This window comes from Pezoporus occidentalis, unplaced genomic scaffold (assembly GCF_034315485.1).
Source record: "Pezoporus occidentalis ecotype Australia unplaced genomic scaffold, CSIRO_AGI_Poc_V1 ctg7, whole genome shotgun sequence".
Taxonomy (NCBI): domain Eukaryota; kingdom Metazoa; phylum Chordata; class Aves; order Psittaciformes; family Psittacidae; genus Pezoporus; species Pezoporus occidentalis.
In genome coordinates, this window is record NW_026916052.1 from 10,445,675 (window position 1) to 10,567,859 (window position 122,185).

Below are 122,185 nucleotides of genomic sequence, written 5' to 3' on the forward strand. Positions count from 1 at the left end.
ATGATGCCCAGGACGGGGACCTACCTGCAATGGGACTCTCTTGGCGAGGGGGCTCCTTCCTCCAGAGTGGGACGAAAACCTTGATGTACGTGTGCCCCCTCTCTCGAAACCAATCCACTGCCAGCTGGATCCCCCAGCAGGAGAACACCTCTTTGTTTCCGTGACTATAATAAAAACCATTTTTTAGTAGGAAAAGGATGGTGAGGCAAAAGTTTCAAGAAGCTGAGTTCTCTTTAACTGAGCCACTAACGAACAGGCAAAACAAACAGCTTGTGAGTCATTCACCGGTTTCCAAGAAAACAGCCTGGCAGGGTGTCCTGGATGGACAGAGCCAAACACTTCCTCCAGCAGAACAAAATACTTGTTATCTGAAAAAGTTTGGATGCTTAAAAACAGAGGTATCCTATCCCCCATATCTATGACCTGCAGCTACCCAAGCCTGTTGCCCATGCCTGTTTCTTCCATCTGTATTTGGATGGACTTGGGGCCTAGAGTACCAGAAAGATATTGGGCTGTGTCAGACCCTTCACGTGCCTTGTCTAGTAATGGTTTGAGGAGCGAGAGGTTCTTCCAGCACAAGCAGAAACCATGAGGATCTCTTATGAAACAAAACATGGGTATTTTCTTCTGTCGTAACAGTGACATCAGGGATTTTAATGTCTGAAGAGGCTGCAATTGTGATCACAGGCCATTCAGCTGCTAACTTCATCTGGAAACAGGAGTCGAACTATGGGGGAAGCAAAGCTATAAAAGGCAGATTGGGAAATGCAGAAACTCTAACCCAGGACTCCAAAAAAGGGACAAGACCTCAGTGGAGATAGCCACAGGCACCTTGGGCACATGTTTATCTTGCCCTAGTTGGTGGATTTTGTTTTCATTGCACAGAGAGGTAGGAAAGTCCTGGGACAGGTGCTGCAGAGGATGCAGGCAGGGTGGCTTCTAGAGCAAGACACAGAAAACCTCAATAAAAACAATTAGGGGTGGTATCCTTCCTAAGTTCCCTCACCTTGAAAGTTCTTATTGCTTGTAATTTGCTACAGAGCAGTGCACTTGTAAGGGTGCATTTGTTAACCATTTCTGCACAAAGAAACAAAACCAGACTCTTCACAAAGTCCTAAAATGGATAATAGTAATGCAATAGTGATTGCATTAAATGCGCTCCCAGTATCTACACAAACCTCGTCCTTGTACTTTGAGCTTGCTGGATAGTATTAACACAGTCTCACTCAGGCTTTTACCTCTGCAAATGGACTTGTAAATGACTCACTGGGTTACTACACCTACCTGCAGCGATGGACCAGTCAAGGTCGATGCCACAGTCCTAAATGCCTCTCCCACTGTCCCCCAGGAATTCATCTCTAGATTCTGCCTACATCAATCTCAAAACCAAAGCTCCATTTTACACTAAGAAAAGTTTCAGTGCTGAGACGGTGACCACAAATGAAAAACAATACAGTTTGGAGGAAGAACCTGGGGCGGGGTTATGAATAGATACCCAGGCAATAGGAAGTCTTAATAAACTCTCACCAATAATGAACTGTCTGAAGTGCTCGACACATCTAACATCCATTCTGGAACAGCTGTTGTGTTTGGTTTTAAAGAATAGGATCTGCCCAGGATATGTGTAAAGTCACCTGGAGAGATGAACTGGAAATTCTGGTGACTTTTTCAGATAACTGCCATTAAAAGGAAGTCTAGGTACATCTTCAGTGTCATTACTCAAACAAAATCCAGCAACAGCCTGTTTCAACATTGACTACTCATATGTATAATCCTGTCAGCTTTAGGAAGGGAGATCTAGATATGCCCCCAGTGCAGAAGGTAAAGAGCTCAATCACAAGCGATTTGCCCAAAATGCCAAGCACAACAAGCAAGAAGAGGCACCTGGAACTGTTTCTCAGTGTTATCAGTTAATCCAGTTGCTGCTACATTGCTACAGCCAAACCTGGGGAGTGTATATCTAAAATAGTATGTACCGGGATGGTGCATGGAAGGGTCAACACAACTGAACAGCAACGTCTGCTGTGCAATAGAGCAGGGGCTTCAAAATCTTACATTCTCCCTGTGTCATGAGTCTGTGCTGCTTGACACAGACTAGCTCCTGTCAGTCACCTTTCCCACACACACCCACAGTCCATGGACCATAACTGATCTGGTGTAACTCACTCCCGTCTCTCTCCCTCCTGCCAGCAACAGGGTACATTGCACTCAGGTCACAGACCAGCAGGGCCCATCTTTCAGAAGCTGAAGCAGCAATTTGGTTTCACTGTGACTCCAGCGATTAATCCATAATTAGCACACAGTGACTCCCTTTTAAATTGTGCAATTCCGACCCTTCTGAGAGATATTTAGTCAAAACACCTCCCTTTGAAACTGCAAATGGCACCATTTCCATATGGTTATGACACAGCATCCGGCACAGCTTTGATGAAGAGAGAGAGACCAAGGTAGGACTCCTCTGGCCCAGGAAGAAAACACCGTACGTATCACTAAGCTTGCTAAACCATCCTGCCTGCTTCCCGTGGACAGGCAGGAGATAGGTAAGCTTCTCATTACATCTGAGGGAAACACAGAGTGTACTGAGATGCTTGACTAGTGAGACTGGCTGAAGGCAAGGTTATTTTCCATAGCTAGCTCAAGCCATCTGTAACAATGCTTGTCTGAAATAACCTCTGTCCAGCAAGCTCCTGTGCACAGGCTGGCACAGCAGGGTGGTCTCAGAGCTTTCCCAGAGTATTCCAAGATCAAAACATGCACTGTTTTGTTAGCTACCGAACTATGCTGGGCCTCCTGCTCAGTGGCAAGGGCACATCTTCTTTTCCCATGGAAACAATGCTGTTCTCTCCCTTGTTCACTTCTAAAAAAGCCCCAGCAAATCTGTGAAGACAAGGCTGTGTCCAGAGAATGGAGCACATGGCCGGTCAGGGGTACTATTGCCCTTAACACTATGAGAAGGTTGGTGCTCAGCTCAGGCACTTCTTTTGCAGAGAGACAAGGACACCATAAGGAGGGTCTAGGGTGAAAATGCAAATGGGGCAGGAGATCATAAGAGATGTCTACCAAGCTCCTGGCCCAGCCAAACTGAGCGATTCTGCTCTGTTCCATACTTCTCATCCATGAGCTGCACTGAGTGAGGGACCGCTCAGTTTTGGGTGGGATTTCTCCCTACATCCAGAAGATGGCATAATTTGCTTAGTCTCCAGTTGCTCTCGATGTGCTGCCTACCTTTGCCCTCTAACCAGAAGGGATGTGGTCTCACCTCACGCCAAAGCTAACCCTCCCCTGCCCGGTCCCAACCTGCAGGGACGGGCTTGGCCTTGCTGAGTGGACAGGGAAGTTAACAGGGAAAAACTGAGATAGCCAGTGCGTCCTGGACTGTCACAGCCTCTGGCCCTTGATATTATGCACATAAACAGAGGGAAACCCATTGCTGTCTTTGGATTTCCTATCCACATGGATGTGCCAGGCTCTCCACCAGTAAGAGTGCTTTCAGGATCAGGACACTCCTTAGGAAATGTAGTTGGCCAGGATGAGATGCTGTGAAACATGAACAGAATTAATAAAGGAGGAAACAAGACTATTCAGTACACATCAACTATCAATTCCCTGATATTTCTATAAAAATGAAGTCAAACCAAAACCCAACAAAAAATATACAATCCAGGAACATTGCTGAGGTTTACTTGCAAGTCAAAACAGTACAACCGTGATGTTGTTAGGAACCACAGTAACCCATCTTTATTTTCCCTCTCCTTCTTAGGTTACTTAGGCTGTTCTAGCTGTTGACCAGTTTTCCCTGGAAACACCTCCACATATGGGTTTAGAAGTCCTAGGTACCCGTTTGAAAAGACAGAGAAACATGAATTCCTTTTAGGTGAACTAAAAGGGAGAGAGAGCTGCTGAATTGTACAGCAATAAACAGTAGTGGTTAGCTAGCTGTTGGCTTATAAAAGGTCAAAGTGCAGAGTGAGCCAGTGATTGCATCTGGCCTGTGTGTTTATGGGCAGAGAGACAGCAGGTCCCTAGAAGCTGTGCCTCAGCCAAAGAACAGGAATAAGCGGTTGTTCATACATTATACGTCAAATACATCAGTGCGCGTCTCACCTGAAGAAAGCATGCTTCAAGCCATCACCCTTAAAATTCAGAACTTCACAGGAATAGAATCATAGAATCAGCTAGGTTGGAAAAGACCTGTAAGAGGGATCCCTTTTATGAAACACAGCTTACCTCATTGCAACATTGCTGCCGTCAATCACAATGGGTCTCAAGTAATCAGAAGAATCACTTTCACCTTCTCTGAGCCACTTTGACCCTGGTGCAGTGCTGGATGATCCACGGGCAACAAGTTTTAGTGCAGAAGGCTGAGCTTGGCTCTCCAGAGCTTGAGGTCTGCTCCCCATCCGAATCAGCTCTTTCAGCACATCATCCACCAGGGCCTCTTGGCCCAGGTTCTCCAGCACTTTGCAGATGTCCTGCTTACCATAGCCCAGCTTGCAGAAGAAATCCATCTTGCTCTGGTGAGCTTCCACCCTTGCTGCAGAAACTTCTCCAGAGTGCGGTGGTACTGGTTTGCTAGGAAGCGAACTGGCCAGTGCCATCTTAGCAAGTTCCTTTAAACCCACTGCTCCTGTCTTCCCAGCCTTGTCCAACAGGGATCAGCTTTAAGGAGGGAGAGATCACAAACAACAAAACACAGGTTTTAAGGAAGAACTTTCAGTTGCCTGCCCAGTGTACAGCAAAGAGACTATCTCATCTCTGAAGAGACTCTCCAGTCTTCTCTCAGCATTAAAGCATCCTTCTGGTCCATGCTTGTTTATAAAGCACTGGAGTGTCCCATGCAACGCTTGTCACGTTCCAGGAGTTATGTCAGACAGGTGTCATCCTACTGCATGAGCTATGCAAGCCTGTCTGTACACAAACACACTGTATGCGTAGATGTGTTCTTCAGACTTATCTCACAGGAAGTGATACGAAGGACGGTGTAACTGGGGATTTTCAGTGTGCTCAGTGTGGTTTGCCAGCCACCGATAAAGATCTGTTGAGTGTTGTTGCATGGGCTCAGATGCCATAGTAACTGGGCAAGTGTAGCCAAAATTCATTGAGCAAGTTAAGGAAACATTGTTTGCGAAGTACCTGGGAGCCCTGAATGGTTTTTTACAGTTCTGTCTTTCCTAGTATGTGCCCATCTGTGTAATACAGACAGCCCTTACGAAACTCTGTCACTTATCTGTTCCCATGATGCCTGACTTACTCTTTTCCTGTTATTCACTGTTTCAGGGAGGACTTTTACATTCAAAGAAGCAGCTTGTTTTGTGAAAGCCGTCGGGGCAGCGGTTGGAAGCAGCAATTTGAGAAACACTTTCAAATTCACTTACATTTATAGTCTGATAATTCAGAAATGAGTGTACAGAAGTAGCAGAAAGCTGCTTGAAGCTTCTCCAGAGCTGCACTGTTTGCATTTCTGGTCTAAACAGTAAATGAAGGTGATGGGCAGCATATACAGACATACTCAGAGCTGCCTCAGCCCAGCAAGCGTGATAAGAGAAGGACATACACAGTGACCACTCATCCATCAAGCCAAATTTCTCTGGACACTGTTGGCATACTTGCACCAAAGCTCCTCTTGCCACATCTGTACAACTATTGGTGCCATCTGAAAAAGCTGTGGCTGGCTCATCTACCCACGTGTAGCACGTAAGGGTACACTATACTTCACTATTTGTGGTCAGTAAATGACGCAGAATTAATTGACCAAACAACTACCTCCATGACAAGCCCAGGGCCATGACCACGTTGCATTCACTGGCTCTCCTTCCCAGATCATCTGGCACACCGAGGCACTAAGAACTCCCTCCCTGCTCCCTGAGCTCTGGGGAATAAACCTGCATTGGGTTCACTAAATTTAAAACTGATTAGTTCAGCAGGAAAACATGGTAATTAGTTATAACCCCACCTTATACAACTTTGACCTTTACTTTTCTACGTAGCCTTATAACTTTCAGGTGTAAGTAGTGGTAAAAGCAGTGATTACATTCTAATTCCTCATCTTGAATGACGTTAAAGAACAATTCTTGCCTAGTCTTCCTCCAGGAGTTTGCTCCACTTGGGAACCACCTGAGCAAGGCCAGGTGCCCCGCAGGAATGTGTTTAAGCAGCACTTCCACTCCAACAGCCTCGGACCACAGAGGGGTGTGGAGCTCCTCAAAGCCCCACCACAGCCCAGTCCTGCCTGAGCAGAGGCAGCGGGGACATGGTCCCTGGCAGACCTGGTAATGGTCAAGGCAGGGCAGGTTTGGGTCTTCTCTAAACCAGGCTGCGCACCAGGTGCACAGCAACTGCTCCCTGCCCTGACAGTGTTCCGCCTCACACCATAGGTGTGGGCCACCTCCTCTATCTCCTCTGTCCCTAAGAATCACGCTGTAAACCACCTGAGTCTGCCAGCCCATTAGAGCCCTTCCATGAGCAGCCTCTCTGACAGAAGATGGGCTGCTCTGCTTTCAGAAAAACAGCAATTTTTACTCACAAACTAGAGATGCACACAGACCCTTCAAAACAAGACCAGTGATTTCATATCCTGATGACTAAGAAAAGATTCACCTGTTTCTTCCTCACCTTACCTGCTGCATTAGCCAAAAATAACAAAGCCAAGCCCCTGGAGTTCAACCTGCGCAGGTAGGCAGCCCCACTCGCCTGCACCTTACCTGCAGCTGCTCCTTCTGCATCCCAGCAATGTTGTCCCACCATTCATGAGCCAGAAGCTGAATTCAGAACAGTACCAGGCTCACAAGGAAGTCATCAGCCCGTATTTAGAGGCTTTATGGTGAGGCTGATGTCAACTGAGAGCAAACAAGTGCAGTGAGCAGGTTAGAACTCTACGGGAAGGTTTTACTTCCTCATTTGGCTGGCGGAGCTCTCATTTAACTGTGCAGGTTGATGAACTTTCACTTCAGTTTTCAAAAGGAAAAGACAAAAAAGAGAGAAGAGGTGGTTCCCAACACATCTCAGATCTGTGACAGGCAAAGATTAGTCAGACCCACTTTGGCCGGGGTCCACAACAGTAGGCAATAAGAAAAGAGCACATGAATTCTGGGTCAAGTAAAGATTTTTCCACCAGGGATGCTCTCCCAGGTTATTTCAGGCTCACTCCTGGCGTCAGGAACATTTCTGACCCTCAGGAATACATGAAAAAAAAAATTTTAAAATCAGCATTTTTAATAGCATCTGATGGTGCAAAGCCTCATTCAAGCACCTCCACACCTGAGGGACCCTGTGCTGGGAGACTGCAGCAGAATAGCAAAAACCAGACAAGCCCTCCTAACCTACGGATGCCTCCATCAAAAGGCCACTTCAGAGACACGCAGCCTGTTCACAGCAAAGACCGACAGCCGCTTATCGACAGAAAGCTGAGGTTTTCTTTACTTGTTCCTTTCCTTGCTGCAAACAAATATGCCCCAAATACACTTTGAGGCAGCAGGAAATGTTGGGAACTCAGTAGGGGTTAACCTCTGGGACCATTTGGATGCTGCAGACTGCTCTGCCCACAACTCTGCCCCTCTGTGGAAGGAGAGCACCTCTGCCACTGCTGCAAGGTGACACATCAGATCTGGGCTGCCCCTTCCCAGCCAGAAATACAGGCATACTTTGTGGGAGGAAGCCAGGTGGCCAAACACTTTTGCAGTGACATCCTCTTTAATCCAAAGAACGGCTGATGATGAGCAAGCCTTCCCACCACTTCCCAGCTGTTTCCAGTCATGGTTATGTCTTTACATTGCACCCAGGCTCTGGGGAACTCCCTGGGACCCTCCTGCAGTGCCTGGCAGTCATGGGATGGAAAGGCAGCACACTGCCCCATCTCTCCTGCCTCTGTCACAGAACCTCCTCTGACCCACAAAGGTCCAGCCGGGGGGGTCAGTGGCTACAGAAACAGGAAAATGTTCCTAAGATCACAACTAAAGAAACAGGTTGACTTTCTGCTACTGGAACAGCCGCTATGCAAGCAGAACACCCGGAGCCTTTGACTCTTCTTTGCTCCATTTAAACTTGCAGAACGCCACACACCTCATCACAAGACCACCACAAGGCAGTAATACTGGAAAGGAAAGAGAAATTTGCTGTATTTATAACCTAGGAAGGTGATGGAGCAAAGCACATGACATTTCATAGTATCATTTTAACTCCTACTTCTCACTAACAGGTGTTTTTTTACTGCATAAATAAGAACAAACAGGAGCTTATAAAAAGAAATGAGAAGGAAATCATATAGGAGAATTTTGCACTTGTCTTTCATTTGTAAGACATGACTAAACCCGTTGCTGTAAAAGCCATCAGCAAAAGACTTCAAGATCATTCAAATCACAGCCAGGAAGACCCTTAACTAATTCCTGAAATCTGTTAAAAGCCTTTTCATTAACTGAGACAGGAGACCATGAGAAACAAAGGAGCATATTTGATTTCTCAGATGATCTCAAAACCTTTTGCTCACCAGCACAGATATACATCTGAGACACCAAGGCTGTGGTTTCAGTGTGTTGGGTTTCCTGGGGTAGAATTCATTTTCCTCATAGTAGCTGGTATGGGGCTGTGTTTTGGATTTGTGCTGAAATAACACAGGGATGTTTTCATTACTGCTGAGCAGAGCTCACACAGAGCCAAGGCCTTTTCTGCCTTCTCACCACCCCAGCAGTGAGCAGGCTGGGGTTGCATAAGAAGCTGGGAGGACACACAGGCAGGACAGCTGATCACAACTGACCAAAGGGATATCCCGCACCACATGGTGTCATGCTTAGCATATAAAGCTGGGGGAAGAAGGAAGGAAGGAAGGGGGGGATATGATGTTCTGTGTGGAGACCTCATAGCAGCCTTCCAGTATCTGAAGGGGTGCTATAGGGATGCTGGGGACGGACTCTTCATTAGGGACTGTAGTGACAGGACAAGGGGTAATGGGTCAAAACTTAAACAGGGGAAGTTTAGATTGGATATAAGGAGGAAATTCTTTCCTGTTAGGGTGGTGAGGCACTGGAATGTGTTGCCCAGGGAGGTTGTGAATGCTCCATCCCTGGCAGTGTTCAAGGACAGGTTGTCTAGAGCCTTGGGTGACATGGATTAGTGTAAGGTGCTCCCTGCCCATGGCAGGGGGGTTGGAACTAGATGATCTTAAGGGCCTTTCCAACCCTAACTATTCCATGATTCTATGTTCAGAGTGATGGCGTCTGCCTTTCCAAGTAATCATTAATTGTGATGTTGCCCTGCTGTCCTGGAGATGGCTGAACACCTACCTGATGATGGACAGTGGTGAATGAATTCCTTGTTTTGCCTTGCTTGTGTGTTCAGCTTTTGCTTTACCTATCAAACTGTCTTTACCTCAACCCGTGAGTTTTCTCACTCTTACTCTCCTGATTCTCTCCCCCATCTCACAGGGTGGAAGAGAGGAAGTAGGTGTGTGGGGCTTAGTTTCCAGCTGAGGTTGAACCACAATTGTTCTTTTTGGTGCCAACAAGGGGCCCAAAGGGCTCGAGATCACAACAGATTTGATTGGAACGTGCTAGATTGAATTTATAGCTGTCACTGCTGTTGAGCTATTAACAGACAGGCTCCTGCACTTGCCATAGGGCTTGCTTGCCTCACTGTATCTTAGAGACTAGTGCTCTTTTGTGGCTGCTCTTTGCTTTCACCCCTCGCTGCACTGCTGTGCTGCTGTGTTTGGGAACATTCTGGTAACAGCAGTGGTGATGCTCCTGGGCTGGTGGATGTTGCAGCTCCTGGAGGCTATACAGAGGACCAAGCATGACTTTCATGCAGGCTCCCTGTGCAAAACCAGTTTCCTGATGGTGTTAGACTTTCATGTGGAAAAAAACATGCTCTCGAAACTGGCAGTGGTGAACACCACAGGTGTTTTGGCCTACACACCCCAGTGAGTATTTGCTTTGCTAAAGGAAACAGTCATTTATTGCATCAGCACTGAGAAAAGTGTTATTACTGTCTTCCTCATCAGAAAAAGTTGCTGGGAAAATCAAACAAGCGTGGATGGCTGTATTGCAGAGAAAAATCTTTAGCCCATAACCAGCAGGAGACAGTCAGGAGAAAGCAAGTGCTCAATCAAGTGTAGGTCTATTGATGGGGATATTTTAAATAGTTCCTAGAACTAATACATACCCATCCTGCCTCAGGCATTTCCTTCTGCCTTCAGCACAGCCTGGGTCAGACCCTCAAGCTGTACTCCTCCAATTCCGCCTCCTGGCTTGCTAAGAACAACAAGGCTCCCAGTTTTAAATGTGATTTTTACACACTATTAGGCAAAGTCTAGATGTTTTCTACCAGGGAAATTCTCTCCCTGTTGGAGACACTGGAAATTGACTGGGAGGCAGGCATTCACCCCCAAAATTTATATCCCAAACTTAACTTTAGGTCCTGCTGGATCGGTTATTGATAGGCGGCCCTGATAAGCAGCTGGTAAAGGGCCAGTATCTTTAGAAGAGGTATTTTCACATGCTTGCCAAAAAGACCATCTTTTCTCCCTCTCTGAAGCCATGCCACAGTAGTGAGCACTCCATCTGACCACAGAAGAGGGAGAACAGAGAAGAGCTGATTTCAATAACACAGCCAATGGCAACTTCTTTTACTTCTTGGAAAATGACAATCCCATTTTAAGATCCGAGGTAGCAGGATCCCAGCTTGGTTTTGCCTAAAATATCTATTTTCCTCTGTCTTCTATAAAAAAAGATACTGCTATCACTCAAGCACTTTCCACTGGGCTTACAACAAAAAGTACCTTTTACAGTCAGAAAGTCCCAAACAGGTTTCAAGTTCAAAAGTTTACTGCTGTTCAGTTTAAGATTTCAGAAAGCTCTTGGAACTGCCTTTCAGCTTTGAGAATTCATCATATGCTTGGGAGACCTAAACCTTAATACAGTTTGCTGATGCCTTTTAACACAAGCTACTGTGTTTAACCAAGATGATACTGGCTCGCTCACCACAACAAAGTACATTCTATCAGTAACCCGCCCAAACGTTTCCCACAAGAACAGTGCCCCGTAGCAGCTATTTACATGAATCTTACTGTAACTTAACATTTTTTTCAAATTGCTTATTCTGCACCTATGTATGATTGATAAGAAAGCTATTATCCACACTCTAGGAAGCATACACACCCCATAATCCTGTCATCAATAACACAAGTTCTACGTGAAAAAAAAATCACATAGAAGGGCAAGACGATCTTAAGGTCTTTTCCAGCCCTAACTATTCTATGAACAAAGAACAGCAACAGATTCAGGAATAACTTGTGAACTTCTTGAAAATTTTGAATATAACATCTTTAATTACATTAATTCTTAACATAATTAATATGCTTGTCCAAATAACTGGTATGGGCGGAGCTTCATTTTGTTGTTGTTACTTGGGTCATTGGTCTGGGGACTTTTTAACAAGTGGAAGGTAGCAGGTATAGCTTTACCTACAGAGAGTAAAGCTTCTTGGCAGCCTAGAACCCAGGACACATGGCATGCTTTGCCATAAACACACTCATGTTCTTTGAGAAGCCATCAGCAAGAAGGCCGACAGCCATCAGGCAGAATACACACCAGTATGAATGCAGGTTTAGCATGAATAGTTTTTTGATAACTACTTACTGTGCCACCCATCCTGGAATAACAACCACTTACCCTTACAATCCTTATGCTACTTCTACTGACTTGTGTGATACCCATGAGATTAAAGAGAAATCTCTATTGAAAAACCCTTGCTTCTCTCACTTGCCTTTAAGACCAGAACCTTTATATATCATGGTTCTGGTCAAGTCCACCTCAAGTCTAGAGAGAGCTGCAGAGAATTGAAGGAACTGCAATGTGGGACTATAAAATAGGCCTCCAACTTCCTCTTATCCACATAATACAACAGTTAACAGAGTCTACATCATATTTTTATGTTGTTACAGATAAGGAAATCCAACAGAAAACTCTAAGGAGCTGGCTTATAAGCCTTTAAACCACTGAACAGAGAGCCTAAAGCATGAAGAGTTCCCTTTCAAACAGGCCTCAGTGAAGTTGAAGTGAAGCAGCTGATGCTTCTGTTTCAACATTTTCAATGTTACTTTCAACATTACAGGGGAACTTGGGGGGTTTTGTTCTATTTTGGTTTTTACCACCACAAGCACCAAAGGTCAATATTGAAACTGTGATTGGAGTTAGCACTGACAAAATGGAAACAAGGATAGGGAAGTGTGAACTCTCATTAGAATAAATCAAGTCAAGTCTCCAGCTCCCAGATAGTAAGAAGCCTTGCGCACTCCAACCCCTCTGGCAGGACAGGAAAAGCAGGAAATGCTTGTGGTTTTGGCTGACCATACAGGCCACCTGTATCACTTTCTGAAGAACCACATGTACACAGCCATAACTTCCGATGATCATAGCAGTAAATCCCATCTAACCCATAGTGCTCCACCATCCATGTGTGTACCAGGTGAACTGTGATCCCTCACAGTTAGCAGAACAGCCTAGAAATGCAGTCTTAGGTGGCAGTAGCTAACATTAAGTACTTGCCTCCAAACAGGGAGCTTTATGTGTCATGTAATCACCTATTAATATCACCCATTTTGAACATTCACATTTTGAAAGTTTTATTTTAAAAATATAAACAGATAATTTTGTCCATCTGAAGTTACTGCGTATTTAAAAGCACTACGGCATCCTGAAGATCAGAAACTTGAAACACTTTGCATATATTTAATTTCTAACCCTTTATTCTGAAGATTTTTTGTTCGCCAATGCAAACCGACTTATTCCTTCTATACACTCATCATATAAACTTCTAGTTCTTACACATTTCATAGAATTGTTAGAGTTGGAAAGGACCTTAAGATCATCTAGTTCCAACCCCCCTGCCGTGGGCAGGGACACCTTATACTAAATCATATCACTCAAGGCTTCGTCCAACCTGGTCTTGAACACTGCCAGGGATGAAGCATTCACAACCTCCCTGGGCAACCCATTCCAGTGTCTCACCACCCTAACAGGAAAGAATTTCCTTCTTATATCCAACCTAAACTTCCCCTGTTTAAGTTTTAACCCATTACCCCTTGTCCTATCACTGCAGTCCCTAATGAAGAGTCCCTCTCCAGCATCCCTATATTTATCTGTTACAAGAAATAAAAAGCCATTTCTGCTGCAGAAAAGCCAGCACATTCACCTGAAATAGGGTGCTTGTTTCTATACATCAAGAAGTTCTGCATGTCATACAGGTGGTTGGCGGCTAGCTGAAGTTGGAGTCTGCTGAAACTCTTCATGCTGTTAAGTCACTTTTACCATCTCTCCAATGAAAGGATCTCCCGTGTTCATCAAGAATCCCATCTTTTTCTCAGTGGAAGCTCTTTTTCTATGTCAAGAATGCAGTTGCTTTACTACCTCCACATCCTTGTCGAATTTGCCAGTGTTTTTTTCACGTTTAAAACCATGCTGTGGAAAGGAACTGAGAACAGTATGAGACAGTGCAAACCCTGTTTCTTCAACAAAGCAGGCTGAAAGCAGGAAGAGCTAGACAAAATCTACAGCCTCAGCAGCACCACCCCACATGCATCATATCGTGGCCTAGCGCAGTCCTTCGGAAGTCTTCCTATCCCCAAACTGAAGGCAGGAATCTTCCAGAGAAAGACTCACAAAAACAGGCTTCCTACTTATTCCCCCTCTGGGGCAGCAGGCCCTGCACTCTTGCTCAGCCTCTGCAAGGATGGCGCAGGCCCCTGCAAGTCACCAATGGCTTAGAAAGCTTTTGTCAGGAGACAGTTATGGAAACCCTTGATTTCCAGTTCCATGCTTCGAAGCAGACAGAAGTTAGAGATTCATCAAAAGGCAGCTTCTAAGCCAAATAAACTCAAGTCTTTAACAAAGCAAAGAGAGGGTAGAGGCTAGTGGAAAGCACATTCCGGTATACAACATCCTCAGCATTCCTGCTCAGCTTGGGTCTGGATATGATAGGCATCTAGCCTGGCCTGCTTTGTCAGAATCTTTTGCCATGGGGTAAAGAGCTGCTTTTTACCTTTAGTACCAGTCTTCCCACAAAAGCATCTCAATCAGAAGTTCACTTTCTGCATACAATCCATTCAAATGGCAGCCAGCCAGGCATTTGAATGTGCAACAACTCACTGCCTTGAATTTTAGATTTACTCTTTGTCCTGCAGATCATGTTCCAGTAACAGGTATCAAGCTATAAAATCTTATTACAATCAGACACTACAGCAAGGAACAGGGAAAAAAAACACAATCACAAAAGGAAAAAGTTAAATTTATTCATCCAAGCAGGCTGCCTCTGAGCCATCACACATTTCATGGGTGGGAAGGAAAGACAACTACTATTCCTGACATGTCCCCTCCCCTCCTAACAATACAAATCTCTCCTCTTCTGGAGATGAAAAGGAGGACATGCATTTTCTTAAACTGTGTGTATACACTGTTTAAATGGTGGGGAGAAAAATCAGACATTTAAGACTCTGCCAACTTTCACTAAGACCCAAGCTCTGATAACATCGTGTTCCTCTGTAGATTAAGAGTTATTAACTGACTTACTTCTGCCACAAAACTTGAAAATTAATCCCATCTAGGTTTGGCAAATACAATCCAAGTTACACATTCTGCTTTTCTGCTAACTCTGCTAATGACTATTTTCTTTCTTACCTTTCTCCCCCTAACCTGCCTGACATCATAGCAGCTGGATCCCCCTGACATTGCAGAGTCCAGATCTTTAACAGTGACTACAGATGGACAAGTATCAAGTGAACCTCAGTTCTAAGAGGCATCCTCCAGCAATGCCATACAGCCAAGTGACCTACAAATATGTGATCAAGTAAGTGCAATTGCCTTAGCATGGTGCAGCAATTCCATGGCCCCGGCAATCAGCACGGCAGTACTTCAGTGCCTTTAACCACTGCTACACAGTGGTATCAGCAAACATTGCTGATGGGACTAAACCATCCAGAAGCACATACTTCTAAAGGAAGGAAATAAAGAGTGCTGAGTACAAATGGTACCTGCCCACCTTTTGGAAGGAGGGTGCACAGCACATTTCTGTCTCCTCAGGTCTTCTATCACACTCACTACCATAGCATCTGAAACTGCTGAAAGGTAAATACAACTTCCTTGTAGAAAGAAGGTATGTCCTGCACATCTCTCCACAGTGGAGAAAGATAATTCACTCATTAGTGCATGGTTATGTTTCCCAATGGCTTTAGACAACATTCTTTATTGGAGACTCAAACCATTCCACTAACATGAAATACTTTATTGAAACCACCTTTTTGGCATCAAGGCTTACTCCGACACAGAACTGTAAGGCCAAGCTGCCAACAGAAGGCAACTGCTTTTATCCAGTAAGTGCACATCCATTTAAGAGAATATTGGAAATGCTGGAAAGAAGCACATTTTAGTTCCCTCTCTCTTTTCCTTATCCTTCATCTGTACTTGGACCTCTCTTTTGATTTCTTAGGACTTCTGGGTTTGTCTGCTTTTTTGTCCCAGTCTCTTACTCGGAAGTCCTCTCTGTATTTGTCTTTTTGTTTACTGTAAGAATAGTCTCTCTCTTGAGATCGGCTGCGACTCCGATGCCTGTCTTTCCTCTCGCTCCTCATCTTCTCTCTACAGCGTTCTCCTTCATGCTTTCGCTCAGAATCCTGTAAAAGAAATTGGATAGATATGCAAGTTACAGACAAAAGGGGTAAATACAGAAAGGCATGAAGAGAACTAGAAGTCAGGCAAAGTTGGTTCCTTAGCTAAGGCTGGTACTTTCTGGAATACATTCACATCCATGATGTGAAAAGGTAACACATAAAAACCCCCGCTGTAACTATATGAAGAAGATAGGTCTAAAGTTTTTGCCAGCTTTTATGGAAAAAAGCATGGCTGCTAGGCATACTGCTGCTTGTATTTCCTAAGGAGCTTTAGTGAAAACTGGTTATACCAGAGATTCAACTCAGATGAATATTGTCAAACTCTTCATAAGCATCACATGAGCTTCTAAGCCAGATTTGAATTGTGACTTATCTGCGCAATGCAAGTACTTCCATCATAGGTTTTGGTTCAAGCCTCACAGGCATTCCGGTACTATGAAGATGCAGAACACTTCCTAAGACTGCCTGTAATAATCCTCAATGGCCTAAATTCTAGGCCTCAGAAAAATTAACGACACCATTACAGAAACCTCATACATGCAAATCTCTTCCCTGAAGCTAGAAGTCCACAAGAAATTCAGCATGATGAATCCAATCCTTTTAAATGTACTGTCAACCAGTAACACAAGGTGTAGGAGTTGAAATGGAAATAACAAATTAATGAAAAAATCAGTTGCATTTTGCAGGCTGCTGAGAAAGACCCATACAGAAAACATATGGGAATACACACAGATATAGTAAACTCTAAGGGGTTCAAGCCTATCTAATTTAAATGGCCTAAGAAGGAGAGACCAACAGTATGTACCACAAATGGTAATGGGGTTTGAGCACACACACACAAAAACTCATGGAAAAAAAAAAAAAATGCTGTGAGTTCAGGTAGCCAAAACTGAGGAAATTCTGAATTTCCCTGGCTTTCTGCATGTTGTCACCAAGAATGTTGACTGGGTGGCTCAGTGCACAGAATGTATTTGCTCCAGAGAGAAATGAAGTTTATTTAACAAAGGGGGAATGGCTGTCAGTAGGACACCTGCTTTTCGTGTTGCCCTAGGCAGACAGTATGAAACCAGTGTATAGTAAATGAAGGAACGATGGCCCCATTACTCAGATTGTGAAATGTCACACTAACAGATTAGGGCAATATGCTAAAATGACTGTGTGGAGACACCAACACCTCTACAAGCCACAGCATCACAGCAGTTTTAAAAGTAAAATGATAAAAACCATTTAGGAAGTTGCCATTTCATTTCAAGGAACTCTAAAGAATTAATACACAACGCTTTGTGTATTCGCATGAGTTTTGACATGCGAACTAACATTTCAAGCACTACTAAAAACTAGTTTGTTTTTATTATTCAGGTAAAGGAGGGAGCTTCAGAATCCTGAGGAAAAATATGCATACAACTTGCTATTAAGAAAGTGGCAGGTACTTCTGTTTTGAAGGCACAATCACCTTCAAGTTTGGTATCAGGTGACTGTATCAGGGCAGATACTGTTTTATGGGATTTTAATAATACCAGTGTTAAACACAGATTGGTATGAACTACGAAAAATGTCTGCAATTATTCAATATTTGTTTCTTCATTTCAGATACAACTTTCATTTTTGTGAACATGCACTCTTGACAGCAGCGTTCACAACTGTATGGCTAAAACCTGTACTGCATGCACAGACAAGCTAACTTAATTTATTTAGAAGAATAGCAAAAAACTCAACTCCAAGCAGAGCTTTTATCCAGGGAGACAGAGTCCAGGATGATTCCCAGAGCAAACACTACCTCTTAGAATTGCATAGATAATGCTGAAATACCAGTTACAAGGAGCAACATAACCCGCCTGGATCAACACATCACTAATCACAGATTTCATCCTTATCAACACAACCAAGAATTTCTACTACTGCTGGGCACTGCTTGCACTGGCCTTGGCGCACTGCTGCCTTCTTGATAGTTTGTTGCTGAAGCTTCCTCCCAGCACACGGGAGAAACAAGAGAAAAGCAGAACAGGACTCAGCTGGAAAACCTAGCAAACCAACCCTGCAGACATGCTACCAGCCAAGTCAGGGCAGGGAACAGGTTAGTGAAGACTTGAAAGTAAAAGACAAATAGCCCCTGTTGAATGCCATACAAAAGGGCAACTTGCTGAAAGGTTTAAAAGAAGTCATATGAGCATGGAGCTAGCTATGCACAATGACCTTCACAGAAACATTTAAGGTACAGATGTTCAGGGCAAGTCTGAAAATACCACAAGGTCAACACAGTAGCTAATATGACCACAGTGTAAATTAAAAGGAGGCAGTAATTTGAATTAGTAGAATGAATTGCATCTTAGTCCCTTCCCCAATCGGTTACCTTTCCCCTTAAATACGATTTTACCCTTTTGGAGTCTTTGGCACAGAAAAGACCAATGGTGTTAACACTCGAAGTTACTAAAAATAACAGTATTTTTAAATCAAATCCTTTATGCCCTATCCAAGTCAGGAACACGCTGTTTTGCCACTGGCAGAAGAAGAAAAAGATTCCTACTTAAAAACAGGCTCTCTCTTCCTGCTGAAGTTCGTATTTCTCAATCCAAGATCACAGCCTCTTATCAGTCAATGAGTAAGTTATGATCACTCCAAACCTTAACCCAGCACTGTGCTTGTGAACAGTCACAAGGAAGGAAATATCAAAAGAGGAAAAGATACTTCTCTGGAAGTTCATAACTACTTGGCCAAAAGCAGTAAATTGTCAAACAGTACCTGCAGGTAAACCAGCTAGAAATGCCATGACCACAAAAGCAGAATAAATATGCCACCTCTACATACATTAAACACACTAGTTTAAAAATTAAAAGGAGCAAATAGAGACAGCCTTTTCAGGAGGGAGATTTTGATCAAACTTGACACTAAATAGAAAGAGTGTCCAATAAGCAGTAAGAGCCGGGAACTGAAACTAGAAAAATCACTATCTCTGGCAACACCATGCACTACCGAAACCTGAAAAATCCACTGCATTGTGCTATACTCCACAGATCCAGTTATCCAAAAATAAAAAGATCCAAGGAGCAAAAAAAACACACAGAAAACTGGAAAGGGAACAAAGTCATAATACAGATCTCAAGGAGAAGCATGCCCTGTATTCAAAAACCTCTACTAAATCCTATTCATAAACCTAAAGGTAAGTCCAGCCTTGTGCTCCAGACCCACAACCTGTTACCTACCATAAGGAAGCCACAACACCCTACCTTGTCTACCCTCTGGAATCAAGTCAAACAGCACAAGATTCAAAAATATATTCTTAAAACATCAACACAGAGACTGAACATTCAGAAAACAGTTGGCAGACTAAAAAAAAGATGAGTCAAAATCTACTAAAAAAAAACAAACCAAACCAAAAACAAAACAGCAAGAGAACTGAAAAACCACTCAACATCATGGAAACTATTCAGAAAATAAATCCCCTTCAAGTCAGAGGTGGAGCCGGTAGCATGAATTCCACTTTCAGTTGCCAGAACTTCTCATTGTAAGGCCTTGTTCTCTGTTAATTACAATCTCTGCCACAGAAGGGGCTTAAGGTGGAAGTTTCAATATGAAAGCACGACTACTGTGGTTTCTGGCCAATCAATTGCAGAAGGTCTGCTGTTGTTTCATTTTAAAATTCTTACCTCAAATATATTCTAATATGCCTAAAATAGGGTTATGGTGAAATGCCTTGTTTGCCTATATAAAAATTCTGCCATTCATCAAAGAACCTTCCATACCATTATACTTTGTGCTGGCCTCAGTTATTCACACTGAACATACTCTGCCTCAAGAACATGCTTCCTCCCCATGGTCTTGTACCAGTTCCCCAGATTATGCCCAAATTAGAAGTAAAATTTAAATTAAAAAAAAATTTACATTTCATATATGCTAAACAGGATTTGTCAGGTAAGCTGTCTGCGGATTTAATCTGGAGAGAGTCATGCCAAAAGCACTTGCTGAATCTCTAAATGAGACTGAGTACATACTGCCCAGTATGTACACAGTATACAGTACACACTAATGGGAATATTCAAGTGCGGATAGAGAGAAAAATTAAGTTCTTCCCAGAAATTAATATTCACAGCTCCACAAGGGAACTATGTTGCTTGCCAACAGAGAATAGACGTAAGCATTCACCTGTGACTTTGGGTGTAAGAAGGCTCAGCTACCTACACCAAAATGGGTAAAGATAAGCAACAGAGAGGAAAGAAGCAGGAAAGAAGACAATGCAGCAGCAGACCCAGGAACAAGCCACAATAGGAGCAGATGACTACACCACAAAAAGATATACAGAGACACTGAAGAGATCACAGAGTGAAGTACTAGAAAATACTCTCTTCTAGAACCTGGAAGTAGCACCAGGAATCCCTCTTGTCTTTGTATTTCCATGTTACGAAATCCACTGCTAATGTGCTCCACAGTCCCCTTGAAATAGCTACAGTGAAGGTTAACAGCCTGCTGCTGCTGCTAGTGCTTGCTGTAGCACCTGCAGGGGTGGAGACACCTCAATGACTTTTAAATGTTCTCTGCTGGTAACTCATGACCAGCCATTTCCAGGCATGTAATTTCTGAACCATCAAGGACAAAGATTACTTCCAGAAATACCTGTTTCAAGAATGTTAAAACCACAGTGTCTATTGGCCAAAACAATGGGAGGAAGTCTAAACCAACATTAGCCCAGACCTATTCTATGTGTATACTCCAATTGAGACTTTAATTATCTGAACAGGTCCCTCCCCTCCACCCAAAGGATCCCAACAGAATTAGTACGCAAACAGTGACAAAAAGACTGGTACCATGAATGAGCAATAGGGCTCACTGGTGGCACTGAAAAAATGGAATCACTAATGTTCATGAGAAAAGTTATTTTTTAGCATCACAGCAAGAAGTGATGCAATGGGACAACAGAACCATGTATGCTCTCTGTACGCAGAAATTAAAGCAGCACTCAAAACTCATGCCAGGACAATGGCTTTATTTACTGTGGCTGGAACCTTACCACTTTCTGCAAAGTTGCTAGAAGACAGCTTTGCTCTCACTCATAAAGCTTGCATTGTTAAAATACTGGGGTTTGTTTTTCAGTTTAGCTCAATTCTCCCTAATGCTCGCTCTTCAGTGGGGGTTAACCCTCCACTTCATCATTGCAGACATCATTTCCATGAAACATCAACATCTTGACTATCCTGAATTCACAGGAAATGTGAGAATGCTGACCTGACAGGCTGCAGTGGAACCAGTGAATGCCAAAACTACTGTCTTCTGATGATCTCCTCCACAGCCCTAGTCCCATAGCAGCACATGTTCACACAGTACAGATGTGAGCAAACCCACATACAGATTTTACACAAATGCTTCCAAAACAGTTAAGGAAAAATAGAAAAAGATAATGAAAACAGATGTGGGAAAAAGCCAACACACACTGGTCTGGCAAGAAAATGAGGAATAGTTTGCGTTTGTGAAAGATGATTAACTACTGTGAATATGCAATCAGGTTCAAAGTGCTATAGAGCTCCTACTTTATGAGAGGCTACACTGCCTCTTCAGGACGTTTTGGCAAAAAGCCTTCAGGCATGCCAAAGCTTCAAAAGTCCAGGAAGATCTGGAAAGACTCTTTCATAATCAGACGCTAACATCAACCTTCTGTATGTTTACAATTGGTGTATTTTTCAGGACTTTGCACACCATGTGCTCAGCTCAATATCAGACTTTTTTCCTGGCTTCTCTTATTAAGAGAACAATGAACAGATATAAAGTTAATGCATGAAGAGGTAAATACCTTAGATTTTTTGGTCCTCCTGTCCTCCTCTTCATCTTCAGAGTAGTGGTGCCTTTTCTTTTTTTGTTTTTTAGCTGAGTGCGACTGACTTGTTTGAGACTCTTCTATATCCTCATCCAGCACAAGGTCATACTTGGCACTGACGGTGCTGGTTAAGGACAGATCTGTTACTCAGTATCAATTAATACCAGAACATAAAAGCTCGTGAAGCAAGCAAATCCCTGTTTATCAGACCAGGTTTTACCAAGACTTGCCACATATTTCAGTCAGAACATGACTGTACCCACTGACCAAAAATACAGGTGTGCTAAAACGACTGAATTCTGTCCTGTTGAACAGTACAGTCAGATCCCAATTCTCTTTTCTCTTCTGCCTGTGGATATCTGAACAAGCTACTGTCTTTTTTTCTCTCATGCTTACCACAACCAAATTATAATGTCAGTGCATGTTTTAGTTACGACTGTGGTATTGTTTTGGATGCTGCTTACTTAGAACTCTGTTATGCCTATGTCACTCCACAGGCTATAGACTGGGAATGTGATTTACCTGCACGAACACAGAAGTGAAACAGCACATTCTGATTTAACTGAATTCAGCAAAGTCATCAAATGAAAAACGCAAAATGCTTAATTCCACCTCAAACCCCAAATTGGCAAGCTTTAAGAGCAAGAAGTCTTTTCCAGGCTGTTTTCATAAACTACTTAGTTTAAAAAACACCTTTGGCCAGAAAAGGATACTCCTGCTTTGGTTTTACCTTCTCTTTCAGAGCAAGGTTTGAAGGTTTTGAAGGTTTCTCACATTCCTTTTCATACTCTCTGAAATCATCCTTGGTATACTGCCCACCTGTCCACAGGAAAATATATTCAATTCACTCCAACTATAAAACAATCAAGACCCATACCTATCGTTAGGTTCTGCATATTAATTAAGGGCTCTTGATAACCATACAGTTCCAGAAACAACACTGGCATCTGGGTAACAGAGTAGAAGAGAGTAGGACACATTGTTAATTTTCTGTCCTTCCCTTGCTTGCAGATCCCATTAAACGTGTTTTCTTCTCACTCATGACCAGTGGAGACAACACATGAACATGATCACAAAGCAGGACTCAGCAACTGGTTTAGTCGCATTTTGATGTCACACTACTTAAAATTCTGTTACCATGAAAGCACACAGACTGTTCTATTAAATGACTTTTTGCACTGGGCTGCACAAAAAGGGAAACCTCCAAGACGGTTTACAGCATAAGAATTCAAATGGGAAATAATAAAAAGAAAATGTCATGTCTTGATTTAAAAGGGGGTGTAACAGGTTTTGTTTTCTATCCATTCACTAGAAAAGTAACAGCTCACGCACAGATTAATAAACTAGTCTACAGCAACATACTGCCATCTCACGGTCATACTTAAATCTGCAACATTACCTGTCTAGATCAGAAATAGCTATTGCAGGTGGAAGGACAATGCTTCCTCCCAGGTCATTTTTGGAGTACCATATAGGCACAGCAAGATGACAATATAGTTAGCTTCACAATATTTAGGGCATTTTAGACCTATGTTACCCAGATGTAGAAACGTTTTCCATGCAGTCAGTTAGTACAGGACACACAGTAGAGTATGGTATAGATTACAAAGTCATCTTAGCTCTGTGAAAGAGAAGTTCCAGTACCTCAGTGCCCATGACCAGTCCCCAGGCTGGACAAATCGTATGCAAACAACTGAGAGCTGACTCCATTTTTAGGCAAAGACACACAAGAACTTCACCACTGCAGTGCACAGTCATCTCCCCAGGAACAGTGTTTTCCTCACTTCCCAAGAGCCAAGTAACCATTGCAACCACCTCTCCCACCATCTTTTTCCGCCCAGAACATCCTCAAATATATGAAATTGGGTTTTTATAACATATAGCCTGCTATGCAATACACTTGACCTACAAGGGAAATCCCTGACCTGGATACTGACTTCTTGTATACACCCAAGCGTCATACAGTGAATAAAGAAACTAGAAAGTAACAATGTACTGCCATATTATTTTGCTGGGAAGTAATATCGAAACACATCCCTTTTAAAGCTTGAGAGGAACAAATGATTTAGTGGCAAAAATACATCTGATAAAAAGGTAACCCATGGCAATGCAACCCTAATGTAACTAGTATACCCTTCCACTCTTTCTTACGGAACAAGCAAAGAGCGAGCAACTCTGTTGCTCTCTTTATTACAGTACCACAGAAATTTATATTCCTGAAGATGAGATGATTTAAACTTGTAACAATTGCTTCACTTTTGTATAATACTTAAGAGTTTAGAAGTCATGGCATATCAAGTTATGAGGACCAAAGAATCACAAGTGTACCTACCTTTTCCCTTCCACTTAATCTTTGCAACAGACTGGCTAAAATCCACATGTATTCGTCTGTCATCTATCAGCACATTGTCCATTTTGAAGTAGGCTTTCTCACAGTCTTCCTCCTGATATTAATGTTTCCAGAAAACTTTGAGTCATGATTATTTCACAGGAATACTTACTGAAGAGCTTAAGCACAAATCCAACTGCTCAATGGCATACATTTCTTTCTAAAAAGCACAGCAGTTCTTGTACTGTGCCATTTCAGAAGAAACAGTTATGCTTTGTCCAAATGTCATTTCAAAATCCAATTCTTTAGTTCAGCTCATTTTTTCTTTCAAATTTGCCAATCCAGCAAAGTTTGGCACATGTAATATAGTCAGAAAACTAAGGAAGAGAACAACTAGTAAAAGGTCCACTTTAAGCATATAAGTAGGCTAAAGAAAAGTGAGAAACTTTTCCAGTGTTTTCTAGTATTCTTCACAGAGATTAACATATAAAAACAAGAAGCTATGCAACACCAAGAGAACTTTCATTATCAATCTCACTGTAAGAGCAGCATATTGATAAAAGCAAACATAATTTACAAGCACAATATAGGGCACTACTGTACAAGCTGATCTACCTTCTTCCATAAATCCCTCCTCTCCTTATGCAGCATGCCTTTTCTCCTAGCATTCCCTTCTTTAACTCTTCAAAGTCCCAATATGCTCTGGGGAAAAAAGGGACCTGCTCCCCTCCCACTGGTTTCAAGACAACCTGAGAACAACACATTTGTATTGCTCAGTTGAATAGAGAAAGACTCACATACTTGCCTCATTTAGGACCTACAACTTCTATAACTAGATCAGCATGAGAAAATATTAGCTACCCCACACTTGACCAAAACTGAACTTTTATAAGCATACCTAAAAAAACATACCTTTTCAAACTCAATGAAAGCGTAACAGAGAGATTCGCCAGTTTTCCAGTCTCTAATTACTTCACAGCTGAAAAATGGATAAGAAATTAAAATGTCAATGCTGTCGGAGCAAAACACATAGGATAGGCAAGGACTGCTTAAAAGGGAGAGTAGCAAACAAAACCAAACTACCACAACAAAAGAAAAAAACACCAAAAAATCCACAAAAAACCCTAACACAAACCCAAACCAACCACGAAACCCCTTGAAGGTATTAAAGCACTGGATTGTGAGCCCCTTACTGATGTGGGGGTATCTACACAGAAAAAAATCCATGTGACATCACTTGAGTAATTATTACACTTACCTCACAAATGGTTAACATGAGGTATTGAACTAAGGATGAATTTCTGATTAATGACAGAAAACCTATCTTCCACCATTACTGTTCATTATTTATTTTTTGCATTAATTTTGTATTAATGCATGACAAGAAATGTCACATTCTGTTTTCTCAATCATTTAAGGAAAGTTTGAACAGATACCATGTGACAAACTTTCTCTTCTTAACAAGCACCTCTTTAGTCACCATCTTACCAGACAGTTAACTGGGCAAAAATAATAAGCTTGAAGCATTCCATCAGTAGGTGCAAAATGGGAACAAAAAAAAACAGGCCTATATGCCTGTAGTGCACAAATTGGTAGAAGTTCAATGCAGAACAGAGTCAGCATGCACTTGAATGAGCAGGACCTACTCAGGACCATCTGAATAAATCTAAATGAATTTCTCTGAAAGAGTCAATATGCTTATGTGCGATGATGATCTATTTGATGCAGTCTTTTGAAATACCTCTGGAAATTCTAATAAACTCCTGCACCAAAGGCTTTTGGGAAAACTAAGCAGCAATGGTGGAAGACACATCTTTGCATTGATAAACATGTGAAAGCCCAGATAAGAATAAACAGTTATTTCTCACTGAGAAAGTAAAGAGGTCACCAGTGGAGTTTGCCGATGACACTAAATTGCTAGAGGTGGCAAAGACTGAAAAAAGTGCACAAAGTTCCTAGGAGACCAACTGAAGAACAATATAGCAAACCGTGTTCAACACAGATAAATGCAACAAGATGAGCGTGGAGGGGGGCAGAAATCCCGACTGTGCTTTTAGAAACAAAATAAGCTAATTGTGCATTAACTAGAAAAGGAGTTGAGAACAAAGCAGCGAATACCACTGTGCCACTGTATAGCTGCAATTTCTTTAACAATTCTGGTCTCTCATCCTGAGACAAAAAACAAAAGAATGGAAAAAAGCTGAGAAAAGGAAAACAAGATCAGGAAAATGCCTGTGCAAAGCATGACTATTTAGGCCAGTACTCTTAGCAAGAAAAAAAGATGACTTCAGCATATAGAATAGAGAGGTGTAGGAAAGCAAGTTTCACTGTCCATCATGTCTTTTGATACCAGTACTAGGAGGAATCAACTGAAACTACTACAAGTCAAGTTCAAAACTGAAAAAGGCAGCAGGAATGAGGAACATCTTAATAAGAAGTGTATCAGATGCTAGAAAAGTTTCCTGCTTTATGCCAAACCATACATATTCCAATGGAAAGAAAAATCCAGAGACTGTACCTAGCTCATGTAGCATCTGAGATAAAAACTGCTGAAAGGAGGGAGAGGATGGGGGCCGGGGAGAGTATCATATGCTTCCCTTGCTCCTACACTTCCCCAGGCTCTCACTTAAAACCACTGCTAGGACAGGATATTCATTTTACTAAATCTGACTTTGTATTGCCGTTGTTGTGGTCTCTATCCAAATACATGCAGTCACAGCATAAGTCTCTGGAGATGGCAGAACACTACTTAACAGCCAAACCTAAACAGATTGGAAGGAATCAACTTCAGCTTCCACACAGAAGGTTTTCTTTTTTCTTCTACAATTACCTTTTAATGGGACCAAATCGTGAAAATATTATCTCTAAGTCTTCATCTGTGGTCACAGGATTCAGTTTACAAACAAACAGCACATTTTCTGGTGGCTTGATCTCTGCATCTGGTAAGTCTCCTACCTGTGCCATATAGAAAAAGAATTTCATCACTTCTGCCTAAAGCTGTACATTTTAGTGCCACAAGTACAGTGGCAACATATCTTTTCATATGATTTCAAGACACTTTCCTGTCACAAAATGAAACATTATCTGGAAAACAGGTTATCAGCCCCACCGCTGCTGCCGCAGAACAAGAGCAGATCTTCTGCAACACTGGACTGACCTTGGTATTAGCCTCTGCTACAAACTATTCACCCTAAATTTGAATTTCGTAGTTGTAAAGAAGTGTGAGAGATTCATCCATCCTTCAACAGGGTCTGTGTTTTTTTTTCTTTAAAAAAAAAAAAAAAAGACAGACTTCAAAGCCTCTTCACAGGTTTTGTTACTATACGGCGTTTACAACTACCAGCAGTTACTAAACATCATTTTTAAGGAAGAACATAAAGTTAATCAATGTTAAATTCAAGTAATCCCATGGAAGGAAGACTGCTGTCACATTAACAATGCAACTGCAATGCCACTGTATGTACTGGGAAGAGATTATCACTAATGAGTTCAGCTCTCTCTCACACATGCTAAACCTTTTTCAGGATTATAGATAATCAGCAGCATACTATGTATGTTATGGTTTTTTTTTAATTGGGTGCATTTCTAGCAAGTTTTTATAAAGCCTCCACTGGTCCACATTTAATCTTGGCTTTCAAAACAGAGTATCACCCACTTTATCAGAAAACCACCTTCAATGCTCATGCTTAATCCTTTTCACTGTACCACAGACACTTCACAGATTCTGAGCCATGACATCATAACCAGATAAGCAACTTCAAGATAAATAGTACACATTCTCCTAGTCTTCATATAACATGCCCACACACAGGAATAACATTTAAAAGGTAAACGCAGAAAGATGCTGTTCACCATTTCCAGAAGAATGGCACGAGTTTTTGCTTCTTTTTCGGCCTGAAATTCTTCTATTTCATCTGCAGACCGTCCTTTCATGTCATCAATTTCTTCATCTGCTCCTATTCTGCCACTCTGCAAAATTAAGGAAAAAGCTATTTAATATCAAGCCATGGCCAAAAATTCTTTCTTACTTTCCAAATATTACTTGGATGACCTTCTCCCTCACCCCCAACATATGAAAAATGCTTAAGCATGCATCTCTGCAGAACTGGGCTCTCATTCTGTTTTTTTCACTTAGATTAAAAAAAAGAGAGATGATGTTATTGTTGCGTTTCAGGCACTATGTATTTTGTATGAACTTTCAGGCCCAATCATATTCAGTCAGATATTCTACACTCTTTTATACTACCATCTCACATTCAACACCTCACTTTACCCCAAGAAGCTATCATAAACACTCACATCCAGCTGTTCTTTAGTAGGTTCTGGTGAGCGATCAGGAACAGACAAGCCAGGCGGATCTTCAAATGGATCATCTAAAATTACTGTATGGTTTATCCTTATGGAAAACAAAATCAAGACCAGCATGACTCACATGCAAATAAAACTCTCTTTACCGAAGTAAGAACAAACTGGTCCCCCTGATTCTCAGTTATATTCCAGCCAAACATACTGTATGCTTGTTAATACTAGTACTGATGCTTTTATAAAGGCAACACAGTTGCACATTTTCTTACATGATTGTTTACTTTAGTACATGCTTATTTTACCAATAATACTGCAATAAAAGAGTACTTAAGATACCATGTACAGGTCACCTGACATCACTATATATTAATTTAGTTTCCAAAAAAGATTAATTTGTTTAATGATAATGTATTCCTCAAAAAGGGAAGTTATAAGCAGTCACACCTGATATCTTGATATGGGATAAAATCCTTATCTACAAAGGTTTCATTAATTGTCTTCAATACATCCATGCCCTCTGTCACTTCTCCAAACACTGTATGCACACCATCGAGGTAATCCAGGTTTTCCCCTGTAGTAATAAGAAACTACAAAAGAATATATAAAACAAGTAAGAAAAATTCAGGTTTTGAGTTTTACCTTAGGAGAGGTACAACTGTCAATGAAATCAGTCAGGGAAAAAAAACCTTCTTCCTGATCTTTGCAGAAGATTAGTCTTCTTCCATTAGCTCTGAGAACATGAGCTGATAGAAGAAAACCTACAGCTAGCAGCCACAGCTTGAGGAAGAACGGCTCTCCCACACAAGTCTCCTTCCACAAGAGCTCCAGTCTTCAGCTTTTCGGACCCTGAATTGGTTTGATTCAGCAACCTGGCAGAAAACCAGACCAGCAGAGGAAGAGCACGTACTTATCTGCCAGGTAGGTGTGTTGAGCAGGATCAGGAAAGCTTGTAACAGGCATCACAGCTGATGCTGTGAGAGAATGAAGAGCAATGCTACCCTCTGGGCAGCAGCGAGCTGAGCTCAAATCACATGTATATCAAACTGCATTCAGCAGGTACATTTTCACAATTTTAGCAAAGCTTCCATAGTTCTATCTTCATATAATTCTATTCAGACTTTTTTTGTTCCTTCCCTTGTATCACAACCCATCTCTTCCGCCAAACCAGAATGCAGTAGCATTGAGAGGAGAACTGGAACACACAGGAGCATTGACTTAGATCAGACTGAACTAGCACTGAAATGTATTCTAACACAGATCAGGTGTTTTGCTTTAGGGCAAAACTGAAACTATGAAAATTGATACAAACTGAACATTTGGTAACAAATTAAAGATGGAGGATACCCGGTAATGAACAAAGAAGGAAGAAGCAGATATGCACAAATAACAGAACATAACCACTACATCCATGCTTTACAATCTGACTGGTAACATCTCACTCCCCATTCTCTCCAATACAGTTAAGACTTGTTAGTATTTGTTATAGGCTACGTTAAGCTACATTGTATTTGTGAGCCAACTCCAAATAACTTTTTACTGGAATTTTTCATTCCTAAAGAAGCTGCAATAATGTTTCTGGGAATTGCATTCATTCATATATGACTGTGCATATGCTAGCAGGCTGCATTCTTACATATAAATACAAATGTCATCTCCTTTCTCCTAAACTCCCCACCCAAACAATTTTATACATACAATACAGGGGAGCAGCAAAATAAACTCCATGCATTACAAGCTCTAGCTGGAATAAACCCATAGGCTTTTTAATTGCTCTTCAATTACTAACCCCCACCTCTTTTTAAAAATAAAACATATGGATATTACAAGTGAGGCATTTTTTTATGTATCAAAGTGACAATACATCTAAAATAATAATTTAGAAACAATATTCTAACAGATTAGAGCTTTAAATATACCTACAGCAAAAGATGTGTGCACGTGAATAGGGAATAGCAAAGGGAACAAACCACTTTCAAAAACTGTTTTATACCAGTACTGGGATAAGACTATAAACTTGTATTGTTAATGCACACTTATATAACCATACCAAGAACTTTCATTTTAGTTACTCAAGTGTGTACCAAGGCTTTCCAACACTGTATGCTGACCTGTGATCCATGCTGATCACTGCCATTGTTCACCATTGACACAGTTCCCTTCTTTTTGTGCTTGATTCTCGGCACTTTCTCCGCCTCAAAAAATCTAGCTTGATCACCATACAGTTGGCTGAAAACATACAACAAATATTTTACAAGTCAAATGGATTCTAAAAAGTGAGATTAAACAAATGCTGTAAAACAGTAAAGAAAACACCTTGGACATCTTTACATTAGCATTTAAGTAAAACCAGAATTTACATTGCATCTATGCACATTTTTCTGGACCTGTGCACTTACATAATTCAGTTGTTATTACAGGGAACAATAGCTTTGTCTCTGTGGCATCTCACTGAGATTTGATTCTGTTTGGTTGGGGATTTTTTTGTTTGAGGGGGGCGGTGTATTTGTGTGTTTTTAAATGCAGTATATAACATTTTTCTAAGGCATAAAGCAAACACGAGTTTTGGTAAGTAAATTCTGCAAAAATAAGTTAATCCATGCTTGGAAAGTTTAATAAATTATGTCACAAATTTCTATTCCAAAGTAAGTGGAAAGCCACTAAATCTATGTGTAAACCTAGTTCAGTATATAGGCAGGACTGTATACAGTAATTTGACATACATAGGATCAGGCAAACTATTAAATTCTTTTTTAATTTTTTAATTCTAACCCTGATTATCACTCATTTTGTCTCACTCCATAACTGACAGAGGTAAGGTCAAGACACACATTTGCTCAAATTTAAGGACAGTGCTGTGTTTGAACTCATTTTCCTAAGCGTGGTAAGCCTCTGTGAAGGCAGGATTCAAATTAAACTTTGCCTGCATCAGTTTCCTGAGTAGCAAGAACAGAAACTCCAATTTCATGGACTTCAACAGCAATTAACAGGTAGAAAAGACAAACTGCCATTCTCCATGCTAGCAGCAGAACAGAATCTGCCACTCTCTCATCACATTACACCTCCCTATCTGCCGTACCAATGAGCCTCAGAAGAGAAATCCCTATAAAATAGCAGAATGTCAAAATAAACTCGATCTACCCATGTGCAGAGACAGCTTAGGTCTGCTAAGTTTACCTACCTAGACTTGCTCTGCTTAGCACAATATACTGCTTCTAGGATCACCAGAGTGGTGATCAACAGATCCTTGTGTTCAAGGTTTTGTATTAAGAGGCTCTGACAGACCAGCCTTACAAAGGTCAATGCTGGTCTAGCAACGCTGCCTCTGTCCAAACCGAGCTATTTATCTCTGCATAATGTGCTCCCCAGCACTCTAGGTTTAGTTCTGCTCTGCAATTTTAATTCTCCTTCTAATAACACTTTCAAAGGAATCATATAGAACATATGCACTAACTTCCATCCAAGCCATCTGAATGATTTCTTCTACTTCAGTATGCATGACAACTGACATCTTAAACAGGAAAGAAAAGTGATTTTCTTACATATGTACAACATGACTAAAGTCAACTCAAGTAAATTTCTGGAGCAGCAAGATTACTTTGCCTTTAAGTACACAGAGGACATCATACATAGCCTTTATATTCCCCTCCCGCTCAATTAAATGTTACAAAAATAAAAGTTACAAAAATAAAAATGTTACAATGCTAATGTTAATGCTTTTGCCTTCTGCAGAGCACTTCATTACAATACTTCTCTTACTAAACCAAAACTGTAGTTATTTGCTTTAACTTTTAAATAATGAGAAATTCACATACAACTTGTTAGCTGTAACTTTGCTTTTAAGGTCAGAGATAGAACACTGCCCAGAAAAAAAGCAATCTGAATGGCTGAAGACAGCACAGTAATTAAAAAAAGGTATTTAGGTATGACAACCAAAGCAGCTTATACATCAACATTTTTACTTCCTGTCAGTAATTCAACCCCAAGAGAGCTGAAGACAATTTAATTGGAACCCCTATTTCCCCATACAACTTCTCTGCCGATTAAGTAACACAGAAGTTTCACTTACCAAAATATGGATTCCCCTCCACGGCCAGTTCCCATGGGGTCTCCAGTTTGTATAATAAAATCCCTCTGTCACAAAGCAGAACACACAAGATATTGATCTCATGATTGTCAATGTAAAGCAACAAAAAGAAAAAAAAAAGGAAAAAAAAAAAGGAATTGAGAATACTCACCTGAACATTATGAATAAGACAATAGTTGTAGTACTTGACTTTGCAGAGCTTCAGAAAATTCAGACAAGCTGTAAGAAATTACACCTACATTTACTAAAGAAAACCCCAGATATCATAAGCACAGATATAACAGATAGCCAGTTCAACGTGTGGAAAAGTATTTTTGGAACAGTCTTTGCTAAGACTTAGCAGCGCACGCACAACCTATAAACGCTGTGAGAAATGCTCTAAGGAAAGGTAACATTTCCTCCCTTCTTAAAGCCAATCTCTAGTGATTCAAAGAACCCTAAATACAGCTGTTTATACAGAAACACATTTTTTCCTCCACACTTTCTTTCCAAACACCTAAGAAAGGCCACAGTTGCCTTCCAATTCAGAATATATTTGCCTTTTAATTACTATACATTAAATTTATAATAAGGGCATAATTTAAAAAATCCAAGCTTCCCAACAGCAACTGAGGCTTCCAAGTGTTTTAAGCACGTACATACAAGCTGCGCAGCGGGACCGCTGACAGCCACAGCAGACTCCGCACTCGGTGGAATCTAATCCCAGGACTGGGGCCCGACGAGAAGACCCAAAACCCAGGGTAGGAGACAGATGCGCCGCTGACTGAAACCACCCGCTTAAAGCCCCTTCCCTGTGGAGGCCGTGCCGGCAACCCCAACCTCCAGCGGACAGAACGCCAGCAAAGAGCCCAGCGCTCCCTTCTCCTTCCCCGCACAGCGGAAAACCGGGGGAAGCTTCGCGGCGGCCGCAGGAGAGCAAGCGGCGACGAAACGCAAGGCCCTACGGTTTATTTAACCGTATTTCCCCACCGATCAGGCGCCATCCAGGCACGGATGGCAGCCGTAAAATCTGTATGTTCCACCCCGCTTCGGTTCCTACCGCGGGGCCGCTCCTCCGTGTACAGGTCGATGACCAGATCCCCCACGGTGGTCTCCAGCAGCACCGCCATGACGCTCAGCCGCTTCCGCAGGGCACGGCGGCGCAACCCGCCCTCGCTAGGCCGCCCCCTGCCGGCGCGGAGGCTCCCTGCTGCAAGCGCCTCTCCGCGCGGCTGGGGACACGCACAAGTGCGTCGGCCCCGGGGCCGAGCCGGCTCTGGCAGCTGACGGCCGCCGTGCTGCGGCCTTCACCGCAGCTGCCTGGGGGCTGCACGCCTCTTCCCTCTAGCGGGAACAGGGCGGGGGACAACGGGGCAGGCTGCCGCGGTGTCCTACCTGCCTGAAGGGGAAGAGGGTATACCGCGTGACTCCCCCCAGCAGCAACCTGCTCTGTCAGAGTACACGTTTTGAGGCCGATCGTGCAGGTTTTGAGAGTGGTGCTCGCCAACGAGGGGTGTGTGTGCTTATACTATATAGTCAGAGAAAACCGGGTTTACCTCACAGTTATTAACAGAAGGTTATAAAGTGATTAACGGGCCAAATATTTGCTTTGAGTACATGGTCAGAACACAACCTGTAGAGCTTACTGTGGGTGACAGGACACACAAGCAAATCAAATTTATTTCTTTCCAGCTGACACTAGAGTGCCAACCCTCTACAGAGTGTTCTTGGGCATATGTGTTACAGCTGAACTAATGTAAAGGCTCTTAACCTTCAAAACAAGGGGTCCTGCTGCCGGGCACAGAGTTTCCACTTGAGGCTGTGTTCTCTTTGCCTCTTTGCAGATCCCGCTCTGGTACTTGTCACACAATGAGTCAATTCAAGTCACTAATCTGTGACTTTTTATTTCTTATTGCTGAACTCAATTCCTGACAGGTTAGTGACCTGAATTTTCACCATACAGTAAAAAGGAACTAGGGAAGGGGGAGAATAGGGATGCACAGCTGGGAGAAGAGGTGCATGTATGGTTGGTAAGAGCAGGATCTCCCCTTTAAGTAGCAATAATAGTAGTATCAGATCATCACATTATATTACAGCACCTTTATAAATAGCCAAGTAGGGAATTTGCCCACTTTTCATCACTATCCTGCTGGGTTATGTTCCTGGAGACATGGTGGGCTGGTCCTGGGACCAGAATGTGCACTGCAGAAAAGTTGTGTTCTGCTTCCATAGCATACTAGTTTTCAATGCTGTTTGTGCCATCATGTGTTTTAGAGTGCTCTATTGGTTTTGTGACTCTACATCAAGCCTAAATTGATTCAAGGCTGGTTTTAAGCTATCCTGTACAACAGTTACTCATGGAAGAAAGCACTATAGCACATGCTACATTTTTTACTCTGAAACTTTAATGTTGGGGGATGTGCATCAGTTTTCTGCAAGCCTGTGCTGACTGAAGTTTAACTATTTACTTGCTACTCTAAGAACTCTTACTTCGCACGTCAGTAAGAAAGCGTATCACTAACTTAGTCCAGGTTTTTACCACTATTTAGGCATAAAAGAAATTAAATTGTAATTTCATTATTCCTTATACTGGCTTTTGCCTTCTAATAACCCACACCTATAGTGAAGGTTCACAGGAAAAATGGCTTCTTGTGATCATACACCAGCACTGAAATACAACACTTCTGGCACCCTCTGCAGTTCAAGCAGTAGTCAATCTCAGTTCAAAATACTTTAAAATGTTACATATTTTAATAGTTATAAATGTCAAGACACGTTCACCAGCAGACTAGAGGAGTCTAGGAGGTGTGTGTCTGAGCTGAAAGGGAAGCCTTATGCTCCCAGCCTGTCCTGGCACTGAGTAGGTTATTCAGTCACACAAGGACAGATCCCTTGTGAAACTGGTCACAAGTTATTTAGTTATTGTGAGGAATTTTACCATTTACATTAAGTAGCATCTGTTGTGCTGTGCAACTAATGAAAGCTTTGAAATTTGGGGAAAACAGCAGTACGTTGAAAGCAGTTTTAGTGCATAATTTTTGCAGTTTTAATTAAGTTCCAAGAGAATAAAAATGAAGGAAGAAAGAGGATTGAGGAAAAGGGAGTGCAAAAGACTGGGAGAAAAGGGGAAGGATGATGGAAACAAAAACAGAAAGAAAGCATTACCTGATAGGTGGTTTTCCAGGAAACTTGTCAAAGGAGACAGACAAAAAAGGAACAGGTATTTATGTCCTCTTCCATTTCAGTGAGATACTGGATTCCTTGAGGTCAGCTGAGAACCCAGCCTGAGCTTTGCTGCATCTATAAATTCTGCAGTTCAGCAGTCCTTGCTTCCTGGGATTTTTATGTACACCAATACCATTAATCATGATGCCTCTGGTACCTTTTGTAAATATTTGAATCATGAATCTCATACACAAAGCACTGTAGTATTGCAGCTTGCCTTTGCTCATCTAGAATTCACCAGTCCTGTTAGAAGTAACCCCCATTCTGATTTACACATGGAGTGCAACTCACAGTTAGGAATTTAGGTAATTTAAACTGCCTCCCACCAGCACATGCAAATGACTGCAAGTACCAACAAGAGCTGCATTCTTGTAGCTGCCATCATATCCCTGAAAATTCTTATGCACCCCATTTGAGATTCAGCAAAATGTCTTGTTGGGGAGCTGACTTACCATATATCTCTCTATATATAGATATCAATTTAAATATATATAACTCTCTTAGGCCTCATTTTCTAATGCCTTCTATCTTGCGCCAGATGTTTGCACTGCTGTCTCATGAACGAAACTGCATATGAAATACTAAGTTTCTGTGGGTTTTAGGATTTATGTTCACTGTCAACCAAGTGGGAGCCATAGAGTGATATTAAATCAGGCTGCAGACTGCTGCAACAAGACAGCTAATTCATTGCTAAGCTCTGGCTATAGTAAAACCTCACCAGACAAGTTGTGAAGATGTTTGCCATTAGCAAGTCTGCTAACAGACAATGGCAATCCTTCTTAAAGCACTTTTAATCTTCCTATCCACTGAGGACTTGGAGATACAGGTTGGTTCCATTGGTTCCTTTCCTCTTAGGCATGGGACTTCCATGGTTTTGACTCCACTGTTAAACTTCCCCGTGTTCTCTTCTCTAGTCTGAAGATGTCCAGCTCTTTAAAACTTCATCTAGTGCTTTCTTCCTTTCAGATGACTCTCTCTGAGAGTGTGCCCTGGGGCACACTGAGCCCTTTTGCTTTCAAGAAAGCTTTCTGGACATGTGGTGCTCAGAACTCAGCCTGGCATTGCTCTGGCCATATAACCCCTGCTGCTGATGGGGAACTGCAGGTATCTTCGGGGAGTGAAGGAAGTAGGTGAATTTGATAAGTGTACATTGGCCATTTCATCTAGAGAATTATTAACATTAGCTATATGGGTAATTATTATACAAAGTGCTTTCAAAGGCTGTAATCACCTGTTAACGGTAATGAACATTTGTAGGAGCAGGCACATCTCCACACATGCCCAGGGTGGTGAGGCACTGGCACAGCTTGCCCGAGAAGCTGCGGCTGCCTCATCCCTGGCAGTGTTCGAGGCCAGGCTGGACAGGGCCTTCAGCAACCTGGTCTAGTGGAAGGTGCCCATGCCCGTGGCAGGGGACTGGAACTGGGTGAGCTTTAATGTCAGGCGGGCCGCGAGGGAGGGAGGCGACGGCGGGAGGGGGCCCGGCACCGCCTCTCCCTCTTCCTCCCGGTCCCGCCCCGCCCCTGCCGCCGCTTGTTGATGTTTCACTTTGTTTTAATTCCCGGGTCGCAAGATGGAGGCGGCGTTGGGACGGCGGGCGCTGCTGCTGCTACCGCTGTTGCTGTTACCTCTGTTGCTGCTGCCGCTGGCTGCCGCGCTGCTGGGCCCCGCCGCGCCGCCTCAGTTGGGCCAGGTACCGATGGGGCCAGGGCGCGGCGGGGCCGGTCCCTATCCCTCTCCCTGTCCCTCCGAGGGCGTCCCTCTCCCTGTCCCTCCAAGGGGCGAACCGGACCCTGCCGGAGAGCGGGCGGCTCTGGGGCGGCCGTGGGCGGCTTGGCCGCTGGCTGGCACGGCCGGGCGGGTGGCATCGCCGCCGCTGGAGGAGCGGGCAAAGCTGATGGCACCGGAGGGCGGTGTGCTGGGTACGAGGGGGTTTTCCTGCTGTAGCGCTCGGCAGACTGAGGTGTGTTACCCCTGCTTAAAGTGCTGAGCTGCTGCTCGAGTGCATTTCGGTCTAAATGTGGGAAAATGGCACAAAAGGACAGGATTATGCATCTCCCACCAACTCAGTTAATGTTTTCCGCTCTCTTTAATGACTTATATAGGATTTAATATGCTAAATAATATTTGACTGTTTTCGGGGGGGGGGGGGGGGGATGATTGTTACTTCTCTGCAACGTAGATGTATTTACATCGTATTCTAACGCTTGTCTACCCATGTTTGGACTTTCAGCGCTATTGAAGTATGCAGTGCCTTAGGTACATGCTTGCTTTTAGTGATTTCTGTACTGAAATTGAACCAAGCAAAGGGTTACGATGTGTTGGTATATTATGGGACATCGTGCTCTGTTTTTTTCTCCAGTATCTATGCTGTATCTTGGTAAGATTAGTTTTAAATTAAATTTGGTGGCTTTTTAAAAAGTGGAAGGCATTTTTTGGGTACTGCTTAGGAGATAGTGGGAATAGAAAAATGTGCTGCGGTACTGGTGATCTTTAACCTCTAGAATTACCAAAGAGAACTGAATGCTTAGGTCCGTACTTGAATCATGACTGAATACATCCTCTAATTGTTGTAATAGTGAACTCCCAAAGTGTGAGGTTGCAAAGAGGGAAGAGGTGTTTTGCATTTGTAGTCACTTGTCTAACCAATGTGAAGTTGCTGTCATGATTAAATTTACTATGGTTTGGGGTTTTGTTGTTGCTGATGTTGTTCGGTTGTTTTTTCTGTTTTTATTTAAGTAAAACGTTTCCAAGAAAGCCTGACAGAGGCCCTGCACTGGCACATCCTGTGTTGCAAAATGGGATTCCTGGGCTTACTTCCTGGTTTCTGCCTCTCTATAGGAACATTTGAAGAGAGACTGACTTAGATCTGTTTTCAAAATGGGGTTTTAGATCTTCAGACACCTATAAAAGCACTTAAGTGCTTGGAGTCAGGTGCACTAAAAAGAGCAGACACAGCACAGTCCTTGGGTATTCTGCTTATCTGTCTGAGCATAGGAGTGCTAGCTCAAATGTGCCAAAAGACACATGAAGTGGCAATAGAGTATATAGACCTATTTTCTTGCTTGCCATCTACCTGGAGACTGTCTTCCACTGAATAGCATTAAAGCTGTTTGTCAGAGCTGGCAGTTGTACAAGAAGTGGAGACACATCTGTGAGTGCTATCTTTGGATCTGAAAGTACGAGTTGAGCACAGCAGGGCAGTGCCAGAGCAGTCCTGTGGAAGCCAGCTTGGGGGCAGAAGTAGAATAGGTATGGTTTAGAGTGCTGGTAGGGCTTGACTTAGTAACTGGGGTGTAATGCCTTATGGGCATAGCTGTGCTGTTTGTCAGGTGAGTTTGTCCATTTGTGCCATACTGCTTAGGTGATCTGTCAACTCAGTTTTTGATGACTGCAACTATCTGCGCTTTTTTCGCTTTATATTGGTGTGGTGGCATACGTATATGCAGAGCAGCTCTTCTAATAGTCAAAAAGGCAACACATTTTTACTCTGGTGGTGTTTTTTTTTAAATCTCAAGCTTAGAAAAGTGAACACTTGTGTTTCCTCATGCACTGTTTATTTGTACAAACAGAATCGTTTTGATGTAGAAGGCGCAGTGCATCTTGGAAAAGTTTTGAGTAGAATTATTGCTGGGTTTTGAGCATGAGCTGGTTTATGGTGGCCTGGTAGGAACAGAACTGTCTGTTCCTACAGTGGGAGTAGGCAGAGTGAAAATGCCATACTGTCAGGTTGGCTTCAGAAGCTACACACTTAAGACAGTGAGCACTGGGGTCAGAATAACTGTGGTCTTTTCTCAGCATGGCCTGGGACTGCAGGCTGGTTGGGAGCAGGCTGCATCAACAGGACAGCTTTTCTTTGTCTGAGTACCACAGCTGTGTCCTTTACTATTCTGTGAGCCCACTGGCAGCCCACTACTGACCGCTGCACATTTTGTGTTCTTGTACATGGTATTAAAGTTTACTTCCAAGTTGGTGATCATGATGTTGCAGAAACCATAGCGGAAGGACTGAGGAAAAACTCTTGAGACATTGGAATAATGTTTTGTAAGGCTGAAATGCTTTTGTTCAGCTCTGGAATGTGAATGTCTCAGTTCTTGTGCAATACTTGTCATTTCTTAAGATGTTTTGAAATCTAGACTTTTGTTTTGAACATCAGTGTGTGCGCTTTCAGTTTCTTCTCTCTCCTGAAATTTGGATAAGCAAAACTGGGTTACAGATAGATTGATAGTAGACAAAGTGAGGTTTTTTTTAATAAAAAAAAGGTGGGGAATGATGCGGCAATACAACTGATCATATTATTCTAGTGCAAGGTCAGGAATTAGGTTTTGTGTTTCAGAGTCTTATTTTAATGTGCTGATAGGAACTGGCTAAGAGCACGGTGGGCCAAATGCTAATACTTTGTTGTTTGCTTACTCTGTTTGTTCTTGATAATTCAGGTTTAGCAGTGTTCTGAGTGGTGTACTGGACTACCAGATGGGTTTGTTTTTTAGTTTAGTTGCCTGAAAAACATTTGTTGGCTGTAAGAAACCTCTGTGCGGATGGATTTTGTCACAACAGAAAAAAGTAATCTTCATCAACCATTTGAGTATGTGTGCAGTAAGTGTAACGTACTTTAATCAAAGAAGAAACTTGTCAATAGTGCCATGCTGAAATGTTTCTTTCCTTGCTGTGTGCCAGTTTCTCTATTAACCACCTGGCATATGTTCTAAACTTTATGCCTAAAAGATCTGACATAATCTTTCTGTGTATATTTGATTAAATTAAAGCAGCATGATGCAGTCATGTCCTGGTGATGTGGGACTAAGTAGTATTCACCTTTTAAAACTCCTGATAAAATATTCATAGTATGAATTGATTTAATAGAGAGTAAGCAAAGATGATTGATTCTAGCAACATATGTATGGCAAAGGAAAGGATAAGCATTATACTAAGACTCATCATAAGGCAAGGAAGGAATATAAGTGTGTTTGTTCAGAAAATTAAAGCAAAAGCACCATGTTAGATTTGAATGTTAAGATAGAGGTATTTATATAAGCTTAACTGAAGATAGTGCAGCTTTAGTTACTTATGCAGATACTGGGTTTCATTATCTTACCCTAAATATTGTCATGCAGTTTAAAAATGCCAGACCTTATTGGAGAAGATTTTGTACTAAAATTGTGTAAAATCTGAGGGACTTGCAAACTTGTCGGGTCAGACCTGTCACATCAGACCTGTAGCATGGTTATTTCTGAACTCAGTTATGCCTGACAACATCCTACAACACACCTCTGGTTTGAGTCTGATGGAAGAATTGTGAGAAGCAGAAAATGGAACCAGCTGTCCATGTTAGTGCCATAACTCAAATGGTGTCAATTTGGATGGTAGTTTTGTTTGTCTGTTCAAACACTTTTTTTTCCCATAATCTCTTTCCAAGTTAGAAACAAGTTATTCATTTGTCTATTTCTTATCTGCTTGGCAGCCTTCATTGGACGTTACATTTTCCTGTCACAAACTGTGTATAGCAGTAGTGCTTGTGTAATCACTGCGAGGGGATTGTCTGTCTTTCAGGTCTCTGTACAGCTGGCCATCTTGCAAAGCACTGTGCCATCTGTTCCTAGTGCTGCCCACTCCACTTCCCCCAGGCCTTCTAGTGCAGAAAGAGCCTTGTTTGGAGAGCCTGCATAAAGAACAGCTGTGCTTTAAGTGGGCTGGCTGCAAGTGCCAGAATCTAGACAGGGTTTATGTGACTAATGCAGTGGTGTAGGGCTTAACCATTACCCTGCACTGGGAGAAACTGTGCAGTGCACCCATCAGGCACCCACTGTTCTTGGAAGATTTTCTGTGGTTCTGTCATCAGATCCCTTTGAAGTTCCTGCATGATCAGAACCAACAGCTTTGTCTTGTGCGGCATTTTTCATAAAAGGCTGTGATTAGGTGAAGTGTTCTCTGTAGATTTGTGTGCCATTGCCATGGGAGTCTGGAAGAATCAATTAATATTCCATTTACATTATGCCAAATGCTTTATATTCTTCGCTGCCATCTTTTCCCCATCTTGCTCATCTGCAGCTACTGGGATTATACTGCCCCAGTTAACGCTTACCATTGCAGCACATGGTAAAAGGGAAATGATTAGAAAATGGTCACTGCCTGCTTAGCTCTATCGATCCAAGTTCACAAAAAATCACGAGTTCACTGTAATGTATGTCCCTGTTACTGCTGTTGCCTAGCTGTCCTAGAGCAGAATGATACACATTTGTGGTGGAAGTGCTGTCCTCTTTACAGGTACTGTGGTCATTATTGCTGTAAATATCCCTGCTGGAGCACTAAAACAGTGATGAGAAATCACAGGAAAACTCAGGAGAGGGATCTACAACCTGTGATAGCATTAAGAATGATAGGGCCATTTTCGGTGTGAATTGGAGTATTTTGTGTGAAGGTATTCACCGGCAGAGGAAGGGATAAAGTGCTGTGAATGACAGAATCATGTCAGTGGTAAGCTAAAAGCACAGCCTGATGCCTAAGGACCTGAATTGCTTCTTGGGGCTGACCTTTGATTTTCACTCTCTCAAAGTGCAGCTTTCTCAAATACTCCAATGAATTACAGGACTGTCTGAAATTTATGTGAACTTTGATGTTGTTAATACTGGAATATGTATTGTAAGTTGTACAGGCAGTTTTTACACACGTTTCTGCAGAACTTGATAGTGCAATATTATGGATTACTGCAGAGGACATGTGTCCTGTTGTCAGTGGCTTCATTACTACAGGATTGACTTACTATATCATGAACAGATAGCTTCTGAAGTGACGCTGTAATGTAAAAAAATCCTTAAAACAACAGGTGTTAACCAGTGTATGCAGGCAGGCAGGAATGCCAAGAACTGGAAAACATCCAAGTTTGATTCATCAGAAATCTGGCATCACAAGAAGCATGGCTTAAAGTCTAGGACAGATAACCTTTTGGTTGGAAATGACCTGTCATTGGTGCTTCAGATGCATTTGTCGGATCAGCAAGAAAACTCTGACCACTGAGAGAAATCTCTTTCTCAGCACCCCTTCTAGGAAGCATACTGACTTTTCTTGAGAAATTCAATCCTAGCTATTCAGATGTTCTTCCTCTTATGGGTTCAAACTTAAACTGGGGAAGTTTAGATTAGATACAAGGAAGAAGTTCTTTACTGTTAGGGTGGTGAGGCACTGGAATGGGTTGCCCAGGGAAGTTGCTAATGCTACACCCCTGTCAGTGTTCAAGGCCAGGTTGGACAGAGCCTTGGGCAGCATGATTTAGTGCAAGGTGTCCCTGCCCATGGCAGGGGGGTTGGAACTAGATGATCTTAAGGTCCTTTCCAACCCTAACTATTCTATGATTCTATGATTCTATTCAAGTTAAATGTAAATTACCAAGTTACTTAGAGAACTGGAAGACCGTAACTGAAAATATGAACCGAAGTAACAATATAATCACAGGATGTAATCTGTTCTGTCATCCTGTGATTTCTTCAAACCTTGGTTTTTTTCTTATGTTTTAAGAATTCTGTACATTACCAACAACAAAAAAATATCCTCTGACCTTTCAGCTCTCAGCTGTAGCACTTGGAGCTGTACTTCTATACTGTCAGACTGTTTAACAGATTATCAAAACCTTGTCTCATTACTTCCTAGGTTTTTCTGTTTTCTGGGAATTCAGAGGGCACAAAGGATGGATTTTCCGGGCAGTCATAATAGTTGTTCGGTTTTCAAGCCTCAAATGCAATTTGAGTTCTTTTATGCAGAAAGGGTTTTGTAATCTTTTTTCAACATCTCCAGAGTGACTCACTGAGATTACAAGAAAAAGGAAATGACTGATAGCTTGTGACTGCTGAAAAAAAGGAAAATTCACCCTACTTTACTATTTATCAAATGACTTGAAAATGAAAGGCATAGGGCAAGATAGATATGCTCAACAACTAAGCGTTAAGTGTACAAAAAGTGAGCTATATAAGCAGTGATTATTTTTCTTCAAAACAGCTGTCAATTCTGTTGACGCGGTATCCAAAAGCATGTCGTGAATTCTGGTAGATACTTAAAATTTGCACTTGAAGAGCATATTACATGTTTTAGAGATGAAAATATGTCAATGGATCACTTCCGTGCAGTCAGAGTTACAAAAAATAGACCACAGCATGCAGACAAGTAAGACAGCTTAACTGCTTGCTGCCTCTGCCACTGAAAGAGCATAGCTCTCTCCCACACATCATCCTTCCCTCTCATTTACGCAAAGCCAGTGAGCCAGTTTAGCTCATTAAATTGGCAGGAAAACGTTCCCTTTTTTTTGCCAGACTATTTTTCTGTCAGTTGAACAAGCAAGGAAGAGCTGCACAAGCACAAGAGAAGCAAGAATGCAGCTGGGAGGAGGGAGCCTGGCTCCTTGTTCTGACAGACAAAGGCTGTTGGATTGGTTCTGCTGCATGGCCTGCCTGTCCTTGCAGCATCTCTTTAGGAGATGCCTTCTCTTATCATCATCCCAGGAGATGGTGGTGCATCTCCAGAATGGTGCGGGTTCATAAAGCTGCTCAATAACTTAGAGCAATGATTAATACTCCAGTACAGCAGCTACACCATGACCCTTGCAATTTTGTGTTTATAAGCAAGGAAGAACTCCTATTCTTGTCATTCCTGTGACCAGTCTGTTCACATCCAGATCCAACAAATTCTATTGGTAACATCCTGTATTTTGTACATCCATTCTCCTGAGTCATCTATGTTGTTTTGCCTCTTTGCTAAGCAGTCTCACAAGACTTGATGGCAGTCTTGCTAAGAAACATCTCAAACACATCTACAAGTTCTGCTGCTAGAAAATAATCAGTTGTCCTTGCTTTAAACGTTCCTGAACAGATACATCTGTTCCTGTGTCGTGGTTTAAACCCAGTCAGGTAATTCGTTCGCTCACTTCCCCCCCCCTTTCTTGTCCTCCCCCCGCTCCCGGAGGGACAGAGAGGAGAATCGAAAAGAATGCAACTCCCACGGGTTGAGATAAGAACAGTTTAGTAACTAAGGTATAACACCAATGATAATAATGATAAAGGAAATAACAAGGGAAGAGAATACATCAAGATACCTCCTCCAACCCTGCAATAACTTTACCTCCTGGGCATGACGTGCTGTGGTATGGAATACCTCTTTGGTCAAGGTGTCCTGTCTCTGCTTCCTCCTGGCCTCCCCTCCTCCCTGGCAGAGCATGAGGCTCACAAAGTCCTTGGCCAAACCAAAACATCGCTATCAGTTCTGTTCCCAGGCCGAAAGTCAAAACACTGCACTGCACCAGCTACCAAGAAGGAGAAACATGACTGCTGCTGCTGAACCCAGGACATCCTGATACAGAAACATCTCAAGGATCAGAGGAAGACCAATTTTTCCAGAGTCAAAATCAACTATATTGATGTCATTCTTGACAGACTTATTCTTAAAGCGCTCCAGTCATGTCCAAAACTTTTACACTCTCCCCAACTATCTACGATTTACTGTAGTACTCAGCTTCTTTTAACATTACAAGTTTTCCTAATGTTTCACCTGACTCTTCCTTGCTGAAATTTATGAACAGGTTGTTCATTGCTCTTCATAGTATCTTCCCATGGAAAATAACAGTCCTCCAACTTAGTCAGCCTGGTTTTATGCTAATGGTCTCAGCTCACTTAATCCTTCCTTGGAGGTGAATTCCTTACTGCTCTTTTCCCCTGGCTTCTCACTGGTCTTTCTTGCAGTGCTGCACCCAAAACTCAACGGCTCCTGCTGTGGCCAATCTTCTGACCCTACGCACCCCATACCAAAATCTACATGAGGCAGGAACCACAAGATACATGCCAAACACAATGAAAGGCCAGACAGGATGACTCGGGTAAAGTGGAGGAACAGCTGAGGGAACTGGGGTTGTTTAGTCTGGAAAAGAGAAGGTTCAGGGGGACCTTATTGCTCTCTACAACTACCAGAAAGGATGTTGTAGTGAGGTGGGGTTGGCCTCTTTTCCCAAGGAACAAGCAACGGGACAAGAGGTAACAGCCTCAGGTTGTGCCAGGGGAGGTTTAGGCTGGATATTGGGAACAGTTTCTTGACAGAGAGGGTGTTCAGGCATTGGAACAGGCTGCCCAGGGCAGTGGTGGAATCACCATCCCTGGGATTCAGAAACCACGTGGACGAGGCCCTCAGTGATGCACGTTAGTAGTTGTCCTGGCAGTCCTGGGGTAATGGTTGGACTTGATGACCTTAAAGGTCTCTTCCAACCTGGTTGATTCTCTGATTCTATTGCGAGAAGTTTACAGGAAAGCAGAGCACCATCCCAGCTCACCCACTTTCACCCACTGGAGAGAATGGGTGATGCACAGCATTCACCCTGTTAACACAACATAGTTCATGAATTGGGACTATATCATGCTAGGTAATGTGTATTTCAAGTATTTCCTGGTTGAAAATCTAGTGTTTTATAAAAATCCCAAACAAACCCCCATTTTATATGTTTAAGTTTTTGTTTATTTATTTTAAATTCTGAGCGAGTTAAACTTTTTATTGACACATGATTTGCTTTGTAGCTGTTAGTTGTGAAACAGTGACTCAAACACAGAGCTGAAGAAGATGCTGAGGATATGGAAAGGTTTTCCAGAAGAAAATGAAACACAATTAGAATCATTTAAGACTCCCAAAAGGCAAATAGGGAGCTTAATGTTATTTTTGAAGAGGTGACTCAGGAAAACAGTGTGACAGTTACCACTTTTGGCAATATCCAAGAGAGATTTGGCTTTTGTGTGTGGGTTTTGTCAGGGGCAGCCCTGGGGGATTTAAGGTTCCATCTGTAAAACAGCCCCTGACATTACAGGGGCAAAATGAGAGGATAGAATGAGTCAGTCAATAAATTATAGCAATTAATAGAGTTTGAAAGAAGCAAATCCCCATTACCTCCAAGTGTGGAGGTGTTCCATGTGGTATAATTTGGGAACGATAACCAAAGAAAAGAAATAGGATTACTGTTGACATTGACAAAACTGAGTGTTCTTTAGTATAGACTAACGTGTATTAAATTGTACTCCATCTTGAAGACTAAGTGGAGTGCTTAAAAAACATTTATAGAGAATCTGATTTATACCTTGTATTTTCTATTATTTTTCAGCTAATACAAGAGGCTTCTTTTCCATTATATCCATGTAAAACAAGTTCTCCTGAGAATTTAGCTTGATTACTATTATTCTGTCTTATTTAAAAAAAACTGATACATAAGGGGTACAGCTGTCATTCTTTCTCATCAATGCTCTTTATTAAAAAGAGGGGGAAAACCCCAAAACAATCCTTACATGGAGCAAGTAAGCATATTCCTCTTTCTTCTGTCTGCTGGATGGAAAGACTGGGAATGTGCTCTGGGGATTTTATGCTATCATTCTGTCAGGACAGTGTGTGAAAGTTGCCTGTGGCCTGCAGTGGCTGCTGTGTTTCCTCAGAAGCTTAAGTCTCTTCTCCCCCTTGTTTTCCAGGAAACTATCAGAGTCAATGTTATGATGTTGAAAAGCGATGGGGAATTTCACAAAGCACAGGTTTGTCCAGTTTTTCTATTTATTCAGTGAATTAATGTGCAGTGAAATAGAGTCTGTGTGTGGATGCAAATGCATTGTTTTCCCTGAGGTCAGTCAGTATGGTGTGTTCCTCTGAGAACAGAACTGTAGCATTGTGCCAGGAGCCATACACTCATTCTGTCTGTCTGTCTTTCAGGTTGTTTTTAATATCACCTATGCTAATGGACAGGTATACCTAAATGATTTCCCTATGAAAAGCAGGGTTGCCCACGTAACATGTCAAACAGTAATATGTGAGTATTGCCTTTTTGGTGTTTTTTTTTTATTTCCTACCCCTGGGGTATTTGGCTTCCCTGTTATCTGGTAACCAAAGCTTACAGTGACTACATGTTCTCATACTCTGCAAACCTGAGCATCATAGAAGTAAATAATTTCCCAAGGTAGGATAATTTTGCTACTGAAATGGGTGGAAAAAACCTTACTGCCTTGTTCTCAAGTCGCATTCACATTCTGATATGTGTAAATGGTCTAATCTGAAATCTAGGCTCTGCTTATCTTTTCAAAAGAATGTTTTGCACTACAAGCTAGACAATGTAAACAGAAGGATGCAGCTCCACCCTGCTTATAGCTGTGTCCCTAGGTTGGGTGGCATATATCCAAAAGGAGATTCAATAACAAAAGTATGAATTATGATTAGGAAGATCTTTTAATTATCTCATTTCTGTGTACACTGGACAAAAAAGTTTCTGCTGGGTAGGTTATTACAGCACAAACACTGCAGTTTTGCTAGTGCCCTGCAGTGGGCAATGACTTTGAATTATCTTGACACTGCTATTTTTGCCACTGATTCAGTGATACATGTTTTGTGAAAGAGCAGAAAGTACTGTGATTTTTTTGAGATGCAGAGCGCATACTGTATAATTAATTAAGCAAGTGCCATTATGCTCATTTAAGTTTTTGTTGTATTCAGAATGATCTCTTGATGGATCAGGTGCAGCTAGTCTCTAGCTTGGTTTCTGAGGTCATCCTCTCCTTACAATCGGACATGTACTTACAGAGTACTAATGCTTTTTCTAAATTGGTTCTCTGAGCCATGACCTTTTTTTCTTGAACCCGAATTCCCAAGCATATTTAATTATTAATTTGACGCTATTCTGGAGAGGGAGAGCAGTAATTAATTTCTCTTTTTCTGAGATAATTATGTTTCCATTGCTTCTATTTTTTTCTATACTAAAAAAACAAGACAGAGTGTCATCTACCTGCAAGATAACTTGAGTCCAGAAAAATAGATATGATTTTATTCACTAATTCTGAGAGCTGCTAAGCACTCTACTGTAGTTCCTGTTAATTTCCCAAATCATACTATGAGTTTGAACATGAATCTGAAACAGAGAGAAAAATACATATTTGACCTAGGAGGTAGAAGCCTGGAACTGTCTATCTCCTTGTTTGGTCTGAGTCCTCAGCACCATAGCCTCTATTATGTTTATTCTGTTTACCTATTAAATCCTCAACAAGAGATTCAGATAATGCTTGTAAAATGCTAAGGGAATATTGAGATACTTGTTAACAGAGGAAGAATAGTCCTGAAGTAAACTTGAATTAAATATTCATGCTCTGAGATCTGTCACCTCCACTCCTACACTTATGCAGCACTGCAGTTCTACTGTGCTCTCACCCGTTGTAGAGGTATGACAGCCGGTAGAAGGGTACCAAGTCTATGCAGAAACAGCAAGGGTTGAAAGTTCTCTGTACTTGTGGAATATTGGGTTGTTGAAATAGCTGAAAGGTTTTGGGTAGGAAGAGAGCTTGAGGTGTCATCAGGCACATATGAAAATGGGGGGGCATAGAAAAAACACATAGGAGGGAACTTGCCTTGAGTAGTATATTAGGTGTGTGTGGAAAAGAGCATGTTTGTTTCTGTATTGAGAGGAAGGGGAATGTTTTGCAAATCAAGATGTTTACACAGGTGGCTGACTGGGCTGTGGCATTACTCTTACGAACTTGTTTGGACAACTTAAATAGGAATACATCGATAGCAAAGCCAAAGAGTGGTGCTTAGAGTGCTTAAATGCAAACCTCAAAGGCAGGGATGCGATGTTGTTTGCAAGCTTCCTCAGTCTGGGGATCATACAGTGCTGCTGTTGTCCGCTGTGTTGTATCATGAGACCTGCTCCAAGTTTGATTTGGTAAAAAGTCATGGCATCTGTTTTACCTGTTGCCCAGACTACTACAGCTTATAACAGCAGTTTACTGGAAGTGTTAAGAACATCAGCATAGTACAGACTTCCGTACAACTGTTCAGGCATCTCTGGTTGAGTGCTACTGGTCCTCTGTAGTTGTAATGACTTTTTCATTCAAATGCTACATGTGCCTTTGCATCTAGGTCAGAGTTGCAACTGTTTGCCCCTTGGTTGTGTACTGCTTCCTGGTTGGGATGGTTTCTCTTTGAAAACTGTGACATTGTGTGTTAACAGTGGAGAACAGAAACTTGGATAACTTACCAGATCAGCAGCACCTGGGAACCGTCAGTGTTCGCATTATGGTTCACAAGTGGCCTTTGGCATCCAGTTCTGATTTGCAGCTGATTGTCATTCAGGAAGAAGTGTCAGAAATTGATGGAAAACAGGTAAAAAAAAAAAACCACAACATTCTGCTTGTTTTTAACGTATGAGAGGCAAGTCATTACCAAGGATTCAAAGGTTTACGTGTGTCTGGTTGGTGATTAGAGCACAAAGTACATAAGCTAATGCTGACTAGCACGGTAGTGAGGGAGGTAATACCAACCTAAGTTACTCATGTAGTAGCAAAGGTGATTCATGAGGAGTCTTCAAGTTTTAATGCTTCTATTTGTATTTAATAATTTATTTATAATGTAATAAATGTTAGAACATCACTATGTCACATGCTGTTTCAAAATGTGCACATATGCAAAGTCGGACTCACAAGCAATACTTCATTTACAAATAACGTACAAAATAAATAAAAGGGGCATGGGCTTGTTATTAGTCCTGAGGTTTTCCCTGTTGTTTATCCCAAGCTAGTAAAGGGTTTCAGGCATGTAGCATGGGGAACAGCTTATAGCAGCAAACTCTTACGGCAGGTGGGCTTGTGAAAGCCCACAATATCAGAGCTTAGCCCTGGGATATTTTGCATATAAGATAATTAATTCATTTGGATAAAAATCTTGATAATGAAATGGATTTTGAGATTAACAGGGAAAAACTCCTACATTCTGACAGTATTTGCACAAATACCAGTGAACGTGAGGGGTTACAGTTCTAGCTGAGACTGAAATGTGCAGAACTGAGTTCTCAAAATCACCAATAAAGTATAGTTATTTTTCCAACCAGAGAGGTTCTGAAGAGAAGAGACAGCTGCTGAAGCCAGCAAAAATATTGTGTTTTTGGTTCAGTATATGTCTGCGTCTTGCATGTGGCCAGGCTCTTTAGAAGCTGGCTTATGTTCTGCTGCCTTTTTTTGTAACAGGAGAATTATGGTAATACCACTGGTCCTTCATAAATTGTGTGCTCAGCATGTCCTGTTTTTTACAGGGACCTGCATCACATCAAATTTTTACTCTGTTAATGAAAAATCCCACTGAGAGGTTTGAAGCTTTTCTAATGAAGTGTTTATTCCACTTCTAGGAGGCTAATTTATCCTTGGTTTGATTGAGTAGTTACACAGTCTCAAATTAGAGGCAGATCTCAAACTAGGCATCACGATGCATTTCCTATTTCATAGGGACCTGGCAAGAACAACCCGAAAGCTAATATGGTTTCCTTAATTGTTTAAATCAAAAGTTTTCCATCTTTCTCATTAGTTTTCAGCTGACAGTAACTATCATCTGCTTCTTCACATTATTCTCTGAGTGTTTGAAGCAAAAGGAGATTGTTGGTTGGCCTACTGTTCTGAAAGCATGAGTGAAACCATCACATGCTCCATTCCTTTTCTGTTAGTTACATTTCTGTGTAGCAGTTATAATTATGATCATAAACACTCTAGATTTCTGTGAGTTCTTGGCCTCAATGCAGTTATTGAATGTAGTGAGTTATGCTGAATCTGTTCTATATTAAGTGATGCTTGCAGTGATTAAGTGAAATGGGTCCAGTGCATCACTGGAAAAGGAGGAAAACTCTTTTGGTTGTTGGAAAAAAGCAACACTACTACAAAAGCAGAATTGTCAGACTTGCCTCAGCAACACTTTCAATGTTTGCAAGTGCTCTTTTACTACATACTTGAGTTTTCCATGCCCTAAAATGCCTCCCTGAAAGAGGATCATAAAAGGCTATGTAAGACTTGGGTAAAAGCCCATGGAGCAACTACCTCATGCTTTTGCATTTTTTTGTTTTTAACATCCCTATGTCTAAATCTTAATGGCCTGGAGTTTTATGTGATGCATTGGTTTTCTCTGCCAGCCTACTTCACTCTTACTTTAAACTCAGCAATATTGACACATTTGCATCTCTTGTAGGTTCAGCAGGAAGAAGTAACAGAAATAGATATTTTAGTAAAGGACCTGAGAGTACTTAGACATTCAAACTACACTGTCCCTTTGAAAGAGAGCATGCTGTATTCCATCCCAAGGGACAACGACATGTTATTTACACTTCCCAGCCTCTCAGAAAAAGGTATCTCTCTTAGCTGTTACAAAAGATTTTTTTTTATCCATGGTTGATATATTCCTTTACAAGGGCAAAAGAACATCATTATTCCTGTGTTTTACATAGTGGAATAGTTTCTTCATTGGCATGAAAATGTTTTCTTTAATATAGTTTGGTTTTGTTTTTGTTAAAAGTCTAAATTCAACTCTTCTACATTTAGGTATTTCGTTTGTTTGTTTTCAAATCTGTTCTCCTTTGAAGCACTTGGTACTTGTCAGTCTGCAACCACAGGAAAAAATTTCTCTGTCAGAGCTATGATGGAAGTTTCTCTAAAGCTCTGCCTTTTTCCCCGAGAATGAAAGAAAAACTGGAGAGGAAATACCTGTCTGGGTCACTTCCAAACCAAAGAATAATTTTATGTTATTAAACTTGAGTATCTTAAAAGCAAGAGTAGTTATTTGATGCCTTAATCTTATTTCAGTTCTATTTAATTAAAAACTCTCAGGGATCTCATAGGAGACGAAATATTTTTATCTAGTTCTTCACTTTTTAATCTGGCAGCAGCTGAAATTTAAGCTGAATTTAAGGGCACAGCTAAGGCTGCACTCTAATACTGCTGCTTAGCAAGTTCACTACTCAAGTAAACAAAAAAAAAAGTCAGCCTTCTATGTTCTTGCTGTAAATGTGTTAGAACTGTACTGTAAGTACAGAAATGTAGCATGTCTTTGTCTTCCTGAACAGTGAGTCAAATAGAAAACAAGCCCCCCACTGAACTCGAGCTTTTCTTCTTCAGATACTCAAGACCCACTACAAACTACCAGTCAGTATCTCATCCGGCAAGTGGAAACCACAGTAGACGAAGAGGCATTACCTGGCAAGTTACCAGAGACCCCTCTTAGGATAGAACCTCCCTCTTCTTACAAGGTAGTTTTGTTGTTTGTTTGAATTATTAGTATAAACCTTGAAAGAATGGTTTAAAAAGGAAAAGCAGGGTTTTTTTCCCCTCCCTCGTTTTTTTTCCTTGTTTCCTAAGGGATAAAATACATACAGCTTGGTGACATTTTTAGGAGGAAAAGTTGTAGTAACATGCTGCGGATGAAGCTGGACGTTATCCAGTATTACAGTTTGAGGGAATGAACTTCCCCATTTTCAATTTTCTCTACAGCACCATATACAAATATTATGTTTTCCTCCTTTGTGGATGTTTACAGAACAAAATAAACAAACCCAGCATTGTTATGATTTAGATAGTGGATCTTCCTCATGTGAAGACCAAATACAACATCCATTTGAAGATGTTAAGAAGGTGTATAACATTCCTAGGCCTTTGTCTTTGGTCCTTTATTTTTAATTCGGAAAAAAAAACCCAAACCCAACAACAACCCAAGACCCAGCATAATATGTAATAGCTCATTTCTGGAATTGCCATTCCTGTTTAACCTGGTATTTGACTTCTCAGAGTACTGTTTTACTGCTTTATATTTACTAAAGACCAGGATTTTCTATTGTGTGAAGTACATGGCAGTAACTGACTTCCACAGAACACTAAGAAATCCCCACAGCCAGCCACGAAGAAGAACAGGCTTTTACAGACACTGTAGTAAACTTCAAAAAACCCAACAAAATCACCCAAAACAAAACTGAAAAATCAACAAACAAAACACTTCCTAAATTACCCCTTAGCCGGGAGGAATTGGATGTTTTTACGTCAGAATCCTGCAGTGTTCTGACCTCAGAGATATTCATGACATGAGAGTTGCTGTATTTATACCAAGCAAAGCGCTTATACAATTCCAAGTATCATTTAGCTTTAAGTCAGTTTTACGCCTCTGGGAGATGTGCCATTGCTCTGTCCCATTGTAAGAAACACAGCAACAGCTTGGGAAGTTTCAGTTCCAGATGAGGTAAGGAGAGGCATCATGGCCTTCTCCGTGACTGAAAGAAAACACTTTATAACCTGCTGCTGAGACACGAGGGCTAGGACAGTAGGCTGAAAATTACAGGTAGGCTAGGGAAGGTGCTACCCCTCTCCCAGGGGTAATGCTTTCCCTTCTGTATGCTGCCATGGTATCACAGCTTCTCCACATTGCTCACCCTTCACCTGCTCTGTTTAGGTGTCCTTTGTTTTCTAAAGTGGCCTTTCCTCTCAGAGAACTCTGCTAGGATGAGAAGAGAATTAAACCTTTACCTCTTCCAAACCTCACAGAAGAGCTGCGAGTCACCAGTTTCATCCTGCTTATATGTATGTTTAAGCATACATAAATTCCAGTAAAACTACCACCACACAATGCAATTCACCAGTATCTACAAAATCCACACTTGCTGTGTTTTGCAACCTTTTTATTTTTACCTGTTTGGTTGTAGGTGATGTGCCAATGGGTGGAAGATTTGAGGACAGTGTTGTGCAGATTCTGGTTGCGATCTTTACCCATCTTCTTCAGTTTGATGGAAGTCGTTGGAGTTGGAGTTGTTGGAGCAGCTCTTATTCTCAAAGTTCTAAAGGTGATCCTCCCTTCCTGTGAAAACAAGTAAGTCATTTTTGCTGTTTGCTTCTCTGATGAAGGCAAAACACTAACTAAAAAAATAAAAATCTTTAAAGCAGCAGCCCTGTTCTGTATGAAGAAGGTGTCGTCAATTCAGTGAAAAGGCTGCTGGTAACTTCCCATTCCAAGTGCCCTGTTGACACACAGGCATTTCAGAGGAATATGGGAAAATCTTTCATTGGAAGTGTCTTCAGCTTGGCTGTCAGACTGCCAGATTTTCATCAAGTCTTCTAAGGACTGTGTTGTGAGACCCCATTAACATAGAATCATATTGCTGGGAGAGGAGGGGAGAAGCTGGAGCTAAACAATTCCAACAACTCTACATCTTCTCATATTCCCACTGTGTTGGAGTTGGAATTATTATGGAAGGCCTCAAAATTGACTTTGCAAGTTTGTATGGGAATTCTCCAAGGAGGAGCTACCTATGCAGGCAGCTTACAAGCCATTTCAGTTGGTGGCAAATGGTCATAAGTAAAGCTTATTGACTGCAGGTGGCTTTATTCACTCAGTTGGTGTGTTACCAGCAATAGGAATATTTTTCAGAGAAGCAAGCTCTCCAAACAAGGAGTGGAAAGATGGATTAGTAACTGCAGTTAAGAGATCAGTATAGATTTTGTGCTGGAATGGGCAAGTGTGTACATTTTAAGGCAAACCAAGTCAATTCTGGAAGACCTAACCCTTGGAACCCTATATTCTTTTCAGGCCCCAGAAGCACAGCTGATGTCTTTGAATGCAGCTGAGCAGCTGTGCTTCTGAATGGCTCTGAGTGTGGTTAATTTATGTATCACCCCAGGGATAGGAGTGGCCTTAGTCTATCTGACAGAGCTAGAAAAATGGAGAGCTGGAAGATCAGGAAAGGTAGAAACTGCAGTGACAGAAGAGACCATGCTTCCCCCGACACTTCACAAAGCATGCTGTTGGGTTCGAGTATTTCTTCTAACTTGTTAGAGCAGGAAGAGTCAAGAAACACTTTGTACCCCCCAGCAGTAAGTAGCTTAAGACTGCCATGTGTGAAAATTTGAACTAAGTAAAATTAGGGGAAAAAATAAAATCTAATCCACATAAACAGTTCATTGAAGCGTCCATGGCAGAGGTGAGTACAGAGCAGAGGAACCGGCCTGCAGTAATTTCCAGTTGGAACATGGGGCTTGTGCATGGCTTGTCAGAGCATTTCAGGATACTGTTACACTGGAAAGATGTTGTGTCCTTGCTAAAAACCCAAACAAACAAACAAAACAATGAGCCAATCCCACCCAAAACCACACGCTCATTTTCTTGCTGCCTCTGTAAAATGTGTAGTGTAAATGTTGTGTAAAATGTGGTAGTGGTTTAATTCATGACTGTAAACCAGTAAGAATGAGTAGGTCTCACTTGGTGAATGACACAGTTGCAGAAGTGTGTTAAGGACCTTGTCCCAAGTCTGTGATGCCATTCTACAGTGCACTGATAAAACTAGAAGCTTTAGCTAGAGCATTAGGTTCAAGAGCCTGAGGAAGTAGCTTCTGACAGACAGCTATGAGGCTGCTGTGAAACTGAGCCTATGGAGCCCACACTGCTGGTATTTCAGATGTGGAAACTGGGTGAAGGGACCCCACTGAAACCACAGGTAGTTCATTTTGGAGCCGGTTTTGTATCAAGTTTTCATTCTACTTTATAAAAGAGGTATCATGAGGGTAATAAGTGATGTATTGATTTAAAGTATGTTGATGAGCTCAAGAATAAACCTTATTTTCAGAATGCAGAATTGTTTTTTAGGTTGTTTTCTAATGCCAGGTAATCTTACCTTTCAGAGGCACCCTTCTCCTGGATCAAGTCAGCTTTGTACCTGTGATTACCATCAGCTTGCCTTCAGATCTTCCAGACAGGAAAAATAATTTAGACGAGAAATCATGTACTTAATGCTGTGTTTGCTTTGGAGTTACTGTTTTTTTAAATCATATTTTTAGTTGACCTGAAATTTGGCACTTGATCTTAATACCATGTTTGTTTCCTACTAAGAGAACTCAGTCGATAAATTGGCAAAGGGACACTCAGGCTGAGGCCCATAGCTGACTTCCTTGTGCCTCTCTGCTAAAACACAGCTTTTTCAGAAGCTTCAAAATAAAGCAGCTTTGCACCCTGAGGGCTACCATTGGTTTTAACTTCTGTGAAGTCACTTTTCTTCACCTCGGACAGGACGCTGGCTGCCTTCATGCCCATTGATAAACCAGGGCAGCTATCCTGAGTATCGAGGTGGTGTAATTCAGGGTGTCCGGAAGTCTCCTGACAGCATTCCTCAGAAAAGGACGAAGGAGTATCGCAAACATCAGCTGTGCCTGCAAGCCTAAACAAAGCTGCCCAACCTGGTGTCAAGTCTCTTAGGTTTGAGTGTGCCTTGCGAGGAAAATATCACTACCAACCCCTTGTGTTACTTAAGTAATTTTACGTTTTAAATATGCAAACCAAATTTTAAAGGTAGGTTTAAGCACTTTACACTTTTGTGGCTCCTTCCACTTACAGAAACTGTTGGCACTTGTGAAGAATGTCTTTTTTTGTACCTGTGACAGCAGTACTTTGTGAAGTCTCAAGAGAGAAAAGGAAACCCTACAAGCTCCTACAACAGTACTGGCTTACCACCGCTGCGTAGGCCCAGTCTGCCCCTGCCCATTTGTACTGCTGTCATTTTTCAAATAAACACTTAAATTGTTTATCAGACTGTGTTCATGTGTGCAGCTCTGTTTATCTATGCAACCCAGTGGTTTGCCACATGCATTACATGTGGGCACTATTTGGTTTTTAACTTTTCATTGTTCTTGCTTACAAGACACTGTCAAAAGAATGACTAGGGAAGAAAAAAGAACGTTAACTACCTGGTGTAAGACTGAGCAGAGTTATCATTTGAGTGATTGAAATTATCCATTTTTAGCTAAAGCTGTTACAGTGAGGGAGAAAAGCTAGGATTACACACACACATCTCCCCCTTTAATGAAAGGTTATCCAATGTGTAATGAGTTCTCTAAGTTAGTTATTTGTCCTTACAGCTGGTGTGTGACAGGAACAACTTGAATTGTTTCACTAAACTGACAGCACTGCTGGGATAGCAGAAACATTTCCAATGCTGACTGACCTTGCTAACAGCCAAACCAAACCCCACCGTGGCATATGTCAGCCTGAGGTAACAGGGACACTGCTCAAACTTCCTTTCCTAAAAAAAAAATCTGTTTTTTGATGTAGCACCATGTGGTTCAGTATTTACATTTACTTCCTCAAGCTCAATGAGGTTGGGGAGTGCAGGATCCCCAGCATCAGCCAGGTTTAGCTGAGTGATGACAATAGAAGTGGGGGATGTCATAACTGGCTGAGTGCTTTGGAGCCATAAAACTCTGGAGCAGGGCAGCTGCTCTGCTGATCTGGCATGAGTAATAATGGCCAGCATCCCCGGAGCCCCAATCAGGGCTTTCCAGGGCTTATCACCAGAGAGCTACCTACCATCATGGTAAAGTAAGCACACAAGACGGAGATGATGGCAGAGCTACAGAGGCATCTGAATAAAGAATGCAGTTAAGTTAAAGACCATACATGAGAGAGGGGCTGTTGTCATCCATGGCTAAACAGGAAACAGACTAGCAGAGGCATGGTGACTGCAGACAAGAGCAAGTCTTCAAACAGTTGCAAAGTCCTCTGTATGTGGAAATTCATGTTCTTTCCACATAATGCACATAGCCCTGGGCCCTTCATTAACATAGTTCAAAATAGAAGCAATGTATAAGGCTGAAGTTTAGCTTCTTGGGGTAGGAGGGAACCAGGGTGGACGCAAAATACAACAGTTCTTTCTTAACAGCACAAGCACAGTGTGAACTCAACTGCAGATCAGAATGCAGCAGCTGTTGCAGACTGTTCTTTGCCTCCCTACTTATGAAACTGTAAACCAAGCACCTGCACAGCAACAAGGAGATTTCACTCTATGCTAAACAGCTGCAACATAAATGAGTGGTTAAGCCTGAAAAAGTGCTGGTAGTGCTTCACAACTTGGCTGATTTCCATAAGCTAAGTCATCCTCCTCTTCTGTATGGTGTTCCACAGAGCATGAGGAAAGAAATGTGACTGTCAGGGTTAACAAAATTAAAGACCAGTGCAAATCTTTAACGCAGTAATTGCCAGACAACACTGCTATGGTATAACAGTGCACTGCTATGCTATGGAGCTGGAGCTATCAAGTCTTACAGCACTAGTCTTCTGCTTTAGCATACACGTGGTTTTCCTGAGTCACGGAAACCTCATGCCTTTCAGGAGTGCAGCTTGGAGCTGGGACCACTGAGCTATTTTGTAATGAGCCAGTTTAAAGGCTCCTTACTGTAACTAAGAGTTAAGAAAGGACAATTGTCCTGCATGCCAGTTGTAGTAGGTCTCGCTTTCCCAGCACAGGAGCTGACAAGGATCCAAGGTACCAGCTAGGGAAAAGGAGGAGGGGAAGATATAATACACATGACAAGTGACTCTCCCCACCCCCAAAACCTAACAACTACTCAAAAAACCCAACTCTGTTAGGATGGCAGCAGGCTTTTAGGAAAGGCAACACCTCTTATCTCCCCATGGATAGTAGCTCTCGTTACAGCCCTTCTAGTTCTGCCTCATTCTCAGAATGTCTCTTTACCTTTTAAACACATGGTATAATGCATCACTGGCCCTTCCCTCCATACAGGAACTCCCCTGGAAGGTGTTGGCATCATCACGTTCTGTGTTTCAAAACAAGATGAATCTGAGCTACAAATTCAGTATCTACAGCTTTCCCCACCACCACCACATCTTATGCAGTTGTTCGTTTTGTTCATTTAGAGTGAACAGGGCTGGTTGAGTACTAAAGTTTCCTTTTAAAATGAGGCTTACTTTAGAAGCTCTCAAAATGTATCATGCTTTCAGTCCAAGTGGCCCCTTACTGTACTGCTTCCAAGGACTAATGCTTACCTACTTTCCCTTCTTCGTCTGATGACAGATTGAGTATTTTGGTTTCCTTGCAGTGAATTGATTTAGGAGAAGAAATCTTTTCCCGCAATACAGCTGACAGCTATACACTGATCTTAACACAGAAAAGAAAGTATTAAGAAAACCCACTTCTTCAAAATACTGCCTCTGTTTAAGTCTGACACATAAGACTATCCCTTTGGAAAGGAAGACATAAATTTCCATACTGGAGGTGGCAGTCTGTAAAAGCACCCATGTGTACACTCACCTGAACATCTGCATTTCTGGGTTCATCACAGCTGGTCCACCCAGGGATTTAGCAGGAGCTCCCAACATCATCTGCCTTGCAGTGTCTTACCAGAGTGTCTCATCAAAAGAACTGCTCAAAGCCCCTTCTCAGAGTGTCCAGCTGTCATTTGCAAGACAGTGATGAATTTTAAGTACAGAAACATGATGTTGACAATAACATCATTTACACAACTGTGCACTTGGGATGCATTTGCCTTCTGCTCAGGCTGCAACTTTTCATTATCATCTGTCCTTTCCATCTGCCTTGCAGCACCTGAAAAGACACAGGAGCAGGAATTCCACAGCCAGTTTCGTACAGTGCTTCTTCACCAGCTGAAACAAGTCTTGACACATTTGATTCATGAGACACCTTGAAGTTCAACTGTAAGCAGAACTAGAGCCAGCTGCTCCGAGATGAGCTAGCAGGAAGAAGTACTTCCAAAATAAAAGATGGGCAGAAATCATAGGTGGGTTAATTACAATGACCGCTGTCGAGCAAAATCTAAAATGATGACCTAAATGGTCACCGAAGAACCAGAGAACAGCTCCTACATTCCACTTGTCAAGTAATGTAAGAAAGGAATTTAGACTGTGCATCAATTGTGAAATCAGGACTATGAACAGACACCAACTAAGCAGAAACCTAACACACAGGCTGCCATATCAGAACAACCTTACCAAAGTGACTGTGTAGTGTAAATCAGGACCCATGTGACCAGTCTGGAGTTCTGAAGTTTACAGTACCGCACAACCAAGAAAGAAAAGCATATTTTAGAATTAGTGCCAGAAAATTTTTGTTTTCCTTCAGACTTACCAGGAGACTGCACCTGTGACCTGGCATCATGGAATTTGTTTACCCTGGCTGGATGTGCTGTACTCTTAGTAAATAGATACTGTAAACCAGTGATGATCCTACCCCCTGGCTTAAACTTCAGTTGAATCAACTCACTGTTAATAGTGCATGGGTTGCTGTTCTAAATCTCAACCTTTGGATGGGCTCTTTATTAATATCTTACAGACAGGGTAGAATTCTCCCAAGATCAGCTAGCAAAACCATCTATATGACTGCATCTTGCTCATCCCACTTCCCAGTTCTCAGCATCCCTTACTCATTTAGCAGGGCTAGTTTGGTTTTTCTTGGTGTAATGGCTGTTTTTCAAGAATAAACCCTCTGATGCAAGAGGTCTAGTATTAAATTTAAGGAATTTTAAACTCTTGAAGATCAAAGCAGATCCCATCACTATCTTGTGCATTTGAGACCAATGGGTAACTTTGGATCTGGTTCAAAGAGAGCCAGACAGAATTTGCATTAAAAAAAATTTATTTAGACATCTGTTGCTCTTAAATTACAAAAGTTAAAAAGAGCAGGCAGTGAAACAACACATTATTTATTACTTCTAAAGCTGTTTTAAGACGTAAAGTGACTTCTTCAAAATAAGACAACTCAGCATGATCCAAATTCAACTATCCATTTCTCATATTTCTCAATGTCCGCAGCAGATACAGATTTAGAAACCTTCTTCAAAGCTATTTCAAAGTCTTCCATAGTTGTTGGCATGTGCATATCATCTCGGGAAAGATTTCTTATTTCTTCTGGTGTCAAGCCTTCAATGCGCCTTCTCATAGCCATCAGGGATGCATCTCTAGTAAGGATGCAAGAAAAAAAAAAGAGTTACTCAATACGGGATGGTGGCTCAGCTGTTTGAGAGGCTTCAGCACAGCATTCCAGTCAAACTGTTGCTTTCAAATAGGTAAAGAATTGTAAACTTTAACAGGATCTTTGAGTGCTTGTACAACCTACAATACCATGCTATCAGTATTTTTCAATCATGGATTTATCCTCACTGGATCTCTGAACAGCGACTATTCATAGGAGAGGACTAACTGGTTTATCTAATGCCACTGCATGTCTATGACATAGCTGCCATTTACAGTATCTTCAAACAGGAACAAGACAAAGTAATACTTTCACTCCTCCTACATACAGAAAAAGTAACTGGAATGCTTTAAACATTTGCTGGTCCAAACAGGAATCCCACTTGAAAGAAAAAGGGGTCAACAGTATGTTCCTCCAACCTGTAGGTTCACAGCTAAATGTTAAACTACATAATCTGTTCAGCTTGTAGCTCCTCAAACTTCTAGCCTCTATAAGCATTAAGTGGCTTTACAAGTGTCATTTTCTTGATGCATTAAGTTTGTTGGCATTTGGATTTCCAACAGTAACATCCGTACGAGCTGCTGAAATAGTTAATATCTAACGCTAAAAGACCAAAGCTCCTGCTAATTCATTGTTATATAGCTTATAATAAGAAGAAAATGCTACTTATTTTAGGTTAAAAAGATGCAAGGGCAATCCTGGAGATATCACAATAGTGTATCATATTGTATTAGTGAGTGAGAAGCCAGAGAGAGAACTTTTACGTTGTCTTCTAGGAGGATTTAGAATGATGGTTTCAGCATATTCTGTTCCAGCTTCACCCCTTCCTCCTAAAGGAAATCATAATTGACAGACTTCATGAATTTCACAGAATCATGGAATGGTTAGGGTTGGAAGGGACCTTAAAGATCCTCTAGTTTCAACCCCCCTGCCAGGGGCAGGAACATCTTCCACTAGACGGGTTTGCTCAAAGCCCCATTCAACCTGGCCTTGGACACTGACAGGGATGTGGCAGCCACAGTTGCTCTAGGCAACCTCTGCCAGTGTCTCACCACCCTCATAGTAAAGAACTTCTTCCCAATATCTGACGTCAATCTCCCCTCCATCAGATTAAAGCCATTGCCCCTTGTCCCGTCACCACACGCTCTTGTAAAAAGTCCCTCTCCAGTTTTCTTGCAGCCCCCGTTTAGGTACTGGAAGGCTGCACTAAGGTCTTCCTGGAGCCCTCTCCATGCTGAACCACCCCAAATCTCTCAGCCTGTCTTCATAGGGGAGGTTTGTTTACTAAATAATTGTCAGCAATTAGAATGCATACTACAGTAAAGAGAATTTCAGAACAATCCCAAAAAGTTGCCTTGTTAAACTCTATCTCAGTCCAGTATCACCACGATTTGCTGTTGTTAACATTTGTGAACAAAGAGCCAGTGATATACCTGGAGGGAGCATCCCTAAGGCCTTCAACCTTCACAGTACACTCAAAACAACAATCCAAGAGAAGTTCATAATTACATCTGCTATGCAATTTAGCGATTTCCTGAATGTCTTATTATAATAACATTTCACCTACATTTTCCATGGTTACATACTGACTGTTCAGAACTGCACTGTTATCTCTGACTGGGTTTCACTCCAGCTCAGAAAACCTTGGATTTCACCTCCAGTTCTTTAAGGTAGTAGAATAATTTGAGAAAACCAGAGTTCTTGGTTCACTCTTTCTTAAGTTTTGCTCCTGTCATGAGTGAGGACACTAGCCTGCAAGTTTGAAATTTGCTTATATACTGCAAGTCTCAACTACACAAAAGCACTTTTAAATAAGCCATATGTCTTTTTGTCTCAATGTAAATGAGACAATTATGTGCAACATCTGTTTTCCTGATACAGTTAACAGGCTAATACAAGCACTTTCTTACTAATTTCAATTTGTGCACCTCCAAACCACAGTTTGTCTGGATTTCTGGTTGCTGCCATGTCAGTCATCTCTAAGAAGACTGCCACAAATGAAAGACTCAAATATTTCTTTGTGGGTTTGTGTTTGCTTGCTTTTGTTTTTTTTTTTGTTTGGTTGGGTTTTTAAGTTCTGATTAAAGAAAAAAAAAAGCAACAGTGCGTATAAATATATACATATATGAAATTCACTGAAAAACATTACAAGTATGCTGACTTTTAAACAACTGTATTGCTATCCAGTATGAAATGGAATGACAGAAACCAAACACTGAACAGACCAGATGACACAAACTGCAGCTAAAATTTACTGAAGAGTAGGCCAAACAAATTCTCTTTCACATAACATGAGCCTATTAGCACAAACTGCTTTCAAAGGACAACCAACAGCAAGACCAAGCAAAATACCACCACAAATTCATCTCACAGACCTACAAATGAAACAAATCTGCCCAACACTGGTTCAGAACAACTAACATACCGTTCTTTTCCCAGACACTGTGTAAGGTTTGTTGAGGAAATAGTACTGAGGCTCCAAACTCTTAGTTCAGCCTGAAGCGACCCTGCTGATAGAGCCTTTGGTGGCAGTTTTGCATGCAGGCTACTCGCATTCATCCCTGCACATTGTCCTTTCAGCTGTCCTGACAAGTGTTTGCAGAGCTGTATTAGGAGTCAAGGCAAGAAATGGATCTGTGTTTCAGGAAAGCAATGAGGAGGTGGTTTTAATACAGAACATTTCTCTTATCCTGTTCAAAGTACAGCCCCACAGCAGTTGGCACTAGCACAGCTAAGAGCTCAAGCCTTGCACTGCCACATTTCAGTGCTGCCCCCAAAGCCTGAAAGTACATTTACACAGGTGCTTATTAGATGACAACAGCATCTTACGAAGTTTCAGTTCTTTGTTCATTACTGCTGTTTCCATAATTTGCCATTGCTCCAACTGTGCCAGTGCAAATCTTCAGATATACATCAAATGACTGATACTAAGTCTCTCAGGAGATCAGTCCTTTCCTTCCGCTTTCAATTTCTGAAAGCGGAGACTGGGGGAAGGGCTAAAAAGTATTTTCAGTAATTTAGGCTATAGAATAGGCTCACAAATGATTGCATGTAAACATGACTGAGGGGAAGGAGCAGAAGAAAACTTAAACCACTCATCACTAAAGCCAACATGCGGAGTACACAGCTCATACTGTCACACAACGCAGTGTACCTTTTCTGTGTCACGAAGGAAGAACACTCCATGTTTTTACTTTAGTTATTGTTGCCTCTGCCACTATTGCCTCTTACACATGGATGTTCGGCTAAACTAGCGTAACCTCAGCAGAATGACTGCAACTCTGCAAAACTTAGTCTACCATTCTGTGGATGTTCCTCATGCAAGGAATTTGGTGTACATGAAAGAACATGGAATTTTACCTAAATCATAGTTTGTTTAGATTCCCACGTTGCAACTGCTCTCCATCATTATTATATGAAAATATCAAACAGAAATCTAATTAATTAATGTAGTATTTTACCTTTTAGCCATACATAGAAAACAAATTACAGTCTGTTTTTAATCCAACAATTTTAATCATGTAAATTACTTTACAAACAGTTTTCTTAAGACAGCTTGTAGCAGTAGTAACACAAATGATGCAATGTTAACATACCTGCATACATTGGTAATGTCTGCACCCGAGTAACCCTCCATTTTCTCAGCTATATTTGCAAGGTCAACGTCATCAGCCAATTCCAGCTCTTGTAGATTTATTCTTAGGAGTTCCTCTCTACCTTTTGCTAATCAAAGAACAGAAAATTGAGTCTGTACGATTTGCTTTCTGAAGATAAATAATGAACTGCAAAATGGTGAGAGGAAGAATGAGAGCAAAAACACTGTACTTGCTACAAAGATAAATGTTCAATGTTTAGATTTAAACTTGTTCTGAATTAACAAATTAATTTCATACATGTATAAAATCTTTAAACCAGGTGATCAAATGTAAAGGAATATTGATAAAGTTTAGGTTTTAGTCTTTCCAACCACTCCTCTCCCCAAGTCTTCCCACCTGATGGTAAAGGAATATAAATTCTCTTTTCTAGTCTCCGTCTTAAGGCTTCATCAATATCCCAAGGAAAATTAGTAGCAGCAAGTACCATGACCATTTTGGAAGGATCATCATTTTCAGTAGCCCCTCCAACACCTGCATTGGAGAAAAAAGAAAGCAAAACGTACATGTTTCATGGCATTTCATGTAGAGATAACAATATCCACAATTCTGTAATATTAAAGCAGCTACCATAATGCCCTTTAGTGAGTCTAAGCACAACAGAATAACTAAGGGCAACAGAGTGCAGTTTTTCACCTGTATGACAGCCTGCAAGAAAAAATGGAAACTTCGTTTAATTAGGAGCAGCGGCATAGGCCACCACTCAGATCACCAAGGTCCTCCCTAACATGGCAGGAACAGTTTTACAGCAGAGCTGGTTGGATTTCTGACAGTACAGTATTTGAATTTTCACATCAATGTCCGGTAACAGCATGTGAGAAAAAACAAAATAAGCCCCCCAAACCCATCAGCACACCAAAAAAACAGACGCTTCCCCCCGCAGTGTTCATTAACAGCTACACAAAAGCAGCATTTCTCCCCTACAAATTTTTTTCACTTCTAATTTTAGGCCAAACACTTCACATACACAGGTGGATTCTTACAAACTGCTGAAGTGAATGCTTATTTGGTGGACTGAATAACAACTTCTCAGAGAGAACACCTCTGCGTTGAAAGTACCGTGAAACTGCTGCTATATACAAAAGTTAGTTTCATTAAACCTGCTACTCTCTGCATTTACTGGTTTTGCTTATAGGACTAGGCTGTGGAATAGCCTAGTCTGCCTGAAAATCTGCATACAAAACATCATTTATGAGTGTCAAGCAAAAGGACTTCTAATAGTTGTTACTAATAAAATTAGGTTATGTACATACTTGAGTTATGAGTATTACAGATCTGCTGCTATTTAAAGTCAAACATAAAAAGGTATCAGCAACAGAGAATCAAATATACAAATCTTCTGACTCATGTAATTGTACCACAAATTACTCCATAGACTAGCACTTTTCAGCTGCCCTTCTCCTTTCTCCTTGCTCAGCAGAGTATAAAAAGGATGCCTCTATAAAAACTCTGCAGTGTTACCTACTTTTAAACTTCGTTGATTTGTGAAACATTAACCAAATAGCTGTAATAATCTGTGGTTTAAAAAGAAAACAGTCCCAACCACTTCTATAAAAAAAAAATTGCCTTTTTATTTATATATTTAAGTGGGAAAAAAAAAAAGGATCCAAAATAAACTAAGTGCAATGATTGCTTTGAAGTCTAAACTGGAACACATGACAGTTCTTTTGAGCCACCTTTTCCCTGGTTTTGGAGAAATGATATGCTAGGTAAAGACTGAGAGCAGCAGTTAATACGTTTTTTCTTCTATATTTTTGGAATCTTTGTTACTCTGGATCAGTAATATAAGGTTGTTGCTCAGATGCTGAAAGACTGTTAGATAACTGGTATATTTTTTTCCTTCCACACTGACAGCTGGAACAGCACAGTTTCATCTTTTTACCCCAACTTTATGTAAGACTTTCAAAGAAATCGCTTCTGAAGAATGAAGTTTTGATTGATTATTTTTCCTCCCTCAAGTTTCCTCCAGTCCAGCACTTCCCAGCAATCAGGGTATTTACCATCCATCTGAACTAGCAGCTCTGCCTTCACACGTCGGCTAGCTTCATGCTCCTCTGAAGTTCCCCTGCGACTACAGATAGAGTCTATCTCATCAATAAATATAGTTGTTGGGGCGTAAAATCGAGCCTAAAGAAAGCAAAAGATAAAGCAGAAACTGAAATAGCAGTCTACTCACATTTAAGAAACAGCAGCACATTCAAAACTGAACGAGTATCAGACAATACCTAACCTTCCCTCTCTGACCACTGCACACAACTACAGAGCAGCTGTGCATTCATTAATACCATTTGAACAGCATGGGTTTTGGCAAAGTCCTGTAATTGTTAGGGCTATAAACAATGTTTAAAAAGCTAAAGGCAGTTTTACAGACATCATAATAACACAGTAAGACTTATAACTGTGAAAGTCCTCAGTTATTCAAGCAGGAATAACAACTCAAGTTAAAGCTAGGACATCATAATATGGAACCTGTCCAAAAAACAGGTTAACTGCAAAATAACTTTAGTCTTTCCAAAACCAAGAGAGGTTAAAGACAAGGATCTGGGAAAATAAAAGCTGTTGTCCTACAGCAGTTGAGATGCTGTTCATTATGTATCTGCATTTTTGATTGATCATATTAAATGAGTTGATATCATGCCTATCAAACTATGATCTTGTATTTCCTGATTTTTCTGACTACTGTAACTGCAGCTCTGCTGCCCCCTTCAGTACCGAGCACCACAGCAAACACCAAATGCAGACCTATTAACACATGGAAAAACATAAAAGACTACATGTTCTGAGCCAATTTCAAGTGTTATATGCTCTGAAGACAACTACAGTTTGTAATTCCACTTATTTTAAGAACAAAAAAACCACCCACAACAACAAAACATGCACAGCCTAAGCAGGGTTCTCACCCAGAAAGCATTAGATTCCACCTTCACTTTTACATTCGAGTATGTTCTACAGTGCTTATCAGCTTATAGTGAGCTACCTCTAATATAAAAAGATAACCCTGAAAATAAAGATAACCTATTTTTTCCATTTTTATAAAGCTATTTAAGAATAACCAGATCTCAGCCAAATCAGACGGTCCTAAAATGTTTGACGCTTGGAGAGCTGTTTATGTTATGACTTCTACGCCTTAGCTAAGTTTTACTATTCCACAGGTAATTCTACTTCATTATCTCACTATTTATGTTCAGGAACTTCAATCACCATTTCAAACAGTAGACGAACAAGTTTCTCAGATTCTCCTCTGTATTTTGAGGTAAGTGTGGAAGAAGAAACATTGAAAAAAGTAGTCTTGCATTCAGTCGCTACAGCTTTTGCCAGGAGGGTCTTTCCAGTACCAGGAGGACCAACCATCAGAACACCCTATTAGAATAAAAACAAAAGAATCACTTTCAGGACAAGAATCAAAACAGAGACAATTTCACAGTTTAGCGGTGTAATATTAAAATACTAGATGTAAACTTTCCCATGAAGAATTATTCAAAGGTAAGTAACTGATTGCTATTACAATAATACAACATAGCTGAAGACAGTGTATTTAACCAGCCGACACCTTTATTTTGTTAGTATTATTTACCATAAACTTTGTTACTGAAAAGTGGAAAGAATTTACATAAACTACAAAACACCTGAAATTTCTTGTTCCGCCAAGATCCAATCTCAGAATCCTACTTAAGATCACAGGATCAGATTTTTTCGTACCTTCCATGGTCTTCTAATTCCCTTAAAAAACTCCGGCATCCACATGGGCAAAACTACAGCTTCCTTAAGCAGCTTTTTGGCTTCTACTAAATCAGCAATGTCATCCCTGGCAAGAAAGAAGAAGTTGTTGGACAGATTCAGACAGGCTGCAAAACAATCAGTCCACAATTCAAAACAATATGCAGTTAAACTTATTATGTAACAGCTCTTCTGTAATTCAGGAAGAAAAGTTGAATTTATTTATGCTCTAGTGTCAAAAGCCTACAGAAATAGATAAAAGCCTACAGCAAAACAGCTGACATCTGACTAGTAGACTGCAGCTAGATGCAAAAGCAACGAGACACAACTCTTTCATGAGGGCATCATTGATCTTATTCACAGAAAGAATAAGCAGGATAAGGCAAGTTGTTTAAACTTATGGTAGTTACAGATGATACTTTCTTCTTTTGCCAAGAGGTTGGCTGCCCATGAGACCTGAATGCCAGCTTTCATTGGTATGAGAACAATTTACCGAAGACTGGAAAACAGAGTTGAATTTAAAAGAATTTTTAGAATTCTTTTTCAGAGTTACAAAATTATTAGTTCTTAGATATCTTATAAGCTGGTCTGATTTTCCTGAGGTTAACTCTTAGGCATTTCACTTATCAGCATTTGCCCAAGTAATATTTTGGTTTCAAAACGTATCTATACGAAGAATTAGTTTCAAATCTGAAGTTTCAATTTAAGATACAACATGAAAACTGAAACATGTATTTACATGTTAAAGTGAAATACATGTCAGCTGCATGCATTAACAAGTTGTTTGTGGGATTGTTCAAGCCTGGGTTTTTTTTAAGCCTATTTTATTTTCCAGAAGATCTTTGATCATTTAATCCTCACAAAAATCACCTAAGTTTGGAAACATTTGCAACACAAACCAAGCTTTGTATAAGGTTTAATATTTATCACATTTATGTAAAGGTACTGGCACATGATTGTATTTTATCCTGGCAGTCACAGCATGTCCAACAAGATTTCAAAGGGTTCCTATATTGACATAACTTCTTTGTTAATTGGTTTACTATCTTGGTATGCCTCTGGGTAGCAAAACAGGTTTTTAAACAAAGAGACACTGGCAGATACTAGAATCTTCTACATTGCAAAAGACTATCTAAAAAATCCATTTTAGGACTCTTAGAAAAGTTTGAGAAGCTTTGTGTGCTTAGGCTGGGGTTTGAGCAACCTGATCTAGCAAAAGATGTCCTGGGCCATGGCATGGGGTTGAACCAGCTGGTCTTTAAAGGCTCCTTCCAACCCAAACTATTCTATGAATCTACGGGTGGAAAAAAAAGTGTTCTAAAAATATTCAGCCACACAAGAAGTTTAGTCGCCTATTTAATCAGTATAGAAAACCTGTAGGTACTTTTTATGCGCAACCATATGCTAAAATACTTTAGTCTTGTCATATTACATAAGAGGAAAAAGAAATAACTCAGAAAAACTGTCAGCAGTATTCAAACTTACCATCGAATGTTGGGATTCTGAGAAATTATATCTCTTTCCAAAGCTTCTACTAAATCTTTATCATATCCAGTACTATCAAATTTCTTTGGCTCAGCCTCTGAAACCTCTGACGCAGATTTGTTCTACATATAAAAGATATAACATAAGCACTTAACAATGGTTATGCTACTAATGGATTTTTATACAAGTCCACAATAGCATCATACTTCTAGAAGGCAGCAACATAAACCAGCATAAAAATTATGAAGCATCCATATTTCTGGTGCACTGCAGGATCTATGTGGTTCTCCCAAAATTCTGTACTGCCCTCATCCCATTTCCTTCTCCAGGAAGGAAATGCCAGCATATTGTACTGATGCAGTTCCTTTGCTTTAGTAGATAATCAAAACTGCATGCACCTATCGCAGTACAAAAATGTTTCTTCCAGAGGAATCAAAAACTTTGAGACAGTAGCTACGTAGGTGGAATTATACGTAAGGCTAGATCAGAAAGTGTCATACTAAGCCAGAGTATCTCAAATCGTGTGTCATAAATATGCCATATATATGGGAGACCAAAAAAACTAAGCAGGACTTCCATATGAAGGATAAGAAAAGGTGATCTGCAGGAAGACCACAGAAGTAAAAAAAGAGCTAATTAACTGATACAGCAGGAAAGCAGAAGCAAAGAAGCTATACAGCTGAAAGGGCTCAAACAGCAGAGACCATGCAACTGAAACGAAATAAAATGCAATAGACATACCCCATTTTTTATACATTTAACAGCAAGCACTTGTGTTGACAGAACAACTGTAAAAAAAAAAAAAAAAGACCTACCCTGTCTCTGTGTGTTTTTATCCATACTGAGAGAGGATTATCACTCAAAGACAATGTAATTTAGCTCCCAATAAAAAATAGTAGCTTACATCACTAAACAATTCCACCCTTGTAGTTTATACTACTTCCACAGGCCATGACATCTTGCCACAACATATGGTGGATGAAACTATCAAACTGTTACATCGATATTTGACTTATCCAGACTCTGGAAAGCTTAGTGACTCTGGACACTAAGCTTTCTCTGGAAGCTTAGACTCTGGAAAGTTTAGTGTCTTCAGTATGACCTGCTACTCTGGTCAGTTAAATTTATGGAGACCAGAGCACAAGCAAAACTTAAAACACTCTGACTGCATGGATCATTTCCTCTCATGAAGTATGTTGGGATTCAGTTTGTTTTAAACTGAAGAGTCTGGAGCTAATAGCAGATATCAACCAAAAAATAAGAAAAGGCAATTAAACAGATTACAATCTGATTACAAAATTACAATTAAACAGATCTTGAAATACTTTGGAAAAGGCAAGTCAGTGCCAGCCTAAAATATATGAAAGCAAGGACACCCCATTTGAACAAGCTCTATCAGGTTCAGCTTCAATAATTCAGATGTATACTATATCCAAGTTGCAGTAAACAAGCCCACATTTACCAGATCACTTCCTCCAGAAGAAGGTTTAGTTTGTTTTTTCAGGGTTTGGCTGTTTGGGAGTTTTGGGGTTTTTTTTTTTTTTGTTTGATTGGTTGGGTTTTTTTGGGGTTTGTTTGTTTTTACTTAATCTGTAACTAAGACTGTCCATAAAGCAAAGATACCTTATAAAGTGCGATTCAAATCAGCATGCTGATTGAACAGAAGAAACATTTACAGGCATCTAATTTTATAATACACTCAATATTAAGAAAACAAGACTGAGTTTCTCAACTTCATGAAGTTATTTGCAAGTTTACCTTTTCCTCTTTTCCTTTATTTTGCTGATCCTTTTTTTCCCGGCCGCGAACCGCCTTCCCTTTATCACTGGGATTTCGAGAGGATGGACGGTGAGGGCCTCTGACAGCTGCACTCACACGATTATTGTGACCTCTGCAATCACTGCATGGAACAGACTGACGTTTTCTAGGTCCTGGCGAAGGTCTAATTAGTTGTAATATATGAAAAAAAACTCAGTGTAAAGTCACTGGTGAGCACTACAGAACCAAATCAAGGCTACAAACTAAAAAGCCATTTTGCTCAAAATAAAAATCTGCATGTCAGAAACAAGACAGACACTTTCAGATAGTCACTGAAAATCCACTTTTCCTTTCCCACAAGCTTACGGCTCGTTTGCTTAAAACAAGCTCCTTGCTTTGTATATTTCATAAATAAAAGTAATCCTAGTATTATGGACCACTCAATATATATCAGGATCCAGTACATTCATAAAAGCTGTCTTTAACCGAGTCACAGCAGCAAGTTTGTCACAACTGTACATCTCTCTTCAGTGTGAAATGCATATTAGCCAATATGAATATGCTAATGGATACGATCATATGTGTTAAGGTCTTTTCACTCTCCAAATGGAATATCTACCAACCTATACTTTTACTTATGAACACCCAGGCATCTCTAAATTCCACCACAAAGATCAAAATAAAGGAATAGCATGATTACACATCTAATTTCCACCTACATTTGAGTCCTGCTATCTCAGTACAGGAATTTACTGTGGTTATTCCAATGCAACATGGCCTAAGTATTCACCATGGCTTTTTCGTATTATCACAACTCAATGCTTCACCAGATGGCAACTTAAATGGAACAGAAACAGTTATCTCAAGTCTTTCCCATTTTAGAAACACAAGTATGTGTATCTCTTCTCTAGAATGCTTCAAAACATTAGGAGGGTTCTACCTCTGAGACTCTATTCTTCCAGAAGGTTTGAATGAAATTGGGTAACAGTGTTCCTAGTTATTAAATGAGATCAACAGAACAGCGTGATCACACAAGATCCATTTCTTTCAGAAGTCAGACTTAAAATCATTTAAAAAGGAAATGTAAAAATGTACCCATAAAAACTGAAGTTAGATATATGAGAAATAGCTCTTAAGTTCAAAGTCTCAAAGAACAGCTAAGCTCATCTAATAGTCACTTGATGTCAAAATGCACAGTTCGTGTCTGCTTTGCATGCACTCCTGTTCCCTCCTTCAAGCTACTACAGGCATGTGTCAGAACCTGCAGTTAACCAGTTCAGATAGTTAATTTCAGGGAAGTGGGGGTGTGGGAAACAAACACTAGCCCCACAAAACAATGTCTTTTTTTGCTGGTTTAGCATTCTGAAACAGCTAATCAACACCAACAAAGAGGAAAGTAAAAAAAAAAAAAAACAAACAAACCTCTCAGGCAACTATAGAGGGTAGGACTATCCATCAGCAGCAGCTGCACTGTCAAACCACACCACAAGGCCTTGGTTTCACAGATACTAACCCAGCATAATTCTGAAATAAGCAGGCTTGCCTGAAGCTGCTTGTTCCTAGCCCTCCCCTTGAGCTTATGTTAGCTCAGTTAGGCTAGGACTGACCTAGCCTAACTGACCAGTTCAAGAAGGAGATCAGGGAACCACATTGCTACACAACAGAACTGAGCTTGGACACTTCTAAATTTTATATTATTCCGATAACATGTCTTCATCCTTTTCATATCAGCTACATGCAGAATCATTTTTAAGTTGGTAAGAAGACTAATAAAAGAATAGAGTTGAGCTGCAACAGAATGACAAGTTTATCTTAAGTCAGGGAAATACAAAACCACCACCTCTCTCCCCTCCCCCCCCCCCCCAAAAAAGAACGGGAAAGAGCAAACAAGTAACCAAACAAAACACCTTTCCCAAAACAAAATGCCTCTACCCACCCCCAAAAAAAAAACAACAAAAAACAAGGACCAAACTTGACATTACTGAAGTGTACACAAGATAAAAGCCCCAGAATGTTCTGAAGCAGGCTGCCTCAAAATGACATCTCCTTGACCACAAATGGTGGCAAGCTGCTGGTGTGTTACACATCTAAGTTCTAGAACAAAAATTACACAAGAACAGGACAAAGTCAATGCTCACTTTGCCCTGATAAATGCTAATTTAGGTCTTCAAGTTTCCTCTTACCTACGTTCAGCAGGTACTGGCAAAGACCAGACTTCTGCCTCATGAGCTGGTAATTCTTGTTGTGAAGCTTTCAGTGGCGTACTGTCTAGTTTAAAACTCTCTAGTGTTTTCATTATATCTTTTACATGCTTAGCTTCCACACTTATCTCTTGCCAAACCTGATTAGAAAAAAAAAACCAAAAACCAACAAAGTGGATTAAGCACATTGCAAGTAAGTTTATGAGTCTTCATTTCAAGCCTGTGTAATGCCTGGATATTAAACAAGCTACCTGATCATACAGAAAAGAATAACACAACACAAGCACTTGTAGAAACTTTTCAGTACGACAGAAAAGAACACAACCTTGTAGAATCAGTGTTGATGAAAAAAATGGTGGTTTATGTTAAAGATATATTAACATGGTGGCCACAACTCAGTTTCTATTAAGGATCTAAGTCACACTACTGAAACACTGAGAAGGAAATAAGACTATTCAAAATGATACCAGCCTACAAAACTTCAGCATAACAGGGGCACTCATCAGCAGGAAGCTGACAAGTCAGGCAGTACACTGGATCCCCAGGGCTATGTTCCATTGCCTGTTTTGTCATCATCAGAGCAAGAAGTCATAAAGATTCCTTAAGTAAGTCTATAAAATAACAAGGAAAAATGCCTACATATAACAGCACTACAGTTTATCAGAGGACAGTGCGAGTATTTTTATACTTTACCATGACAGGCAATTTTTGCTACTTTAATGCTTTTCCCTCAAAATAGTCCAGAAAAATATTATTCACCTGTTGCCATTTCTGTTGCAGATATGTATCTCTGACAGAGTAGAGATACTTATTCATTTGGTCAAGAACTCCCTGGTAGTAGACCATTGCAGAGTCGTAATTTCCCAGTAAGGCATATTCACGGGCCAGCTTTACATTCTCGCTGATCATAACAATGCTCATGTTCAACATGAAGCTGAAAAAACAGGAAATATTAAGGAAAAAATTAATAATCCCAGGATCAGAACACATTTTTTAAACTATTACCTCATTTGGCATTATCAAAATATAGAAGCTGGAAAGATACTGCTTAGAAAAAAGCCCTAGAATGAATGCAATTAATATGAAAAGATAATTGTTTCTCTGTTACTAAAAATTCAGCTCTTCACTTCCTAAAATTGTTTCACACAATGAAGATCCTGTTGAAAAGCATAGATAAGATATGCAGATTTAAATGTACCATTGCAAGCCACAACTGCATACTCTCCTTCCCTCTTTATTCTATTCTAAGATAGATGGCTATTTTACTGTTAGCATTACACTGTCCATACTATAGCCTGCAGTTTAAGAAAAACAACAATCCAACAAACAATAAACCAAAGCCCATCTCCAATATGAATTAAGTTTTGGGTTGTTTTTTTTGCCTTAACATTCCATGTATATAGGCTACAGCTGAACAGTGAGTGTGTAGATACTCACTTTATTTAACATACTGTTCAAACTATGCTACTTTTCCCTACCAGTGGTTTAGTTGGCTTTGTTGTTTTTTGTTGTTTTTTTTTTTTTTTATGGAGCAAGCATTATGAACTGCAACCACTTCCACTCTGCAGCACTAGCACAATCAGACCCTTTCCATTAGAATAGATCAGAATTATTATTTATACAAATACTGTATTATTTGTATAAACACACAATTGCCAGTCACCACTGCCCATACAGCAATCAGCCTATGTTCTTATTTGTTTCTTACATATTCCACCCCCTTCCTTCTTCAAGATACCTGCACTGTGTCCACTCTTCCTGTCTCTTGCACAGCCGGAGTTTCCCCACTCTCCTAATCTCCTAGAACCAAGCACAGAAAACATTAAAATAAGCACAGAAAACATGCTTGCAGGAGTCATCTTGCTCTCATTCTGGTACCTGTACCCACTACCAGGAACAAGCAATTGCAGAAAAGCAACTGCAGCTAAGCCCTGGGATGAAGCATACTTGACACAGATCAACTATTTAAAGAATGTAAGAGGTACTAAACTCACATGCGCAATAAACAGACTGAAGACTCAACACATTTCAAGACCAGGTCAGGGTCAAATTCAGACAAAGTATAGGAGGTTTCAGAAGCTACACCTTGCACACACCAGACAAGCTACTGTTCTAAAGAGGGGCTGCTAATTACAAGTCAAACATTTTATACCTTCCACTGCTTTTTCTATGCCCTTCCCAAGCAGCTTTATGCATGGACTCACAGCTAATCTGTTTCTGAGCCAATATTCTCTTTCTGCTTCTTTTCTTTTTCTTCTCCTATTTCCCCCGGAGCAGATAGCTGCTGTGAAAAGCTTCACCCTGAACAGCAAAACTCTTAGCAGCAGAGGAGCTGAAGATATGCCTCTGACAGCCCACACCCATGCGCAGAGAAGGGACCTGTGGGGTTGAGTCTGTGAAACGTGCTACCCTAAGAACCTACACTATATAATCTCACTCCAGCCGGAGGCTGGCTGAGCTGGCTACAAGCTGATACAGTTAATGTGACCAGAAACTACAAAGGCTGCCAAAACCCAGGCTAATTAGGCTTTGGAGGCACAGTTTGACTTTGGAGCCTTGCTGGTTTTTACCTCGGGAGAAAAAAGCCTGAAGGTGTTTGTCAACTGCTCTGTGGATCATCACACAGGTATTATCAAAGTTTTCCCTGCTATATTTAGGAGCAAGCTTTTCCACTCCTGCTCATCCTACCAGATACACCTGTTTGCCTGTCCTGAGAATTCAAACCGATGACTAATACTGCTAAAATCACAAGTTGAGCAAGATGCTAATAAACCTTTTAAAAATTAAGTAACAGCAAGTTACTAAAGCCAAACTAGACTGTCAAACACAGAGAGAAGTCACAGATAACTATTCTTCCCCCCCCCAAATGTTGTAGAGCAATCCAAACAGAACAGCAATTCTGTTTAAATACTGGGATGTAGGGGAAGAAGCTTGAAAGAGTAGTTTTCATCTGGAAATGTTAAAATAGCCGTAATAAAGCAAGACAGAAGACAGAGAGAGGAAGGACATAAAGGACAAGGGGGTGGGGGGGAGAAGGCGATCACTTAAGTTTATAATGCTTCCAACATAACCAAAAGCAGTAGTACCAATGAAAACCCATGAATCTACCAGTTTAATCTGTGGTACTGAAAATGCAAGAGAATTTAGTGTAAGCTAGAAAACAAATGTAATTTGTTCCTTCATTTTGAGTCATAAGAGCAGAAGATGTTGAAGTGGCTTCTGAATACAAGGCTCTTGTGTACAAACAGGGCAGAAAAAGCTGCTGACTCTGCTTATGTCTGGACATGCCACTGCTGCTGCCACTTGAATACTGGCAGTGTCAGAGCTGATGCAGTAATGTATGCCTGTAGCCTTACTGCACCTGTAACTGAAGATGCTGAAGCAGTTTTAAGACGGGGAAAAAAAGGAGTTAAGAGTACTAATCTGAACCCAGATTAAAGTTTGCAGCAGAAAGTCACACTGTGACAACTCAGGGTGGCAAGACACACGCGGAACAGATGTGAGCATGCACAGATCCAAAGTTAAACCAGACCTGAAGGAATTAAAAAAAACAAAAACCAAAAGCAATACACAACTAATCCTGCACCTAAGTATTTACCAACAGCTACTATTATTGCATAACAAAATGTCAAAGCAGCAAGGCTGCACGTTATCAGCCATGACCTTTCCATGAATCATGCCCAGTGAAATTATCTATGTTCCACAGCAAATAGTAATGAGCTTGTAAGGTTTACAGTGCACAGGATATAAAGAAAATAATCTAAGCACTTTTGTCTTGCAAGTTTAATTCTACACTGTGTACAAACACACATGCTTCACAGTAAGAATACTTTCTACACTAGTTATCAGTATATGTGGTTCCCTGAAATTAACACAGCAGAAACCCATCAAATTAACACACCGCTAGTAACCGAATACATTTTCTCATTTGCTGCAAGCACTTAAAATACTTCTAGAGTTTGGAGCAGCTCAAAGTAGTGGAGCCTGAAAACTAAAGAAAGTTCAAAATACATAAAACTTTTCAGAATGAGTGTTTAGAACTTATTTTTGTATTTTATTTTAAAGATAACAGCCTGACCATCATCAGGAAAACACTGGGAATACATCATGACTCTAAGGAGTTATCACAAGGAATGACTCTAGGTAATTTCTGCTTATATTCATACATTAGAACGTGGGAAGGTGTAACTGAACACAGCGCCAATGCTGTTTCACAAAGAAACCCCCTGCAACTTTAAAAAAATTAAGAGATTAATGTTGGGATGCAGATGTTGGAAGATTGAAGTTGGGGTCCAGCAGTTACTACAGGGTACCCAGCAGCTACCCTTCTGACTTGGAGAACAGCACCAGCCATACAAGGAAAACACCTCTAAAGAGTCCTTCAGTCCAACCTTAATGTTCGGACTAAGCCGGAGCCCACATTTCCATTATTTCAGGCTGCTATACAGGCTCTGACATCAGAGCCACCATGTGAAATTCAGAAAAGTTCTCTCAGCAAACCAGAAGAGAAAAAACAACGTAAAAACCCCACCCAAGTAATATTTTTCAGGAATCAGTTTGTGCTGGTGACACAGCGGCTTGGCATCACCTCTGACCTCCCCTGCACCTTTAACAGTCTTCTTCGTGACATCCACTCCTAGCAACATTTGGTGTCAACACGGGATTGTGTTAATTACTTGGGAAATAGAAGAGCTGCCAGACTTACTGGATGTGAAACAAACTGGTTCTCATCCACTCGTATTCAGCAGTAGTGAAAAAAACAAACACCAGGAACAACAGATACAAGCATACCTAGCTGGTTACTGAAGAAAAAATTACTGAAAAAAAACCTCAGTATACAGATACTCTATTGTATTACCACAACATGGCCTTGAAAACATAAAATCTGCTGGCAGATTTTAAGCCAAAAGACTTTTTTTTTTTTTTAAAAAAGTCTTTTAAAAAAGGTATATTACTCCCTATTTCACAAGGGCTGGAATTCTCTCAAAAGGTCAGTGTTAAATTAACAAGTTTCTCAGAAAATTTAGAAGGCGTGGGGACCTAGAACTGATGTCTACACTGCTTCTCTCTGTTCGGAGAGAAAACTTGACTATCTGCCAAAAGTTTACTCCCTTAAAGGAAAATAAAGAGGCGGAGAGCGAAAGAAGCACGAAGTGCAGCCCAGTGTCCGAGCCGGTGCCCGCGGTGCAATGGCACCAGGGCAGGGAGCTGAGCGGCCATGCACCTGCAGCCACCCGCGCCTCCATTAACTTTGGGGAATCCGCGGCGACATCCCGTGAGGCTCCGAGCACGAGTGAGCTCCAGCAAAGACTTAAGACCGACGAGGCCGGTGTTAATAGTCACGGGTGTAGCGACAACAATGACCGTAGCGACTCACTCCCCAAAGCAGGTCCCGGCCCCTGGGTCGCAGGACGAGGGAGCCGGAACCCTCCTCCCGCCCAGCCCGGGGGGAGCTTCCCCTCGAGGCTCCCCATGCCGCCCGAGCGCGGACGTCGGTCCTCGCCTCAGACCGGCGGACGGGAAAGGTGGACGGAACCCCCAACGGTCGCAAGTGGTACGTGTGGGCGGAGGACAGCCCAGCTGCCATGAGGAGCAAAGATACCAGTGTTTCATCGCTCACTTACTCCTCTCCAGAGCTCGGCCCCACCGCAGCAACAGCTCCCAGCAGCCACAACCCCTTCGCTCGTCTCTCCTTCCTCCTCCTACTGCCGCTGCAGCAGCACTAACTCCACCCCCGACCTACGGCCTCCTCCCGCCGCCGCCGGCAGTTTGAAGGCAAATCCGGCTGCGTCACTTCCAGCCCGGGCAGACGGCGGGGCAGGCTATGTGGGGGGTGATGGGAAGGGAAGGTCCATCCAACCATACCAGCCACACGCTGGCTTCTGTTTTAGCAGTACGACTGACACCCGTAACTTTTTTTGGCTTTTGTTTAACTTTTAAGGAGGAAAAAGAGCAAAGGGAACAACAACAAAAAAGGTAGAGTTGCATTGGCCGGGAATCGAACCCGGGCCTCCCGCGTGGCAGGCGAGAATTCTACCACTGAACCACCAATGCTTGTATAGGGACTGTTTTCCGCCGCCGTCCGTCGAAGGTGAGAGGAGTGCGGCGCGCCTGCGCTGGAGCAAGCGTTCCAAGGGCTGGGACTGCCCCACGGCGTCCGTTAGAATATCCGCGGCGGCAGTGAGGGGCGCTCAGCCGTGCTTGGGTCTAAACGGCATTATATTTCATCTCATAGGTAGAGATGTATTCAATGGTGGAAAGATACCTTAGCCACCTTAGGCATGTCGGTTATATTAAAAACGCTGCTGTGAAATAGTGCTTGAATTTTAAATGTATTTTAACATCAGACTGTGTTGGTATGTATTGCCGCAGATGTAACCTGACAGCAGCACATGAGAGGCCTGAGAGCACAGCTAAGCTATAAACCAACCCCACTAAGTTCATACCTCTGAGGAGGAAAGACGCAGCGTGGTGAGGAACCACCAGACTGGGCCTGCCCCAATAGCAGGCTGAGCAGAATTAGGATCAACCTGTAAAGAGGGGCTTCCTTCAGCTAATTACATTCCATAATCCACGATGCGGTTTGCCTAGTGAATAGCATTTATTGATTTCTAGCCACATACTCATTGCTTTGTGACTGTCTCCACCTCTTCAAGCTGTTAAAAAGGGTGGTGTTCTTGGAAAGAAAACCACCTCATGTGCTACTGGTCCTAGGAAAATCATATGCTGAGACACGTTCCTTGGGTATGGTGCCCCTGTTGGAGCAGTTAACCTACTCAGCTGCTTAGCAACAAATAGGATCTAAAGGCTGGGCACAATGCAGGAGGTTTATGACAATCCATTACAGTGAACTCAGAAGACCTGCAGCATTATGTAGTCTTTTAGTTAAGTTTATCACATCCATTCCTCCCTTCCACTTTTCTATTTTTACCTGTTTAACACTGTTAAATAGGCAATTTTAGTCTCTCCCTTTAAGGAGTGCCTGGATTTAAAACAACCCTTCCTACATTACTTTAGCTGTAAGATAAAGCTGGTGATAAGTTCTGTCAATTCTAAACATTACTGTATCACATCATTTGGTTGATGAGAGCTAGAGAGATTACCCTCTTTCCATTTGTAGGTGGCTAATGAATGAAAAATGATGCCATACTTCCACTCACTCCCCTCAAACCAAAGGTATAAGGATATAAGATAGTCTCTGCAATAAGACACTGGTTTCTGCATCAGCAGTTTGACGTGCACTTAAAGAAGTGGACTTTCTCAAAGACTATCCTCCCTCCTAATAACATGAAAGTTGTTATATGTCATCATATTTCTCAAGAAAAGGAGCAGCTTCATGATACATGATGTATGCATAATAAATAAGATTTAATTATTTTGATGAGACCGGGAAAGAATACTAATAAATTGAATTCTTCAACATCAGAATGTATACTTTTGTGAACAGGTTACAGACATGAGATGACAGCCAAGTACAAGTACATTTCTGCTATTAAACATGCGATTTTTTTGTTAGCTAGTAGAACTGTTGCAGGGTAAAAGGGACTTCAGGAGAGGGATGTGAAGAAAAATAAACACACTTGGGCAACTTCTGTTTACATTTGGTATTTGATGAGCAAAACCAAGGATTTAATTTCTTATAAAGATCAACTGTAATTTTTGTATTACACAGCAGGTGTTATGCTACAGAAACTGATTTTGAGAAAACCAAGAGTTTCTAAAACTCAGGAATGTCACCGATTACCAGCAGCTGGTAATTCAATCAGGCTGGTCACAAGTGTTGGAATTGTCTCTCTTGTTCTGAAGTAACTTCTAAGTAAGCATCAACCATCCACTCAGGCATATGCCCTTGGTCAAATACACATACTGTGCTAACAGTTCAGTCAGCATAGGCAAGGAAGCTGCCTGTGCTGGGTGTAGACAGAGGAAGTCTGCTGCATGAAGGGGACGGACGCTCTGGGTACCTACTGGAAAAGCATAAAAGATGCATGTTCTTTTCACAGGAATATCAGGGGGCTTAAAGATGTTGGTCCCAGCCACCACCACTACTTAACCCCATGAAACCCAGACATATCAGTGAGCATTTCAAGATCACGTATCACCCAGGTATGCAGAGACCTGGTGAAAGGGGGATGCCCATGTCATGACAGAGACAAGTACAGAATACTCAAAAGATAGGTGAGTAACTTGCTATAGGCGTGGGATAACGCAACATAATGTCAAGCTTACTAACTGGGCGTGTAATAAATGAATTTGCTTAAGCAGAGTAGTGCTGTGGTCTATGTATTTAATTGGAAGATCCAAAAGAACCAACAATCAGAAGGATATTTATAATACAAACATTATATATACATATACACATATGGAATATATCTATATATATATATAGATATATATAAATCCGTAAACTTGAATAGTGCCTTTACCAGGAGCATCTTAAGGCATTCAAACATTTTACGACGACACTGACCCAACTTACAATCTTTTTGCTTTGGTTGAATTAAAGCAAACAGATTTTAAGGTCTGATCTGAAACACCAAAGTCATCTGAAACCAAAGCCTAATAGTATCTTGGCTGGCAGCAGCAGCATCTAAGAACCCACCCACTGCACTGTCTGTTAGCTGAATAACATTAAAGGGAGTCTAAATAAATCATTTCCACTCACAGCTTTGCAACAGCAGAAGATACTTCAGTCTCAAAGAAACTTTCTAGCCATATATCCTACAGATTCTATTACAAATAGAGGATAGAAAAGACACAGCAGGAGGGCCTGCCCTAGGATAGAATGACACTGAGTATCAAACAGTATTTACAGTACAGGTACAGGATTATAGAACATTTTATAAATACAATTAGTATGTATACAAAAGAACATAAAAGAGAAATTTGCTTTCATGCTATACAAAGTTAAAGTAACCTGAACTAAAACTTACTGCAGAATTCCACAGCTGCTGGTTAAGAGCCTCTCTGCTCACCTGTCTGTACAAACCAATCCCCATCATAGGTCACCAGTGAAACACCCATGTTTTAAGCAGCAGCTATGAAGAATCTCAACAGACTCCAAATGTACGTATGAAACAAGAAGTTTCAAAACATGGGTCAGGCACAGCATGTTGGACAGTTGTGACAACATTTATGTAAAACTAACTTTCTCAGAGAACTTGGACTGTAACACAACTGCATTTCTGCAAGAAAATATACAATACTGCAGCATATAGGTGGCAAAATTCAAACAAGGTATACTACAACTTCTAACACAAGGTAACAGAAAATGCCAGAAGCATCTACCATATTCTACAGGTATGAACTCTCCCTATATTTCTTTAAAAATGGCAGAATATTTAATATTTCAGTACTTGCACATGTCCTTAAAATAAGCAAACAGTTTTGCTTTTATGAAACTGCAGTGATGCCTTTACAGGACTTTTTTTTCCAACACACTGGCTAAAGACCACTTATAGTGTAAAACTGGATAAACCATAATACAATGCAAGCAGAGGAGAAATATACTCAGATTAGAAAAAAGAAAAATCAATTTTAACAGTCAATTTAATGACGAATTGACATTATTTTCTCTGCACACTTCACAAATGGTGAAGCAGGCTTGATTAAATCACCTTTAACCAGTAATATATTATACTTTACTCCAAGACAAATAGACCAGTTTTACTGGGATACTTAGTATGAAGGAGGATAACTTTAAAGTTTATTTACATGGAAAACAATCTTTTTTACATAATACATAAAATGGAGCAGTTATACACTGCAGCCACTTTATAATATTTAGGCTAAATGAAATGAATCTTAAAAGCTATTCTATTTCAACTGTGGAACAAGCAGACAGAACATGAATTTTATTAAGATACAAACCCATTTTCATTACAGAAAGTAACTAACTACCCACTTAGGAAAAGAAAGCCACATTCTAACCATGATAATGACTTCACAGTAGAGGGATTAACTTCCACAAACATTTTCTCCTGTGACCAAGTCTGTTTAAGATGTTTTCCCCTGCTTTGGCAGAGAAGGCTGCCAAACTGCCTTTTCTGCAGTTTACTCCTTCCTCAGTTATGCCAATATAAATCAGTTTTTGGACCACAATGGAAACTGGATCACTCAGTTGAACACTTTTAGCATTCAGAGGTGTCTTGTAAACACCAAGCAGTTTTCTCACTGATCTAGTATTTAGCTTAGAACTGCAGAAAGTTGCACTGGCACAAAGAGACACACACAGTAAGGGAACAAATGGTCTGAAGTGCACCAGAATTTCTTGAACCAGCTTGGTGAGAAAAGTAAATTAGTACCTGGCGTTTGGTGCAAGAACAGTTATGAACACCAATTTCATGATTTTTAGACAATCACAATGCCAGTGCAATGGCACAAATAATTCAAAAAAGCATTAATGCTTACAGGCACAATATAAGATTATCCTTTGGAATTCAATTCCAAGGAGGAGGCAATGTTATAAAAGACATGAAATTTACTAAAAATAGTGCATTTTCTTTACCATTGTGTTAGCTTCTGGAGAAAGTAGGGAAGAGAGAAAGAGAGGTAAACCCCGTAATTCTTCCTGCCTCTCACCTGTAGCTCCTGGTCTTGTCCCAGGCAAGCTGCTCAGAGGGTTGCCCCGCCTCCCTGGTCCCAGCAATTTCAGCAGGCTCAGTACCCTCCCACCATGAGACCCAAGGGGATGTCTGCTCACCTGCTGAGTGAAATTGTGAAAACAGTAATGCAGAAGGCAGCAGACACAGCTGTTCATTTCCTAATTCAGTTATGAATGGGACTGTGAAAGATGGACCACTGAAACTGTAGTGATGGCTCAGATGGACTGGTGCATGACATTTCTCCTCACTGTCTGCATAACTAGGATGAAAACTATTAAGGCCAGTGAAACTGATCTCCACAACAACAGCCTCAAATGCCTTAATTTATCATCTTTCTCCATTACTATCTCAAACCTATAATACAGAAATTATTCTAGAATTTATTTTTCAAACTAAAAATCTCAACTAAAGCAGAACTGTACAGACTTTTTACAGTTTGGATTTACTCAGGAAACTAAACTACATTTCAAAAAGTGTTTTTTCCTAAAGTTTCTTTTCCTCTCATAACGACAGGAGAACTGATGACAGGATACAGCTGAGTTGCTCACGAGAGAGCAGTCCTTCTGCTTTAGGAGTACCAGGCACATGCTACAGCATTACTAATGTTAAATTCAATTACTATTTAATAAAATACTAGTTCTAATTCTTTATCACTTTACAAGCACACTATAGCAAAGATTGATACTTTCTTGTTCCAAAGCTGAGAACCATACCACTACCCCAGCAGCTGGAAACATTTTACCAGATAGACAGCTCAGTTTCTCCAGTACTGTAAATTATCAAGCTAACTGCAGTGAGAAGTGAGGGTACAGCAGCTTTTTTCTCTTCAGAAATGTATCAGAAAGCTCTATTAAGCATAAAGTAGGTTTTATATTTGGTCAATGCAAGGAAAGACTCATTAAAAGTTCTGAAGCAGAGATTTTGTTTTCTAAAATTATTCAGCATATGTACAAATACATAACAGGCATCATCTTCAGGAAAAAAAAAAAAACAAAACCCCTTGATCACTATTTCCTATTTTGAGTACTTAGAGTACAGAGAACCAGTAAGAAAATTAAGAAAATTCAAGTTTTTTTGTTGTTTTTTTTTTTTTTTTACCTAACATCAAATCTCTCTTTTCTAAATTAAACAATTAATAATGCTGGAATAAATTAATACTTGAGACGGATTTCCCTGTATTCTGGGGAAACAAACTGTACAGAGAGGGAAAGAGAAGACACAATTTCCTTAGTGTTTAAAAAATAAAAAGCATGCATGTATTTACTGTAGCAATCTTTTCTCAATTCTCTTAAGAGACTTCTCAAAAACTTCAGCTGCAAAATAAGTTTATTTATTTTTTAATCTTTATTCCTCTACTAAACATAAACCAGGTCACGGTTCTGAACTCCTCTACCTGCCTGTTCGTCATCATCATCATCATCTGACTGCTGTTCTGAGTTTTGGGAACTACCATACTCATACTCAATGGGCTTTGGATTGTTGTATGGGTAGCCATTGTCATCAAAAAACCTTCGGAAGGTGAACTCATAGAAAGCATGTTCAGGATGTTTGCCATTTTTGTACCATCCATTGAGTGTATCATTTCTGTTCCCTTCCTTATCATCATCACTCCACAATTTATCTGGATCAACTGGATCGAAGTTGGATGTGTCTGTAGGATGAGCAATTTTGGGAATGTAGAAAGCAGACTGCCGCCGTAGATCACTTGAAAAATCAATTGTTTTAAAAAATGGATGAGCTTTTATTTCATCTGCACCATTTTTGCCTAAACGATCTTCTGGCCCTCGGCAGAGCTTAATAATAAGATCGGAGGCCTCTGGAGTCAATTTAGCTTGAGGCGGAATATGAAGTGCAGTTTGCCAGTTGATAACCTTTAAAGCAAAAAGAGGTGTTACTCTATATATGATTTCACAAGAAGGAAAAAACAGTGAAAATTAAAACAACAAAATAAAAATACTTCAAACAGCCACAAAGCATCATTCAATATGTGTGTTTTCACAAGAGAGAGGGGAAAACGTGAAGCTACGCCTTCAGAAACCCAGCAAGTATTTTGCCTGGAAATCTGGCAAAATGCAGGTAAAGTTTATTCACATTCCAAATCTAGAGTCTGGCATAGTAGGGAATAGCCCTACTATAAACCAACAAAAGTACAATGAAACCCAGCATCTGGAACCCGGTATCAGGCATATGGCTTACAATCTTAAAAAGAAGGTGAGGCAAATGAATGATGATTTATTTGATGCACTGGAAAGATTAACAGACTTAAAGTAATAAAATCCAATCTGCAGTACAGCTGAGCCAAATACTATCTTGCAAGCTGAATGCACTTTTGCAAAAATGGCACCTGCAGAAGACTGCCCTGGTGGTTTCTCCGAAGCAGCTGGGGCTCAGGAAGGAAGGAACCAATGGCTCCGAGCTGCCCATAACCCTGAGCAGCCACAGTTACCGGCTGCTCCTCCACATCTGCATGCTGAGCACCTGCAGATACATCACAATACAAAGGAGATCTGCAGGTAAGCAGGCATGGAAGACAAGTGGTGGGAAAAGAACACTCAGATGCTGGAAGAGGAGAAAAAAGTGGAAATAACTGCAACAGGTTCAACAAGTGAGAGGGAATGGCCAAGATCTGAAATGTTATTTTTAGCTGGCATGTTTACTTGTGGCCAGATAAAAGACATGAACGTGATCCTTGAAGTCCTTTTACAAATTAAGTGCACCACCATAGTAATGTGAAGTTTAAAATCATGTTATTTTATAGCATGCTTGGATAGATCAGCACTCTAAAAAACACTTCATCCCACTACAAATTAGAAAGCCTACTTTTCAGACTATTAATACCAGGCTTTTAGAATACCTTCATTTGTGTTTCCAGTGGTGTTTGTGCCAGGAATGGAGGCTGCCCCACTAGCATTTCAAAGAGAATTACTCCAACACTCCACCAGTCACACAGCTGTGTGTAACCTGAAATGAGGTCAAAACAAGGTAGTCAAAGCTGTAGTATAATTTTAATCTTGTATTTCTAAGAATAAAAAGGGTTCACAACAGAATTCTATTCAATACTTAAGATTTCCATATTAACAACCATTTACGTTTTGTCAAAATATTATATACTTGGCAAAAGGGGTGCTGTCAGGAAGGTGAAGCAAGCTACCTGAAAATCAGTCACTTTGCAGTGAGATTACCATACAGAAATGCATTACCTGTTCGCAACAACACTTCTGGCGCAATATAATTGGGTGTGCCAACAAGGGAATGGGCCAGACAGCGCTGATGCTGACGTGCAGCCCTGCGTTCAAGTGGCTTCAGCCGATCTCCACATCTGCAGTTTGCTGGGTCACCCCATTCACTGCTGAAATCCATACTGTCTTGACGTGCATGATCACCTACAATCAAGTGAGAAAGATGCCAAAATTGACGAAGATTAGTTCTTAACTAGTATGAAGTTTTCTTGATCTATTAACATATCTTGTTACAAGACAAAATCAGCTTCAATTTCAATGATCAATCTGAGAGCTGAAATGGTCATCAACAGCAATATTTTGTCTTTTTGCTTATGATATAAACTACCAGCTTTTGAGAACAGTGGTTTTTTTTCAGTTATTTTTTTACATAACTCTGAGAAAGTGTCAAGTTTAATCTTTTCTTAGTTTTTCCTTAACATAATCACATTGGGGGTACAGAATGTATATTGTTCTTGTTCTTATGTAAACAGAACCCCCCAATATTTACAGCATCAAAAAATAAAATCTGATTTTAAATCTTTAACTACTCTCCAGAGACTGTGTAAGTGTGGCCTAAGATACATGGTATTTTGATAAAAACAAGTCAAAAGTAATTTGATGTTTTTGACGATATGGTTTCATTTTTGGAAATTAAAAATAGCTTATTACAAAATTTGTATTTAACACTCCTAGAACTGTGAGGTTTTTTTGCTCTTTCTTTTAATTGATGTTTTAAGTAATCAAGTAGGATTTCTATAAGTCTACTTAAACATTTCTCAGAAATCAGTGGGTTACACTAAAAGTTCATGAGACACTCAGAACTTGGGGCAAGTTTGTTTTTTTAAAACCTATCTTTAAGATAGTTTTAAATGTAATAGTAATAGTAATAATGTAAATGTTGTTTCAAGAGTACAGACTGTTGTCTATGTAATTATCTTGCTAATAGTGGAATCTTCTCTTTCCAAGTTTCAGAAACCACTAACAGGACAAGTTTACAACAGCATTCCTTCTTCCTTAAGGAATCAATGCTCACACTTACAAACTCTCCCATCCTAAACATTGCTTTCTCCAATCTGAGTGGTGTGCAGATATATTGTTACATGCACTATTATTCAGAAATTAAACAGCACAGTCTTCTTTCTACTCATTTATTATTTAATTCCTTGCAAAGAATGACACCTCAACAAAGGAACAAAGAAGCCTTTTATATTTCTCTTACCACTCTGGTAGTATTTTGAATCGTGGGTCCATCGAAAACCTGTACAGAGCCCAAAGTCAGTCAATTTAATATGACCATCACGGTCTATCAAAATATTATCAGGTTTAATATCTCTGTGGATGAAGCCCATTTTATGAACACTTTCAACTGCACAGGTCAGTTCTGCTGTGTAGAACCGTGCCAGATTTTCTGGAAATACACCCATTCTAATGAGAAGACTCATCATATCACCTCCTGGAATGTAGTCCATTACAAAGTACAAATTGTCTTTATCTTGGAATGAATAGTACAGGCGAACCACCCATTCATTATCAGCTTCTGCAAGGATATCCCGCTCAGCTTTCACATGAGCAACTTGATTTCTAAGCAAGACGTCTTTTTTCCTCAGTGTTTTGGTTGCATACAACGCATTAGTATCCACTTTTCTTGCTAAGCAAACTTCTCCAAATGCACCAACTCCCAGGGTTTTAATTTTTACAAACATCGACTTGTCCATTTTAGCTCTTCTTAGTCGAATATAATTAGACTCTTTTTGGCACAACATTTTCCTCATTTGATCTCGGGCTTCAGGTGACAACCCAACCTGTGCAGCAAACAGAATAAAATCTGAAGAGTGAATGGTACTCTTAATTCTTGGTGCTCTTATATTTACAAGGCTTAGGCAGACCAAACCAAATACTTATATACAGCATGGAAAATAATACTTAAAGGGTTTTGTTCTGGTTTAATGTACACATTAAGATTCTGTGAAAACATGTTGGAGTGATGAAAAAAACAAACAAACAAACAAAAAAAAGGATCGCTTTCACACCAAAATGCATGAGGTGCCATGCACCAGAAGGTTCTTGAGAAAGGAATATGCTCTCAAGGTGAGAAAGGGTAATTTACAAACTACTGATAAAAACTGCTGCAAGTAATACTTATCTGAGTAACAGTGTGCATCAGCTGCCTCCCTGATTCTCTTTGCAGAGCTAAAGGAAGCCAAGATAAGCCCAGAAGCAGCAAGTTGCTGAGGGCTACTTCGGGAGCTGCTGTGGGAAAGGCTTCCACTCTAGCTAGAGCAGAAGTCACTAAACTTCTGCTGTCAGTGGAACTTAAGTTGCAAGAGGAAGCGTGCAGCTCTCTCCCTCTCATGCTTCCCTGTGTAGCTATACCAACCAGATCTACCTGGCAACATTTCCTACTGCCTGCCCACACCAAGCATGTGTCTCAGCCACAAGCCTAGACCTTTCCTCTTATCGCATAACCCACCTCTTTCTAACAAGACTTCAGTCACAGTCTTTACCTGTCTCCACTCTGCATACCAACTAGATGGGCAGAGCAGTTTCTCTGAAGCATCTCACTCCTCTCCATGGTATCTGTCCTTGGTTCCTATCTGTGTATATACCCCTATCTGGAATAAACATCCCTGGTGTTCTGACCAATACCACTGACATGCTGACATCTGAAAAACTCACAGGCCATACATAACTCATAACCTACAGCATGAAAACCCTTATCTACAAGAACCACACTAAGCATTCTCCTAGTATTCCAGCCTGGCTTCTTTCTACTGTATTTTTGGTGGTTTCAATTCCTTTAAAGTGCTATTCGACTCCAGTACTATTTTTCTTGGCACATTTCAGGCCCTGGAATCCGATTCTCTCTTCTTTTTGGTTTCCATATGAACAGACTCTTTCTTCAGTTTTTATATTCTTTTCTCTGTGATGCTACCCCCACACAGCCTGATGCTCATTCTTCCTTTTGTTTTCTGTCAGCATTTTTAAAATCTTATATGCTCCCTTTTTCATAGCATCTCTATCTGCCAACTTGGCTTGAAACCACCATCCTACAGCAATGATTTCCAAGTTCAACCTAGAGTATATTCCCTTATTTTTTCCTGGACATTCTAATCATAAAACTGAACATAGCCAAACTTAACCCCTGCAAACATCACAACTGTGAAGTTTTCAATTTCTTATTGTCACATCTTACCGACTCTTAATACCAAATCTTGCTGCTTCCATCTCCTTAAAGCTTCAACTGTTTAAGATACTGTCTGCATAACAGTACCCAGGACTGTCACCAGGATTAGGTAACCACTAGTCTTGGTTTGTCTAACCTCATGTTAGTAGATGACTTATACTTTGCCTAACTTAGAACATAATTTGAAGCAAAATATAATAGATATGACTGAAAAAAACAGCAAGGTAAAAGATCAACTAGATATCATTCAGTGTCTTAAAAATGCTTTTAGGAATACTGTATATCATGTATTAAAGAAAATGGTGTTAGAAACAGTAAATTTCTTACAGGCATCATAACAAAAAAGGATCCAAAGGAGATGCAATTAGGAAAAATGCATACAAAATACTTGTCTACCCAAGCAAACTTCACAAGGAGTATCAGTACAGTAAGATTTAAATGGGGAAGAATGTTTCAAATTTCAGACAAATTTTTTTGTCAGCATCAGACAGACAGCAGTTAGGATAGTTAGAACCAGGCATCTGCACTTTTTCCTATGCCATCCACTAGAACAAGTATCAATCACAAACTGATCCCTCTGCATTGCTGATTTTCCCCTGCAACTCTCCTAAACTAGAGCATTTACCAAGAATTAACCAAATTTGTCACCTCACAAATGCTCATGCACATACATGTCCCATTATTTCTAGTCAATGCCAGACACAAGAACTTTCTGAATTGGTCTGTATCATAACACAATTAAGTCTTGTTCTTCTCCCTTCTCATCTTGCTGTATCTTAAATCAGTAGTTTAGTTTCTTTTTGCAGCAAAGACACCTAGCATAATTCTTGTCCAAACTCACACATCTAAATGCGGATAAATATTCTTGAGATAGCTCCATTCTATTCTTTAGGGAACCTGATATAGAAAAATATCACATATGCTAGAAATACAGCATCCTGCATGGGCAGGTATTTTTCTAGCAGGATCCCGCTGTTGTGGGATTCCTCTCCTATACTCTGGTCAAACAGGAGAGGTCTGCTGCAGCATAATACCCCATTTTCCACCCTTCAGCCTGTAATTAAACATTCCAGCTGTAAATCTAGTACAAATATCAAAACCTGCATTTTATAAGGCATTTACTAGGGTGCTTTAAATGCACAACAAAAATATCAAGGAAAGCTGTATGAATGCTTTTATATAAGTAATACTTATGCTTGAGATACTATAGAACACAAGACAGTAAAAAGGGAAAGTGAAGTTTGCAAATCAACATTAATTATAATCTTACATTTAAATACTAGAAAATAGTCAAAATAAATTCATGCTTAATTTTGATGCAGGATTGCATGCAAAGCCCTCTAAAAAGGGATCATGCTATTCTTAATAAAGACTGTTGCTCCAGAATCTTACTTGTCTACACAGGGATGGAGGCTACAGAGTTCAGGAAAGCTTCCCACACCTTAACAGTTTAAATCAGCTGTTAGTGGAAGTGAAAAGGAAAGAGAGAAGACTAAGAATAAAGATCTAGAAAGAGTTCCAGGAAGAAATCTTGCTAACATTTACATATTGGTGATTAAGCAAACACTTAAAAAATATCACAATTTACAGTAAAAATTTTCAAAAAGAGAACACAGATTTAAAACAGCACTTAAAAGTGGCATAAGCCAAATGCATTCTTTTATAGAATAAATTAAAGGTACCTCATACGTGCCAAATTTTCAGCTACAATTGTTAAGAAATAGACATAAGTAACACATCTCGAACTTCCATTTCTGCAAATCTTAACTGCACTACTTCTCACTATTTCCTCTTCTGAAATGACATGTATATATCAGCTCCACCTTTTACCCTTTGGATTTGGTTTAGTAGAACACTGAAATCCCAGAAATAGACTACTGAGACTTCATACTGGGACAAAGAAGCTGATTTTACATGTTTTTATTGATGTCTGGGTTTTCTTATCCCATTCAATTACCCATCATTTAAAGAGATCCTCTTACAGTCCAGAGCTGGAGGCAAAAGGTACCATGTCTCTTTCATTCTAAAAATCTAACTTTTAAATACAGATTTTATTTTTTTTTTAATTTAAGCTTAACCCCCCCCTTGTCATTACTGGAAACAAACTGCAGAACATAAAAGGTATCACTGGTTGCGTGACTACATAAATGCATTAACTAGCCTATGACTTGTCCCTGCTTTGCTTGTACCTGCAGTTTGTCCTTAAAAAAAAAAAACCCAACACACTAAGAAAAGATTTTTATAGCATGATATACCACAATGACCTATTTATCTCCACTATTTAAGCATCCTAAACTTAAGATATACTTCTTCAAGGTAATACAGGAACAGTTCTAGTCAGAGGTTTAAAAAGAATGAAGAGTTTACCCGCATCATTTCATTCTCTAGTTGTTTTTTCCGATGCAAACGCTGTTGATGCGACTTCAGTATATTCTCCACATGCTGCTCCATGAAGAATTTAAAGGCCTGAGGGGAATAGCTTTGAATGCGGGACTCTCTTCTTTCTTCATCTTTCTTGTTTTTCCTAACAGGAACAGGTGATGTTGTAATTTGTTTCTTTTCTTTATCTGTTGAATCAACACATTCATAATTCTTTTCATTCTCATCCTCCTTGGATAAAATAGGTGGCTCCTCCTTGTTGAGCTTGGGTCCTGTCTCATAGAGATTGACAGAGGGATTCTGGTGTAACAAGTGTTTTGGGTAAGGTGGTGGGGGACCCTGGTAATTTGGAGCCTCTCCAACAGGGGCCATAACTGCCATGTTTGTAGAGGGACTCTCAGAGAAGGGAATGGTCTGAACAGATTGCACTGGCTGTGGCATCCAGGAAGGATGACTGGGCGCTAGGGCAGTCTGTAGCTCAGGTTTTAACACGCGCATACTTTTTACTGGTGGCTGAATGGGAGCTGGTGTTATAGCTGTTACTGTTGTAGCTGAAGGCTGAGAGTTGCTGGAGTGACTCTGCCTATTGCTATGATGGTTGTTGAAAGAATTCGACCGTACAGGAACATTGGGTTGCCATGCAGGCATGTCATGCCCATTGCCAGGCGATGACTGTGGCTGCACAGGGGGAGGCTGTGACCAAGACGCAGGTATGCCAGCTACAGTTGTATTGTAAAGTTCCAAGTTGTGACTATTTCTGTTTGACACCATCATTGCCTGAGGAAGATTCCCATTGGTATATGCTGAAGGAGGAGCAGATCCCCCTGCCTGCATCTGTAGTGCTGTGGGACTTTGCCTGTTGGTTGGATTCATGGGGTATGGGGGTGGCTGGCGACTCACAGAGTTCCCAGACACCATATTCTGGTGAACTATGAACTCTGCCTGACAATTGCCATTTTGCATTCCAGCTCTTCCTGAGGGAAAACTGAATTTGCTGTTGGCAGAACTCTGCATGATTATTGGTTGCCTGCCAATGGGGACAGCACTCATGCCTCTCTGACCCTGTGTGGAAGAATTTATGGGTGGAGGATTCATAGGTGGAGGGGGGTAACCATCCTGCCATGCTCCTGGTGGAACTGGAGAAATACGGGAGATCACATACTCCATGTTTCCAGAGTAACGCTTTGTTTGAGAGTTTGGTTCCCAGGAAGGAGGTGGAGGAGTCGTTCCCCTTGGAGGGGGTGTGTGTCCTCGAGGAGGTGGAGGAGGAGGAGTGACACTCCTTATCTGTGGTAGAGGCGGGGGGTTCACTCTCTGTCCATTGCCAGGATGAGCCTGAGCAAATGCTGCAATGCCAGATCCGGATAGCGGCCTTCCCACATCAGGCTGAGAGCTGGGGCTTTCTGAGCGATAAGCTACACCATCTCCCAGGGAAGGCCCGTGCCGCTGAGGAACCAAGGACTCCTTAGAACCCTTCCAGCTCTGCTTGCGGTTAACAGATTGCTGAACAGTCCCTCCTTTAACAAAAATAAGACACATTTATATTACTAGAAGTAATTTCCATTTAACGCTTTGGATATTTTATTCTTTTGCATTAATTACTGCAGAAATAGGATGGGAATACTCCGACAACATAATCCACTGTACTTCACACGAAAAAATTATCTCTATCTAGCAGTACACAAGCTATGGTTGTATGTTCAGTACACAGTGTAAGAGCAAAGAATGCAATAAAACTCTAGTATCAGAGTTTTTTGATATTACATTTTTGAAGATGCATTTTGCCTCAACTGCAGATGCGCTCAATTTTTAATTGAAAAAAGATGGGAATGTGCACAATTATTAGGCACATTATGTATGCCTACATATCAGCACACTATGTATGCCTGTCTTATCAGGCACACTAATCATGCATACAAGTAATTCTCAAGAGATGCGCAGTACTAATGAAATAAAGCAGTAGCATGGAAAAAGATACGTTTAGTCACGTCGCTATTCCTTCCAGTTTAACACTTACAAAACATTTAAGTATTTTTAAACTAAAATTGAACTGAATGTTGTCCAATCAGAAAGCCTGCTTACACTCTTGTATTCATACAGTTCATCCAAACTTCTTTTATTCCTTGCATGTGAAATCTGATACTTTAAAAGTTACGGTTTTATGAGTAAAAGTGTTGTAGAAAGGCAAGAATTCAAACTGCATGAAAACAAACGTTAACTCTACAATATATTTACTTCATAGGTGTTATTTTGCATCATACAAACAAAATAATACACAAGGAACTGATAGTGCATGCAGACTTATTGTGCTTTTTACATTATTACTGAGGCACTTGTAAACACATATAGTAGTGTAACTGCTCAAAGCCACTGTGCCCTCAGTTAAAGAACGTGTTAATAACTATCTTTGCAAGTAACAATGAAATTCATGGCTAAATGGTGGCATTTAGCTAGAAGCTTCACGTAAGCACCAACTAAGTCTGCTTCACAGTCTAAATAAAAATAATGCTGTACTTGGCTACTCTTGATACCAATTCTTCCTCATACCTATACGGGCAACTTAAAATGTAACTTTACAGTGCTGGCAGCTCAGCACTCAACTTTTATTTGAATGAAGTTCAGTATTTCTGCTGCATTTGAAAGTTATTTAGGTGTATGCTGCTAAAGCCTGTTAAAAAAAGAAAAGCATCAAGATGTATTAAAAACGTGCTCGCATGCGTTAAGAGAGCAGTAATAGCAAGTGGTAACATTTTGACTCTGTTGCTACTATAGCTATAGTCTGTCCCCTAACTAACATCTATAAAAATATGAAGTCTGCCTTAAAACCATACAAACAAAATCTGGAACCAAACAGAAAATTAAGCAGAAGGGGGGATTTTGAAACAGGACATCCTATAACACAAAACTGTACCCATACAATATATAAGCACATATATAGACACAAAAATACACATACACAGTGCTGCTTCATGGCAGTGTGTGTGAAAAGAGACAAAAAATTAAAACAAGAATTCAGTGCTCACCACTGACTTCTAAATGGCATCTGACACTGAGAAGAAAATATGGGCATTATACCAGTGAGGGACAAAAATGACTGAGATCTGAATGCCACTCCTGATACGAAATACTTCCATTCAGTACTAAACCCACTTAGTTATAAAAAGAATTGTTTAAGAAACTTATGTCAAACATACCTGTCTTTCAGGAGAATTATACTATATATTTGACATTCTATTTCTAAAAGCAAAAGAACTGTATCTTAAATCTCCCCTGTTCCACTGTGAGCATATGAGGGAGGAATTTGATGTTTTATACATTTTACCTATATGAATACACTGAGTTACTACGGATACACCTACCTGGTGGTTTCATCCCTGCATTCACAGGCCTTGCTGCTGCTGCAACCATCTGCTCCCGACGAGGATCCTGGTAGCTCATTTTACTTATAAATTCGATGGCAGCTTCTATACTACGGTTGTTAGTTTGTCTAAGAGCTTGTATAACCATATCCTAAAGGCAAAATTATATGCAAAAAATAATTTACAAGAAAATGGCAAAAATACCAAAAATCGTGGTTATTCTGCCAAATATCCTCCAGTAATTTTATCAAGTACATAACTGATTTCTCTCAATCAATTTAAAAATACTTTTAAAATGTTTTCTCCAAAACAGATCCTCCAAAGCACTAACATAGTCTGGATCTTCAGGGAAAAAAGTTAACTTGTTGAAGTGCTGTAGTGTGATGTAAATCCTGCCACCTTGTCATTCGTACAGCTTGCTTATATCAGCATTTATTACCCATACACACTACCCAGGTATCAACTAGTCACATGATGACCAGAGGTCCTTTCCAACCTAAGCTATGCTATGAAAGACACCCTAACGTGGAATTCAGAACACTGGGTTTTGCTCATCTTCCTTCAACTCAGCATGACTTCTGTCAACAAATATCTGTTAGTTTCTCCCTAAGAATTTTTCCCGATGAAGACAGCATCATTGGCAGAAATTCTGTTATTTTTGTGGTTGTGTACTCTCAAAGCTCCAAACGCAAGTTTTGATCTGATGGCCAATCCCACCTCTGTCAAGGGAAAATGTATTATGTGCCAGTGGTTTTTCCACTGGCTTGAATGAGATCAAGGTCATGCAGCAGAATTCCAGAGATTGTCAGAAGAGGCACCGCTCTCCCACTTATATTGAACAGGATTCGTGCAACTGACTCAAGTATGAAACAAATCCACAGCAATTAAGTACGCTGTCCTTAGTGACTTCTTATGGATGTACTTTGTCATATGGAAGCAACCATTTCAGCTCACCCTCCATTTAACAGGTTACCTACATATGACAGCATTCACCTCCTACTAAAATCAGCGGGACATCAAAGCGGGCTCAATCAGTATTGATTTCACATTCAAACCCACATTTACACTTTCACTATGCCTGTGAACATTTTTAACACTACAAAACCACAAAATTACATACAGTCCTCAGAAACAAGTAGTTCAATGAACAAAGCAGAAACTTAAAGAAGGATTTTAACATTAAAACAAACAAACAAAAAGTATTAAGGTTGTCACAATCTTAACAGACCAGATGACACTGCTGAAAAAGCAAGTACAACTTTTGATCTTATAGCTCCTTCACGACATAGTTATGACTATAACTATTGCAGGCAAGACTGATCCATTGCAAAGTAGTACATTTTCAGCACCAGTATGCTATTTGATCATTGTGCAAAGAGAAGCTTAAGGTGCTCAGAGTATTTAATTTCCAATTTGAACATACTTTTATGGGACCCATCATTCATTCCTACCTATTGACTTGAATTCTCTTCTTAATTATTTCAACCCCAAATTTACTGTTTTTTTAAGCTAAGTAATTCTACAATATAGAAACCTAAATCTACAAGTTCACATCACCAAGCTGTAAAAACAGAGAGAATTTCAAAGTACAGAACCAGCATTATTTGAAGAGATTAAATTTAGCTCCTTCTCCACTAACCAGAAAACATGATTAAGAGCCAAAGAATCTCCCTCCTCTCCAGCTGAGGAACAAAACACATGGTCGCCTATGTGACATGAAATATTCAATGTCTTTAACCTTACACAGAACATATGAGGACTGAACCTGAATCTAAGTGAGAAAGATTTCCTTTAAGCTATTTAGGATGGTTTTAGAAACAAAACACAAACAAAAAACCAAACAAACAACAAAACACCACAAAAAAAAAACCCAAACCCAATGAACTGCATTCTCACATAATTACTATACATATACACACACATATATAACTATCTATAGACACACTATATGTACATACCTGATCCTGACAAGTATCTATCTATCTGTTCAGCTTTAACACTGAATACTTCCTACTACTTGAGGGGTGGTGGGTAATAACCAGAACATTTGTGATATTCCATATATTTAGGAAAAAAAAAAAAGGTACAAAATAAATTATGTTTCAAAACTTTAAGTGGTGACTGAGTCACCAAGCAGTGACTCCACAATAATAGCAAAGAGACAAATTGCATTTTTACTTTAAATCCATTTTCAACACCTTGATGAAATCTCATTAAAAGCTGAAATGAGGAAACACTGCTAATACAAACAGGTCCAAATCAAAATAAATTAAAAAATGGACATGGTACCTATCAGTTACACATGGCCTCCACTACAGACATGCTGGGGAGGTCAGTCTCTACAGAAAGCCAGTAATGCACCTGACATCACAAAATTAAGAAGTTCTATGTATGAGCTGCTGAATCACAAAACATGCCCAGTGGAAGTCAGACACAGCCCAGACCAGCTGCTCAGAACTAGGCAGGACAGCCCAGTCCATTAAACAATCCCCGCTCAAAATACATTCCCATTTCACTCCCATTTCATCCCTACTTGCTTTCTCAAATCCCCCCCACCAAGAAAAATGCTTTCCTACTTCAGCTCTATCCGTTCTGGTAGTGTACACAGGCCAGTGCCATATGGACTATTGTGGCAACACTACTCTGTGTTAACACATGGCAGAGACAGCTTACACTGGCACTGTGCCTAAAACATGGTCCACAGAATCACAAGTGTCCTGGAGATTTGCAGTTGTAACCAAGAACAAAGCAAAAGGCTTCAAGATACAAAAGATCAAACAAAAAACACCAAGACACCTTTCTAGTTTATTAGCCAGCCACATGCCATTCTTTAGCTTGCGAAGCTGACTGAAGGTTCTATCTGTAAAAATGGATCTGAGAACTGATCTACTTAAGAAAAGGAAAGAATAAAAGAAAACAACCTCAGCACAAAGCACTGAGGAGCAAATTACTCTGAAATACTTTATCATTTAAAAAATCCGTCTATTCTTACTAAAACACAGCTGGCACTGTGTATCTGAGAAAGCAAAAGAAACATGAAAAACCATTATCAGCACCTGACACTAGGACATTTTTGAGGAAATGCCAGTTGATAGTTTTGGAGGTCACTCTTGGTAGGAGGTGGATCCCTCTATAAATACTATAGCATCATAGCCAGCAGAACTTGCGAGAGGTCACTACTGCAAGCAGTGCATTTCTGTAAAAGCAATCCCTGCTGTGGTACTGTGCCTTCATCCTTTGGAAAGATGAATGCTTTGCTAGCTGTTTTTATAAACCTGCTTTTGTACTCAGGTTTTACAGAGAAGGCATGAAAGTAGGTGTTATTTACTTTGAGGCGTAAGTCCCAGTAAAATCACAGGAGTTACAAGTGTATTCATTTTTTACTCCTGGAAACCATTTTCCAGACTCCTTTTACTTATTAAAATGAACAGAAATCATTTTAGTCAATAATTTAAATAACTAAATTGAACAATTATTTAGTTCCCTGTTATTATAATAAAAATAACAGCAGAATAATTACTTATGCCCAAGACTTTCAAGAGAATTTTTGTCTTGACAATATACCACGGAGAAGACACCAGACAACTAGCTTTGTCAGGTACCTTGTTATGTTACCTTCGTTGGACAAATTGCATAAAGGAAGGATAGCAAAATTTCTTTCTCCACAAAGTTTGAATTTTTGCTAGTCACAGATGTAAAAATCTCATTAAAATTGATTTTTGAAATATATGGTACTGCCTTTCAATTCAGAATGGCCATGTGTTATCAACATATTTTAACTGAGCATAATCCAAAATCCCATTCAGTATCAGAGGCTAAATCCATTCTAGATAGCCCAGTTCTCTCTGTCTAAAATTATGTAAGTAATTAAGACAACCGACTCCTAAGACATTAAGAACTGCACAAGATGCTTAAAAGAAAAAAAAAGCCAGGCCCTTCTGTTCCTCTGCTTCATCCCCTACTACTGCTAGTTACACGTCCTAATTAGAAACCTACCAGGTTTTGAAGACCCCATTTTGCTTATCATATGCTGTGCAAACATTCCATGATCAACACCCCCTCCAACCTGAACTAACGGTTTACAGTTAGCAGCACACCAAATCTTGAAAATAAAACATTTCACCTCATCAAAGCCAGCAGCTTGTAAGTCTTGCAGCATTTGTCGATTAACCTCTGATGTTCCTTTGACAGCTGAGGTTGTTTCATTTGCAAAAGGCAGAAGTGAGTTTCTGATCTCCTGCAAAACTTTATGATATGTTACAAATTTGGGGGGATTTCTGCCATGTCTCGGATCTTCAGATAACATTTTACCCATGCTATGATCAGCTTTAGCAGCATCTGAGGGTTTAGGTAAATTCCTGAGGCTCTCTCGTATTTCCTGTAGCATCTGCTGGCTGCTGCCAGTATAGTTACTGGCAGGAAAAGTCTTAGGCCTCATCTGTCTATAACCTTCTGGCTTCTCACTTCTCTTCATGAAAACATGTATATATGCAGCCTCCACCAAGGACTTGCACTTGCAAAATTCAAGGAAGGGTGGCTGGTAGTTTTAGAACTGGGGAAAGCAGCGGCTCTTCACTGTAATACCATGGTTCCTGTAGCGCTGGAGTTCATCACAACCCAAACTGCTATCCTGTTAACAAAACAAAACAACCCTATTACACATACAGCAGTGAGAAAGTTCGCAATGTAGCACTGGTGGCAGGGAAATGTTCACATGCAGCACTGCCTTTACCGTTAAACCATGACAGGTTTCAAACAGTATATTAATAAAACGTAGTTTAGGTATCTGAAGTCCAAATGGTCCTGAATTGCAAAGGACACGGACAGAGGGAAGAGGAATTCAAGCGTGGTGGACAGAGCTTTCAAGAGCAGGTATGAACAGCTGCGTGTACCTTCCCTTTCTGCTGGGTGCTGTCTCTATACATCACCCACATTCTCTCCACCAACACTCCTGTAGCTGAAGGTACCAACTCTACTACCCAGTTCACTGGGACGTGGACCTAATAACCCAGTTGTTCCAACAATCCTGACATCAAGCTCCTCAAGTAGATGTAAGCGAGAAGAACAAAGTACAGCAGTGAGAGTACATAATCACCATGATTTTACCCATTCTGCAGCAGTCACATATGTAAAAAGTAAACCCTTGCCTAGCTCATCTCATGCAAGTTTATGATTTCTTGTACCATGTGCCATTTAAGCCTGTTTAGGGTTTTCACAGTCTCTTAGCACAAGTCTTCTTGAATCAGCCTTCATCAATAGTTATTTTTTAATTTATTTTACAATGAGAGCAGGGAGAAAGAAAACAAAGAAAATTTAATCAAAATTTTTCATTGTAAAACTGTTTAACAACTCAAGCATCAGATTCAGTGAGAGCATAGCTGTGACATTTGGTAAGGGAAAGGGAACTTTCTGCCAAAACCAAATAAAAAGCGTTTGCACTTTGAAGGCACTGACTCATCAGGGAAAGAACCCTTTGTCTGCAGAGAACCTGAGTCCACATTTGTGCTGTGCACTAGTCAGTAGTGTGAGTACTGAGGCAAAGGATAGCGCAACTAAGGTGGATCACTGAAGAAGTTACAGAGCATTCGCCTCTTTAGAGTATCACAAAATAGAACTTTTGCAGTCTCTACTACTCCATGAAGACCAGTTACTAACATAGCACAAGATACAAAAATGTTGCATTTCAGCACTGTCTCTTCTTCACAAGCAACTAAAGGAACAGTAAAGCCCAACTAACACTGTACATTTGCTATAGTCTAACAATAGCAATACTGAAATTGTTTTAATTTCCTGTTTCTATTTCTCACGGCGCTAAAATCTGCATTCCTAGTTTTTTGAAGGATTATTTTTGATGATTCAGATGTCTGCACCTTTTATCTCAAAGATGTAGCTCATGTTTCTCAAATTAAACAGGTGCGTAAGTTCTACACAGTCTACACAAAAGTCATCCTCTTCATCCAGCTTTTACTTCTAAAATATTTGCACTGTCATAAACCAACTGATTCAGTTGATTGAGGAAGAATAAGACAACAAATTAACAGGAAAAAGAACTCTATGTCTTAATACATATGCAAATTATGTAAATTAAGTACACATGCTACCATAAATTAATAAAGCCTGAAAGCTTGAAGTAATATATAAATAAGGTCTATGAAAAGAAACACAAGGGAGGAAAGCCCACTTAGTCCCATTCCCCTTGGAGATCCACTTCAGAAATAACAGTTTCTCTAATGGAACTATCTTAAGTGCTTTCTTTGACCTGTGATGGTTTGAAACCTCAAATTAATATAACTACCAAAGTACATTTACGTTTTTTCCTGCAGTCTGATAACATACAATTCTTCAGCGCTCACTGAGTAAGGAAAAATCAACAGACATAAGTGAATTTTATTAATAAACAGTGAAGTTTTGCTCAAAGCATTGAGAAATCTGGATTCAGCAGAAAGTACAGCATGAGAGCAATTAAAATGTAATTTAATTTTGTCGACTTTCAAAACAGGCCATATTTAAGACCGCATGAAAATATTTGGTCAAAACCACTTTTTCCAAGTAACTATATTTAGACCATTTTACTAGTTTTGCTATGGATGTTCCTTTTCTTTCCAAGTGACCTGCTTCAAAACACGTGTTGGATACCCAAGTGCGAGGATCTATGTTAGTAACGAAAGAACTGCTACCTCCAGAAATGTGAAACCTCTAGCATAAACTCATCCCAAAACATAAGACAACAAGGCTTAGTAATTTAGATTACCTGCTCAAATTAAATAAGTATTAGGCGTGATGCCTAGTTCACCATTATCAATCTAAATAAAACAGTTGGTATTGATCTTGTGCCATACACACACCAATGAGAGAAAAAAAAATAAAATCCAAGTTATTCCTTTCAACAAGTTCCAAGGCTTGGAATTCAGGAGAAAACAGTTGTTTTGCACTGTGTATTTCACCATAACATCATCTGGCACTTCAATATTCATTTTATGGGTACACCACAGGTAGCTGAGATAAGCAAATGTAACACCCCTGAGAGAAATCAAGGTTAAATAAACAGGACACTTAAACCACAATGAGGAGACCAAGAGTCTACCACTGAGGGAGGGCACAATCAGCTTGTGCTCCCATTTCTTTAGATGGGAAGCTAAGAGAATTGTATTTCTTTCTAAGGTGCTTTGTGAACTTTAAGACAGGGATGCTCCAAGTGTTTGATAGCTATTACTCTGCTGGCAATTGCAGCATGACGGGATATTTCCAAGTCTAAGCAGTCTTGGAAAATAAAGCTGCACTTTCACATAATTTTTTCGCAGAAGCAGGGATTTACCAGTGTAACCTGGCCAGTCCACTTGTCTCCCACCACTTACCATTGCCAGCATAAGCGTTTGTAAGGCCATAAAGAGTGAATCAAGCTAACGGACATACCCGGATAAAAAACAGTAACATTTTCTTGGTGGTTTGTTTCTTTTGGCATCAGCGATGGGTAACAGCAGTTCGATGTACATACAAAACTACAGTCTTAATTGCTCAGAAACCCAACTGAATAGGTGCTCCCATTAAATGAAGTGCAAAATGGCAATTATTACTACAGTTCACCTTGCTTTGTGTGTAAGCCTCAAAATTCAGAAGCCACCTCCTCTTACAGATATTCACATACCTTCTAAATCAAGAAAGTTTTGACTGCTCAGGAAGAAATCCATCTCAATTCTGTACCTCTTAATTAGCAACCAGAAACTGCATCTAAGAGAACTGACATCTCTTCCCCCTTGCAGTTTTGTACCATTAAGTGTGATAGATCTGTTTGTTAATGCAGCTGTTTCTGCTGCTGAAGCTCTCCACTTCCCTAAAGTAATAAAAAAAAATAATTTTCCAGTTATTTTTCAAAATACGGGATAAAGTAATTTCCTCCACAAGTCAAACTGTCAAGTAAAAATACCCCAAACTTTTATTTTTACAGTACAATCAGGAAAGACTGGACTTAAAAAATGGCATTTGAATGAAAACTCAGAATGGTTGCATGCAACTGTTAATGTCTTCCAAGTTCTTCTGTGGAAAATAATACATAGCTTTGTAATGGATCTGTAACATCTCTCATCTACAGAAGTTTTTAACATACTTTTAAACACTCATATTTCCAACCAAGCATGGGATGCCGCACATTAGTCTATTTTGGTTCCATCTCTCATCTACTATTGTAGTAAGTTATTTTATACATAATCACAATGTTTTACTGGGGGGGGGGGGGGGGAATGAAACAACAAAGAATTTGGGAGATGTAAAATCAAGTCTGCAGGGTTGGGGGGAAGGAATGAAACAACAAAGAATTTGGGAGACGTAAAATCAAGTCTGCAGGGGCTTGGTTCAAACCAACAAAAGAAGCTGTTCTTCAGATAGCAGGTCATTGAGCCATAAAGCGATTTGCTACAGGATGAATTTCCAACGCTAAAAGTTTCCATCAGATGAGGAGAAAAGTGGACCCTGAAATTAGCAAATGAACACAACTACACAGAGTCAGGGGAAACTGAGCTGGAAATGACCAGAGGCTAGCTAAACACTGGGAACACTGTGTGTTTGCCCTGCTTGTTTCCATTTTTACATTCTGCTATCTCCCTGAACAGGATACAGCTCCCCTCACGGACAAACACATCCCCGGTTATTCCCAGTAGCCACGGCAGATTTCTAGCGCATACAGGAGTGATCTCTACGGCTACAGCAGGGCAGTGACCGAGGACGAAAGTGTGCGCTGCGCTGGCACAAGCTGGTACCAAGGCGACTCCTGCAGCACAGCACAGCACCGCGTCAAGAGCCAGCTGGCCCGGCAGTGTTGCAGCGCCGGGCATACAACAGCAACGCGTATCCCGGCTCCATACCACTGCATCGGGACACCGCGCTTTGCCGCCCAGGCAGCCCCAGGCCGTGACCCGAGGGCGGTCTGGTGCAGCGGCGCCGTGCTCCCCACACAGCCAGCCCTATTCTCCTCGTCCTGGCCGGCGGGGCCCAGCACCACCGCAGGGCCAGAGGAACACTCTCCCGGCGGCGGCGCAAGGGCCCCGCTGCCCCTCCCGAGGAGCTGACTCCTAGCGAACGAGAAGCCACCTTCCGAAACACCAACCCTCAGCAGGGAAACCGAAGCCGGCAACGTCTCCCGCGGCCGGGTCCCGCCCGCTCCTGGCAGCGCAAGAAGGGGCCAGCTCTCCCTGGGCTGCTGTGCAGGAACAGGCTCGCTCATACCCGAGCTTGGGCCGCGCCTCGGCCTCTCGTCCCCGGCCAGCGGCCTCTGCCCAGCCTCACCGCCGCCCCTCCTTGGCCACCACAGCGCAAAGGACCTACCTGCGGCGAGAAGGCAGCGGCGGCGGCGGCAGCGCCCCAGGGCCGGGCGTGGGCGCACAAAGCTCAGCCCCGCCCGCGCGGCGACGACCGCCGCGGCCCTCCGCGATGCCGGCAGCGGCTCCTCGATCCCTCCGCCAGCGCCTGCCGCCGCCGCCACGGGCCTCTCAGTTCGGCACCGCCATTTTGTCGGTGTCTCAGCCGCGGAGGGCTTCCCGGATATGGGCAGCTCCCGGCCTGCCTTGCGCGGCTGGCGCCCCCCCTCGCGCAACCCCGACCCGGATGGAGCTCGGCGGCCACCAGCCGAGGTAGCCGAGGGCCTCAAGGTGCACCGGGAGTGGCAACGCCATCTCGGGCAGCGGTGGGACCGCAGTAGAGTCTCCCTCGCCTACCCCCCCGCCGCTGCCAGGCTTCCGGCACTGCTTCTGTTTTTCTGTGGCAGAGTTATGTTCGATGGATAAACACAGATTTTCCATCGGGGAACAGTTTTGCCGAGGCTCCTTGAGCCGGTTAATGCCGCAATGAAGGACCGACATGTGCGAGGCGCCGGGAAGGATTACCCACCCCTTACTCCTCCGGGATGCACCTCGCCCGTTTGTTTTCAGGCTGAGCGTGGCATTTCAAACACAGCGGCATCTCCATACAGCCCTGTGCGAGGGAAGTGAGAGCCCCGTCGCCAGCACACCATCTCCTCCAGCCACACATGCAAGGAGTTCAGATCAGGTAAGGCACTCTTACCACAACAGATCAAGAAGGCGTGTTCTTGCTGACGTGGAAGTAAAGTATGTTCTAAAGCAGTTTTGATGGAAAAAGTCATGGGAAACCTTGTAACATAGCTGCTGCTCACATCTGTGGTTGGTTGGTTGGGATGGTTTCTTTCCGTCCTTCAGCTTGTATCCCCCAGGCTCAGTCCAAGTAACTGATGGTTACTTACCCTCCTGCTAAGATGACTGTAAGTACATCTATCCCAGTTTAGTAAGTCAGACCAGTATTCTTGTGCAAAACTTTTTATTAAAAAGAGAAAGGGTTCTCTGCAACAAAACAGGTGCCACGCTCATCATAAAATTTAACTTCTCAAACATTGCAACAAACCAGATGTGAAACGTTGACCGTGACAAAGACCATGTCTCAAGTTTAGAAACTGTTCTCACTCCCGCAATCACAGCTGACACATCTGTCAATTATGACCTCTTAGCTATAAAAAACACGTTTCTGTTGAGGGACATAGTGGCATGTTATCAAGGTCTAGTTTTAACATGCAACATCCATGATGAAGCTGTAAATAATCCAAAATAATATTACTAAAATGCTAAGATTCCTACAGAACCTTTCACATTTCACAGCTTTAACAGCTTTCCAATTCTCATGAACTGACATAAAAAGTTATGTTCCCCTAAATATATAAAAAACTCAGCTTAAAAAAATATCAGGTGACATAAAAAGAATTTCAAAGAACCCCAAAGTCTGACCTTAGAAATAATATTTGAAAAATATCTTTACCAGGAAAAAAAGTTATAATAAAAATCAGGGGTTTACCTTTTCTTTGCTTTGTATGCATATGTGTATAATGGAGATCTGTTTACAGCAAGTATCTTGCCCTAGTGATTACTTTCCTGTTTTCCAAAATCAAACAGGCACTAGGGAAGAAATGACAAGTTTACATATAAGTTACCCATCCTGGAGCATCAACAATGAGCGAGAGCTGTCAGAATCCAAGGTACTTTACATTTCTTGTGCAGTACCAGGACTGCCTCTCCCCCACACGGTGCTAACAGACTAATGAGTATCATTAAGAATGAACCTGGCATTTCCAAATAGTTCCAGGGGATCAGTACTTCAAAGGGGCACTTCGGTAGTTTTATGCAAAAAGTTGTCTGTTCACATAGATAGCCTCTGCATCAGTACCATATACTAGGCATGGTCCTAAAATATCTAAACTGTTCACAGACAAGGTCTGATTTGGAACTAAGTTGGTGATTTCCATGCGGTCTTTGGTAGGATCGTTGCTCAGCCAGGCACTTACTACAGACTGGTTAATGGTATTGTGGGAAAAATAGGCAGTACTTCTTCCTCCTGAAAGAGGAAAGACAGGGAAGTAAGTTCCAGTTCAGCTTATACATTCTCAGAATTTGGAGAAACATAGTAGGTATGGGACAGACATAATGGGAATATTTTGCATTTAAGCCAGTTTTCAGAATAGTTAACAGATGTTGTTGTCTCTTTGGTAAATGAACTAAAAACAGCTTAATAAAACCATTAAGTACTTGAAGTGATAACAGAAACCTATTACCAGCTCTGTCCTCAGTTAAGACAAATAGGTCAGAACAGCTATGAACTCATCTTGCTGAACAGTGGAAGGATCCAAGAGCTTTTCTAGCCAGAGACCAAAGCAAGAACAGACCCAGAACCAAAAGTCTATTTCTACAGTGTTTTGCTGTATCTGGGGCATCAGCTTTGCTTTAGTAACACTCCCTACCGCCTCTTCTCCCTTCTTATTCTGCAGTAAGTTATACACCTGAATTTGTCTGAATTTTTTCCACATAATATTTTACGTTCAAACTGAAGTCTCCCAGTTTGAGAACTACCATTCAGCATAAAATCAGCATGTGGCTGAAGCAGTGCTAAAAGGGGTTTATACTTCATATACCTGAAAATATGCAGAGTGCATCCTGAGTCAGTTATCCTGTTTCCCTATATAGAACAGAGTTTTGAATAGCAACTTTGAGGCCAAAGGCAGTAGATGACATCTGAAAGTTTCCCAGCTGTTTACAGTCTGAAGCGGCAAGCAATTAAGCACTCTTGTGACTAGAATGTGAAAATAAGTGTTTCTATTAAGTCTATCAGATCTTTAATTAAAATCCTGCCACTATACAAAGGGATTCAGTTTCATTCTTTGAAAATCCCAATTATGACCTTGAATAGTAAACTAATAATTCCACTATCCTATTAACATACCAATTATTTTGGTATTATAACACTGGTGTACCTCCCTCAGCCTCAGACAGTAATTTGTCATTTAGGCTGTCTTCGTGTCTTTTCTATATACAGATGATTTTTAAGTGAACATGATCCATCTTTGAAATACCAGACATGCCCCTTCACAAACTGGACAGATTATAGCATATTAAAAAAAAACCAACCACAAACAAACAAACAAAAAAACCCAAAGCAGACCACAGAAACCTCACACAAGTGCAAGTTTTACTGGTAGCTTTCCTGAAGTGCCTACTGGGGCTTTCTTTCTAAGGAAAGAAACCAGTCTTTAATTTTCAGTATAAGGATTGTGTTATCAATTGGGTCACATGAGAACATCAACTCAGCGGCCAACTGACAAGCTGAGTGTAGATTGACTTCAAACATCCTTACCTTGATGAAGAAAAGAGGGTTTTTCAGATATGTCTGTGGAAGTATCCCAGTGCCAAAGAGATCCATCTTCAGAGCATGTAAATAAGTGTTCAGGGTTGGAGGGATGGAAGTGAACTTCCCACACTGGAATTATCAAACCAAAATCAAACAAAATCAATTCAGAACAAGTATGAAGTGCTTCACTTTCGCTAGTATGACATGGACATGCACTTACAGGAACCCAGGCCCCCACCACAACCTTCCATTCTTAAATGTGTTATTTACAGCAGTTTTCCCTCCATCCCCTGGGAGATAAAGAAACCCAATCAACCAGCCAAGAAAGACTATTTGCTGCATTTTCAGTACTGTGAAAATTGGTAAAAGTTAAAACCTTATCTGAATTCAGGCATTCTGAATAATTTCTCATGCACTCTTCCCTACTGCTAAGTTTAAATCTGTACACAGCATTGCATTCCTTCCCAGCACACACATTATTATTTTGTTTCTAAATACCACAACTATGGAAAAGATACTTAAGTCAGTAAAACTTAACACCAAGATGTATTTTTACTCCTTAAATAGAATTGTGGCATCAAGCTAAGAAATTTTTAGCACAAAATGAATTGCTATCTTGTTCATACAATGTTACCAGGACAGTGAGCTGTTTCAGCACTGTGGAGACACCAGATGGGGTTGTACCATCTTCAGTTTCCCCTCCTTCCTTGCGTTTTCAAGTTTGTTAGTAACTGCATTCTTGCTTTACTATCTATGCCTGCATACCACAGCATCAACTTCTATAACTACTTACATACCTACCTTTCTAGAAACACAGTGATTCTGATCAAATGCGTCTAATGACTCTAAATTAAAGAGCTGCTTATTATGTCTAGTCTTACTTTAGATAAGAACAGTCGCATACACAGAGAAAGAACAAACTGAAGGCAACTGGATGAAAACTCACTAAGTAGCAACAATGTGATTGTTTTCTGTTGTAGCTACACTACCTAATTTTTTACAGAAATCAGAAACTTTTCTAAAGTGCCACCTTCTCCTCCCTCCATTTCAGATACATACTTTCTGCTTCATGAGCATTTAGTAGGGACACTGGCATGGTACCGTGCCTGATGTCCCATATACTCAGCATCCCATCTTGGCCCCCTGTGGCCACAATATGCTGCTGGTTGGGATGCCTGTCCACACAGTGCAGTGGAACTCTGTCTCCTGTCCTGTAAAGGAGAAGAAAGACAAAACCAAATTAACCCAAACACAAATTCTTTATTCAGCCTCTGTGTTCTCCTTCCTGATCTCTCGGAGTGTTTACAAAGAAGGTAACGGTTGACTGCAGCTTCAATTCCTGTAGCATTTGGTCACTACAGGCTGAAGCCGCATGACATCTACTGGAAACTAGAGGTATGGCAATAATATGAAGTTAGACGAGAACAGGTTCTGTGCCCCATGGTACACGAGCAGCTACACAGCATCTGACAAGTATATGGAAGTGGGAAAACCCTGCAGATACCTACAATAATCATATAATTGTGAAATTCATGTTATGCTTGCGGTTTCACAACATACATCAAGAGTTACTACAGGCACTAAAAAAAAAAAACCTTGAGGTACCTAAACCACTGCCTATTAACAGCAATGGCAATTATTCCACAGACAACAGGATTTGAATCTAGATCAGTTTGTTTTCTCACAATACCTTATAGGGCAAAGTTATCATTCAGATACATTTCAAATGCTAGAAACTTTACATTAGGCCTGCAGAGAAAAACAGAAGCAAAGTGTATTTAATTAGGGAAAGAGTTTTGGTTTGGGTTTGGTTTTTTTCCCCATTAAAAAAAAGCATAAATCATAAAACAGACCACCTAAATACAGTAATTCAGCCATTAAGCAGAGTCTGCTTATGATTATTTAAATACCAAAGAAGCTAAAACCCTTGGTTTAAAAAATATCATTTATCAGCCCATTGTCAAGAAGGTATCAGGAAAGATGCACACCACATTGTATAAAGTAGCATAAGCTTCTCAGTAAATATGTAAAAAAAATAAATAAATGAAGGTCTTACAAAGAAAATATTTGAGATGGCTCATTTCTTTGCTGTCTGAGGTCCCATATTTTTAACTGTCCAATTGAATTTACTGTCAAGATCTCAGTTGTGCGGAGGAAAGTCACAGCATGGAGTGTACTGCTGTCTGCATTGTCTGCAAGAGAGATGAGGAAAGCATCCAGGTAAACCTATGCTAGTCTCCATTTAATTATGACCAAGTAACTCTTTTTAGAAAACAGAACACAGCTTCTTAAACATGGATACAACCTCTCTACATTTTCAGGGACACAGACAGACTAGTGTCATGTGAATTTTAAGTCTTAAAAGGTAAAGGGTACCCTGTGAAAACAGAGCCCTTGCTTGCCATATCAAGTACTACTGAGACAAATCTGTAAGAAGCTATGTTTGATTAGCTCCAGTGGTTACAGAACTACTTTTTCAATCAGTAAGATTTCTGTCTATAGTTCCTAAAAGATAAGTCAATTTACATGGTTTTCACAAGTTTTCTTTATATACTCTGCACCTACTGACAGGAGGCAAGCTATGGAGCTTTTCAGAATGCAGTTCTTTTGAATACAAGAAACAGGAACTCTGGCTAAGAACATTAAGCAGTTGCATACAGAAGCTTTTGTATTCACTAGCTTTCTTTAGACCTTTTCCAAGAACTGTCCATGTGATATTCATCCCTGTCCCTAAAGCCAAACCAGAATTATGCTGTGCTTGTTAATAACTAAATAGCAAAGCTTTTTTTTCAGGTCCTTTAGTCCAGTGATTCTTTTTGACATAGTAATTTACAATGTCAAACACTTTACAGCCTGAGGTGAAACATTAGAGGCTTTAGGAGAGAACATAGACACCTTTTTCTTGTATTTTCATTCTCTTATTTTACATAAACTTTACATCTGGATTATGATGGGTAACACTGTTAAGTCTACTTTCATCTCAAACATTTTAAAACTCTTTGTGGAAATCATAGGTGAATTTTTGGCTTCAAAAGGTGGAAACCTTTTCCCATATTGAGACAGACAGGTCACACTGATGCCTGGTTACAGATACTTGAACTGAGTTTTCTTTTCTGCCTGTTATTTAAATAAAAGTTGAGGGGAAGAAAACCACCAGACCACCTTTAAGAAGGAATGTTAGATTACTGAACACTGACATTATAAAGGTTTTAGAATTTTATAACAGAATAAAAAAAAAAAAAGTGATTTAGCAGTGATGCATCTTTATGGCTCCAAAAGATTTTTACATCATCTCTAATTTGGAAGATTTTTTCCTGCCACAATTGACTATAAACACATCGATTTTGTATTATACTATGAAATCCATTAAATAACAACAAAAATAGCAGGTTACTCCTTTACAAATATTTCATGAGGTACAAGAGTTCTATCTTCATGGTAAAACATGTTGAGGGTTCAGCTCAGGGCCTGGGAAATATCGCGATGTCACTGAATTGGGAACCAGCACAAAGGATTGCTTACTCTATAGAGCTGCATCCTGAAGAACCTGAAAGCATCTTCCAAGATGTTTTCTTTTCCCTCTCCAAGTCTTCCTGTCAGTCTGTAGTCAACAACTTTGTGCTAGGCCCTTCCACATAACTCCTGGTAAACTTCACTTACCAGGTTCTATTTTAATTGCTATTTGAACATTTCCCTTCTCATTTCCAAAAGGACATTTCTCAATTAATTCACATATCATTTCTTAAATGCCAGCAAATCTCAATGCAGTCTTACTGCAGCTAAAGCTAACAGATGCTGCCACTACAAAGCAAGCATTTTTACACAGTACTATCAAGTGAGCGCTATGGAAATGAACAACTTGCATCCTGCACATTATCAAATCTGTATCTAAGCATCTCAGCAATTGCCCAGAGAAAAATACACTTTTTTTTGTGTGGACATCTGCTTCCTGTGAGTCAGCAAAACATTCTACTCTCAAACTTGTACCAAAACACTGTGTTAGTATCTGTGTGTAACAAAAAATCTTACAAATAAAGTAATCCTTTTAAGATAGTCCATGTTGTCGCCCCTCAGAGGGGAAGTTACCTTCTTTTGTGTGCATGGGCTAATAAAATCTGCCTCATGCCCTACTTTTTTTTTAAAGCATAGAGAAGCTTCTCAAGGAGCTTCAGCAACGGACTGTATGCAGTTAATAGGATTTATCTTGTGTGTGTATATACGGCCATGCATACACCAGTATTCCCTGTAGAAATCCCAGCCAGCCTCCTCTCTTAATTGGCTTATCACCGTGTGAATTCCTTCGCCGGCTGGAGGAAAGGTATTGCTTGAGGAGAAACGCAGGTGCTGTGTATCAGACTGAAGCTTCAGGGAGAAGGTCCTGGTTTAATAATGCCACTATCAAACATGGTGTTACTGGCCTTTAAATTATTTCTGCTTTTAAGTTTCATTTCCAACAGATACTACAGATTTGTATCCTATTTCCATGAGACTAGCATGACAGAAGAGTTGGGAATAACCATGTATTGACACCTTTCAGAAATATCTTACTCCATCATTTAATCTACTACTCTAGGAAATACAGACCTTTTTCACTGAGTGAGAAACAATCATTGTAAGCCATGATACCTGGCAGAAGAACATGGCATAAATGGGGGTGTATGGTCTTTGGTGTTCCCTTTAGGCACAGCAAAACAGATATTTATATATACAGACATCATGAGGGTTAATCTTAGTACAAACAGTGAATTGAAATAACCACTTCACTGACCTCCAGTTATGAAGAACTTGGAACAAAAAACATCTTGAAACCTAACCAGGTTTCATGTATACTGTCACAGCATTTAACAATCCCAGATGAAACAGAAGCCTCCAGAGAATATCAGGCTTGAAACTTTTCCATCAGTTAAAACATTTACTTGTAAATACCTGAATTAATATAGAAATACATCTGAAATATGTTTCAAGTATCTGAAGGCTGGAGGAACACAGGAATAATCTGGAGCAAACATGTTCAGCTTGAATATTTAGTGCAATTCAAAACTGACTTTTTTGTTATCATTTGAGAAGCTAAAACCCAAACAAATCACTAATTTGAACAGTTACTTGACATACCTATAGTTCTTACTGCATCCTTTTGGTCAGCTCTGAAGAGGTTTATTCTACCATCTTCTCCAACAGTGACAATTTCTGGTTTGTTGCAGATAACTCCGGTACATGCTGCTCCACCACAAGATGTATCTTGATCCACATGATAATGGGCTTTCTCCCACCGCTGATTGGCTGATAAAGTCTAAATAGTAACCAGACATGAAGTTCTGCTGTTAAATAACAATCCTGATAGACCAAAGCTTCCAGAATACTCAGGAAACCAGAAGCAAGCCCCAGGAAAGCCACACTACCTCACAGGAATGAGACTCTTCTGTATGAGTAAGAATCAGAGATCTAAATTGTCCTCAACTCTTGAGCATACAAACTTTCAATGAATCATTGATTATTTCCTCTATGACCCCCTTTTTCACATAAGCTAGAAATTAGAAAGAACATGATTTATGAACTCTGAAATGCGTTTCACTAGGTTTATCCCTTCAATCTTTCCTCAGGACAAGGGAAAAGAACCAAGGCCTTTAAAAAAATACATGGTCAGAGTTAGACTGCAAGGAATTCAGTTTATTTTAGGTAGTACATCTTTACTTTATTAGTCTTTATGAGTTTATAAAGTTATTACATATTTATTTGTGGTAATTTATAATCAAAGCAAAAGACTCTAGAGTTTACCTATATTTCCTCACATGACATGAGAGAAATTCAACATGAATCATTAAGTTCATGAGCACAGAAACTCTAATAAGGCAGGTACAAGTCTATTAATACCCACTCTCCCAAAACACTCTAGACTTTTGAAGTATGCTTTCAATGAATGGACTATTTGGTTACAGATACATACAAGCAGCCACCCCAGTCTAGCTGGCTCTGGAATCTAACTTATGTAATTTATGCAAAATGCTTTTCCTTTCCTTGTATGTATAAAGCCAAAGTTTTTTCTAACAGACTTCAAATAATAAAATAAAATTTTGGTATGCAGATGTTTCTTGCTGTAGTCCTTTTGAAAATTTTACGTTAAGGTCAAAGCAAACTGCATTACTCAGAATAGCAGCTTAAAGCCAGTGCAAGTATCTTACCTGGTTATTTTGATGATGACGGAATACAGTTACAGTTCCTGTTGATGAAGCAACCACAATTCTCTCTTGATCCAAAAACTAAAGAGAGATAATAAACATGCTATTAGTTGATGTCAGTACCACAATGATAATTTTGATTTCAGGGTAATGTGAATTACTGATAAATACAGTAAAAATAGAAAAAAAACAAACCCACAAACTAATACTAGTTGGTTTTGCCTTAGTTCATAAGTTTGTTTTTTTTTTTTTTTTGGTCAGTCTCAGCATTTGGCAGCTTACTATCACTTTATTTTTCCAAAGTGACAAGCCCTTAAAAAACACAGGTCTTTTCAACACAGCTGTTTTACCTGCATGTCCATAACATCACCGTTGTGCCGGATGTCACACAGCAGCTGAGGCTCTCCTTGGTACTCCCCGCTGAGGCCCGCATTTCCAAGGTCTCCAACAGACCAAACGGAAATCCTGTTATCCTGTATGGAAACAACACCACCAATTTTACCCGAACGTATTTGCTCCTCGACACGAAGCGACGGGGGCTGTGGCGGTCCCACGCCCCGGCGGGAAGGCCGTGCCGTGGTGCGCCTACGGGCTCGCTACCTCATTGTCCCAGGAGCCGGTGGCGAAGATGTCCGGGGGCTGGAGGGCGGCGGCGGGCAGGGGCCGCCAGCGCGCCTTGCTGATCTTCTGCGACACGAACTTGGCGCACACGTCCTCCATGGCCGACCCCGCCGCACACCGGCTCCCGCCCGCTCCGCCGCACCACTACTGATTGGCTGCCGGGGGACGGCAAGCGCGGAGGGACATGCATGGGGCACGGCGGAGAGCGCGAACGCGAGAGAGCGAGCGGGCGGGCGGACCGGGACCGGGACCAGGACCGGGACCGACCATGGTGGGGAAGCGAGCTCGGGTGTACCCGGCACGGCCATATGTAGCAGCCGCCCGGCGCCAGCTGCTGGCCTTTACCGAGTTGAACAAGTTGGAGTAATAGCGCGACGCCCCGCAGGGATCGGGGAGTGAGGGGAGCCCTGCCCTAGTCGCTCGGGCCTCGCCAACACAGACGGCAAGCTGCCAAACCGGTGGGTATGTGCAGAATAGGGTCCCGTAGAGGAAGAAATAAAGGCGTGAGTGTGCCAGTGCCCTTCCCTGACTGCTCAGCTGGGCTGTCTGCTCCCACAATGATAGTTACGCACATGAATGGTCTCTGCGAGGTCACCACCTTTTATTTTCTCAAAATCAGTGGCTTTTACAGCAACTAATGGTCTCTGGTCTAGATTTGCTTTTATATCTCTGTAAGTGATACTCCACTTGCTCCATCACATGCCTGCTTGAACAGAAATCACAGAATCATAGAATAGGGTTGGAAAGGTCCTTAAGATCATCTAGTTCCAACCCCGCTGCCATGGGCAGGGCCACCTTGCACTAGACCATGTCACCCAAGACTCCATCCAGCCTGGCCTTGAACACTGCCAGGGATGGGGCAGGCACAAGTTTCTTGGGCAACCTGTGCCAGTGCTTCACCACCCTTACAGTAAAAAACTTCCTTATATCTAACCTAAACTTCCCCTGTTTAAGTTTGATCCCATTACCCCTTGTGCTATCTCTACAGTCCCTGGTAAAAAGTCCCTCTCTGGCATCCTTGTATGCCCGCAATAATTTTTTGTCCCAAATAGCACATTAAACAAGAGCTCACATGTACTTCTTTTACTGTATTTCACTGGAGATCTAAACAACTGTGCAATAAAAACTTAAGTGGTTAGCTATGAAAAAAAGCTGAAGACTGACATAGCTATGCTGTTATTTTAGTGCAGCTACTAGTAGTGTAGTAAAGGACTTTCTCACAAGCACCTTCCCACTTTACAACCTGATTTTCTGATGCATTCTTTCAAAGCTGCCCCTGCCAGCTCTTTGAGGTTCTTCTCTCAGGCAGATTTGTCAGATTTAGCAGCAGCTGCTCAGTCAAACTTTCACCTGTCTTACTGCAGTTCACCTGCCAAAGCCATCTGTTGGAGTTTCTCTACCCAGCATTCTTGAGTTCCTCACCAATTCTGCTATGCCCATTTGTAATCTTTCAGATGTGATACCAAATCAGTAATATATACTTTAGGCATCATTTGAACTTCAAATTTGAGGAACTTCTTTATTTTTTTGATAATTATGTACAGCAGACTCCAACATGTTCACAAAGCTGGATGGTATCATAGTGTAACATACTGCAAACCTTAAACCAGCTTTGTTGTATGCCACAGTATCATTATTGTTCAAGAGTACCCTATACCTCTGGCAGTCTGTATGAAGCTGCTAAAAGCAATCCTGCAAGTCACTGTCAACTGCAGCAGTATTTTCAGCTAATTCTCTTAACACCTGGGAGAAATGTCAATAGACATCCTCAGGATACAGCTGCAGGCTAAATAGCTTAAAGTGGAAGAGAGAACACTTTGGGATTACCAAAATGTTGATTAGCCAAGTATTTTTTGTGGGTTACTTTGTGATTTCTGTATTTTTTATCTTGTTCTTGGATGGCTTCTTTCTTTGCTTAGGATTGTTTGTTCAAAAGGATTTAGGGGAGTAGGTTTGACAGAGAGGCTTATTCTCATTGAGAGGGAAAGAAGAATCACAATTTTTCTTACTGGCCTTAAATTTTTGTTTTAAAAAATGTTGTCAGAATGTAACGTGGTGAAGATTGGACCTGTGATGGATTTATGGCTGCTCTGTATATCTTTAAATATATTCTCTGTGTCTGATAACTATAAGAGATGACTACTGTTTCAGTGTAATAGCAGATTTAAAAAAACAAATAAAAGGAGGAAACAAACACCAGGAGAAAATATGCCTCATCAGGTATGTCAGGTAGTCAAAAAGGACCTTAAGTCTAGACAAAGCTGACTTTGGGCACTGGGTCCAAACATATTAGCTGAGACATTAAGGAGCATCTATGGATCAACCTTAAATGTGGCTAAGGCTAGGAGTGTGAGTGAAAAGCAGGAAAACTGAAAGCATGCCTGTCTCTTTGCCAGAGGTTAGGGGGCTTGGGAATGAAGGCACTTACTACATCAGTGGATGTATTAGGGCAGGGTAAAGCTAATTCTGAGCTCTATTTGCTTGTGATCTGCTTTCCTCCAATTATCATTTAACAATATTTTAAGAAAGTTATTTGCAGATGCCAGAATAATACTTACGGCTGATTATAACTCCTGGAGTGGTGCCCTGTTGAATCTCTTGAATAGGCACAGTCGCTGTGCAGGGTACTGCAGAGCAGATACAACAACAGAGTGCCAGGGCCCTGAAGGCTTTCACAAGCCCTCACCTGAGGCTCCCACCCACTCCTGGCCTGAGCTGTGTTGTAGGGCCTGCACCCAGCCATGCCTCTGACTTGGTGACGGGCTTGACTTGGGACTTGACTTGTCACTTAGCTTTTGCTTGGTGGCAAAACCATTACCACCCGTAGACCTGCTCTGCTTGGGATGGTGTCTTGCTGTGTGGTATTCTCATCCCTGGCTCCCAGCTCACCTTTACTCATGGAGGGGTCCCACTCCTTCTCTGCCCTAATGAGGAAAGTCTGGGTCCTTCTCACATCCTTTCTGAGTGCAGGACTGGGAAAAGAGGGATGCTGAGTTCAAAAGAATGTAAACTTCTGACAGGGAAATACAAAATGAAGGTACACACCAAACTGGCTGGAGTTTACAGGAAATGATGAGATGAAGGAGAGCGATGAAGTTAAAAACAGAATGGAAGCAGGGAGAGGAGTGTACGTATAGAAGCCAATTAGTGTGGGGTTTGGGACAGAACTGCGGAAATGTTCAGCAGGAACATTTCATTTCACAAGGAAATTTCTGCTTGTGGTATGTATATGCAGAAGCAGATGGGATCAGACAGTGATGATCAACTTTTCATATGCTTTAAACTCAAAGAATTTGAAAAATATAATGGGTTCATGAGGTGGGAGGGAAGGGATGAAACAGAAATAGTAGCATGGAGGGTTTTTTATATAAATGTATGTAAGTACTGCTAAGGGATTGAGATGTGGGTGAATTTGCAGAAAAGGAGAGAGATCTGATGTGCTTACAATTAGTGGGATCTCCACATCAGAACAATCAAGTGACAGCCCACACTGGCTGCTGGCATTTCCATGGCTCTTCCCTAACAGGGTTATCCATGAACCAGCTCCCTGGAAATGGCTGTACCTGTGGAAGTTGGAGGTGCCTGCAACTGACAGTGAGCATCCAGGGAGCAAGGTGTTTACACTGGTTTGGACAAGTGAGAGGAAGTGGATAACAGGAATGCTGAGTGTCAGAACAGATGGAGGGGTTCCACGTGAATGCTGATGGCCAGAAAACAGGTTGGTTGGTTTGTTTTGTTTTGTTTTTTTTTTTTTTTATTTCTGCTTGTCTTTTACTCTAGTATGGAATGCCTGTGTTCCTTTTAGTTTTATCTTAATGGATATGCTGTTAATAAGATTAAAAAGTGCGCTCATGGCCTAGGATTATAGAGCAGAAAGAGCTAAGGACCCTCACATTTGTTGACTGCACACATGGGTGAATCGTGCTGCTATTGATACATGTTGGTTTCTCAGGGCTCTTTGAGACAACTTGGTTTGTCTTAAAGCTTATGGAAACCTGCCAAGCCAAGTGCTGTTTCCTTCACGCATGCCTGGTATCCATCCAAGACACCCCAGAAATCGCTTGGGAAGGCTCACAGTTATGTTGTTGTCATTCTCTGAATAGTCATGCTGAGAATGTAGCCAAGAGATGGCCAACAAGTACTTTCAGTCCAAAAGCACCTGGGCAGGTCTGCGTGCTTAAGAGATAAAGGTGGGCTCTCCCTGTGCCTGTGACAAGCTCAACCCTAATTCAAGCTTGTATGGGTAAGCAGCGTCAGTTTGTATATAAATGGTTTCTCTTGTGTTTCTGGTCTCCCGAGGGGGTAAGTATCCCTGGAATGCTTTTAAACATGGGCCAGCTAGTTTCTTGCCAACAACCTCTCTATGTGAGAGCAATGCAGCTTGCTTGCATCTGACAACAGAAGATGCTTTTTGCATTTAAAACAATGAAGTATTTTTGTGTGTGTGTTTTTACAATGTCTGTCTGTTCTCTATACTTGCTGCCCTTCAGGAATTCCTATAACTCCATGGCTTCTTTCTCTTCCAGCCCACTGGATGCACAGGGAGACCTTTTATATTCTGGGGCAGGCTGGGAGTCCCTCACAGACTGTAAGGCATTTGCCAAGCCATGCTTAGGAGAAGTTAGGTGAAGAATATCGAATAAAGCAGTGGATCTCCCTCCAGGAGTAAAAGAACCATATGGGAAAGGTCTTGGAAGTCTATAGGTGGGACCATGGTGTACGTGGTGGGACTGTACTGGTGTACGCATTGGGCAACTGCCAGATTTGCCCTGGACTGACTGATAGCCAGAAAATCAGATTCCCACCTTCATGTGAACCAGCAACAATGGGATGGGGAATATGTGTTGTGTGAAGCTGGAACAGGCTCATCCCTCCCAGGGTGGGTTTTTGCACCCAAGACGATACCTGTGTCTGCCACAATGTTAGGCCGTGTGTCCTTGTTATCAGGAATGCTTTTAGGAAACAATACAATAATTGAAATATCTGCTGGATGATACCTTATTTTCTCTAATGTTTATACAATGCACTATTGATAGGGCCTACCTATTCATAGTTACGCGTCACTATTCTCACTTTTCAAAAGCAAAGAACTGAAACCTTTGCTGTCTGTTACCACATAAATTACATACCTGTGCTGTTGCCCCCGGGTAAGAGAAGAAATACTGTACAATTGCAGTCCTGGGCATGTGGCAGCTTGTTCACAGAGACCAGAAGGGGCGCAAAGGAAAAAAGTCACAGCACTGGCAGCAGCAGGGCTCCCCAAAGCTGTTTGCTGTTGGAATTTGCTTTCCCTTAAAACCAATAGACACACATATAAATAACAGGTAGCAAATGAATATAGCTGGTAAAACTAATAATGAAGGAGGTCAGGAGTACCCAGGAATACGTCATGACAGCGGAAGTTAATTCTGTGTGTTTCTGCATTACAATGGGATGAACCAACAGTGCTGTTTTTCCCTTGGGACTACAATTTCATCGTGTGCCTGTGCTGGGACAGAGTAAAGGCCACAGCAGAAGCAGTGCTTTGGCATGTATTAAATTCTGAGTTACTGATGTTGTGACCTAGACGCCTCTTAAAAGGCACTCTAATTTCTAACCTCGTCCTACCACAGCGTCGCGCCAGACGATGCTGCTGTAGATCACCTGGCAGCGTTTAGCTATAGACGCAGATGCCAACGCCCGTAACCCGCCTCCCCTCTCCATCTTCTGTGTCGTTTTCCAGATGACACCCCACATGCGCCGCCAGCCCGCCGCTGATAATCTCGCGCCGCCGGGGCAGGGCGCGGCAGTTGACCAATGGCAGCCTACAACACGTAGGCCTGGCCCGCGCCGGCTGGTCGCGACCAATCGGGGCGCCCCGTGCACAGCACCGCGTCCGCGGGACGGCGATAATTGGCTCTGTCGCAAGGGCGGAGGGGCGCGAGCTGCTTGGGTACCTCGGTTTCACCGCTCGGTTTCTGCGGGGTGGGGCATGTGGCAGCTCGCTTCATGGGAGCGGCCGAAGCCGGGGAAGAGGGGCCCTGGCGGTGTGCGAGAACTGACGTGCTTTTTGCTAGCTCATTCATTAACACAGCTCCTGAGTTCGCAGACCCGGCCCGCCCCATGGCCGTGCCACTTCTGAGGCAGGCACGGGACCCGGGGCCCCTGCAACCAGACCCGCGCCCTACCACCGCGACAGGCGCCGCAGATGGCAGTTGTGGGGACGGGAGGGCTCCGGGCTCGGGCC

The 122,185-nt window shown here is 41.0% G+C and overlaps 6 protein-coding genes and 1 non-coding gene across 12 annotated transcripts in view; 1 reads left to right on the forward strand and 6 right to left on the reverse strand.

Moving 5' to 3' along the window:
- Positions 1 to 5,701, reverse strand: part of ZC3H12D (zinc finger CCCH-type containing 12D) — an 11,532-nt gene extending 5,831 nt beyond the window's left edge. The window contains exons 1-2 of the mRNA XM_062641652.1: positions 4,228 to 5,701; positions 25 to 164 (exon numbers count right to left, since the gene is read on the reverse strand). Of these exons, the coding sequence (XP_062497636.1) occupies positions 25 to 164; positions 4,228 to 4,598 (511 nt within the window). The 5' untranslated portion in view covers positions 4,599 to 5,701. The remainder of the gene's footprint in view (positions 1 to 24; positions 165 to 4,227) is intronic.
- An 8,554-nt stretch (positions 5,702 to 14,255) lies between these two features.
- PPIL4 (peptidylprolyl isomerase like 4) lies at positions 14,256 to 33,364 on the reverse strand. Its single transcript, XM_062641790.1, has 13 exons — positions 33,213 to 33,364; positions 32,325 to 32,392; positions 32,156 to 32,220; positions 30,198 to 30,315; positions 28,534 to 28,676; positions 28,084 to 28,180; positions 27,637 to 27,753; positions 26,615 to 26,739; positions 24,697 to 24,763; positions 23,788 to 23,899; positions 22,169 to 22,274; positions 21,432 to 21,570; positions 14,256 to 15,655 (listed from the first exon to the last, which is right to left on the reverse strand). The coding sequence occupies exons 1-13, from the start codon at positions 33,280 to 33,282 to the stop codon at positions 15,437 to 15,439; spliced, it is 1,446 nt and encodes a 481-aa protein (XP_062497774.1). The 5' UTR covers positions 33,283 to 33,364; the 3' UTR covers positions 14,256 to 15,436.
- A 3,509-nt stretch (positions 33,365 to 36,873) lies between these two features.
- GINM1 (glycosylated integral membrane protein 1) lies at positions 36,874 to 56,732 on the forward strand. The gene is made up of 8 exons (XM_062641921.1): positions 36,874 to 37,070; positions 46,855 to 46,914; positions 47,090 to 47,186; positions 49,371 to 49,522; positions 51,368 to 51,524; positions 52,291 to 52,421; positions 53,862 to 54,025; positions 55,831 to 56,732. The coding sequence occupies exons 1-8, from the start codon at positions 36,951 to 36,953 to the stop codon at positions 55,937 to 55,939; spliced, it is 990 nt and encodes a 329-aa protein (XP_062497905.1). The 5' UTR covers positions 36,874 to 36,950; the 3' UTR covers positions 55,940 to 56,732.
- A 3,837-nt stretch (positions 56,733 to 60,569) lies between these two features.
- Positions 60,570 to 79,494, reverse strand: KATNA1 (katanin catalytic subunit A1). Of its 5 annotated transcripts, none has more exons than XM_062641789.1 (12): positions 79,365 to 79,383; positions 78,272 to 78,376; positions 74,500 to 74,674; positions 73,723 to 73,880; positions 71,540 to 71,723; positions 69,782 to 69,903; positions 68,279 to 68,384; positions 67,781 to 67,939; positions 66,580 to 66,706; positions 64,919 to 65,053; positions 64,523 to 64,649; positions 60,570 to 60,912 (listed from the first exon to the last, which is right to left on the reverse strand). In XM_062641789.1, exons 3-12 carry the CDS (start codon positions 74,668 to 74,670, stop codon positions 60,714 to 60,716), a joined length of 1,488 nt encoding a protein of 495 aa, XP_062497773.1. In that variant the 5' UTR covers positions 74,671 to 74,674; positions 78,272 to 78,376; positions 79,365 to 79,383; the 3' UTR covers positions 60,570 to 60,713. The 5 variants fall into 5 exon arrangements, 3 of the variants coding, with proteins under 3 accessions (XP_062497773.1, XP_062497771.1, XP_062497772.1); XR_009969087.1 differs by lacking the exon at positions 78,272 to 78,376 and adding an exon at positions 63,352 to 63,530 and having other exon boundaries at positions 60,777 to 60,912; positions 79,365 to 79,494; XR_009969088.1 differs by lacking the exon at positions 78,272 to 78,376 and adding an exon at positions 63,352 to 63,560 and having other exon boundaries at positions 60,777 to 60,912; positions 79,365 to 79,494.
- A 229-nt stretch (positions 79,495 to 79,723) lies between these two features.
- TRNAG-GCC (transfer RNA glycine (anticodon GCC)) lies at positions 79,724 to 79,794 on the reverse strand. Its single transcript has one exon. It is a non-coding gene; the product is annotated as a tRNA-Gly (tRNA).
- A 5,858-nt stretch (positions 79,795 to 85,652) lies between these two features.
- On the reverse strand, positions 85,653 to 106,065 carry LATS1 (large tumor suppressor kinase 1). 2 transcript variants are annotated; one of them, XM_062641749.1, is made up of 8 exons: positions 105,806 to 106,040; positions 100,611 to 101,117; positions 96,488 to 96,638; positions 93,117 to 94,645; positions 88,785 to 89,367; positions 87,545 to 87,727; positions 87,199 to 87,305; positions 85,653 to 86,215 (listed from the first exon to the last, which is right to left on the reverse strand). In XM_062641749.1, the coding sequence occupies exons 2-8, from the start codon at positions 100,959 to 100,961 to the stop codon at positions 85,700 to 85,702; spliced, it is 3,420 nt and encodes a 1,139-aa protein (XP_062497733.1). In that variant the 5' UTR covers positions 100,962 to 101,117; positions 105,806 to 106,040; the 3' UTR covers positions 85,653 to 85,699. The 2 variants fall into 2 exon arrangements, 1 of the variants encoding a protein (XP_062497733.1); XR_009969069.1 differs by lacking the exons at positions 85,653 to 86,215; positions 87,199 to 87,305; positions 87,545 to 87,727 and adding an exon at positions 92,142 to 92,208 and having other exon boundaries at positions 89,295 to 89,367; positions 105,806 to 106,065.
- A 728-nt stretch (positions 106,066 to 106,793) lies between these two features.
- On the reverse strand, positions 106,794 to 116,176 carry NUP43 (nucleoporin 43). The gene is made up of 8 exons (XM_062641750.1): positions 115,939 to 116,176; positions 115,689 to 115,811; positions 115,342 to 115,419; positions 114,275 to 114,452; positions 111,219 to 111,354; positions 110,222 to 110,373; positions 109,169 to 109,291; positions 106,794 to 107,875 (listed from the first exon to the last, which is right to left on the reverse strand). The coding sequence occupies exons 1-8, from the start codon at positions 116,056 to 116,058 to the stop codon at positions 107,661 to 107,663; spliced, it is 1,125 nt and encodes a 374-aa protein (XP_062497734.1). The 5' UTR covers positions 116,059 to 116,176; the 3' UTR covers positions 106,794 to 107,660.
- Positions 116,177 to 122,185: the final 6,009 nt, after the last annotated feature.

Excerpts from the sequence above, each read along its gene's own strand:
- PPIL4 (XM_062641790.1), bottom strand. The coding sequence starts at position 33,282 with ATGGCGGTGCTGCTGGAGACCACCGTGGGGGATCTGGTCATCGACCTG. Across the intron at positions 26,740-27,636 it reads GTGCCATTCTTCTGGAAATG|GTAGGAGACTTACCAGATGC; the intron begins GTGAACAGCATC and ends TATATGGCACAG. Across the intron at positions 15,656-21,431 it reads GGAGGACCAAAAAATCTAAG|GATTCTGAGCGAAAGCATGA; the intron begins GTATTTACCTCT and ends TTTCTTTTACAG.
- GINM1 (XM_062641921.1), top strand. The coding sequence starts at position 36,951 with ATGGAGGCGGCGTTGGGACGGCGGGCGCTGCTGCTGCTACCGCTGTTG. Across the intron at positions 51,525-52,290 it reads TCCCAGCCTCTCAGAAAAAG|ATACTCAAGACCCACTACAA; the intron begins GTATCTCTCTTA and ends TTTCTTCTTCAG. Across the intron at positions 52,422-53,861 it reads AACCTCCCTCTTCTTACAAG|GTGATGTGCCAATGGGTGGA; the intron begins GTAGTTTTGTTG and ends GTTTGGTTGTAG.
- KATNA1 (XM_062641787.1), bottom strand. The coding sequence starts at position 74,670 with ATGTTGAACATGAGCATTGTTATGATCAGCGAGAATGTAAAGCTGGCC. Across the intron at positions 73,881-74,499 it reads TGCAACAGAAATGGCAACAG|GTTTGGCAAGAGATAAGTGT; the intron begins GTGAATAATATT and ends TTTTCTAATCAG. Across the intron at positions 71,724-73,722 it reads CCAGTACCTGCTGAACGTAG|ACCTTCGCCAGGACCTAGAA; the intron begins GTAAGAGGAAAC and ends ACAACTAATTAG.
- LATS1 (XM_062641749.1), bottom strand. The coding sequence starts at position 100,961 with ATGAAGAGAAGTGAGAAGCCAGAAGGTTATAGACAGATGAGGCCTAAG. Across the intron at positions 89,368-93,116 it reads TAGAGAATGAAATGATGCGG|GTTGGGTTGTCACCTGAAGC; the intron begins GTAAACTCTTCA and ends TTTGCTGCACAG. Across the intron at positions 86,216-87,198 it reads CACTGGAAACACAAATGAAG|GTTATCAACTGGCAAACTGC; the intron begins GTATTCTAAAAG and ends TTTGCTTTAAAG.
- NUP43 (XM_062641750.1), bottom strand. The coding sequence starts at position 116,058 with ATGGAGGACGTGTGCGCCAAGTTCGTGTCGCAGAAGATCAGCAAGGCG. Across the intron at positions 111,355-114,274 it reads GGATGCAGTAAGAACTATAG|ACAATGCAGACAGCAGTACA; the intron begins GTATGTCAAGTA and ends TCTCTCTTGCAG. Across the intron at positions 109,292-110,221 it reads AAATGCTCATGAAGCAGAAA|TGTGGGAAGTTCACTTCCAT; the intron begins GTATGTATCTGA and ends TGATAATTCCAG.